Source organism: Dermacentor silvarum, chromosome 4, assembly GCF_013339745.2.
Source record: "Dermacentor silvarum isolate Dsil-2018 chromosome 4, BIME_Dsil_1.4, whole genome shotgun sequence".
Lineage (NCBI taxonomy): Eukaryota > Metazoa > Arthropoda > Arachnida > Ixodida > Ixodidae > Dermacentor > Dermacentor silvarum.
The window spans coordinates 198,264,828-198,395,851 of record NC_051157.2 but is presented as its reverse complement, the minus strand read 5'-3'; the positions used below and the strand labels follow the sequence as shown (position 1 = coordinate 198,395,851).

Genomic DNA, 131,024 nt, shown 5'->3' with positions numbered 1-131,024 from the left:
GGGCCTGGATTTTGGGACGGCTTAATGAAACGCACGACCTCGTGCAGGTCATCATGTGAGAAGGAGATGGTACCGATGGAGGCTGCAGGAGTAGTGACTAGTTTCTACCTCTTGGGCGAGAAGAACAGGGTCAAGAGAAGTGGTAGAGCTATATGCAGATGAAAACTGCAAAGCAAATAACTGTGCTATCGATGAGGGTTCGGTTACAGGTACAGCGTTGTCCTTAAAGCAAGGTTTGTGGGAAGTGGACTGAAAGCGTTTAATATACGACCAAAAGAGCTTGGGGTCCTCCTTAGCCTTGAGAGCGATTTTTAGTGCGTAATCATCATGAGCCACTTGGATGGTAGCCTTCATTGAGTGCTGGAGATCCTTGGCTTTCTTTAGTGTTATAGGGCACTTGAGCCGAGCAGCACGCTTAAATTTAGGCTCGCTTGTGGCTGGCCATCTTAATAATATCTAGAGAAATTCAAGGTGGCCTTCGTCGATTAGCTTTCCTGGTGGATTGAGGCACACAGTCTGCTTGGATTGCTTGGATGAAGTCGCACCACAGATCGAAGTTCGTGGAACAGTCACTCTCAGTGCTTAAGCACCAGGGAGCAAGATGAGCTAGCTGAGCCATATGGGCCAGGTCTGTCCTCCCGAAATGCCACAACGTTCGTGCAAAGTGACCTTTGCGTGGTAGGGTCGTTGCATAAGAGACCTCAATGGCGGCATGGTCACTCCCTGTGAGACCTGGAAGGACCTCGCAGGAGGTGACCCAGCTGATGTTGCAGACAAAGACGAGATCTAGGAAGCTGGCCCGACCTTGCGATGAGTAAGAAGGATGCTGACAGACTTAATGTAGGTCAGCGGTGGTGACGGTATCAAGGAGAGAGTCATCGGCCGCATCACTGGAGAGAGGCTCGTCATGCTGCCACCAGTCAGTGTGAGCGTTGAAGTCGCCGATGAGCACTACATCGATGTATGGCTTAGTAGCTACTGTGGACAGTGCAGCGTCAAGCAGCCTGTAGGAGCGATCTCAGAGCTTGGGCGGGCAGTAGACGCATCCAACAAGAAGAGTCCCTCGGGGAAGGTGAAGCTCCAAGAAGATTGCCTCAAGGTTGTCATGCTCAAGGTCATGCCTATGGTGCACGGAAATCCCTACAGGGGTAGCAACGAGGACACCCCCACCTCGACCACGGCGATCCCTACGGAAGATGGTGTGGGAAGAGATATCCATGAGCTCACCGTCGAGCACTCCAGGGTCCAACCACGTCTTGGTGAGTAGGATAAGTGTGTTGGCTGGAAGGGCTGCTATTGTGGACTGCAGATCAACGAGTTTGTTTTTTACGCTCCGGCAGTTGGTGTACCACAGTTCCAATGCCATGCGGGGTCTTCTTGGGGGGCCTGGAGTCGTGCTTGGGGAGGATGTTGTAGTACAATGACTGTGTGAGTGTGGGAGCTGCGGCTGCAGATCAGTGAAGAGGGAGTCGCAGAACTGAGGCAAGGAGCAAACGAGGCACAGCCAAGGGTCATTGCAGGAACCCAGTTTGCGATACTGAGCCATAGATGGATGCACGCAGTGATGATGAAACCAGCCGTCACAGGAATTGCAGCATAGCGCAGCTTGATCGTCTCGCACTCGTTTAGTGCAGGATGCACAGGTGGGTTGTGGCGGGCCCAGGTTGGGCAAAACGTCACCGGCGAGGAGGAGGAATATGGCGAGGTAGTGGCGTTGGGCTGGCGTTGGGCAATGCGGGTGACTACAGTTGTAGGAGAGTTGCGCCAATGTGAAAAAGCCAATGGGGCGAGCAGGTAGCGATGGGGCAGCGGCGGAGTAGGCCTAGCATCACCTAAGCGACCACTAGGCTGACCGCTGGTCACTCTCGGAAACGGGACTCTGTAGAAATCTGTAGCAAGACGTCGGGAGCACTCATGAGGTCGGGGATGACTAAATCTTTGGTGACGGAGCTGTAAGAGCGCGAGAAAAAGTAAAAAGGGACGGACGCGCGGAAACACACATGCAGTAGCCATTGGCTTGGCTTGGCATCATACAGATACGGCCATCTTTGAAGCGCTTACACCATTCAAATGTCTTATTGCGACTGAGTGTCTCATCACCGTACTGAGCCTGAAGTCTTCTGTAAATTTCAGCAGGTTTTATGCCCTCGTTCACTAAAAACTTCATCACAAGACGCTGTTCCACATAGACGTTTGCACTGTTGTCCGCCATCTTGAATAGCAGCCTATCCAGAAGCATGGGAAATGAGCGCCGTTTACCAGTAATAGGCCACAGGTGCCAGTTTCTACTGCATACGAAACTTCCATCCTAGGCATCCATTTAAACCTGGAAAGAAAAAAAAAAGACCCGGATTGAGTTGGACGACCCACGTAGAAGTCTTCAAGTGGTTGCTGCATAGTGTTGCGATGCCGGATACTCGAACCTCGACTGGCGTTACTACTGGGTAGTGTGTCGTTGTCGGCAGGCCGCAGGTGTCCGGGAGACCATGGCGACTAGGCTGGGGCGAGACGATTACTAGTGCGAAACTTGCACTGTATATTCCATGGTAGCGAAGTAGGAAATAAAAGAATAGAATAATAAAAGATACGTTGCGGGGCTGCTTAAATAGGCCCGTAAAATCGTAGGTGGGATTTTGCTCACGCCAACGTCACATGACGTGTAACATGTCCGGTCGGTGATTGGTGACTGCGCCCTGTCTCCTAGGCAACGTTGCACGTGTTTGCTTCCACTTATGGCAACCTGTGGGTCCCTTTTGGTTCGTAGAAATAGGTCTCTCCTTGACTCGCACAGTTCGCGGAAGGCGGCCCCCCCCTCCTGTCACGCACAAAGGGGCCCGTAGTCACTGCAGGGCGCCAGCCAGACTGGCAACCACCCCAGACACCCATAGCAAATTTGGGATCCAACCTGCGTTTCGATTAGCCATGGTCTTTCGTTCATCCTATTTGCACGGGGTGTTGCATGCCAATCGTAACAATAGCAAGGATGTTCAAGCAACACTGGCCGTTTAACTTGAAAACACACTTTTGCACGACATATCCAACTAGTATGTAAAAAGTCAGCCGACAATCACTTTTTGCAATGTGCTGGGTATGGTCAGATGCTCCCGTGTTTTGCTGGCATCATACTTTGTATGATGCCAGCAAAAACGGCAGCAACATTTGTAGCAAAACACGGCCAGCAACATTTGTAGTTGGCTGTGGTGTCTCAGGACCTGATTCACTGAAGCATCTTCATTTACAAAGTCTAGCAGTGAAGCTCGGTTGCTTTCTTGGCAGTTACCTTGCGACACACACTACACAAGCCCATAAAAAGAGAGGCAGTTCACTATTATTTGAAACTGAGTCAGTGTAGGGTGTTCATTGCTCCCGGTTGATTGTCTAATGATGCCAAATACATTTTCTGAGGCGGTCTTCACTCAACCTGGATGTCATCAGGTACTTGTACCATTCATCAAGAAATGTCAGGAAGCCCTGCAAAATAGTCACTCATGGTGAGTTGGGCTGAAGAGCCTCTGCTGGAGAACGGGTTGTCATCACATCTATGAGGTCATGTGTGCACCTGCAACAGCCTACTTCCTTTCATGCCCCAGTAATCCCTCTGTTAGGTGGCATTAGCAGCGCAGCATTGAAGAGTGAAAGGCGGGGTGACACTTGCACAGGGAACCTTTCCTTGACAGACGGGGAAAGGTGAAAGGGTGTGGCTGGCATTGGCAGTGCTGGTCGGCGGGGAAGATCAATGCGGGGGGTGCTTGACCAATGGGAATGTTGTTGAAGGAGGTGGTGGGGACGGAAGCGTAGATGTTTCGCTGTTGGTGACCTTGAAGTGCAAATTATCTGGCTGGGCGTCTTTTCTTCTTCTTTTCATTGTGTTGCTAAGGCCATGGATATATACAGAGGAGAGGTTGCCCTTCATGCAGTTTATATTGCTTGCCGTGTCTTCAATGTGCCATGACTCAAGTAGCAGACTTTTTCGTGGGTTCGTCTCCGTTTGAAGAATTTCGGTTTCTTGGAAGCCAATTTTGTGGTCAGCATTTTCAGAATGTTCAGTGACGGCGCTATGTATTCAGTTGACTGTTCTGACATAATTTTCATGTTGTCTGATTCTCTCGTTAGGCTTTTGGTTTCCCCATTGTACGTCGCCGGATATTCGGCACAGCTGATTTTGTAGACGATGCCTTGAGCTTTTTATTTTGGTGGACGGTCTTTTGGCTTAGGAAGGGGGATATTCAAAGTGTTTATCGTTTCGTGCGCGACTTTGAGGCCTTCTTTTTCAATATCTGGCTGAGAGCTTCAGTGCTACCTTTGACGTATATACAAGAGGGACTCTCGTTTCTGGCATAGGGGGGGAAGCCAATGGTTGAATTTCCAGTATTTTGTTTCTTCTGTTTTGTTCTCTGGTGGTTTTACCAATGAAGTCCTTTGGGTAGCCATTCCTTCCAGGTTCGTTGGGAACCGTTCTCCTTTCTTTCTTTCTTTTGGTCTGATTCCGATGAGCCATGAGTTTCGGCTCTTTTTAATAAACAATTTACAACAGACGCCTTGCGGTTTGCCGGATGGTTGGATTCAAAGTGAAGGTAGCAGCCCGTGTGGGTTAGTTTGCGGTAGACTGAAAATTTTAGGATGCTGTCTGTTCGAGTCATTTGTACATCTAGGAATGGCAGCCATCCATTTTGTTCCTGCTGACACATGAACTGGATATCAGGGTCTGTGCAATTGAAGTGGTTCAGTAGGTTTTTGACTTGCAACATCTTAGCGGCATGCCACTGATAGGCTGTGACCTGACCTTTAGAGGGCCACAGATATTCTCCCTTGCTGAGCTTGTTTCTTTTCAATTCCCCAGGCAAGTCCTTTCTGTTTGTGCGGACCGTCCCTGCAGCTAGGATGCTCCCATTAGCGAGAGTTTCCATTAGTTGAGTGCAGGTAAAATAGTTGTTAAAGTTAGAAACTTATAACGAACAAGTCACATGCAAAAAAGTGATAATACTATACCTGCTGTTGGTACTATGGTGAGGCAGGTCCTGCTGAAATAGATTTCATCTCGTGTGGCAGCGTGACGTCTGAGATTTGCTGTGAAGTATTCTTCTGCATAGTCTCTCGAATGGATGGCAACAGAACACAAGTGAAGGGTGTCAACTTGAACCAATGTAATCTTGGCATCCTGCTCATTTTCTACGCGCTTCTTCTCAAGCAGTGCCCCTCCCTCACGTAAACCTTGCAGTGAAGAGCTGCGGTGGTGTGAATAAACATCACTATCTTTTCGGAAACGAGTTCTATCTTGGAATTCAAGATTAAAGTGGAATAAAAGAATAGTCACTGTGACTGGCAAGAACATGCATTGCCCAGAAATTCAATGGCATCTTTAAATTGTCAAGTCATTTGAATAGATGGCAGCCACATCAGCTTCAGGTAGTTCTCCACTCGCAGTGGAAGCCTGCTCTTCGGAGTGATTTTCAGATGTACCGTCACCTCGGTCACCACCGGGACCTTCATTGTGTAGCGGGCATGGTCCTCGCGTGTCATCACTGACACAGCTCTGTTTTGCCTTAGACATAGTTGATGTGCTGTTCGAGCTCTTCCTTCTTGGCAGCCTCTCCTTGGGCATCTATTTTTAAAAGATACTGTGGGGACCCCTTTAGACCCCCTTCTCCAGTTCACGCGTGACTTGGGCCATTCGCCCGTGCGATCGCTGGGGACACGCTGTTCCAGCCTCATTGTGGACAGCGTACATACCCCACGGTCGCTGGCGCCGGTGCGATGCGGAGCCTGCTGCTTTACGTGTGCGGCTCACATTACGTTGTGCGCCGCACGTACGAACAGTGCCTGAGGAGCGGGCCCCTCTCGCCCTCTCTTCGGTATTTCTCTCCCTCAGCATCCAAAGTGCGCAGGCGCCTTCGCCCGGCAGATTCACTTTCGGTGCTCTTGGCTGTCGGACGTGCGGACCCACTTGGTCCCGCGCCTCTCTGAGCAAGGCAACCCCTTTGTGTGGCGAACCTAGCTCGGGAGAACCTGTGTAGCGGAGCAGACTTCCCGGGAGCCCTCGCCCATAGCCTGTGACTGTCACCCTAGTGCCGTAACCCCTGTCTTGTACGCACATTTTGTACCTAACCTAACAGGGAATAAATTCCCATTCGTTTGTGCCACGGCTGGAGTCGTCTCGACGCCTTGCTAGTGAGTCAGCGAACCCGCTACGCTGCGTAGTGCGCTGCGTAGTGGAGACGAGCTACGTATCTGCTTAGACCTTAGCTAAACGGGACCACAGGTACGTTAGCCCGAAACCCCACATATCTGGCGCCCAACGTGGGGCCCGAACCCTCCTAAACACTCGGGCCGGCTTATAAGGGCGTCGACCGGAATCAATGGCAAACCTAACGTCTGACCTGTTTTATTTTCTCAGCCGAAAATATCGAAGTCAAGGCTCTCTCCAGGCGGGTCGGTGTCTCCGGATAACAGCGAAAGGGCAGAGCTGTGGAGGGGCACCAGCGCCGTCGCCTGCTGAACAGCTGCCGCGATGGTGGCCGCGAACGCAAGGCCCGAGGCCAGAGCACCAACAACGGAACACAACAGGGCCGGTTTGACGTCTGGATCCATCTTTTTTGGCACCTGTGCGACTGGATCTGTCCCCGACTCTCCGGCGGCTGGCTCCATCTTCTTCACATAAACCTTGTGCACCTTACTGGCATCATGGGCCCGGCACAGGCGCAGTACACCGCACACCTCGCAGTACACTGCTGAAGGGTCAGGTGCCATGACTGCTCCGCCCGATGGTTCGACCATGGCTGACACCGTGCAGCCACGGAAGACGTGCGGAATCTCTCGCTTGCTCATGCCGCTCTCCACCTTCCTTTGTTCTTTGCAGCGCCTCACCGACACGAAGCAAACTGGCACCTCAGAGCCTGATTGGAAGGCCCATGTAGCGACGTGGCGGCGTGAAGGCAAATGGGGAACCTGGCTGGGGAGATGAAGGTGTTGACAGCACCAGGGAGGACGTGGAGGCAGCAGAGGGGCTGGACCCGTGGCTGAGGCCACGGGTCTTGCCATGGCCTCAGGAGGCACTGCAATGGTAGTGGCCTCCTGGATGGCTTGTGAATGGAGGTGCTTGCGGTGCCGGCGCCCGTGAGACCTGGACGAGTCGGTCGACGTCCTGGAGGCTTGTTGGGATGGCTTCATCATAGGCGTCTTGGTAGCACAAGTCCTATAATATTAATACTCGACGTCCTGGAGGCTTGTTGGGATGGCTTCATCATAGGCGTCTTGGTAGCACAAGTCCTATAATATTAACACTTCAAAAGCTAAGTTCTCACTCCGATGATGATAGCAACACACCAACAGCCAATTTCACCGTTTGGCGGCAATGTTAGCACACAGAACACCAAGCTCACTCTGCATCCGTCAGCTTGCCAAATGACGCATCGCTCTGGCACATTCACCTTTGCAAGTGGCTGCCAGAGGGAAGGAGGAGGCTCACAGAAAAGGGGCGCAGGAGGCTTATGGAAGCCTCCTGCGCCCCTTCGGCCAGCACTGAAACGCTAACCGTGCCTTTCACGTCATTCGAGCGCCACCGGAGGATAAAGTTCCCCGGGCACGAGCAGCAAGGCATTGGCTAAGTCAGCTTTTGCAGCTCACACCGGCGGGCATGCGGATCGTTTTGAGTCACCGTGGCCCTCGGAAGAAGCTGTGCACTACGAAAAAGCGTCTTATTCGGCTAATGAGTGCTTTTTTTTCCGCTTTAACGTGTGCTTCCCCGCTATAGTCACGCCTTTTTGTTTGCCAGCGCAGCGGGGAATAAGATCCCACTACCTGCCAGCGAGAAGTCGCAACTAAGAGCGTTGTCGCAGGTTGTACCGGCGAGTACGCTGATTGAGATCCGCCGTCTTGCTCGGTTGCGCCTGCTGTGTCTCTTCCTTTTCCCAGTCGCTGCTTCTGGCAACGAAAGGTTTGACGTTCACTGGACCGCTGGATGGTCTACTGTTTGAGTCTACCAGCTTATACACAAGATGGTGACATTTTGGTCTCCACTCAGTATGGGCCCAACCACTTGGCTGAAAGAGAGGCCGAGATGCCCTTTGTTGCATTGCTCAGCACATGATTTCGTCTGAGGACGAGGTCACCTACTTAATAATGTACTTCTCTATGCGACCGGTCGTATTGTACCTTCTGTCCAGCGCGTGCTTTCGCCAGGTTAGTGCGGGCATGAAAAACGGCCTCGCTCATCTTAGCACCCACTTGCGCCATGTAATCCGAGAGTCCTGACAAAGCGGCGTTCGCCCCGCTGCCGGTTCGCAGAACGCAACCCTTTTGCGTGTGCTGCAGAGTGGGGACGAGCTATGTGTCTGCTTAGACCTTAGCTAGCCGGGACCGCGGGCACGTTAGCCCGAACCCCCGCAATATTCAGGCAGATTTGGTTCAAATAGTCGGAACTGCGTTAGGATCGAGAGCTGGCTTTCCACACTGAAGACTAGAAACTAGCCAGTCTTGCAGCCCCGTGCATAGCAGTTCTTCTGGCGTGTCCGTGTCATCTTTGGACACTCAGTCACACTCGCCAATCTCGCACATTATATATATGCATTACACGCAAGCACGCCCAGGATGGTCATAGCACCAACATGTGGAGCGGCAAAAGCTACGTTGACATCAGCCATCACAACACCTAGTGTGCTGCAGACAAAACACTCGCCATTGACACTCATGGCTTCAGCCATCTTCATTACAGCCGCAGTGCAGTGAGCACACTACCCTGTTCTAGCTCACTGTAACTATAGTACACTATACTGTAACCATTGCACTGCAACCAATTGCAAATGGCTGCTGCAACACAAAAAACGATGATGATGCTGAAGCTGTAGAGGTGCGGCCCTTTCTAACCCTTTGCGAGTTCACGTAAATTTCCTGCAAAAACAAGAAAATGCTTTGCCTTTTTGAACTTTTGAACGTTTTAGAAATAATATACAAGAAATTTAAGGTTGATAGCATTGATAGCTTATTAGAAAAAAGTGGGACGTATATGTTGCATCATCTCATGACGGCACCATCCTGAATTCACTTACGTGTCTATTTAGCGTGAAAGGCGCCGAAACATGTGGTACAGAGGGGAACCTTGCACACCCCACACGCAAACTTTGTGTGAGACTCATTTCTTGTGGTTGAGCGCCACCTGCACCTTCGCTTTGTGGCCACTTTTTCTGTAGGTTGTGGCTACTTGCCATGAACCCGATTTCCTCGAATACAACCATCTTCTGGCCATTCTTTCCCCCTTGCTTGTTCTTTCAGAATGGCCCATCACCAGTGTAGTGCCTGAATGTCTGTCCGTTGATGAGTTGGTGTCCCAGAACACCACGAAACCACATGTGAGGTCATTGTTGGCGCTGTACTGTATGAACGCATTGATGGCCAAAGCATCAAAGAGAAAAAATATCCGATACCAGGACTTCTTGGACTGCCTACCAGAAGTGTAGGCACTTTGCTTCTGGTCAAACTTATCGACTGCTCCCATCCACAGGTTGTAGTCTGCCGGTGCTTTTGGGCAGATGACAGCCACCAAAGAACCATTGGAAAGCTTCCGTGATATTTCCACAGTTTTCATTGGATTATGAAAATTCGACAGAAGGTGAACATCTTCAGTGTCATGTCACTGATAGGCTGTGACATGACCTTTGCAGTGTCACAGGTATTCTCCCTTGTTGAGCTTGTTGTTTCTTTTCAATTCCCCAGGCAAGTCCTTTCTGTTTGTGAGGACCGTCGCTGCAGCTAGGATGCTCCTCTCAGCGAGAGTTTCTATTTGTCGAGTGAAGGTGAAATAGTTGTCAAAGAACAACCGCGTTCCAGGCTGTAGGCTCTTTGACAGGTAAAGCACAAAAAGAAGTTTGAATTAAAGGAAGCTAATTTAATGGAGGACTTACCTGCAGGGGCGCATGTGCACTGAGCTAACACATGAGTGGGAAGTTCCAGAAGATTTATTCACACGTATTTAAACATTACAGGACACCTGTCACTAACTGAAGTAATCGATGATGCGTGCCTGCACACATTTTATCGGGCCATTTCATCGCTGGCGTCGGAATCCTGGCCGCTGAGGGCAGAAGGGTCCTCAGATGTAGCCTATTGAGGGCACGTAGCCTGAATGATCACTGCATCAGTTATGACACTGCAGGTCTCTACACTGCTGTCCATCTGCACATAATTCTAGAAAGTCATGCCGTCCAGGAGAACTCTGCTGATGCTTTCAGGTACGCAGTTATTGCCAGACAAAGTCTGCACCGCCTGCGCTTCATATCGCCACTAGGCATGAGTTCACCGAAACCACATTTCCAAAAACAATTGGCAATAGTCTCCCAACTTATTGGAGTTCCAGGCAGTGGCAAAAATTTGTGGAGATCGATGGCATATGCTTTCTCGCTGTTAAGGCATAGCATCCTTCCCACAGCATGTCGGCGTACAAGGTTATCAAATTTTGGATGACGCCCATGTCCATGGGCTGAAGCAGAGCCGTCGTGTTCTTAGGCAGGAAAACCAAGGGAATTGCATGTAGGCCTTCGACATCGCAGTGCGCCGTCTAGTTTTGGACGAAAAAATATATGTTCCATACTTTTGCGGTGAATTTTCTGTCTAGCGTGCATGGACCCAGTCTGAAAAAATATTCATGGTCGTTCATGACTTCTTGTTGGCAACGTAGTCAACGTGAAGGGTCTTCACACCTCGGAAGCAGTGAGGCTTAGCCGCTTTGCTGATTACGAGCAACCGGCAACGCTCCATGCCCGTTGCGTTTGAGCACACCATCACCGTTAGCCTTTCCTTGCTTTTCTTCTTGCCGGCACAATTGTCACCTTGAAAAGTGATCGTTTTGTAGAGGAGTTGTTTGTAATAGAGCACCGTCTAGTCCGCATTAAAGACGTCGTCCAGCGAGTAAGAGGCAAGGTGATCCTTCAACTCCCCAGAGTCTCTGAATGCGGCTGTGTCGGTGTCCGCCTTCTGGCTACAAACAGTCTTGAAAGTGAGGCCGTTCCTTGAAATGTGACAGCCATCCGTCTGATGCTTAGAATTTGTTAATAGCCAACTTGGTTGTGAACTCCCTCGTCTTGGCTGCAATTATCGGCCCACTGAGTGGGAGGTTCTGGCTATGAACCTGTTTAATCCACATGACGAGAGCGTCTTCAAGCAGGGGATGTACTGATGTCCTTAGCCTCTTCCTCGATAGTGGGATTTGCTGCTTTTCCTATCCAGCGATGATGGACTCCCTCTTCTTGATTTAAGGTGACAGTGTGCGCTTTGTGATGTCATATTTCTTGGTGATTTCTGTTTTGTGAGTGCTTTTCTGCTCCACCTATCGTTATCATTAAGTGTTATCATATCGTTATCATCCACCTAAGTTATCATTAAGTGAATATAAACCAAATTTGCTTTTATTATGCTCGGCATTATCCTCAGTGTTAACAGCCAGTGCGTAATCTGAGAAGTCCTGCAGGATCTGCTCCTAGGCATATTGCTCCGCCGTCCCTGATCTGAACTGGCAAGAATATGCATGTCACATAAAGATATGCGCCAGAGCACATGATATGTGCCACCCAAATAAAAAATACTCATTTTAACGTTCCCCACGTCTTGCTGCCTCCAATATCCACTCTGAAGATCAGCACAGTCCTTTATAGCATGTAGCATGACCTCATTGCAAACCGCCTGTTGGACGTGTCTTCAGTTGCACAAATTTCCAGAAATTTCTAGGCTTTTTAGAAAATTTTCGACTGAGCTAATGTAGTTATTGTGATCACGGCCGTACAGTTTCTTACCGAGATATCGGTACACCTTGAATTCAGCTTTCTATTTTCCAAATCCGCTCATTGCTATTTTGTGGGTGTGCTCTTTGCATTTCAGTGATTTGAAAAGCTCAGTCAAAAACCAAAATGGGTAGCCTAAAGGGCAGCTTCATTTTAGGGGAACGTACATATGCAATCCCTCCTGCAGAATGCCAGTGGAATGTTGAACTTGATAATTTGCATTATCTCACTTTAATGTAGGGGACTATAGAAAGAGAGAGAGAGAGATAAATGAGATGGGAAAGGCAGGGAGGTTAACAGGAAGGTAGATATCCAGTTTGCTACTTTAGAAAGATTGAGGTAAAAACTGACATAATCCCTTGCAGCGAAATATACCGTGGAGAGTATGACTCTCTTGGTGCATTTTCCTTGAAGCCTGGTCCGAGTGTTGTCAATGAAAGACAAGGGTGATACTTGTCAGCTCGAACCAGTTTTCTTTCATCATGGGAGACACGCACGCTTCCCATGTTCAACAAACAAATGTCCAATATGTTACCACGCGAGTTCAGCCCGTGGTCCAACTGTAAAGGGTTCTTGAAAGAAATAAAATCAAAGAGAGTGGATCCTTTATGGCTAATATACAGTTAAACCTGCTTATAACGAACCTCCATATAACGAATTCCTGGATATAACGAAGTTTTTCGATTCCCCGCCGTTACTCCATAGAAGCACATGTATTTGAGACCTCTACGTAACGAAGTGGCAGCGGGAGACCTCCTCGATATAACAAATTTTCCCCTCCGACCACCTAGAGATTTCGCCCTAAATTTTGTCATTTTTGCGCGAGCAGCAACCGCAAGCACCTTCTCCGCCGCGATGGAATGCGAAGCGAGTGCACGTGTGTGTGCGTGCGTGTGCGAGGCGGCCCTGCATCCCTTGACCCGGCGATCTTGCCGCCGCGGGCGTGACCTTTACCCCTCCCTTCATTCCAACCTGATCCTGCCGCTTGCTGCAGCTGGCCTAGCCCGCCAAGCCGGCACTCTCTCCTTTTCCAGCTGATGTTGCCGACGCGCTGGTACACGCTGTGGCACATCAGACTCGATGAGCGCTGTCAAACGCTGGCGGCGTGTGGCAACGCCGCTGGAGAAGCGAGCGAAGTGACCTTCGTGCTGTTGTCTATCGCTTCAACGCAAACTGAGCGCCGAGATGCCCGAGAACACACAGCACGCAGAAAGCTACAAGCCGCCGACGCACCTACACTGCTAGACTCTGCCCCAACGCAGATCGCTTTCAAGATACGGCCTGCGCGACCGCGCGCCGCCCCCGCTATCCCTCCCCCCTCGCTCCCTCGCCGGTGCCTCGAGCGCAACGGAAGGCGCGCTTCCTCCCTGCTTTTCTTGCGCGCGCGAGATTTAGACGCGGTCGTCGCAAGGAACTAGCAAGGAACCCTTTTTGGCTTTCGGTAATGTAGCCACTTTATCTTGTGCCAACGCATACTCTGCATCACTCCGAAGATGCAAGTCGTTGCATCCAGAGAGTCTTTATGCCCTGATATTGTAGGTGTGAGTATACTCCGTGGCTGTAATGTGCTTTGAGCATAAATTTCAACCTGCCGATGTACTGTAAATTTGACCTTGCTTCTCGAATTTCAAACGGCGACCAGCACATTTCGCCAGTTATGGTATCATTGGCTGGGAAAACATTTCCTCCCAGCAGCCATTGTCTTGGTTAGTTCTGGTTCTGGTTTAGGCATTCTATTGTTTGGCTCAAGTAGTTGTTGCTGAGATGTAGTTGTTGCTGGGACAGCAAGTCTTTTTCACAGTGTGCAACCCACTCAATAAGGGTTGTAAGACTGTCGGGATAAGGGCCATACTCGGCTGTTAAGGTGGTTAGATTTTTTTGTCGAGTCGGCTTGTGTCTCTCCGATATTTCAATTCCAAGGTATTTGTAAGTTGCTGTCTTTTGATAGAATTTTCTTGTGTGAATGTCACTCCGTCACAGTTTACGTAAGTTTAAGCCCATGCACTGCATTTCTTTTATATTGAACTCGAGGTAGTCTTCAGCTGCAACCCAGGAACTGATACTTAAGGTCTTGTAGGTTTGCTGCTGATTCCACCTACAGTACAATGTCATCAGCAAATGCCAAGCACGAGATTTTTTTGTGCATCTCTTGATGGTCTGTTGTTATGGTGGAAAGTCTCAGTCCAGGTCCCTCGCCATGTAGTGCTCTCCTCAGTAGATTGTTCATGTAGATATTGAATAGGGTTGGTGATAAAGAAAAGCCCTGTTTCAGTCTAGCTTTTAGGTTCACTTTTTTTAGATTTATGTCCATGGACTTTGTATACTGCTGTGCATTCTGCATAAAGTGCCAGTTCAGCAGATGTCACTACTGATAACTGCAATGTCTTATGGCACTCTGATTGACTACCGCCACTGTCAGTGGCCGTCGCGACCGCCAGCTGCTTTTGTGTCGCGCCACTACTGCGCGGTATCCACCTGCACACTGTGGTCTGCCACTGCTGATAACTGCGATAACTCCTCATGCTTCGCAACATTTTTTTTTCCATCTCTTGGCGAATTTGTCCAGTGTGCTGAATTTTCAAACACGGTTTGCCATTGTCATGATCACTGAAGTAGTCGCGGAGTAATGTTGTAGTCAATGCACGTCATCACCCCGTGCCCGCTGTTGTCTGCACTGGAAGCTACTGGAAGTTCCCATGCTCTAGTCAGAAGCCGGCCACCGAGACTGCGTGATTTGGTCTCTTGCTTTTAACTCTTGTCTTAAGCAGCACTGAAGGTTGTTTTTGGCAGGAAATCAAGCTAGAAAGGTGGCCTTTCATTCGAGACCAAGTAGGCCGTGTTGCAGGGTGTGGTTTTCAAATGGCGAATGATGAAAAATTGATCATTTTCGGTGCTTCCATGGGCAAAACTGAGCATTTCGATGGATAAATACACCGTTTTCTTTGCTCAATGATGCATCAATTAGAGTTGATGAAGCTTTTGCAGCACAGATTGTTAAAATGTTAATGTTAACCAGAAGGAGGCAGTTAGCTGTTGGCGCATCAGAAAGCTCATTTTGGACAATTACCTTTTTAAATGCTGCATGGAATTGCTTCGTGGTTGGGTTAACATTGTGGCCGCCATGGGTTCTGATAAGACCAAAGAAAAGCTCCAAGGTGGTTCCGACAAGTTCTGCATGTTGGAATATACCTTGCAACTTGCAAGAAAGGTTGAAAGGCCAAGCAGGCTTCGCATATGAATGACAAAACCTATAAATCTGGTTTCCTGGCTTGCCTCAATTACTCTGCCTCAGAGAACACATAACAATTTCTTTGAATAATTATGGACTACCAATATCTGAAAAAGTGAGATTTCTTGGTGGGGGTTACTCTTGACAAACACCTAAAATACCACTGCCATGTCAGTTCATTACTGCACAAAGTGTCATTTGGTATTCATGTTCTTATCGAAGCATGTGCATACTTTGCACCACATATTCTTACTTCGTTATATCATGCATATATAGGTAGACATTTAACATACTGTTTGTCTACATGGGGCAATACATATCCTACTCTCCTCAAGCCTTTAGAATGCCTTCAAAACCAAGCAATGAAGCTCGTGACATTTAGGCCGCTGCATTGCCATTCCCTGCCTATTTACGAACTTCTTCGCATTCTACCCCTTCGATACTTATTTCAATATAACTTTCACTTCTCATGTTTCGCTTCATTCATCTTGACATTCCTACAGATGTCCTTTCTTTGTGTTACATCATTAATTCATACAACAGTAGGTTTTCTTAACAGAATAACCTCCTTTTGCCCAAAATCACATCAAATTATGGAATGTTTACCCTCGGATTCGGTGGTATAGGTGTTTGGAATGCAATTCCTGCGGACATTAAGGTTACCTCTTCCTTTTATTCCTTGAAACGAAAATTAAACATAAAATTGTTAGAGGAGCTGCTCTGATTTTCTTTTTTCTGTGTTCTTTTTTTGGCAACTTTTCTTTTTTTTTTCGGCGGATGCATGTTTTCTAGTATTTTTGTAGGAATTTCTACTATGTATAACTTTATTCACTCTTATTGTTTATATTGATTTTAAACAAATACGTTCGTGTTGTATTGTTATAAATTCATGAGTTATACGTCTTGATAATCTGTCTTTATGCCTCTGTTAGCTTATAATGAAATAACCTTTCTTATGAGCGCATCTCTTTATTTTAATGTATTACCTTGTTATTTTGTATTTATTTAACATTCTGCAGTCTGTAATTGCTTGTTGAATGCATCCTGCTGCTGTTGTATGCAGCAGATTATGTTGTATGCATTGTGAAACAGGAGGTCCCCAAGACAGTTACACTTTGGGACCTCCTAGTGTACTGCTGAAGATGTATGCTTGTTTTCTCTTGCGCTACAAATAAATGTATACTTGGTAGGTACCGAGTTGTTGTTATAAACAGATTTTCTATTTTATTCACATTTATCCTTATTCATTGGCCCAACCCTGCTGATACATGCTTCTCGAATTAAGACATCAAAAGTGTTGTTTATGGTTTCGAGAAACTATTCCTTCAAAGCCTTCTAAAAGCAGCGCACTGCATGCTGCTAGTTCTGCTACTACATAAATGCTCAGTACTTGTGCAGCTAGCCTAACTTTCATGGGCTGCCGTTGCCATGCAATGTCTGCCTTGTGCAGCTTATTAACTAAGTGCAGGCCCTCTTTGTGCTGCAAGGTGTGCGGTTGCTCTGTGTGCTTTATTTCCACAGTTCCGCTATATTGATCAACAAAAGGACCCTCTATAAGCTATGGTTTTTACAAGTTTTAACGTATGGCTGGGGTCCAAGGAGGTGGCTGTGTGCGCGAAGGTTGTTTCTAAGTTATTTTGGTCACTGAGGCTGCAGCCAAGTTAATGCAGCATCGCAATCTTGGTAGGTGCTCCAACAATCACATGTGAGAGCTCCACTTGTGGCCCAATGTCGTGCATAAGTAGGAGGCATTGCCTGACAAGGCTTGCTTGTTGTTCTCCAACAGTTCCATCTACGAGAAAATTTGCTAGTGGCAGCTTCCACCTCCCGTTCATGTGCACTGCCATAACAACGAAAGCAGCTTTTGCTTGCAGCCATGGGTCATTATCAGCCCCAGTGCCAACGTCGGCAAAACCTTGAATGCTGCTTCTATTCCAGTACAGTTGGTGCCTGATGGACATTTCATCCACAATTACAGTGCTCACGGTCTAGCATTTGTTTCAGTGCACTTCATTTGCAGTGCATCAGAAGCCAGGCTTCCCATCAACAGTTTGATACCACTTCCTTATCGTTCTTGGGTCTGGCAGGCACATTGCAGAAACCTTTCTCACATAGGTGGAGGCACAGGGTGAATAGAAGTTCAGTGTGAGAGCAGAGCCCCCTTAATTCGGTTGTAAACTGCATTGGCGTGCTTGTCCCTGTGCACTGTGCATTTTATTTTCTTTAAAGCAGGCATTGGCAGCTCTAAAGTTACTCAGCCGCTAGCGCGGAGAGCATTCGCTCTCTCCTTATCATGAGCGAGAGCGTTCCAGACTCTATAAAAGACTCCCCCTCCAACGGACTTCAGCCTTCAGCTTTTGAGCAAGCTTGATTGTGCGCCCCTCTCTGTGCAGAGGCCTGTAGAGCTGACCACTCCATAATGATGTAAATTAGACGTCTTTGTTACTCATTACGTGGATTGCCTTTCGTCTCTGCCTGGGCCCCTTCATGCTCGTGTGCTCTTTTGCATAAAGTTTATTCTCTCTCCCTCCTCAATGTGTCTAGCACAGACTTCAACTCAGCTTTCTTTTTCTGCAATAGTCCTGACTGTTGCAATTTTTTATTGTCTTTCTTAATGTCGAGTGCAGTGAAGCAAAGTGTACTGCACTGTCCCTATGCCACAGTCGAGATGCGAGCCGACAGGTGGAAACACACTGTGGGATTAAAGTTGGATGAACAGGGGTGAAATATGCCTCATACAGGTTGGCTGACATTTTGATAGGTGGACCTATGTTTTCACAAGACTGCCTTCTCATCCTTGGCATGCGCACTCCGCCAACATGTCGGACATGGTGCCAGAATTCTTTTCTTAACAACCGTTCCTCAAGGAATTGCACATCATCATGAACCAACTCAGTTATCAGCTTGTACTTTCTTGGAGCATTTGCCTCGTTTTGCCTGCCATGCCTGACTGCGGCTGAAAACACCTTGTCATTATGCAGATAACAGGAGCACTTAATCAAGCTCACAGATGCATTATCAAGTTTGGATGACAAACACAATAAAGTGTCGAGTGCTATGACACAGCCAACCGTGTACACAAACTACTCGCAACTTTTCTTTTCAATGCACATAACGGTTTTTTCATCTATGTAAACTTTGGTGCACCATTGCTTAAGCTGTGCATAGCTAAGGTTCCCATGTTCTCCATTCATAAAGCCATCGCAGGTCTGCACCTTTACAGCTTCTCGCAGCTAGCACATAAAGGTAGCTGCACTTGCGCGTCGTGGTAGCTACAGCTGGCCGGTGTCCACTAGCAATCGCTTCATTGAAGAAGACGCTCAATTCTTTGGCCAAAATTGTTTCAAAAACAGGGAGTGGGGAAGCTTTGCACGTTTCTTACAATCTTTCAGACAGTTGCCTGAACATCACTGGATGGTTTTCCTTCCACTTTTAAGCTTAGAGAATTCTCTTTGTGGGGCAGCCTCGGCATTTCACTGTGGGGACTTCATCAGAGAGCAAAAATTGCTATCACCAGCAGATAGTACATGCCTGCGAACATGATCATTCAAAGTTCTGTTCACGCGAGTTCTATCTGTGGGAGGACATGTTTGGCTGATGGAGTGCTGCATATGTCAGGCTCATGTGAAACAATGTAATTGGGCTCAGCTTCGTAAGGCATATCTTCTATGTTCTTGCCATGGAGAAAGAATGTAATTCATGATTGAAGGAATGACAACACATGGAAAGGGACTACGGAACGGAAAGCAAAAACATGGCCTGAAAGTGTTCGAGGCTTGACAGCAGGCACAACAAACGGCAGCAAAGCACGAGAGAATCATCACAAACATCATCTTATATACAGACAAAACAAATAAACTATAGGCAGACGGCTTATACATGCAAATGCATTTAACTGTTTCGATGCTAATTGTTAGTAAGTTATTACAAGAAAAAAAAATGACTAAACTACCAAGTCACACTGCTAGTACTGAAATAATGGTACACAAAGTCGCACTGCATAGCACATTTTAGTTTATTTTTTTTATTCACAATTTCTTCAGTTTTCTAACAGAAAACCAATACGGTCAGGACTAAAGTGTACTACACAGTTTAAGTTATTTAGGGGCAATGCAAGACCTGTAAGAACTTCATACCCTCCCACAAAGACAGTCTGCGTGTGAAAGTATCATGCCGGCAGTCTACTAAATAATCTACGACGGACCTCAGCGTACGCGTGGCATTGTTATAGTGCTGTTCATTGCTGCCACATCAGATGTGTTTCTGATTAAAGTTACTGTGCCTTAAGACCACCTTCATCATCACTCGCTGCAAAGGAGCCCAGCGGAAATGATTTCAACCACCACCGCTCTACAGCCTTTTCTAGGTTGTGTAGAACATTGCTATAAAATGCTGGCTCCGCAAGCCCATTTTAGGATATGTTGTGTAACCGCGTTGTTGTTCTGGAAACACAGATGCTAAAGCAGTGCTCCTGCCAGAACCAAAGTACCCTTATGATGAAATCTAGTGGATTTCAACTTCCTGGTCTCTTGCTCTCTGAACATCTTTGCTTATCAGTGTGCGAGTGTACTGTGCAAGTCACCTTTGCGCGAAGGTGCTTAACTTCTTCAGTTGCTGTACAATTACAAAAATCACAAGTCCTAAGCAGCCTCAAGTTGTGCCATGCTTGCTTATGGCGGTGATTGGCCATTCCCAGAAGCCTGTGCTATGTTATATTTCTCAAAATATTCTTTTGGTGGCCTCGTTGGCGTGTCTGTCAAATTGACACTTGGCAGCTTCAAAGTGACTGGCTGATAGAGCATGCACCGTCTTACGCCAACGCCATTAACAGGCTGGTCACAGTCCTCCAGCGACTGTGAGAGCAGCAGCACGAAAGGCTTTCATTACGTGAAAAGTACATATCTGGACAGCCAGTGAAAATTCAAGCACTGTTATGATTGCAATGATTTCAGAGAAACTGAAACTGCTACAACATTGAAGTTGACTGAGGCGGGGTTCACTTTTGTGAATATTTCGAGGAGCTGGCCTACAATGTGCTGGTGCTTTGAAGCTACAAAATTACATGCAATAATTTGGCTATCACTACTTCCGTCCTGCACAACGAACGGCTGTGCCTGTAACTTATTGATCTTGTATGTGGCATCAAGCTGCAGAGCTTCAGGAAACAATTGAAAAACGGTAAACAAATGGTACATTTTAGAGTTTTAGCCTTGTTAAATGAGTCCATGAAGCATGTTTGTAGTAAATATGTATAACCTTTGTAAGCACGTTTGTTCACAGCGGTTATGTGTATTTGTCATCTATCATGACCTTAAAGCAGACTGACTTTTTTGTTTAGATATTGATGTATGTCAAGTGTGTATTTCATTCTTGCATAAATCGATTGAGGTGCAGGTGAGGTATTCGTATGCCCAGTTGTGTATACGTCACATGTATCATTACGTGAATGCGTGAGCTATGCCATTATTTGTCATAATTACTGTATCTTGTTTTTTGCACATTCTGTCAATTTGTTACCCATTTCTTTTTTTTTTTTTGCAGTACTATATTTGTTTTCAGCTTGCTGCCACTGTGTGCCATGTTTCTGGGACACTGACCCTGTCCAGCCTTCTCAGGCTAGCCCCAACCATAGGCAAGATGTTAAATAAAGATTGAGAGCAAGATTCCTCATCTCAGGAACTTGCACTAAAAGAATCTAGAGCCCCTGATTGTCATTAACTACTTGTGGAAATTTGCATTGAATTTCTCCTGGCACATTTGGATTTCCTCTTTGCATTCAGGACTCTATGGAAAAATTTCGTCTTTTCTGTTTAAGCAAAACTGGCATAATTTTGTTTGTTGCATGCTCTGTGCCTTGCCCCAGCGATTGATTTTGCAATATACATTATTTTTTTTTATATGTGAATTCACGATGCAGTTTGCATTTGCGGATGTCTATCTTGAAACATTTTATAGTAGAATTGTCGTGTTTATTATTGTGGCATGTTCTGCACTTATAGAGAGCGTTCATTCATCTTAGAGCTATTCATTATAAATCTTAGCATGAACTCCCAATTCATTGGAAATAAATAGCCCTGGTTGCCCTTGAACACTCGGGGGCGATGGGCACTCAGCAGATTCACTACCGCATTATCTTGAAACAGCTCTAATACTCCACTGCAGTTTCATACTACGATTGCTGGAAACAATGTCTAGTGCCAGTGAGTGCTTGTGGTACAGTCATTTGTCTAAATGTTACCCTTCTGGCCTCAGACACCGATTTTAAAAATTTTTGTACTGTTAACCTGTTTAAATGTAATTTGTCATGGCAGGTCTTCATTGGCAATAAGTAGTGTCATGTAGCTGCTCATGGTCACTAGTTGACAATTTTCAGAATAAGGCAAATGTCATAAATTTACCCATTGCAGTGTCCAGCCAGACATCTAGATTTAGTTGCACAATTCAACTCGTAATAAGGTCATGCCTATTCACAAAAACCTTTGAACTGCTTAACACTGCCAGAGTAGCTGAACTACAGCACCACGTTTTTAGTATGGAGCTCTAGCTCTACGAAGTAGCCTGCAGTGTTTACATGTTCACCCGTCCATGTTTTTTTTTTTTTTTTGACAGTTACTATTTTTCACCGGATTGTCACAAATCAATATGTTGCTTGGCATAAGTTGTTATTGTATCAAAAAATCTTGAACGTTGTTACGAATTGTTCACTGCTATTGATGTACTTTGAGTGTTACTTGTACTTCTGGGCACAAGTTTGTCTAATAAAGAGTTTAGTATGTGAACTCGCAGTTTTGGCACTGTCTGGTTCTACACCGTCGCTACACGACATCCAACTGCAAACATTACTGGCAGGAAAAAGCTCATGTTAGAATTGGCATGACTTGCGTATTAGGTCCCGACAGCATGCCAACAATGCGAGTGCCTTCATTACGTCAATTCCTTGTTATGCCACATGACAGTCACAATGCGGTGCAAAGAAATTGCCTGTCAGTCACGCATCACAGCTTCCAATAGCCATTTGTGCTTTCTTGGCAAACTCTGTGATCCACATCTCCGGATGGCAGACAGCACAGAGTCCACACACTGCGTGGGCTCTGGATGGTATGCACACTTTCAACCTTGTAGGCCATGGCTTTGCCTGGCCAATTCAGCAAAGAGCAAAGGGGTCACTGGATTGGTGGGTGCCAATCTTAGAGGCCATGCGATGCTGTTGAGCTCCCGCAGTTCTCGAATGCGGCGCCATGTGCAATGGCCCACACCAAGCAAGAGCCGGAAAAGGAGTAGGGGGGGGGGGGGGAGGGGGCTAGCTTTCCTGTGGCATCCTAACATTGACCGAGTAATTGATTACGTTTCGATTGAGACCAGTTGGTTGGGTTTTTGTTGTCTCCTTGTTCATCTGTTCAGTACAAAATCCAGTAACGCCCACAGAGTGTGCCTCCAGATCTGCCTCTTGCAGGTCCAGCAAGAGGCACCCACAGGTGGTTGACAGAGGCACAGCGCCTGAACTGAATGCACTTTATTTCTTTCTTTTTATAAAGAGCACAAGTGTCATCGGCTTCGTGAACTTGCCAACACAGCAGACAAGGCGACAGTGGAGACTATCTTAAATAACTGAAATACCAAGAGACGCCAAACACATTGCACAGCCCGGGAAGAGAACATCTGCAGGCTGCTCACATCTAGAAACAATTGCGCAGCAAGAAAGTGCTTACACTTGCAATACAGCAACACTTTCAGCCATTGGGTGCTCCATCGGTCGAAAGCGGTCCATCGGTCCACTGCAACGGCTCGAGTGGCACTGGCTAACACACACATAAATACCCAAGAATGTGGATGTTGGAAGAGCCGTCGCTGTAGCACGACTGGTAGTGCATCGCACACGTAATGTGAAGGTTGTGGGTTCGGCTCCCACCAGCGGCAAGTAGTTTTCTCGTCCAATTTCAATGCCCTTTCATTTATCCTTTCTACTCTTCACTTAGAACTACACATAACTTCCCCTATGCTTTCCTTGGCTTCATATGGCCGCCATTAACAAACATCAGACCTCTCAGTTCCCCCCTTTGTTCTCGTTAATTGGAAATTACTTCTTAATGTAAATCTGCATTCAAGCACCAAACTGTCTTTTTGGCATCACACAATTGAATTGACGGTACCCTGGTATCCACTTTGTCTAAGGATTGTCATTTTATATGATTTAATATTCTTGATACGCTGATGTATCAAAGAACTATAGTTGGCTCATCAGATTTCTCACTCTACTGGCATTGCAACATTCTGTATTAAAAAATAGCATCACAAACAAAAGGTTAATGATATCAATTTTAATAGAGTGGTGGCACGCAATACCTGTACTGTGCTTGTGCAAATGCTCAAATTCAATTTACTCTAAGTTACTGCGAGGGCTGTCATATTAGAAGCATGTAATACCACGTACATAAAAGTGAATTTTGTATCACGCAGACTGTTACTAGTGTTTGTGGAGTACTGCTTTGTGCGTTGCACAAAATTTACAACTCTACTGTTAAAATATACCTCCTCAGTTCTTTTCATTATAATAATCTTGAAATCTACTTTGTCATATAAGTTGCTAAAATGAGCTTAAACTGTGCAACCATGCTACCTGATACAAAATGTTAAAAATGGGCAGAAAAAAAGCAAAATTCTCATGGGAGCAAAATTCTCAAGGCCATTGACCTTAACAGTAACAGATAGCAACAAGTGCAAGTTAACTTTTGACTGGCGTCCTTAATTTCTTCGTACAGCGCTGATCCCACATATCTGTCATGGGTGCCCAGGTTTTTGTCGCTTTGTCATAACCTAAAAAGCATGTCGGCTTCAGTGGCAGAAATATGCTCAGCCTAACGATGGCTCTATTACATATGCCTGAGTAGCTGCAGCTGAAATTTAGATTTAAAACTAATACATTACTTCCAATTGTCAAGTCTACAGAATTGCTTTAAAAGTTCTACACCTAAGTTAACGGGACTTGGAAGAAAGTAAACATCTGGCAAGCACCGGCAACAATGCAATAAGTGGCAATGCTTTGCACCAAGCGTCTGCAAACTGATATTAATTTACGCCAGACAAAACCCACCGCAGTGGCTTAGCGGCTATGGTGTTACACTGCCAAGCACGAGGTCACGGGATCCCGCCGCATTTCGATGAGGGCAAAAGGCAAAAACGCTCGTGTCCCATGCATTGGGAACACGTTAAAGATCCCCAGTTGGTACAATTAATGCGGAGTGCCCCACTACGGCATGTCTCATAATCAAATCGCAGTTTGGCACGTGAAACCCCAGAATGCAAGTCATGCTAGGCGAATGATACCGGAAGCATCAAGAAGACATTGTGATTAGGAGAGTATCAGTACTAGACCGTTTTCCCAATTCGCAAATGTGCTTCTCTGCACTGCACATAAGCTCGACCAATGGTGGCTGTTGTTCAAATGAAGAAGTGCTAGCTGCACACGCTGGCACTTGTCTCGTGCACACGATTTCTTCACAAGACCTACATTTTACATGTCATAATACAAGCACACTGTGCTTGTACAATTGGGATCCTTTGTCTAGAGTGGCCAGCTGCGGACTGTGCCAGCGTCCATAGCTGCTAGGTTCCACAAATGTTTTCCCTATGGCCCATGGACCCAGCAGGCGGCATGAGCATGCGTGGTGTCATTGTTACGGCAGCCTGCATTTTTTTTTCGATATACGGCGGCCAACTCAGCCGATTGACCACTTTAGACAAGTGCAATTCAGACTACACACTGTTTGCAAAAGCGAGCACCCCACTGTTAGGTGGGCAAACTGCCCCGCAGGAAAGCTAGCTTTACAATTCTGAAAAGGATCTGTCACCCACCACCGAGTCTGCTAAATCACTAAATGTGAACAGCAGGACAGGTGGTTACTTCAAATACCACTGTAGTGTCCTAGCTTTGCAAGGTGTTGAGATTCAGCATGCTTTGTCATGAGCTTCACCGTTTTTCTCACAAGACCCCTTTTGGGTAAACTTATTTCCCCAAAGTGATGGTGCAATCACAAAGACCATGCCTAGTGCAAGAATGTTCACTTCACAGTACTATGGCGCCATCTGTCGAAACAGAGCCACAGGAAAACTGAATCGGAAAGAAGTTTTTCAGGACTCACTGCTACCAAATTCTAGAAATAGTTGCTAGGGCAAAGGCTGACATAAAAAAAATTGCCAGTTTTGGTCGAATGGCGAAGCGCCGACTACGAGAGCAAGGTTTATCATTGCACTTGAATTTAAAGGACGGTGTTCTCACTACACGCGGGTCTGACTCACGCGGATGCACCAAAATTTATGGCACCCTTAAAAGCTAACAGACTGTGTAGGGCCTGTATTGACATCCCACAGGTGCCACTACCTTGCCTGTAAAGAGCCATGCCAGTAAAACTGCAGTCACTTTCAGGTTCATGCACTGATATTGTATTGCACCTTGAATATTAATAGTTCAAGATGACTTAAGACAAAGGCATGCGCCGTGAATGTTATACACCATGACATCTGTTTGTGGGGTGCCATTCAAAATTCCGAGGAATAATTTAGTCAAGAACAGAAGACCTGATATTAGCAAATTTAGAGATTGAATACTAGCATTATATAACACACGTATGCAGCATGTATAAGCATATACATAACATACAGTTGAACCTTGTTATAACGAAGTTGAAGCCGAAATTACGTCGTTATATCTATTACTTCATTATACCAACTATTGCCATATACTGCAGTACATACATGCCCAATGGTATGCACAACTTTAAACATGCAAGGACGATGGCTCCACGGATCGCTACGCAGCAGCATATGCAATGCATATTCAATAAAATCACAATAGAGTCTGGCAAGTGCAACACGAGACTTTTTAGCGTCCTTACACTTCAATGCGATTATCTTTCGCTTACGCTTTTCCCTTGGCTCATTCATATTGTCATGAAACCCGCTGAAGTATACGGCCGACAGAGCTTGACACAGTGATCCGACGTTTTCTCGTGGCCACGCGGCTCCGCTGTGTGAGCCCACCGACTTAGCTTGGCTGGCTCATGCTTTTTTCACGCAATGTAGGAAGTCGCGCCTAGCTGCGTCAGCACAGCACATTGCGCCGCAGTGAGAGATAGAGAAGTGGAGGCACTGGTTTGCAGCACGCCACGCAGATGCATCATAATCAATATGTGGCACGGCGCAGCAAGGCGAGGCCTCGGAGATTGCGATCTCCGAGTGTGCCCCTAGCTTTGCCAGCTAGGTGCTGCAGCTAGAGACAGGCGTGACAAGAAAGAAGTGCTGCTTGTGCGCGGCAGTGAGAAAGGCCAGTATTACTCAATGGCATATTCAAAGCGGGAATTTTGAACTGCTGCAGCGAACGAGTGCAGAACCAGGCAGAAAGCAATATGCTCGGTGTGGATCGGTCGGCATCTTTGGTTTCGGAGACGAATCTAGTTCAATATATCCATTGACAGAATGATTTCACTTTGTTAAAACAAGGTTCAGAATGCATGGATATCTATGGGGATTTCAAGGAGAATTGCATTTACTTTGTTAAATCCTGTTTTGTTGTAACAAGGTTCAAGTGCACCTAAATATATGTGGAGCCCCAGGTGACGACGCCGCCAAAAAATCGCTTAGTGGCTCCATACAATTGCCATCGCAACAAAATTGGGCAACTCTAATAGCCTAGCTGTTTGCACCAGACCTTTGTGCAACACTCCAACTGGTGCACTTAATTGGAGTTTGCAGCGTGCTGCAAGGACAAGTTGTCGAATGGGCTGCACATCACGTGTCCTCCAATATGCATGCGGAACAACACAAAAGCTAAATACCAGCCTTGACAGCTATCACGCCAAAGCCCCAGGTTGCGGAGAAGTCCCGGGTCTTAAACTCGGCTAACTATACTGAACAACACCAGCGCCGGTGTTCTGCCTCTTCTTCCTTTGTGCTGTCACTGCCACTGGCAGATCGCTTGCGGATGGATTGGCAACAGCTCCCACAAGGTTTAGAAACCATATTTATCAAGAATACAGGGTGTCACAAGCTTTTACAGGCATCAACACATACTAACACATACATTACTGTCTTTCTCGCCCATTTTGTTGCACAATTGATCAACAAAAGTGCAAAGCTGTCTTTGGGTGCCATGACGCTATAGCAGCATCTACATAAGAACACTAGCCTTGATTACACTGCACTTAAAATGCTGCCGAAAAGTTTTTGCACCAGAAAAAGAAGAATTCTTCTGTTGGAGTCAGTCGGAAGTGTAAAAACAAGAATGGGAATGGCGACAGTGTGGGAAAAAACACTTGTCCCCACTTGCTTTGCACACCTGTCCGTCACAGTCAACACTTTCTCCGACTGCTACAGCTTGTACTGTACCCACTCTTCTCTTAAGTGACTTGCATTTGTGGAAATGGGATGGCAGCTTTTCAATCATAAGAAAGCCCAAGTGCCAGGTGTATTCTGTACATACTGCACAGACAAAAAATGCTTTTAAAGTACACGGGCCTTCAAGCTCTTCTAAAGCATGGCAGCGCAGCTGCTCTGACATGGCTTCACAAAGAACTAAGTATTAGCCCAATAGTGTGAACAGTCAAGCACAAACCTGCCTCTGGAGTCACACTGAGGCCGAAAGGCCTCTTAGCCAGCGTGATCCCCGATTTGTGGACAACATATACCTGGCAATCCAAAGTATGTTAAATGCTTTCTTACACTTGATACGTTTGCCTTATACAACACACATACGCTTTCTTGTCAGCACATAGTGTTTTCTTGTCAGTCACTTGGGGTAACCGATGCGACAGAGAAAAAGCCGTCATCGGCGCGCACGTACACTAATGTCAGTCAACAACTCGTCTTGGTCTCCGAGTAGGATGTCGTAGTGCACAAATCTTGCCAAGGTACGTCCGACAGCGGGTGAAAACCGACGACAGACACACATGTACACACACACACACCTACACATGCAGACAGCACTGGTCAGTTGTAATCTGCTTGGAGAGGGAGAAAAGAGAGACAGCGTCTGTAGTGCACATGTTTGTGATGCAGACGTCTGTTTTTGGCTGCCCTCTGCTTGTCATTCAGTCCTGTGGGAGGAGCACTCCTCCTCGTTGGTTCAGGCATGGACTGTGTCGCAGTCCAGCTCCATTAGCGACTCGTGGTACGGTGGAGGCTCCTCGGGCGTTAGCAGGGCGCAGGCCTCCTCTGCATCTGGAATGAGAAGACGGAGCCCTTTCGAGCGTCAGCGGCTGCACAAGGACATCACACACTGTGATGCAACATACAGAAACACTGTTCTACAGAGTACAAGAGGACTACGAATCTAACAAGGACAAGTACACCCCAAGATGAACAGTGCTCTTGTGCTTACGTAGATTAAAGGGCTGATGCTGCCAGCTTCCCACACACTGCCTCAAACTAAGCCTTCAAGGCCTTCAGTTTCCTCTTTTTTTTTTATAACCGCCTTTACACAAGTGGGAACACTGCAAAAGCAGGCACTCTTGGGTCATCTCAACAGTACATCGTGCCCAATTCATAGTAATTGTGCATCTTTGGGCGCCTCCAGCATTTTACAGACAAGCTGCAGAGCCACAAATCTGCCTTTGTGCTTTGACACTAGGCCTAAACTATGTGGGAAAATCTGCATCACAGCTACCAAAGCGATATTGTGTTTTTTCAACTTAGTCTAGTAATTAGCAGGTCAAACACAGCGCACTGGCATTTCTGATCTTTGGTACGAGCCAACTATAAAATAGTGAATATTTCGCTATGAACCATGAATTTTAAAGGGCCCCTCTCATGAGGCCCACCAGCAAATCTTGGTCATGCACTGGAAGATGTTACGTGTGCTTTCTGGGGCATTCTACCTTAAAGGCCAACCTCCATGCAGCGAACTTTCACGACGAATTTCACGTGACGAAAAATCCAGCACGAAGTGCCGTCGCAAATTCGCCACACCACACTCCATGCAACCAAGAGCCGGCGAAGGCTGCCGACCATGCGGTCGACGCAGCCCGCGAGGAGTCATTGTGGTCAGACGAGATGGGCTACGAAAACGACGTTGGCGAATAAAATCAGAAGGCAAAACAGCACCTAAATTAATGTTTTTACACGTAAAATAGGGCGCCTGACCTGAAAAGTGTGTACAATAAGTGCTTGCGGTTAGCCAGAATCTATTAAACTAACTTTTTCTTCCTTTTTTTTTGTGAATAGCGTGGCATGTCGGTATTTCGCCGATACTGATCCCTCGTATGTCACCCTGTGTTTGTTTAAGGATCTCTCCACTCGCGCACAGCTGAGTTTTTCTCCCGTCAGCTTCCGCCTTCGAGCCTGCCCTGCCATCGAGGAAACACTGAAAGCTATTAGACAGTTTTAGTATAGCGTATGCAACTAATAGCGTACGCTATAGTACAGTGTACGCGCTAAGCAGCACACGTTTATTAGAGTTTTAGTTGGCCTGCGAGATCTTCCGATCTCAAAGGCCTTATGCCATCGTCATGCCTATCTCTCGATTTCACCGATAGGCGACGCTGACATATCGAAGGTTTCTCTCGTTAGGCTTTGTTTCGTTTGAAACGAGAAGCGATCTCGAAAACTTCACAAATTTATTCGTAATACACTGTAATCGAAGCGGCCCGAGACTAAGCGAGAGCCGTTTACGCAGTCATTTGCTACGAACGAAGCGAATTCTACAAAAGCCACGCCAAATTCAATTCGAAGCGGGCAGTGGGGCCCGCCGCCATGTTTTACGTACGTGGCTTGCGAGAAGGCTCTTTTGTCGCTTAAAGTAGCGAGCCACCCATATGCCGCACCTACGCGATGCTTCAGCTCGCGTTTTTCTCGGATGTGCCAGTGAACTACGCCCTGCAAACTTCAATCAAACGTCTTTCAAAAACACGGCTGTACGCAAGGCATCATGTTGCGGGTATGCATGGGCAGAGCATCATCGGGAAGCGAAGCCTCTAACTAAATTTAGTACACAAAACAAGCAGTGACCACATATTACTAGCACATTGAAGCAGAACCAACAAGGAGGTGAAACAGCGCTGGAAAACAAGCGTTTGAAACGAAGGTAGGAAATATATCCGAACAGTAGCCAAGCATCAACAACCGAAACTCCTGTCTATGGGCGACCGACGGAAGTCAACCTCTGCGCTCTGGTCCGATTCGTCCACGCTCTCCGCCGCGCACGACGACTTCCGGCGGCGGCGGTTCACTGGGCGGCAAATATCTGGAGAGAGTGGATCGGCGGCGAAGTCATTTTTTTGACGTCGGGCGGCCATTGCCGAGCGGCCGCCGCCGAAAGTTCGTCGTTTTTTCGCTCCATGGAGGTTGGCCTTAAGTTTTTTTTTGTTTTTCAGATTGGTATGAGCAGGGATAGAAATAGTTGTGTTGCGAACCCATGATTTTCAGGAGGCAAGCTTCACTGCCAACATAGGTACCCTCTCCACTTGCCCTGCCTAGCCTCCGCAAGCGCAATTCCTTCCCAGAGTTCTCCCATACCAGAACCGGAGGAATGCATCACGTATACGTCATGGGTCTTGCCTCCATTCTTTCCTTTTGCATTCTTGCAGTGCGGCACACTTCTGGTGACGGCCTCGTTTTGCGCTGTACAGAATTTTGCGAGCTGTTCTTAAGAACACCTGCATTGTTGTCGGGTTGCTTTTGCACTACATTGAAATGGATCCCTCAGCGCACGCACATTTGGAGATAGTTTCGTTTTTTCCGTGCATGGCTGCACAGTGTGGGAACAAGGAGATAAAACGGACATACGTCCCTTTTCCTACGGCACAGAGTAAACCAAAGACACGCAGACATTCCGTATGTAGGTTTTATTATTTCTCTAAACTTTAAATCGTCTAGTGAAGCAACGCATCAACCAAATTACTGCTGTAGCCTTGAATAATTCTCAGTCACATGTCACGGTGCGCCGCATTTCAGCAATGCGAATTAATGTAGGTGCACTTGCGCAAGTGGGGCTCCCTCGAGGAGGGCGCGCGGAGTTTGGTTTCGAACTTCAGCTGTCTTTGCAGCACGCAGCGGTGTAATACTTGGCAGACACGATTATCAGCACACATTGTATACTATGCACTTGTCTGTTTAAAGTGACCAAACCTGATGAGGGGCCCTTTAAAGGTAGAGACAAGACTTGACAGAGAAACAAAAAGAATGAGCTTGGCGACACCTGCCACCACTAGTTATTTCAAAGGGAATGTGCATATCATTCATCCATCATCATCGATACCACCAGGAGGGGGTAAAAACGATAAATTAAATCGAGGAAGTGCCACCAGACATTCTAATGGCTTCTATCGCTTAGACTATGGCACCACACACAAGAAAAGTCTCATGAAGTGTTTGTGCGCAAGAGAACATCAAGATGCATGCGTGACAGGTGTCAACCTTCAGGACTTGCGTACTCTATGGGTTATCACAAAATTCATTCTGTCACATTTCGAGGTGTGGGAGTCACGACTAGACACACACTGCAAATAAGCAGTGTGCTTGCACAGTCACGCATACTAGTGCTGTGCAATGTGGATGAAAGGTGTTACACGTGTAGATGAAGATGGTCTTCTCACTTCTATATTGTTCCTTAACAGCAATGTACGTCTCAAAAATTATTCTGCGATAGAGAAAAACAACCCCTTGGCACATCAATGACAATGTGCCTCATTGTAAGGATCATGTGTCGATGCATGGTGTTAAGCCTAATGCCAATGATAGCAATAGCCTTTACAAATGTCACAATGCCTCCATGTACACACATACTTTTGAAGAGACTTTACAACAGAGTGTGAGAAGCAGGCTGGCCCTCAAAATTCATATCAGTCTGTACAACAAATACCACCCAGACAAGGCAATGTGTCCTGTCCAGAAATCAATGCAAAAAACCTGTAAAGAGAGAGAAGTAAGGGTAAGTAAGCAATGATGCTGCAGTTTGGAGAACATGACGTAAAGTGGTGTTGTGCGCAGTCCCACAAGATGGAGTGCTAAAAATGAACGGAACCATCAACACAACAGATCAGCTAATTAAAAATTCACCATTGCTTACTAATAAAGCATCTACAGCATTGAAATGTCACTGTTTCATCATACTTGGGCAATTTATTGCTCTATACACGCACACATAAAAAAACCATAACACACACAAACAATAACACACATGGTTAACTACTAAGATGTGTCAGAACTGGAGACCAGAGCAACACAAGTCATCGTGCAACAACTGTAGGCATTTTTATTCATCTACGAAATCTCTACCACTCCAAACTCCCTGGTCGGGGAAAGAGCAACATGGCTTCATGTAGTGATGTCACCGCACACACAAATGCCATTGGTAGATTCTCACCGGCTAACAGCAAAGCAGTGAACAGTAAACACCTGGCACAGATGTCTTTGGGTGAAATGGCTGCTTGCACATTGCAAACGGGGCAGTTTGAAAATAAGATAAAAGAATCACAGTAGAGCAAAGATAACAAAAACTACTCGCCAAAAAGAAGACTAAATGAAATCGCATTTTGAGCAGCAGTTAGAAGTGAACTGCACAGAGTAAGAATACAATGCAGACAGCGAGAAACTATTTAAGCGGAAAACTAATCTCTTGAAATAAGCTTTTGCAATAGAGCACTAATGCGAACTGGGCCCTTTTACGCGATTGCGCAGTAGTTTTTCTGGGTGACAATGCAATTAAAAACACTATGGCAAAAAAAAAAATGAAGAGAGCGCGAGGGAAAAGGGAGCACGGCACAATCACTCTGGTGTCATTCTAATCTAAAGGTGTTGTGGCCAGTTGCAACGCACACACAGTGACTGCAACAGCACGCAACCGTGGCCATCGAGCAGGAGCTCTACACGCCCACATTACACACATGCTCTGCAACGTCCTTTACTCGTCGCTTTACCGAAACTACCGACAAGTTCTATGCGCAAGTGCACCTCTCCGCCGCCTCGATGAAGCACATCAATATCAGTCCAATAAAAACCAACTTAAAAGCTCTCCTTTGCCGCCGAACGCACACAAAACCACGACTCTCTCGATGTCGCATAATCTCTCTAAGCTCTCGTAACGCCATGCATGCACAATGGCTGGGCAGTCCAAACGTCGGTGCAGCGACAACCTCTTTGGCAAAGTTTCCGTGCCCCTCAAGTGCACCGGATAGTTTTGGCCAGCCACCGCACAGCCGAGCTGATGGGCACGCGGAACAGTCCCTGGTGTTCCTTCACAAAGCGTTGCCATCCTGGTGCTGTAACCAGCTTGGCTGCGGTTGACGGGATCGAGTTGGCGGGCATCGGTGGAGGCCTAGGTCTCTAGAGGGGCGGCACATGCAATGCGCGTCGCAGCGGCTCCGTTCCTTGTCAGGAGCGCAGGCGGTGTGGCTGAAGGTGCATCGCAGGCCGCCGAAGATCTACAGGGTGAGAGGCAGAGAGAGAGAAGAGAGAGAGAGAAAGATGGGGAAATGGATACAGCATGCCTTCCGTCAGTGGGCCCAGCCAACTCTGCATGACCCCTTTGGACACCAACAATTGGAAGTTAAAAAGACGTCAAATAAATCGGAGTGCCAGATCTACATGTGACTCCGTCTCTCTTACTTGTGCTTCTTGAATTTCACGCTGAAGTGTCTACTTGATGGTGCAAGTAGTTTAAGACCCGTCGCCATCTTTGAATGCATTACTTGCCCTTATCATCCACAATGAATCGGAGGCACACAAAATCTGCAGTGACAGACCAGACAGAATGTATATTTTGCAGGAACAGAAAAGTGGCACGGTCTCTCGCCATAATAGCAAAACATGGCACATGTTTCACCCCAACGAAAGATGGTGCCACTATTTTGTTGCAGCAAAATTTCATACATTACGCATGTTAATTTCTTTTTCATGGAAGTAATAGTACAGTGGAATCTCGATGATACGAATCTCACGGGGTCATGAAAAAAATTCGTATTAGCCGAATTTCGTATCATCGAAACACAATTAAAACTAGCTAAATTAAAGAGTCGAGAGGTGAACTCACTCAGGTACACGTACGTAAAAAGCATTTACAGTATAGACCACTTATAACGTAACCGTTTATAGTAGTGCAGAACTGGCTACAACGCGGCCTTTTCCGACTCCCGTTTACCCTCCCATAGAACTCCATGTATACGCATACCGCTTACAGTGCAGCCGCGCGAGACGAAATTGCTGCTTCCGCGGGAAAATCTCGCCGACAAGGGCGGTAGCGAGCACGAGGTGTGCCCACCGATGGGAGAGGAGATCAACGACGGCGATGCAGAGGAGGAGCATGAGACGTGAAGCACGAGTCCAAGGGCGATAAAGTCGTCACCGCGCGCCGTATGTGAGAGTGAAAGCGCGCGGGGGACGCGCGCCTTCACGGACAGCGAACGCACAGCGGAGAGCAAACGCTACTTCCGTTGCGCTAAAGGCTGTGGGGGTATGGGAGGGAGGGCAACGCTGTGCTGCGGCGCCAAATGCATATCTTGCAACCTTGACACTGCGTCGTACTCCCTATTGGGCAACAGAAATAAGCATAATTTTCTTCTTCAATAAAATCACTACTACTATCTTGCAACCGAGCGCAAGGGTAACTGGCGATGCAATCTCCCCACGCGAAAGGAGCAAAGCAGGAAGGTAGCGCGGGAGGGAGGGAGAGGGGGGGGGGCGCCTGTGCCAGCTGTCGGTGTTGTCGCGCGCACCATATCTTGAAAGCGATCTCCACACGACTCTGACCTTTGTATGCGCTGTGCTTACGCCGCTCAGTTTCTGTTGAAGCGATAGACCGCACGAACCATCGCTTGCTGCAGCGGCCGCGCGTGGGGAAGCGCCGCTGCAGCGAGCGAAGAGACAAAAAAAATAAAGCACAAAAGCAACAAAAGTGCCACTGTTTCAAACTCCTCACGCCCAGTCGCCGCGTCCGCGCCTATGCACCAAAAGAGAAAGGGAAAACGCGCGTGACTGCGCGCTGTTCTCTTTCGCGGCCGTCGGTGGGGCAGCGTTTATTCGTATCAACAGACGCGGGTCGAAAATCTATTCGTAACAACCGTTCTCTAGCACATTGCAAAGTAATGGGGCTCGGCTGGGACCTCAGAAAAATTCGTATCATCCGGAAATTCGTATTAGCCGTGATCGTATCATCGAGATTCCACTGTACATTCAAATGAGGCATTAAACTGCATGCACCATAAAAAACCACCTCTGCACAAAATTTCAGAGCATGTAAGCCAGCAGTTTAGCCATCAGAGTCTTTTAAACCTGCGCTCCTGTTCACGTGACATTTGATATTTATTATGTTATGGACCACGAATGAGAATAACACATCCTTCATTTGTTTAATACAGAACTTATGCAATCATTACAAACCAACTAGCCTTAGGACCTCAACGTTTTCACTTACAAGTTTAGAGCTACGCTCCAAAAACACGCAATTCTGCATATATTTATTTTCAACATAGCATAGCACTAAGGGGTTACAACAGGACAGGGCAGGAGAGGGGGATACAAATGCAATGTACAACATTAAAGAAGAATGTCAACGGTTCACAGCACTGACATGTGGTTTTCAAATTGAAGAAACTGGAAGTATATGCGCAGCTGTAGAAAGAAAAGTGACCTCCTTCCGGTCATTTTTTGCCCGTCAGTGTGGCATCAAGCAAAAAAAGAAACTGATATCAGTGAGAAACCTAGAAGTGCTCGGCTGGTCATCATTGTCAGCTGGGGCTGCTAGCCATTGTTTAACAATGCAGCCATCGTTTTCCAGCATAGTAATTAAGTTATGCAAGAGGCTATGATAGAATACATCTTCAAGAACTCTGACAATTGTGCTATCCGCACTTTGGTCATTTTTTGTATGGTTTTCTGTGCATACGGGACTTGACAGAGGGTTTTTTTTTTTTTCAAGTTATTTATTTGTGTGGTTGTAATAAACTCAGCTGCAAGTAGTGTCATTATCCATCCTCTTCCCTTGTGTTCTGCTTGATACCCAAGAAACCACAATAGTGGTGTATTTGACAACAATGTAATTTTATAGACTTTGAACATCCTCATTTATGCAGCAACAACAAATCATTGAGTAGTATGTGAATTGACAAAGCCTGAGGGTTAGTGCGGAAAGCCGATTTCCCATTGCCTAGCAAAAAAACAACCGTGTCTTGAAACCCTTCAAGAGTATGTTTATTCTAGGGCAAGTAGCTGCAGGTTGCCTGACTGATGATAACGGGAAAATCCCTAGATTAATAAAAATATGGCAGGCGCTCAGAAGTCACAAGTGGCGGCTCATCAATATGCTTGAAAAGGAAAATGTACAATCATTGCATTCTAGCGGAACTAACATATGGGGCAGAAATTTGGAGGTTAACAAACAACACTGAGGGGAAGCGATGACCACACATTGAGTGGCAACGAAAAATTATAGGTGTAACATTGAATGAAAATGCACTCCGTACAGATGGTAAGCCAGCGAAGCTAAAATGAGCCCCCAAACGTGATTTCTTTCTTTTTCTTTCGTTCATTCTTTCTTGTCCCTGGCTCATACCCGCATACCCAATGCAGGTATGCACCACACATGATTTTATTATTGTTTATCGTGACGTAACTGACGAGCACGTGATGTTGACCTATCAGTCATGCTAGTCATACATTCGTCCCCTTCCATGGTAATTTTGGTATATACCAAGTGAACGAGATGCGAGTTTTCGATAGGTTTATTCCCACCGGAGGGTTTCTGTGGTCGGACCACGAGTGTTTCAGCCTAGGCATATACATTTGCTGTAAAAAGTAAGCTAAAAGACAGCCCTGCTTCATTTGGCCGTACTTGCCCTTATTTACCTGGCAGCACAAAAATTGGAATACAAGTAGAACACACACGATTGCTACACTTACAAGTGAATTATTAGCTAAAATATCACCAACCTATAATAACTTGCCCAATTTTAATATGCCCCGTATGTAATGCGCACCTAGTTTCTATGAGGTAAAAGTAGAAAAATAATATAATAATCACATCACAGCTCCTTAAAAATGTAGAAATCCAATACATGCCCAATTCTTTAATGTTAAAGAAAAATCTAGCGCACCTCCCATTCGGGCAATCGGGAAAAGGTGAAACCAGCAAAGTCTACCTTCTCAGAACGGCAATTTATTTGCACTTTCTTTAACAAGAATAGTAAACTGAGCATGTTGGTTGATTTGAAGGGTAGCTCTAGCGCTACCTTTAAAATCATCAATTACACTTTCTTCACTATTGCACACCCTTAAACTGCACTTTACCGCTGTCTACTGCATACATCATGTCTTCTGTATGGTTAATTGCATGTTATTTTGCATTTACCGAATGACTCGGCAACAATCACAAACACGATGGTGTCCTCTGCCTGGATTAACTACTTTGCTAGTCAGTCCCATGACAAAGTAAATAGTCCCGTGAAGCGAAACGAACTATATTTTGAATGAGCTTTTGCAATCAATACCTAGAAGCTGCACGTGGTGCTAGTTATCCATGCGCAGTAACTCTTTCTGTCACCATCTTGAGATGACAATAGTGACGACACTGGCTCTGGCAGCCACGATCACTGCAAGCACTGCTTTTATATTTGATTTCAACAAGCAGGCCACATTCAAACCAATTTGCTGAACTTAAGATGTATGAAGAATCGGTTGCCGACTACAACTGATTGGAAAAGTTTGGTTAACAGAAAACCAATAAAGCACCTTGTAATATATTTGCAATCTAAGCAAACATAACTTTCAGGCATGTTCGACGATATTTTCTCAATGAAAACAGGCCACTGCATGTGGAGGTCACGGTGCAGGCAGTGAAAAAAAAGAAAAAAAAAAACGAAGTTCAGAGCTCGATAGGCAGAGTTAACCAATGAAGACCATAGATTTATATCTATGTAACCCCACCTGCATGGTATTTTTGACCAAAGTATATCCTAAATAAAATTGGCTCTAGAGGAGACGAAAAATAATACAACAATAAAAAGACTATAAAATTGGGAAGAAAAAGATTAATAGGAACGGTTCTATGATAACTCGAGATGCGAGTAAGCAAAGGTGCGAGTCGACTCACTGCAGCAGCTTCCCCCCAATAGTCGGCCACCTGTCTTACATGAAAACGCCAGCGCGCATTCAGTTTTCTATTTCGGTACCACCAAATTTCCCTCGGACTCCGCGTCAGAATACATTATTACAGATTCGCAGGCGGCTTATAGAAACTATATGCGTGGTAGAATCACACCGCTGGCATGCAAAATTCTTAGTCAAGCTAATAAGACTCGCGCTGCACCGAAGCAGCTGATATGGGTACCAGGTCACGAGGGGGTTGAGGGAAACGAGCGTGCACATGCTTCAGCCCGAGCTTTTCTTCCCCAGGATCCTTCTACGTCCTCCTTTGCTGACTTTGTCTCCCCCTCTCCGTTAACAACATACTCAGAGATACTACAGCATCTGCACCTTGAGAGGCAGAAAATGCCAGGGCCTGCTAAGGGTCTTAATAAATCAGAAGAGTTTCACCTCTGTCGGCTACAAACTATGTCATTTAATAATCCATCTAGGCTTCATGCCATAGAGCCCGAGTCTTTTTCGGCGCAGTGCAAAATTTTTTTAGCGCCTTCGGATAGTACATTTCCCCGGTTAGTAGGTTTTTTTTTCCCAGTTTATATCCAGATCATATGAACGATGTTCTAATACCTCGTCTACTCAAGTGTGTGTCACTTTGGTTTGTATTGCCACCTAAAAACTAGACGCACTAAAACATGAGGATGCTGCTCCCATATTAAAACACTAACCGAACCCATCTACCTTGCACGCAAGACAGGGAGTGGCTTTGAGGCTATGTAGTAATTTGGGGGAAAAAAAAAAACGAAGGCCTAGCCTTATATTTGAATGGTGACCACACTGGAGATCAAATGCTGCAGGCAAACGCGGAAGGTGTTAATAAGGGAGAAAGAAGGAGGAGAGGTATTGCAAACTCACCGCACATATGTCACTGACCTAGAAGTGCGAAAACACAAAGCAAGCATTAGGAGAGGCGCAAGACATGCAGGCGTTAATGCGTGCAGGCACTGCAGACAAAGGTGTAACAATGCTACATACAGGCTTGTAATACAACCAAGCAAGCAAATAAAAGAGCAGTCGTGAGTAGCTGCACAGAAGCAATGCACGAAGCAGTTCACATTTTCAGACACACCACACGACATTGCACAAGGCCAGAAGGGGCAAAAGATATCGACCGACAGTACGAGTAGCAAGTACAGCAACAGTACAAGGGCCCATTCACACTTGCGACTAGGCGAGGTCGCGCAACCGATTACGACTGGCGACCAGACAGCTGTTACTCAAGACGAACGATGTTCACACTGACAAATGCGACCAACAAGTTGCTAAACCGAAATGTCTCGCGATATGGCGTGCACGTCTGCTTGAAATGTCATCGCCGCGTAAAATAAGCGTCAGTGTATACGGACGTCCTGTTCCTTCGCATCTGATTGGTTCAGCTGTTCTGCGACTGCGGTGGCGCGACTGAAAGATCGAGCAGTGAGCGACTGGCCCAAAACAGTCGCATTTTAAGAAAAGCGACCATTTGCGACTACTTGCGACTGGTGGCTTTGGTCGCGCGACCTCGCCTAGTCGCAAGTGTGAATGGGCCCTAACTCACTTATAGTAGTTGGTGGCATTGTAACAGGGCTCAAATTAGGGCAAGCTGGTTAATAATGCAGAACAAGTTTTTGCACTGACAGACAAGGAAAGAAGATGTCTACCAGCGCAACCTTATTCAACCATAATGAACACCTGCATTCCCTGTTGTGCCTTACTGTCAATTGATCTGCTTGGGCTACAACAGTCTTCAATTACAGTCACGGACTGATAATTCGGACATGCTTAATTATTCAGACAGCTTTATGGCACCACCATTGGCCCCACAGTGAAGTGCAGTAGACTTCCGTTAATTCTACTCTGGTTAATTCGATCCTGACTGTAGGTCCTGGCCGGCGCCCGTGCATTTCTATGGGCCCAAACTTTGTTTTGATCAACAGAGCTTAGTGCACAGTGGTGCGTTAAACACACATTAAAATCACCCATTGAAAATGTCTATTTTTGGCCTGCCCTGCGAAAATTTTAAAGCAATAATGGTGGCTCACAATGTCAGATAACGGTATTTACCCAATTCTAACACGCATCTTTTTTTTTCCCCATTCAAAAAATGTCATCCACTATTAGCACACTTTCTTCCCAAAATGATGATTTAGAAAATCGCTCCCGTCGGAACAACCTTATTCTTTATGGTCTAACAGAATCTGAGCATGACACTAATGAATCGCTGCAATTGCAAGTTCGAGCATTTTTTACTGACGCACTCAAGCTTGATTTTCCCCAAATTGAGCGATTACATAGGCTTGGTAGACTTAGAGGTGGGAGACCTCGCCCCGTCATTATGAAACTGCTGGATTTTCGTGAAAAGATTAGTGCTCTAAAGAATGGATATAAACTAAAAGGCTCTCAGTGGCGCATATCCGAAGATTTTTCTTCGAACATACGCTCCATCCGTAAAAAACTATGGGACGCTACAGCACCATTCCGTAACAATGGTTCAGTGGTACACCTCAGGTACGACCATGCGTTTGTTGATAATCAGCTCTACAATTGGGACGTTGTTTCCAACTCGCTTGTGAAAGCTCGTGATGGTGCCACTCACCATCATTTACCGCGCTCCCAAGTGAACAATCCTTGACTTAACAATGTCATGCATGATAAACTCTGTATAATAAATCTTAACGCAAGAAGCCTATCTAACAAATATTCAAGCTTTTCCTCTTTGGTGGCATCACATTCCCCGCATGTTATCGGCGTCACTGAGACCTGGTTACATAGCGACATATATGACTGCGAGGTAACCCCCCCAGGATATAACGTCTTAAGAGTAGACAGAAAAGAGGGCAGAGGTGGAGGCGTTGCTCTGTTTTTGCGCTCTGACCTACAGTATTCTGTACTACAATCCCCACCTGAAATCGAGACGATTTGGTGTAAGGTGCACATTAATAAAACGAATGTAATCATTGGTGTGTTTTATCGACCTCCCAAATATACCCCGAATGAAATAACGATCCTTAACGCGTTCATCCAAGAGCGCGGTTTTGGCTCTTCAAATTTAATCTGCATGGGGACTTTATAGTACCTACCATTTCGTGGGCTTCATTATCGGTAACAGGTGATAACACCAATCTTTCTAGAGAGTTGCTTGAATTTTCACTATCCCTTGGATTGAAACAAATTGTATCTGATCCTACTAGAGAGTCCAATATACTAGATTTGATTTTCTTAAATGCACCGCTCATTACAAGTGGTTTTGAGTGTGAGATTACTGACGGTATTTCCGATCACAAAGCTGTTATTGCTACTATTAATCTTTCAGTTTCAAGGCACCACTATGAATATACCAGTTTTTATGATTACAATCATGCAAATGATACATCCATACTTGATACATTAAGCAATTCATTTGATAGATTCTCCCGGATATGCACTTCCAGTGATATCAATGCTATAGTATCCCATTTTGAAACCATTGTTAAAACTTGAATAGAGCGCTATGTGCCATTAAAAACGAAAAAGAAAAACATCAACCTTCCTTGGATAACACGGGAAATACTTCATTTGAAGCGTCGAATAGCCAGAGCACGTCGGAAGCGCCATATGAATGCCGAAACAAATGACCAGTTTCGCCTTATGAAGGAAGAACTTCACCAAAAAATTCATGCAGCTAAAAACTTCTATTATCAGTTCACTCTACCTAATTTGGTTAAAAATAACCCAAGAAAATTTTGGAGTTCGATTTCGCCTATGAAAAATACCACCCAGACATTTTATTAGATGATTCAGAAATAAGTGATCCTGGTGCTATTGCTAAAGCATTCAATGACTATTTTCAATCAGTATTTACACAGGACAATGGTGAAATTCCTCCTTGCTCCACGTCAACTAACATATCCTGTGCAATTACCAATGTTAAAATATCTAAGCAAGGAGTCCTGAACCTTATTTTAAATCTTGACACCAAAAAAGGCTGCAGTCCGGACAATGTCAACAATGTGTTCCTTCATCGTTATGCGCTTTGGACATGTCAGTACCTAACATTAATTTTTGAAAAATCAGTGTCTACTTGTACAGTTCCTTGTTCATGGAAACGGGCTAGAGTCATTCCATTGTTCAAATCAGGGCAGAAACAATCCTTTCTAAATTACAGACCCATTTCTTTAACTTCTCATACATGCAAACTCCTCGAACACATAATTTATAAACACATTATCACTTTTCTCGATTCTAATAACATTTTGTGCAGCGCTCAGCATGGATTTCGTAGTGGTTTTAGCACAATCACTCAATTAACTGAATTTACTCATGACATCGCTTTTGCTCTTGATTTAGGTCATCAAGTAGATGCGCTCTTCATTGATTTCTCCAAAGCATTTGATACTGTACCACATCATAAACTTTTACATAAACTAAGCCTTATCCTTAATAACCCTCTTCTTGTTGACTGGATCCGTAGTTTTCTTTATAATCGTTCACAGTATGTTTCCTTTAATTTATCAAACTCCCCTGACGCATCAGTATCTTCCGGAGTACCCCAAGGTTCTATTTTAGGGCCTTTGCTTTTTTTGCTTTACATTAACGACATTCCAAACTCTGTTTCGGTAAAAATTCGGCTTTACGCAGACGACTGCGTTCTTTACGTCATTTCTACACCTAATGATCATAACACTCTGAATCAATCTTTTATAAACTTTTGTGAATGGTGTGTACGCTGGCAAATGAACATCAACTTTAAAAAAACAGTCGTCATGTCCTTTCACAAGCATGCTAATTGCTCATTTTTAATTACTCCTATAAATCCACTTTTGTGCCGCGCGCATATGAATATAAGTATTTAGGCCTCCTTTTCACTCCAAGGTTATCCTGGTCAGATCATATTTTAACAACTTGCAACAAAGCATTGAAAAAACTTGGTTACCTGACCCGAACCCTACGTGTTGCCCCGAAAGAAACTAAACTCCTTACATACAAATCACTTGTAAGACCTATTCTTGAATATGCGGCTACCATATGGAACCCTTACAAAATTTCGGACAATCAGAAAATTGAATCTGTTCAGAAAAAGGCGGTTCGTTTCATATACCGCCGCTACGACAGAATGTTTTCACCCTCATCTCATCTGCATATGCTTGGTTTAACCCCTCTCTCCCACCGGCGTCACATCAATTCCCTGAAACTTCTGCACTCTTTATTTCACTCTCCGTATTATGCCTCCCCTAACACATATCTGACCCGTGCAAAGCCCCTGAATACGAGAAACAGCAATAAATTAAACTTATCAGTCTTTTTTGCTCGCACCAACACTTTTAAATACAGTTTCTTTCCTAGGACTATTGAACTCTGGAATGATCTGCCTGGTTCTATCCGTTGTTTACCACATAAAGAATTTGGAGATGCTATTGAGAACTCCCTTTAACCATGTTTTCATATATGCTTCTTTTTGTGATTTGTATTTGTCACATTGTATTCACCCACTCCTGCAATAGCCCTCCAGGGCTGCAGTATTTGTAAATAAAATAAATAAATAAATAAAAAGTGAGCGAAGTACTGTGATCTCAGCCTTTGTATGCTATGCTGCGTAACAAGGCTGTATTGCGGTGAAGCTGACTAAAAAAAAATCGATCAGAGTAGCCAATTTTAGAAAAGCGGCCGCCACTTTGCACCATATATTAGACTCACGAGTCACGTCCATGTTTTTTTTTTCTTTTGTTTTTTGCAAGAAAATTGAGGGCGTGTTAGATTTCTACTATGTTAGAGAGCATTAATATGTTATACCTAGGCGATGCCACTATAGTGCCGCTTTCTAAACGAATACTGTATTTACTCGAATCTAACGCGCACTTTCAACACTACCCTAAATCTGCGTCGGCATTTCAAAATGGCCGCCTCGCACGCGCGTCGTGCCTAGCTACCGTAGCATGCGGAAGCTTCCTCCGTGTGCTGCAGTACACGTGCTTAGGCAATAGTCTACCGTCTGTCTTCACGTTCTCAGCGTCTGCTCTATCAGCATGAAGTACCGAGTTCATCACGATGCCGCATTTAAAAGGAAAGTGATCATCTGTGCGGAGACGGACGGAAATCGGGCCGCATCACGGGCGTTCGGAGAATCCGAAACTTGCGAGCGGGACTGGCGCAAACAGAAGGAGAGGATTTTCGCCAGCAAAGCAATGCGGAACGGTTTCAGTGGACCGAAGCAGGACGTAATCTGCGACGATCCACTCCGGCGATACGATCAGGCTTGGCCCTATCTTGAAAGCAATCTGCGACTGGTAAAGTCCGCCGCGCGCCGTGTTTTCGCCGCGTTGAAGCGAGAGGCATGCTAGCACGAAGGCGCGCTTCGTCTCCAGCGTTTTGACAGTTCGTTTCCGCGGTCAGCGAGCGAGGTGTGTTCATGTTTGCTTGAGCGCGCGTGACACCGTGCTTGTTAATAGCGGTCTACTAATTTGCTACCGCATTCGATGCATCGCCTTTCGGGCGAAACTGCGACTTTTTTTATTCATCGCAGCATCAGTGCATCGGGAGGAAATCTATTTTACCAAATTTTTCCTCACGGAAAACGGGCGCGCGTTACAATCGAGGAAGCGTGAGAATCGAGTAAATACGGTAGTTGTGCTAGCCGTAGAGGCATCCTCAAACGTTCAAACCGGGCGGAACTTCGGCATCGGTCTGTCGTTGGAGGGGGCCACGGGAGATGGTTTTTGCGTGCGCCGCAACGTGCGCTCCTTCCAAAAATGCAGCATCTCTAATGCGCTGGATGGTACTGAATATAGCGCACTGTTTGAAGTGTTTAGGGGCATTTAATGTTATCACTACGTTACTTTTATACTTTGAACACATAAGAAGCGGACACGCGTTTGATTCTGGGGTATTAGGATCGAGCAAATGTTGCCAAATGAATCAGCGGTGGGTTATGACATTTCTTTCTGCATATTACTTAACCCTTTTTCTCCTGTTGATGAGTATAGCTGTCATGAGATTTTGTACCAAAATGACCGAACGACAACTATACTCGTCATGAACAAAAATTTGTCATATGGGGAACCAATGACGACTATACTCGTCATGAACAAAAATTTGTCATACGGGGAACCAATGACGACTATACTCGTCATAGTTGTGTTTCTTGACGCTAGATGGCCACACTTGTCCATGTTGTGCCATGTGTGCCATGGCTTTCACTGTATTTAACTATAGCCGCCTCTGATAACGCTGCAAGAAACATGGCTGCCTCCTCGATACGAGGCAATGAAAGCGCGTGTAAAAGGAAGTTCTTCGACGACTGCTCGTCAAACGACAGCTCTCTAGAGCTTTTTACGGATACAGAAAGTGACGTATTCTCGTCTGAGGATTCTGATGACGATTCTGTGGATGGACCGGAGACCTAGCGGCTGCCTGTGAGTGCGAACTTGGCCTCTGTGCCGCGCCTTACTTCGAAGTCTACCATACCAAGACTAACTGTGTTAGGAGCTGTGGAAAAGTAACCACTATTGATGTATGTGTTTTTGCACCGTTTAGGTTAATTTTTTTCCTTGCATTCTCTTCTTTCATAGTTTATCGAGCAGTGACAAACACTTTTTTGCAAGACACTGCGGCCATGCGGTAAAGCCATCTTCGAGCTATTTTTTTACGCAATTAGTGAAATAAGGGAACCCCAGTGAATTGAAATAATGGTGCCGTTTTAGTCAGAAAAAAAAAAAACTACAAATTAAGCAACAAAAAAAGTGCAGTATATTTGGTACAATTTTCTTCTTTTTTTAATGGTAGGGAAAGAGTTAATTCAACCCACCAGATAATTGCAATAATTTTATCGGTCCCATAATGGTCAAATTACAGTTGACAGTATAAGGACGACCGAAATTTTGGACATTACAACTCGCCGTTCGGTGATTTGGACTTCATCTGCGCAATCACGTTCGGCCACCAAGTCAAGCAGAAAGAGCAATACTTCTGCTTTGATACAATGCTGGTGTAGCCAGCTACAATGGCGGCATCACTTTGAAATGGAAACTAGCGAAGCCTAATCAAAGCAGCAGTCGCCGACCGTGCCCAAACAAGGGACACGCCAAGCCAAACCGCTAAAATATAAAGGCTGCATTTGTGGTTTGTTGTGCGATTTCAGCACTTCCAGCATTTTTTTCCCCCTTATGTGCTAAATAGCAACACAGTCGTGGATGACTTCTTTGATTGCTGTTATAAGTTTTTTGTTGCTCAGAGTCATCAAGCAGCTTCAAGTGGCGCCAATTTCACTCTCGATGTCTGCGTTGATAAGGATGGCGACGAAGTGATGGAAGTGCGGTACAACTCTTGCAAAGAAGCTCTCAATTGTTCAACTAGTGGAGCGCAGTCGACCTCTGTTTAAATGCCGTGCATGCATTGACTGTGCTGTCGTCTATCAGTAGCGACAGCATGACAATGGTCAAGATCTGAACCAACCAGTTTCCAGGCAAGTTTACATGCACACAGCAACATGTTGACAAGCTTTGTTGGCCACTTGTAAAATAAATTCACTTATTTTATGTTGATCATGATATTTCAAACTCAATTATTCTGACTTCTAGGTAGTCCCTGTCGAGTGCAAAATATTGGTCAGCAACTTTACGAAAAGTAGGCAATTCGAGACAATCATCACTTTGGCTGGCCAAGATCCTTGACAAGCGCAGACAACAGGAACTACAGAATTGCCGCTTAAATGGAACAGCAGCCTATAAATTGGGTGTCTTTATATTTGGGTAATGCAAGAAAATATTCGTTAATCGGAACCAAAATTTTCTCAACTCTTGTAAATAGAACCACAAAAAGCAAGCTCTTAAGGATTTTTCAGAAGGAGGTAGTATCTGAAATATATATTTTGCAACACCTGTCTTTTATCTAGAAAGCTATCCTTAAAAAGTGGTGGCAAAGACTCGAGCACGCAAAAATCTGATAATATTTTGGACTTGCAGCATGCCATTCAATAATATGGACAATCACATGTTATTCTTCCACCTACCGTAAAATTCCGAGCAAGCGCCCCCACCCGTGCAAGAGCTCCCCCTGACTTCACTGCTAATTTCAAATTTCCACGCCGTTCCAGGAAAGCCCCCCCCCCCCTCCCGCTCCGCACCAACACTGGCCTGCCAGATCCAGTCCACAAAACTAATGGCAAATTCGGCAAATCGCCCCGATGAGCCATTTCATTGAATCATGGTCGTACCCGCGCGCCCCAGTGGGCACACGAGTGCATCGGGGCGAACTGCGGCTGGCGGTCTGTAGTTCACGGACTGCCGGCCGACGGCGAGATCTGCCTCTCGCACGCACAGAGGAGTTCCCTGCGGCACAGCGACGTGACCACTCGGCGACAGAGGAGTGGTCGCGGCTACGCTCTGGCATCGCCGGCAGCTTCACCGCTGCTATCACTCGCCACCGATATCGTCGCTAGGCCTTTTTCAGTTCACTTCGAATCTGTAGCGGACGGCGCTTCAGCACAGACCGCCGACGCTCCCAAGCAGCAATGTTTTGTTACCGTCGTTGCCGCTTTACCCTCTCCTCGCAATAATTTCACACGATGAAGAAAACATGCTGATATTTGCGGCGCCACCAGCTGTGATGCGAGCATGGCCGAGCCGCGGTTCGCTGTCCGCCGTCGGTAGCCATGCACTGCAGCTGAGCTTCACTTGTATCGGAACTCTCATTAGTGCTAAACGTTTCACCGTGGACATGGTTTTTAATAAAGTGAACATTACACATCACTTTACTCTAGCGGACATAATTTTGCCTGGAATAGAAGCTGCATAACCAATGTTCGTGTCGCCGGTCGCGGCGACGCGCCGGTGCAGCGTCGATGCGCTCTTTCTGTAGCTATTTCGGTGGTTTTGAGAGTGATAAACACCACTAACACATCTTTGGCTTATTAAAGTTCATGTTCAATAAAATTTTAATGCTATTGCCACTGCGCTTCTTTTTTTTTTTTCGGGAAAATTTTGTCGTGGCCATCTTGAATTTTGGTGCCGTTCCGGGATCTCGCTAATTTTGATGTATTCGGCTGCACATCGGTTAACTTGGACAAATCTCGGAGCTCGGCGAGCACAGAGCTTCGCAAAAGAGCAAGAATGGCACCAATGTCCAGCCGAAATGAAGTGGTGGAGCCCAAATCGCCATAGTCATCAGCGGAAATCGTACATGGATGAGAGCAGCTCCAGAACACTTCGTCCCTATTTTTGCGTTTAAAGCGTTCATTCTTGGGTTTACTGTCAGGCATAACAACGCATCGGCTGCGTGCTTTCATAAGTGCATAGTCACCATCCATGATTGCATGGATGCGGTTTCATTCATTGCGGCAAACAGTAGCTTCGGTTTGACTGTGCCAAGCGCTCAAGGATGAAGAGCACCAGCTACATCACGACGGACGAACTATCTGTTGGTGACCAGTTCACTGGCTAAAAAATAATTGGGAAAGCGTGTCTCAGATGAAGACGCGCGCTGCGGCCGCCCTGGAAGGAAGTTGCGAGGCCTTCACCGCTGGGAGCGCTAATCAGTTACAAGTTGACGAGAATTGTAGCTTTCGCACTGCTATTGTGCAAAACAGAAACCGGATTTACCGATTCAATCACCAAAGAAAATTGGCCCTCGAATAAATACAAGTGCCATCCTTGCACAAGTTTAGAGAGTGCTTGCAATAAGTAAATCTGACTAGTACAGTTGAAACCCACGATAATGAAATTTCACGACAATGAAATTCTCGCAACAACGAAATATTTTCGTATCCCCGGCGAACCCCCATAGGATTCAATGCACTTCGTACCTCTCGACAACGAAATGTTAAACTGCAATCCCACAACAACGAAAATTGACGGGACATTTCCCCACACATTACCTACTTGCGCAAGGTCAGCAGACTCCAAATTGCACTCAAATGTCGTTGCTTCACACTTCAATTGCGTAAAGTACCACCACATTGCACGCATCTTTGTTTACAAAAACGGCACGGTGCCGGAAGCAGCTGCATGAGCCGGAAGTTGTCATGGCCTACGTGTTGTTGCTTGTTTAGACTATCTTTATATTTTTTTCATTTTTTTTTACGTACAGCCGCATCGCCATCGACCTGTTATTGGCAGATTCCACTGCCACGCACCACGGAAGAACCGTTTAATAAGAAGGATGCACGCAAATCAGATGCTGATGCCGAGAAAACTACTGACAAAAAAGGTAGCTCCATGTTGCCTCCAAAGTGCAATGTTTCTTGATGTTTGTTTGTTTTTCATATTGCTTGCCGTGGACACTGTAACTGTATCGATCGAGGCGGACACCTGAACTATGCCAAAGCGCAAGCGCGCGCGCTTAGGTGACACCGTCTGGAAAGTGCAAAGTGCGATTGTGTAGCACGCCTGCGGCGTATCCCCGCTAGTACGGAGGTTATATTTCTCTGCGCATGTAGTTAGTAACGGCCACAGAAAGAAGCGCGAAAGAAAGAGGCGTACACTTCGCAAAACCCGATGTGTCGTCGCCTCTGCAGTAGATTAAAAAAAAGAAAAAAGAAAACTTTGTCCCCGGCCCGTGTTTTTCTTTATTTTTTCTCGGGTGCCATCTCAGATTTTCCGGACCCGTGCGCCGCAACGACCGCTCTCTGCCTCTCTGCGCCATGTCGTCTGCTAGCCTACTGTTTCGGCTGCCGTGAATGGTACACGGAAATCTAAGATTCCCCAGATTTTGGAATATTAGTTCGTAGTACTGAGTATCGTTAACATGACTAGGAAACTGAATACCGATTGTTATTCTGAATTTTCGCTTTAAGTTCTCGTTTTGCTGACCATTTCTTGTATTTGTCATGTGTTATTTCGCAACAGTGAAATTTTTCGTTATACCTGCCGATTTCATTATTGCGGGGTTCAACTGTACACGCTAACTTGAAAAAGCATAACATTTTGAGCCACTTGCGAGAATCTTTCATGGCTGTCTACTATGTCTTTCTCTCACCCCCAAAAACACTGTAGCTGCCTACCTTTATTTAAGAGAGAGGAGCTCTGCTCTGCGAGGGCAATGCACTGTTGAGGTTTTATCACTGAAAAGTGTGATCATGCGGTCAATTTACACGCAAGGTTGAAGTTCGTGTAGACAAGTATCCTGCCTGCACATTCCATCACTCACACAATAAATCTGGCACCAATACAAGAAAGATCTGTAGACAGTAAAAGTTGACATCCAGTAAACTGCAACAAAGGAAGGGCAAACAAGTTCAAAGAAATAATGCTGACAACTACAAGAAAAATTTATCGTTCTACAGAACTGCCAGATCTCTTGCTCAATAAGGAAGCTGCTTTAACCATTAAGCTAACCAGCAACATAGTATCAAAGTGAAATAATAAACGTGTGGCAAACAATTATGTTCTACAGCAGCCTTAGATGCAGCCCTGTGAAAGGAATATGCCGATACACTTTGCACATTTTGTTGAACCACTCTTGGTAATTGTATTTGGATCTAATATTACCAATGATAAGGTTGCGCAGATAACCAGAAACATGAGGACTTGTACATCTCACGCACCTTATCTGCAAGTACAGTGGAATCTCGATGATACGAATCTCATGGGGTCACGAAAAATATTCGTATTAGCCGAAATTCGTATCACCGAAACGCAATTAAAGCTAGCGAAATTAAGGGGGAACGCGGGGATCAGATCGCGAAAATTGCGAGAAAAATCAATTTTTGAAAACCATGCGTTTCGGTATCTGCAATGCCTAATCTACGCTGTATCAAAATGGTTTGGCTGCAAACGCACTAAAAGTGCCCGAAAATGATTAATTCGTCAGTGCGCAGGGTGAGAAAACAGCTTTAAATCGCGCAAAATCACCGCAGTTCACGGAGTCATATCTCGTATTTCCCGCCGAGCGCCGCCATCTTGGTATCGTTCGAAAGCTCAAACTTTCGCCGTTCCGCTTCTCAATTCGTCCGTAGTCGCCATCTTGTAACAAACGCACAAACACAAAAGAAGCGCGGGTCTGTGAGAGGTAGTCACACGGGCCCTTCGATGAAAGCGGGCCTCCGATTAGCTGCCGTGCTGAAAGGAGTCTCTCCATTGGTTGCTGCTATGACAGGGGCAAGATGGCAACAGCAGTTGTCTGCTTCGTAAACCACGCCGGTGTCTTCACTTGACACGCAGAATTCAGGTTACTGAGAGATCCCAGGTTAGTGATAGGTCGTCACTCGTTGGAGAAGAAATTTTGGATGAAGCACGCCTTCGGAATACGAACGCACAAGCCTCCTACGGCAAGAAAAATACGGCGATTAGCGGGAGAAGCGGAGGAGCACCCGACTGAACGTGCCGCACTACCTTGCACCGTGGATTACGTGCCGCGCTATCTTGCACCATGCGACTCCGGCAGCGAAACAGACAATCGCCCTGTGCCATCGGCACCGATAACACAGTCGACGGAAGACGTGCCAACGGAGGCTCCCGCGCTTCGGCGTACGGCCGCGCGAATCAGCCGAGATCGTATCTCGATAGACATAGCTCGCTGCCACTAGGCAAAATGGCGCAAACACAAAGAACGCGGCCCGAAGCACAGCAGCCACTCCGTCCGGCCGATGGCACGCGTAAAAGGCGGAAAAGCACAAAAGCAACAAAACCGCCACCGCTTCAAACTCTTCGCACCCAGTCGCGGCCTCCGCACTGTCCGGCGCCACGCCTCCGCACCAAAAGAGAAAGGGAGAAAGCGCGTGACTGCGCGCTGTTCTCTTTCGCGGCCGTCGGTGGGCCGGTGTTTATTCGTATCAACCGACGTGGGTCAAAAATCGATTCGTAACAACCGTTCTCTTGAACGTTGCAAAGTAAGGGGGCTCGTCCGGGACCACAGAAAAATTCGCATCATCCGGTAATTCGTATTAGCCGTGATCGTATCATCGAGATTCCACTGTATTACCTTCAGTTTTTACAAAGCCATAATATAAAAAGAACACTAGCACTGTTCCTGCTTTCACAGACACCAAATTATTGGGTGCAGTCCAGATAGTCGTCAAGGGGCAATGGTGATCAATCCAGTGTTAATAATTAGTCTCAGTGAAACTGCACATTCTTTCAGATGCAACATTACTGATGGATGTCAAGTTGTTTTCGAGGCAAACAATCTGCTCTACAAGGCTTGGTTATTGGCACAGACACATTCTTATGTAAGCCATCGTGTCTTTGACCATCAGGACAACTTGTGTTTGCGAGTGCAAAAAAGCTGGCGAGGAATTGTACGCTATGTGACAAAACAGATCAAGATCGCAGAGTTTCTTGCCCACATCTACAGCCTACACGTGATCTCAAAGTTGCAATCGTAGAGAAACTGCTTTTTTCAGCTTAAAGTAAAAGGAAAAATTACTTCCATGTTTACAAGTTGAAGTGTCGTTCACCATAACCACAGGACATAGAATACAAGAGCAGAGTTTCACGGCGCATTCAACTAGTCGCTTTCGAGCGTTCGGGCAGCACACTTTGCATTCGGCAAGTCAAAATCGAGTGCCGAGAACACAATCACCTGGTGCATTCAGAGTTCTCAGAGGTGCTCTCATCTTTGAGCTGGGAGCGCATTCGTGATTAGATATACTTCTGCCCCTCCAATAGACGATATGCGAAATGCCGTAAGCAGGCTTTCCCACACACCTACCTTGCCCTAACCCAGTGGTTGTCAGCCACGGACGCGGACCGATGAAAGTGATGGGGAACCCCTTGCCTTGACGCGGTGGGTGGGCGGGCAGGCAAGGGGGTGAGGGTGTGGTGTCAAAGAGAATGAGCCCCCCCCCCCTCTCGGCTGATCCACTGGGAATGAGGCAAAGCTAAAAAAACGCGAAAATTTTTTTTTATTTTCGAGGAGTGTGCATATATCAAAATTTTCTAACACAAATGGAATACACATACTTAAGCTTCAATCAAATATCGAATAATGATATGCACATGCATTTATTAGCAAGTTGAGTTAATTTGATACGTTGGAACATTGCAATTACATTGTCAATGTTACAAACCTCGACTAGTAAGCCGTTATACTAAAACATTGTATTTGGCTCGTGTTAACTTGGAAAATTTAGTGATTCCCACTAGCTGTCCTCGCCAGCCTGTGCCTTTTTATACCGCATCAAATGCCTGCAAACTCTGAGGCATTTGACCCTGTGCCAGTCGTCACTCATCACACTTGCTGTCAAGCAATAAGCTCAGAATTGGGGGTGGCCCTGCAGAAGAAAAAAAAAAACCCAAGCCCGTGCCCTTTGCTACTGAGAGGCTGGCTTTCCCACAAAGTTTTGACGTTTAGTGGCTAAGTGTATTTTACGGGCAAAATTTCGGCAGCAGCACGAAATTATCACAAAATTCAGCACAATACCGCCCCAATATTCTTAAATTAGATAGAAACAAATGCTATGAACAGTGTTTGCTCCCACACAGTAAGCAATATACTCGATTTGATTCGAATACAGTCGAATCCACTTATAACAATATTCAAGTGCGATGAAAATTCCATTGTTATAAGCGATAATTGTTATAACGGGGTAGTATTAAAAAAAAAGCAAAATATGGGAATAGCAGAGCTGTTGTAAGAAAACTACAATGGCGGAGAGGCCAGTGCCCCACCCACCACCTTCCTCCATTGTGTCAACTCGTTTAACTGTTTAACTCTGGTTTTTTAACAAGTCTCGGCTGTTGGCAGTCAAGAATGACACTGCAATAGTAAAGCCTCGTTAATGCGGATTTCACGGGACCGAAAAAATGTCCGAATTAACCGAATGTCGAATTATTGAGGGTATCAAGAAAATAAACAAATGCTTTCTACATCAACACGCTTTTATTTACGGAATGAATCAGCAGAATCCCGTTTCTATTTTGCACAAAAGCAATGCGGAAGCTGCAATTCTCGTCATCTTGTGACTGATTAGCTCTCGCAGCGGCTAAGGCCTCGCGACTTCTGTCACAGCGTGGCCGCGGCGCGCGTCTTCATCCAAGATAGGCTTTTCACTACGGCGCGCATATCCAGATTATTTTTTCGCCTGTGTTGCCATGTCACCGCCCATCGCGACGTAGACGGTGCTCTTCATCCTCGACAGCTTTGCCCTGAGTAAAAACGAAACTATTGTTTGCAGCAGCCGCTGTCAACGCGATCATGGATGGCAACCTTGCGGGTGTGAAGGCGCGCGGACGACGCACACACTGAGTCAAAACGAAACTACCGTTTGCTGCAACTGCAGATGAAACCGCGGTCGCTATCGACGCAATCATGGATGGCGACTACTGAGTTTGAAGGCACGCGGCTGACGTGCGTACTGAGTCAAAACGAAACTATCGTTTGCTGCAACTGCTGCAGACGAAATCGCGGCCGCTGTAGACGCAACCATGGATGGTGACTACGCAGTCATGAAGGCACGCGGCCAACGCGGTGCTATGTACAGCGGTAAACGCAAGAATAAAGGCTTTGAAGGCGCAAATACGCACGAAGCGTTCCGGCGTTGCTGTCATTCCAGTACGATTTTCACGATGACTATTGCGATGCGAACTCCGTCGCTTTGTTTCGTTAAACTCTAACGCTGTTTTGGCTCTATTGCTTCACACATTTGTGGCACTCCGCCAGCCCAGCGCCATCGGCGCAGTTGGCATGGTGCATTCGTGTTTCGCAATGTGGCACCATATAGAAAGAAATTTCTCCATGGTGGCGTGGCATAGAGCTATGGGCGCAGCCCATTCGTGTTTGGAGGGGTGGAAAGGAAACGGGTCAGAGGCACACGGTGCTGGCGATGCAGAGAAGGATGGAAAACAGCGCGCGGCGGCATGCAACGGCTCAATTCTTTTTTTTTATATTCTTCTTATAAAGGAGCTGGCATTCCATCCCCCTTCGGCACGGACACCCAGTAGCCAGACTTCATTGTTATAACTGATAATGCGGCATGGGGGCATTGTAGTAAGCGGGTTATTTCACCACAGAAAACATACAAAAGTTGACGGTGCAGCAGCTTCTCATTGTTATAACCAATATATTGTTAAAACCGGTATCACTATAAATGGGTTCGACTGTATTCGTACCGAACCGAATATTCGAACATTTTCGAAAATCTACTTTTCGAATCGAACTCAAATATTAAAAATATATTATTCAAACTTTTTGAATATTCGCAGACTCCTATTTTGCGGGCGTGAGTTTAGTGGACCCCCAATAGTGGCTTCGCGGACCCTATTTGAGTACCACTGCCCCAACGAATATGGCCGCATTCCTGCTAGTAGAGCTGTTAAAACTGAGACATGCATTTTGAAAGCTTGGATGGTGGCAGGAATGATGTCACCATCCCGCATGTTGGCACTCCAGTTACGATCCTAGCCCGACATCAGCCATCTTGGTTGATGTCGGACCTCAAAGGTGTGGTGAAGCATACTTGCAGGTTTTGCATATCGTCTATTGCTCTGGGAGCAGCTGAATGTTTCGCTCTGGAATGCTTTCTCTGGCTCCAATCTCACGAGGGCTCTGTATGGTTACAAAGGTAGTCGGAGAACGGTAGGAACCTGTTTAATGTGCTACCAGTTTTCAAGCTGCAGCTTCACAGCATGACCATTGGTCAAGCCTGCCACCCAAAGCAAGAAGAGCCCGACCACTCACCGGCCTGTGACTGGGTGGCCGACACCTTGTCGGAGGTGACTGATGCAGAGGCAGGGGAGGCGCCCACGGCGTACCTGGGCACAATCCGCAGCAGCGGGATCTGCAGGTGGGCGCAGATCTGGTTGCACACTATCACCGAGTAGTGCAGAAGGTCCGCCACCGAGTACACCTGCACACACACACGTGCAAGTCGCTCGTTAAAATGCTGTGGGGGCTTCACGCCCTGAAGCTGCACACTGGGCTACGAGTTAGTGGAAATATCCGGATTAGGAACGTCATAAAAATATTGGGCTCGTACCATATAAGCCAGAATGGAAATCGAGATATTTTCTTAAAAACAGCAGGCTAAACTGATCCCTTGACTTCATACCATGTTACAAATACTACCGCTATAGAGTCGAACGTCCAGAAATTGAAATTCGAGGTAATCTACCACATGTGCAAAGAGCAAGCGGGTTGAGATTGCATGGCACTATATGCGCTGTCTTTCCACATGTTTAGTACTGGATGTTGCATAATCTCAAGTTTCAGAAACATATTGAAGCGAGAGGCAGACAAAGCATTCACTGCCGGGCCCTTTCATCGCACTGTGAGTGACACTATCAGCCGTGGGGGCAGAGTGGATGCAATAGCATGGCTGGCTTAACATTGTACTGCTGATGGGAAGTTATTGTTGACTCGGCATGAAACCGTATCTTTCATCATAGACTCTCAAATTCAATGAAATGAATTATTTTTCTCATTGAATTTTTTTTCCATTTGCCCGATAATTCGGAAAATTTTGCAGCCCGTTCCTTGTAACAAAAATCTTTTGGTGACTGTACTTAGTAGCATAATAGGTTGGATTTCAATTCAACGAAATTTCATATAACAGAGCAAAGTGCCGATTTTACTGACTTTATTATATCAAGATTTAAATGTAGTAGGTTAAGCACAAAATTTAAATTATCAGTAAGAAATATACATGTATCGAAAAAAAAAGGAACGAAAATTAAAGGAACGAAAAGAAGCAGGATATTGATCCTAGAGTTTGCAAGAAAGCGTCTTTCTCAATGGAGGTCTATAAATTCTAACAATAGTATACCACGTACATGTTACCAGTATACAATGTACATGTTACAGTAGAACCCCGCTGTTACGTTTTTCACGGGACCGTAAAAAAAAACGTAAGAGCCGGGAAACGCAAGAGCCAGGAAACAGGAAAAATTGAGAAATGGGAGTAGTGTTGAACTGCACACAATATTATTTTAATTCTTACGTGCGGCAAAAAGTAGTTTCGCCCGACAGCCGAAGTATCGATTGCGGTGAGCTATACAAAGTAAGAATAGTAGTTTTATCGTCTGTATAAACTTGTAAACATTCGGTTAATAACTAATTAACAAACATAGTGTCAGCGCCCACAGGCAAACATGAACACATCACACTCGATGAGCGCGGACACGCGCAGTTAAGCGCCGCTGCAGAAGCGAGCGAAGTGACCTTCGTGCTGTTGTCTATCGCTTCAACCCAAACTGAGCGCCGAGAACACGCAGCACGCACAAAGCCACGAGCCGCCGCCGCACCTACACTGCGTAAAATCTGCCCCCACGCAGATCACTTTCAAGATACGGCCCGCGGGACCGCGCGCGCGCCGCCGCGCAGTATGATGCCAGAGCACAACGCTGCCCGCTACCCCCCCCCCCCCCCCCCCCTCGCTCCCTCGCTGGTGCCTCGAGCGCAACGGAAGGAGGCGCGCTTCCTCTCTGCTTTTCTTTCGCGCGCGAGACGCGGTCGTCGGCTCCCCTCGCACGCTTTTACTCGCACATTCAGCATACGGCCGCGCGGCTTCCCTCGCACGCTTTCACTCGCACATACAGCATACGGCGCGCGGCGACGTATGCTGTATGTGCGAGTGAAAGCGTGCGAGGGGAGCCGACGACTGCGTCTCGCGCGCGAAAGAAAGCATACGGTGCGCGGCGACGGCGTTATCGCCCTTGGACTTTATACGGAACATCTATGAGCCAAAACCAATTTTAGGGCCGCAACGCGTCATAGACATCATCTTTAGATAGCAAAAGCGGATATCAAAGGCCATACTTTTGCTGGCGGAAACCGAAAATACGTAATAAATGTCGCCCCCAGCACTTTGAGCGGCCAATGCCATCATCAAGCAACCAAGCCAAGCGACATGAAAAGTCAAAATGGCCGCTCGGGCCGGCGCGGTGTGGCAGTTCGCAACGTATGATGCGGGAACGGTCCCACAGTTGCGACGTAACAGCGGGGTTACCAATGCATTGGGTTCTATGGGAGCTGTGCCGGGACCGGCCGAAAACGACGTAACAGCCGGGAAAACGCAGCACCCGGGAACGTAACAGCGGGGTTCTACTGTATACAGTTAAACCTGGATATAACGAAATTGACAAATTCCCGAAAAACTTCGTTATAAAGAGGATTTCGTTATATGCAGGTTCAGCACGAAAATTCGAAAAAGAAACGCTTACCGTATTTACTCGATTCTAACGCGCCGCGCCCTCAATTGTAACACGCACCCGTTTTTCGTTTTCGTCGAAGCACTCATCCTTGGAATGTCACACCAGGTACCGGATGCGTGGAAGCGTGTCGTTTCGCACAAGCGCGAGGCATCGGAAACGAAGAGCGAGCGTCACGATGGCGTCGTATAGTGTTACAGTAGAACCCCGCTGTTGCGATACCGGGGGCTGCGTTTTCCCGGCTGTTACGTCGTTTTCTGCCGGTCTCGCCACATCTTCCATAGAACCCAATGCATTGGTAACCCCGCTGTTGCGTCGCAACTGTGGGACCGTTCCCGCATCATAAGTTGCGAACTGCCACCCCGCGCCGGTCCGAGCGGCCATTTTGACTTTTCATGTCGCTTGGCTTGGTGGCTTGACGATGGCATTGGCCGTCCAAAGTGCCGGGGCGACAAATATGACGTATTTTTGGTTTCGGCCAGCAAAGGTATGGCCCTTGAGATCCGTATTTGCTAATAAAGATGGTGTCTAGACGCGTTGTGGCCCTAAAATTGGTTTTGGCTCATAGATATTCCGTATAAAGTCCAAGGGCGATAACGCAGTCGCCGCGCGCCGTATGCTGTATGTGCGAGTGAAAACGTGCGAGGGGAGCCGAAGACCGCGTCAAATCTCGCGCGCGCAAGACAAGCAGGGAGGAAGCGCGCCTTCCACCGGTGAGGGAACGAGGGGGGGAGGGATAGCGGGGGCAGTATTGTGCTGTACTCTGGCATCAACTGCGCACTGCGCGGCGGCGCGCGATCGCGCGGGCCGTATCTTAAATGCGATCTTCGTTGGGGCAGAGTCTAGCTGTGCAGGTGCCTCGGCGGCTCGTACGTAGCTTTGTGCGTGCTGTGTGTTCTCGGTGCTCAGTTTGCGTTGAAGCGATAAACAGCACGAAGGTCACTTCGCTCACTTCTCCAGCGGCGCTTCCATACGCCGCCAGCGTTTGACAGCACGTGTCCGCGCTCATCGAGTGTGATGCGTCACAGCGTGTACCAGTGCATCGGCAACATCAACTGGAAAAAGAGAGAGTGCCGGCTTGGCGGGCTAGGCCAGCTGCAGCAAGCGGCAGGATCAGGTTTGAATGAAGAGAGGGGGAAAGGTCACGCCCGCGGCAGCAAGATGGCCGGGTCGAGGGATGCAGGCCCGCCTCACACACACACGCACGCACGCACACGTGCGCTCGCTTCGCATTCCGTCGCGGCGGAGAAGGTGCTTCCGGTTGCTGCTCGCGCAAAAATGACAAAATTTGGGGCAAAATCTCTCGGTGGTCGGAGGGGAAAATTCGTTATATCGAGAGGGTCTCCCGCTGCCACTTCATTACGTAGAGGTCTTAAATACATGTGCTTCTATGGAGTAACGGCGGGGAATCGAAAAACTTCGTTATATCCAGGAATTCGTTATATGGAGGTTCGTTATAAGCAGGTTTAAAACTGTACATAAAGCACAAATATATGCAATATGCAAACATATTAGTTTTACAAAAAATGTCAAATATAGCCAGAGAGAAATATATCCAATATAAAAAATTTTATTTATAAGTTTGAATAAATGACTTTTCAACCTGGTTTTATACCCCTGTCAAACGGTCAAGTTAAATGCACTTACATGGAGTGCACTTTCTGACCTTGAATGACACTTTAGGCTACTAAACGGGAAAACAGCGTACTCACAGCAAAAAAAAAAAAAAAAAGAAAATGGTGACAGACTACGAGCGTTTTTTGTGATGATGTAGATTTCAAAAAATATTTCTAAAAAGTGATTGTTTTACGTTTTATTTTTAATAAAACAAACTAAATCTATCTTTTGTCAACAAAAAACGAAAAGATTTTTTATTATAAGAGCGTGGCAAGTCAATGCGGGCCAAGAAAAATGCTTAGCCAATCCAGAACGCCATAGCGGCGTGCGATGAGGCAGCATTTGATCCTGCTAGAACAGAATATGAGCGGGTTTTAGGCTATTATCTGTGCGCAAGAGCTGTTCAACCCCTATTATGAACTTCTGCGTCCTTTTTTTTATGCATTACATTTTGTACCATTGAAACCGCTGGCAGTGAGGCAACGCACTCGGCCAGCACGGAACGCACTTCGACCGCAGTACACTCTTCTGCAAGTGACACTCCACTTGCGACGTTTAGATTTGGCAAAGTGCACTTAAACCGAGTGACACTTTTCGTAAGTGCACTTAACTTGCCCGCTTGACAGGGGTATTAAATGATGCTAGGGTTGAGCACACTTTAATGAACACAGGCAACAAGTTCCAAGAGGTAATTACAGAAAGTAGTACTGTCTGCTTGCCATAATTAGTGTGAATTTTCAGCAATAGCAAACTATATAGGTAGAAAAATTTCATGTTACAATTTGTCAGGTAAAACAGGATGTATTTCAACTCGATTTCATTCAGGTGCGCACAGTGAGAATGCCCTTGGGATGTGCAAAACCATATTTTAGAATAAATCAAAGTCAAAGAAGTGAGACTGAGGCCCTTACTAGGCAGACGAGCAGGATGATGTACTCGTTGATGAAGGTGTTGAAGTACTGGTTGAGGAACAGCATGCCGGGACCCAGCAGCGCAGAGTCCATGTAGTCCATCTCACTACGGCACATGTGCGCCACCTGCACGAACACTTGAATCAGGTGGAAACGATGCATGCGGACAAAAAGCTATATTTGCAGAGCAAGTGATGGCACACTGGTAGGACACCATTGATTAATTCAAGACCCAGTTGGCGCTGAGCCAAGGCCTTGAGCGGTGGGGCTGTGTCCAGGTTCATCAATTACAGTAGAACACCGCTGTTATGTTCCTGGGTGCTGCGTTTTTCCGGCTGTTATGTCGTTTTCGGCCGGTCCCGGCACAGCTCCCCTAGAACCCAATGCATTGGTAACCCCGCTGTTACGTCGCAACTGTGGGACCGTTCCCGCATCATACGTTGCGAACTGCCACCACGCGCTGGCCCGAGCGGCCATTTTGACTTTTCATGTCGCTTGGCTTGTTTGCTTGACCATGGCATTGGCCGCCCAAAGTGCGGGGGGCGACACTTCTGACGTATTTTCGGCTTCCGAAAGTATAGCCCTTGAGATCCGTATTTGCTATCTAAAGATGGTGTCTATGACGCGTTGCGGCACTGAAATTGGTTTTGGCTCATAGATGTTCCGTTTAAATTCCAAGGGCAATAACGCCGTCTCTGCGCGCCGTATCCTGTATGTGTAAGTGAAAGCGTGCAAGGGGAGCCGACAACTGCGTCTAAATCTCGCGCGCGAAAGAAAAGCAGAAAGGAAGCGTGCCTTCTTCCGTTGCACTCGAGGCACCAGCAAAGGAGCGAGGGGGGAGGGATAGCGGGCAGTGTTGTGCTCTGGTATCAACTGTGTACTGCAAGGCGGCGCGTGGGCCGTATCTTGAAAGCGATCTGCGCTGGGGGCAGAGTCTACGCAGTGTAGGTGCGTCGGCGGCTCCTACCTTTGTGCGTGCTGCGTGTCCTCGGCGTTCAGTTTGTGTTGCAGCGATAGACAACAGCACGAAGGTCACTTCGTTCACTTCTGCAGAGGCGCTTAAATTCCTCACGCAAGCGTTTGACAGCGCGTGTCCACGCTCATCGAGTGTGACGTGTTCATGTTTGCCTGTGGGCGCCGACACTATGCTTGTTAATATAGTTAATAAGCGAATGTTTACAAGTTTATATGGATGATATGCTATTCTTACTTTGTATAGCTATCTACTAATTTGCTATCGCAATCGATACTTCGGCTGTCGGACAAAACTACGACTTTTTTTTTACACGTAAGAATTTAAATAATATTGTGTGAAGTTCAACACCCCCCCCTACTCCCCATTTCTCAATTTTTCCAGTTTCCCGGCTCTTGCATTTCCCGGCTCTTACATTTTTTTTATACGGTCCCGTGAAAAACGTATCAGCGGGGTTCTATTGTACATAGTACTAAAATCTACGAGACAAGCCCAAACATTAATTAGGGATAACCTGACTTCGGGCACACAACAAACAAACAAGACCTAGCTGACCACGAGGATGCGCGAACCACATCCTTTCCTTTGCGTAACACCGTCAGTGGCATTATTCCTTCCTGTACTGCGACTCGGGCCCTATCGATTTTAAGTTATAAGCACGGTTAAGGCACTTGGCACAAAACCAAGCCCCTAACTTAAAATGTCAATGAGGAATGAACTTCGAGCTTCTGTGTGTACACAGCATGCCAAGAAATAAGAGCTAGCAGCTGTTATTGATACTGAACAAGTGTGCGCCATAGTTGTCCCCTTCATGTCAGATGGGCAAAATTAATCCTGCTCCATAGTAAAGCAGCTTTTAAACCTCACTCTGCTCTTTTGCCATGAATATATACAATGAAACCCCCACAAAGACCCAGCACTCATCACCCTCAACAGTGGCTGATTACTTAGGATACAGAGTCGCACTCATAGGCCATCTTGAGAACTCCCGCTAAACACCTTTGCCGCCAACTGCACCAGTGTGACCTGGCTTCATTGTAGTGCAGTCAAATCTTGATAATTCGAACTCGAAGGGGCCCGAAAATTGTTCGAATTAAAAGAAGGACATATTTTTGAAGTATTTGTGCACCATAGCACGACGCACAAACGGTGCAAGTCGCTAAATATCGCAGTGCACAAGCACATAGCGAGCACGGGCCATGAAACTGCCCCATGCCGGCAAATGCTCGCTTCCCGATAACGACAGAAAATGAAACATCAGGGAGCGGGCGGCGCCGGCATGGCGACGGGTGTGCGCGGAGACCGTCGAAGGTGAGGGAGGAGGCCAGCAGGGAAGCGGATTTGGCCTCGGCAACTCCGCCGCAACGGTGGCAGTGGCTTCTCCCCTTGCCCTCCCTCTCAACTCCCTCGCAGCTCCCTCACCTTCGACTGTCTCCGTGCGCGCCCGCCGGCGTGCCGGCGCCAGCTTAGCCCGCTTCCTGAAGTTTCGTTTTCTGCCGTTATCGGGAAGCGAGCATTTGCCGGCATAGAGGAAGCATAAAGGAGAAGGGTTCACTGCCATTTTCTCCGCGTGGCTGAGACGTCGACACTAGAGTGTACTAGAATACGGTTGTCTAGTGCACTCTAGTCGGCACGTACACACATGTTTCGGCGCAACACAGAAACGGTGACCTTGCCATTTGAGAGAGGGTGAAATTTCCGCTGCGGGTGTTTTTTTCCCCCCCCTTCCTTCGTGGGCGGCATTGAGGGGTCGGCATTGAGGTGCACTTCTAAGAACATTGTCGGTGCACGGTATGTTCGAATTAATCGTCGCAAATGCTTTCACGTTCGAATTACCGGGTGTTTTTGCCCATTGGAATACACGTAACTTTGACGGGACCACAGTATCAGTTTCATTAAACCGGCAGTTAGAATTAGGCGTGTTTAAATTAACGAGATTCGACTGTGCTTGCAAATATCCGTCAAACTGGCTATCCGGTTTAACCGGACCGAAGTGAATCCGGTCTCGAAAAACGGTTATCCAGATATTCAAATATTCGGACACAAATATTTGGTATTTAAAAAGGAAATGTAAGGAGGTTAACCAGATCAGATATCGGGTTTGCACAGACGGCTGCAAAGATAACTACAAATATAAGAATACAAGAGAGAAAGAGAGGTAATTTTGGCACAAGTACGGAAGAACAAATATCCAGCTATCCAAATATCCAAATATCTGGATACTTTAAATGAATAACCGATCACTCCAGTTATCTGGTTTTAAATTCGAATAACCAGATAACCAGGTTTTCTGCAAAACTGGTTTGATGTTGCTGCACTATTTCATTGTCTGTTTTGCTTCATATGGTTATGCCTAAAAAGAATGAACCCCCTTAGATTCTCTTATTATAGTCGCTCACTGCATAGCGATAGCTTCAAATTTGGCAGTCTTGATGCCATGAGAAAGCATACCAGGGCTTGTTGGCACAGCTGCCTGCTTCTATGCTAACGTACTAGGGTTAAAATAACTTCTAGAGCTACTGTCATGGCTGCGAAGGGTGTTGGCTAATACTCCCAGGGCTACACTTGGCGTATGCAATACAGTATGCAAACACAGCTTGCGATCCAGTCCCGAAGACTAACATTGCCACCTTGCAGATGATTTAACAAAAAGCTGTCCAAATCACCATCTCAAAATTTCGCACTATTGACTCTTCCACTTCCTTACGTACGGCAGTACTTGAAGCCTGGCGTAAGTCTCTACAATTAGTGTTTCTTTCTCTGCTGAAAAATAACAAGTTGTCAATGAGTATCGTATCATATCTAAATACTCTTATAGCACGACTAAAAAGCATCATGACTTACAATCCCTATACGTGCAGAACAAACATTTTTAAGTATTCTTTCCTCCCCGGAACAGTAATTAACTGGAACCCAGCTGCAGCCACTCAACATTTTAAACAACATTGAGAGCTTTGACAATTTTAAATCTTAATTTTTGTGTTATTTTTCTGTGCTAAACATTTTTTCTTCATTGTATAATGCCCCTTGTGCCTGGGCTGACAAAGAGTGGCAGTACTGTATAAATAAATAACATACATAAATATACACAAATATGCAAGATTGTGCATGGTAGCGTGGCCGCCACAAGTAGCCTAAAGGGCCAGTAAAGGAAAATATTAGGCCTAGTTAAATCGATAAAATATTAGTGCAAATTCTATCATCGTGTTCTGTGTGCCAAACATGACATTACTGTGTAAATTATAGCCACCTAAGGTCCTTCTGCTGCTGCTCAATTGTAATCACCTACGCCAAAACAAACACCTACGTGATCTCCCTCTTTGTTGCTCTCCGACTCAGCCAGGGCTGACCTCATTCATAATCCAAAATAGATGGTGCCACTCCAATTTTCACCATTTTATCACTTACAAAAGCTCTGTTCTCGTTACAAATGATGAATTCGTTATTATAGAAGTCCAATCATTCAACCTCACTCGACTTAATATTTTCCTTTAGTGTCCTTTTAATTGGCAACTCAAGCGTAATGGAAAGGCTGTGGGTTCAGCTTCCATGTGCAGCAAGTTTTTTTTTTTTTTTTTTTTTTGCCCGCTTTCATTTCTATTTTCTAAAGACAGTAGAACCCCGCTGATACATTTTTCAAGGGTCCATAGGGAAAGAAACGCAAGAGCCGGATAAACGTAACAGTGAGGAAGGCCGCAGATCGCCACAGCAATGTCAGAAACAGATCTGCATGGCTGCCAGCACAGTTATTAGACATCTCGGCACTCGTACTGTGATGGGAAGCAGCGCTTGCACGGTGTTCCGTGACAGTGGCCCCTTTCCACTCTACATATGCTTCACTGCGTAACACGGCCATACAGCTAAGGCATTTTTGCGACTGATTTTTCGGACGAATTTAGGCCCAGAAGTTCAATTTTTCCGGACTAAATTGCTCGTTCCGAGCCACGCTACCCGATCATGGAGGTCGCCATGTTGGATTTTCCACTGGTTTGGCCAGGCTTGGCTTCCAGTGGCCCGCTCTATCGCCTCCTAGTTTGGGAGGCGCACACTGTGCGCACCATGTCTTAGAGTTCATGCCCGATAAAGTTTCAGTTGCTATTTCGCACGTGGTGTGTCCCACAGAGCAGGTGTGTCCCGAAGACGTCGCATCTTTGTGTGCGGTCTTAGTCTTCGCATTTGTGTGACCGGCGCCACCTACTGTGCCTTCACGAGAGCCAAGTGGTGCGAAGTAACGGGGCTCGTTTCTTCGATCTCCATGGCGATCTCCGGCAACAGGGATTGCCAACTCCGCAACGCTCTCGTCGACTGTATACGGAGACGACGTCAAGTGTTGCACAAATCCAAGCAATTTTGATCGCCTTCAAGCTTAGTATGGGGCAGGGCATTATTAGAAGTTTTTTTTTATGTCACTCTAAGCCTAATAAATGTTTTTTTCGGGTGAACGAGTTTTTCGGACTGTTTCTCGGTCCCTGCGAGGTCCGGAAAATTTGTCGGCGACTGCATAAGTAGACTCGCAAAGGAGGAGTAAGGATCGCTTTCTGGCAAACAGCACAAAATTGTGCATCAAGTGTCTCAATGATGTCACAATGGCAGGCATTTCTTCACTTCACCTGTGTCAATTTCTGCTATCCTTTTCTGTCAGGTGCAATTCAGATGTCTGGTTAGGCCAGGTCAGTTTATTTCCTTAAAGGCTCCGTAACTGGGAGTGTCACATAAGGGGTGGGGCACAAGTAATGAACACTAACATTATTTTGGTAACACGAGGAAAAAGGTAAGTACTCTTTCAAGCATAAAGAGTAACAATAAAAAAGCAAATGCACATGTACTAGATGTGATGCATTCGAACAAGAACAGACTGCAGCAATACTGCAGAAACATCAGCAACGAGTGACTAGTGGCTCATGGCAACAACACGGTGCGGAAGGGCATTTCAGTGCGATGCTGACTTGCGAAACAGGAAAAAAAATACCATAAGCATGCTCAGCAGAGCTACGAATTGATTGTGCCTTCGCAAGAAGCTACGAAAAAAAGGGGTCACCCACCACGAGCCTGTTTGTGACCTTGGCAGCAACCATGCCAAAGGCGATGATGTACAAGCACGGGTGGTTCTCGTAGATGCTGGTGCTCGACTTCTGGTAGATGATGAACGCTGGAACCACCACCAGTGCAATGGGGATGCTCGGAGACAGAACGCTCGTGCCCTGTTCATCCGCGACAAGAAGGCAGTGCCAAAAGGGGAGGGGGGTCACAACACCGGACTCTCAATGAAATGTGAAACGACACCGCACGCAACGTGCTCTGGTCAGTCTGTTAAAAGCCAACTGCAATGAAATATCACTTCAGCTAAATTGGTTGTAAACGAGTAGTACATATCACTGAAACGATCTCCGCAAAGCCACACGGCCGGTAATTGTATAGTAATTGTATAGCTGATTCCAACTTCCAGGAGCTGTCTTATAGGTCATGAAACACCTTTGGCAAATGGTAAAGGCAGTGGTCTCTTTTCAGTTTTGGTATCAAAAACAGCTATTTCTGTCAGCTTCTCGCAACGCTTCCACTCTTAATTAAAACACCAAATTTTGCATGGAGGCTCCTATATATCTTCATTACCTTAAACTAGGAGGTGGTCTCAAATTTCATTGCAGTTCGCCTAAACAATGGTTCATTAGGCCGGTCATTGAATTCCGCCACATACATTACAAAGTCCCGTAAGGCTACAGTGCCTCTCAAACAGTTTTCACGAAATTCAGTATCTCTTGCAGAGCTTGAATTTACTGCCACTGCACCATTGCTTAACAAATATAGTGCCGCGTGACTGGCACCAAGAATTTCGCTGTTCTACTTTTGAATTGATCAAGGCCAGAGGCACTAAAGAGGCGAGCAGCTGCAAAATGACAATACAACAGCATACAAAAGTGCAACATGAATAAAATAGCTGCTACTTACACAATATAAAATTATATACAATGCTTCCATTTGAAGCAGTCTTCTCAGCTAGCCAATCTATCACTTTCTCTGGCCCAAGTTTATGAGCTACTGCACAGTTCTCTCATACAACCCTTATGCTTTCGAATTTATATTCCTTGAGGGTTGCTTAGTGTAAACTTAAAAAAAAAAATCCTGAGGGCCATCATTATGCACATTTAATTTTTGTTGTAATTTGTCTTCTGCAATGTGCTATGAAGTTTTCATTCCAAAGCAGCTATTAATGCTAATGGGTTGCTTTTCCTATTTTCCCCTTTATTCTGCACAAACTCAAAACGGACAGGAACAATAGTTAGTTTTCATGTTATTTCATAGCTCGATTTTGCAGTCATTCCAACTTTGTTAGAAACGCCGCCGATGGTGAGACAAGAACAGCTGCAAGATTCACGTTGCAAATACTTTTGACAGAGATGTCCCCCAGGTTTGGAAGCACCATTAAGTTGGATTTTAATAGCCTTTAAACACGCCTTGTAAACGTTATTGCCTGTCTGTGTTATATTCCCTCTGGCCCCATGTTTTGTACTTCAGTCTTTACCAATTATGCTGCAACAACTGGCCCAAAAGAATGCTCTTAAAAAGCCTTTAAACCAGGACTAATACACTTTTCTGTCGATGAAGCCATTTTCATATAAGATACTGCACTACCTTTGTTAAGAATTTCAATAATTTAGCAAAACTTTGCACAAACTCTTTGTTGATCTAACCCTTTTGTTTCTACTTTGTCCAAAGTTTATCGAATGTTCTATATATATGCATTTAAATAAAGTCAAAGTGGTACCTTGGTGACCAATTATCAGAGTGGGGAGTAACTAAAACAGTAACCTACTAAACAGCAAAACTAAACTAAACAACTAAACACTAAAAACTAAACTGAAACTAGAAGCTAGAAACTAAACAACTAAAACAGCAACTTAAACGGCAACTCGCACTGCAACCCCAAGCAGTGAGAAATGTTAGAAGCAATAAACCCTTTTCGCGGAACAGTTAGCTCGAGAAGTACGAGATGGCACTTTCGGCGGTGCGCTGCATGTTGCCTTAGCGAAAGCGCACGAATACGACACGATTACCGCTTCTGCCCTGCAACTGTGCGATCAGTTGTCGCAAATGCAACTGGGTTTTCGCTAATGCACTGTGCTTCATTCATGCTGCAAAATGTGGAAAAGTGGAGGAAAGCATGTGCAGTAGTTGGCTGCAAAAATAGTAAACCGCATATTAAGGAATGAAATGAATCTTTATGAATAGCCCCAGTATTCATAAATGCATCTTAACTTGATCTAAATAATGCCTGGCATGAATGCGCCCAGGACGCTCATTTCGTTTCCTTCGGCGCATTCACGACAGGCGACATTTAAATCAAGTCAAGCATGGGCTTCAAGTTTACGTGCATTTATGAATATGGGGGTACGAACCGCTGCTACGTTAGTACTGCCTGTGTTGCCAGGTCTTTGCGATGCACGGCTTTCCTCAAGGATAAAAAAATTCAATCATCCGCCAGCATTGTATCGCTAAGCTCCAAAGGGTGGACTTCAACCCCAGAATGTCAGCAAGTTAGTACAGCTCGTTACACAGTGACTTCCTGGCAGTTTCTCGCACTTTATCTGCACATGTCGACCCCCAACTCACACAGACTTACGGCCACTCTATCGCCAATGCATCAAGATTAAGTGAATGGGCACACTAGAATCAATGTGCCGAAGCATGGGTGATGGCGGCTACACCGACAACACACGAATGTTTGAAGCTGTACATTTTATGATGGTCCACTGAGTAAGCGAGTGATTAATGACATTACGTTTCTTGCTAAAAGCTATTTCAAAATACAGAACGTCTACATTCCAAGCCTTGTGCAGAGCAAGAACAAGTCTATTTCATCTGAGCCCACCCACAAGCGATTAGGCAGAATATAAACAATCCCATCATGACTGCACCAAGGAACTTTACCAAGTCAGAAACATGACAAGCAGCTGCTTCAAAGAGATTGCCAAATAAAGAATGAAGAGCAACACGCATTGATCTCGATTTAATTCGTAAGCGGAAATTTTGGACAGCTTGGAATACATTTCTAGCCCCACTTTTAGGGCAAGCACCGTACATGCTGCTTGCGCCGATTGGACGAGTCGTAATGAGCTCAGAAAGTGCTTGCATGTCCTCTGAAGCTGTGGCCAAAGCTTTGTATCGGCCACCCGATCACAGTCTATGATATCTGCCAAAACAGAGGTTTGCTGAACCACACCCGAGCGTCATGCACATCCATTGTAAACATGGAGGCAAGCAATGGACGCGTCACTACGTGATCAAACATGGCGGCACTCACAGGATCGCCGCGAAAAGGGTCTATAGCGTCTTCACATTTATAAAGTCGAGTTTGATTGAACAGCGCTGAATGTTCTTGCTAGCAGCTGTGCTGGGAGCAAGAATTCAATTAACAACTGTTTAACATAAAATTTAACATAAAAAAATGGTATATGCCAGTCTGTTGAAAAGGAAATTATGACACACATTTGTTCATTTTTTTATCGACTGCTTGCGTTGACATTTGTGTTCATTAAGTGTGCCCATCTGTCAAATTATTATTATTATTATTATTATTATTATTATTATTCATTGAATACTGTCAACCCTCTACTGGGGATGATTACAAAAAGGAAAAAAAAACTATCTACATCTAAAGAAACACTAACCAATACAATGTGGCCTTCTGTTCGTTAAATGTGTCATGACTATATGTGTCCCTCAGCAAGCGGCCACTAGGAAGACAACATGTTCTTATAAACACACACACAGACACGTGCAGATAGGCAGGTGTCAACTTACGGCCACGGTCGAGCCGTTTTTGCCCACGCCGCCCGAGAGAATGACCATAATGTCTGCATACCACATGATGGCAGAGACGGACAGCGCCGTCGCCACGGGCAGTAGCCGCAGCTCCACATTGAACAGCGGCAGCTGAGGCATCCACCACCACCATCAACGGCGACCACATTCCCAGAGCAATCCATCGTGCAAGCACCGGGCAGGAGGAGGGCAGGCAGGCAGAAACAGCACAGACATCATTCATCCATTCGTATTGGTCAGTCGAAGGTCAGGGAAGATGCACGAGGTAGACAGATAATAGGGGGAAAGAGAAGGGAAAGAGGCAGACAGTTAGTTCAAAGGGGCAGAAGAGAGCCCTCCCTTGAGGAGGCACCTACACAAACAACCCTTTTGCAGCCTAGTATAAACTCAGCCCTGTTTGACTTTATGGACACCTGGGCAATGATTTTGTGGCGATGGCTTTTTTGATGCGATTCCTTTTTATGCTCTGTCAGTAGTCAGAGCAACACTCCGCCCACATTATCAACAGGATTTGTCAGCCATGGATTGTGGATGATAAGAGTAACACGGAATCGAGTATATGGCCTCACTATGAAATCACAGCCCTAGTAGTCAAGGAATCAAACGTCCATGTAAGCCAAAACAGGTACTAAGCTAAAGCTCTCATAAGTCAGAACAGTGGTGCGTGCAAGGTTTAAGCGAGTACTAAACTGACCTGCAGATGCAATTAACAGCTCAACAGTTGTAGTTATCAAATAGCCAGTAATTCTTCACTTTCTGCTAGTTTGACTGTCTCACATCCCATTTAAATAAAAGTTGTGCAACGGGAGCTTGCTAAAGTGCCTCCTCGAGACAAGTTTAACAAATGAAGTATAAGCTCTGGAATAAGCTCTTTCGAAAAACTTTAGATTCGCGAGAAAAAGGTTGACCACTTCTTTTATATTGTCATACACAGATGAGCTCGGGCAAGAAACAGCACAAGTCAAACAGCACGAGTGCACATCTGTCAAAAAAAAAAGAGCTCAGATTGCTGCCAATGCAACTTGTCCATACAGTTCTGCTCAAAAAAGAGGAGAGGCCGAAGATGAGCATAGTTAAGAGGGTCGCTGAAAAAGGGTTAAGGGTAAAAAAAAAAAAGACTGGCCGTCTGTTCACCAACCACCCATGCACGGCACGGTGCCTGGTTTCAATCGCAAGAAACACCAGAGAAACAAGGTTGATTAATGAAGGAAGTGAGCTGTCGGCGAGTGGCGCTCTCCAAAGCAGCACGGGCACAGAGAAGGCAGACGTCAATCTGACGAAGGAGGCGGTCCGCTGGCGAAAGGTCGATGACACTGCCCCGACTTACGGCGACTGTTGAGCCATTCTTGCCGACCCCTCCGGTGAAGATGGTCCCCGCGTAGCTGAAGAGGGCAATGCTGCCTGCCGTTAGACCCGAGCAGAGAGGCAGAAACTTGAGCGGCAGCTCAATGACTGGAACCTGCAGCGCCCACAGCTCAGCTCAGGGCGCATCTTTTTTTGTTGTCGCTGTGCAATGCGTGGACTGCTTGTTGGGCAAAATAGCCTAACAGAAATTTCACTTCCGCAAATACAACTTTAGTCCGGATGCACAAAGACAGATGATCCTGGCGCTGACGATGCACGAGGTGACGAAGCTCGGATTGTAATTGGCATGTATAACAGAGGCTTCTGTGCTAAAAATATACTTCAACGGTGTACGAATACTCAGATATCACCGAATCGAATCACATAGTGAATGTTTAAATAGTTCGATTCACAAATAGAATATCTATAATTCAATTTTTTGAATATTCAATATATTCGATGAGGAGACCCGCGCAGTGCCACATGTTGCATGCGCCGCGGTGCCCAGCGGTGACCAAGCGAACATTTTGCTTCATTTTCAGCGCAAAAGGACTGCCGATCATGCCGCAGACAGGCCGCCCTGGCAGAAGTGGTAGCGGACTAAGTCACTGTGTGCGCTCCCCGATGACGGCCCTATGTGGGATCGCACACGGCGCTCGAACGCCACAATTCGCAGAATGGCATCGCGTCGGCCTAGGCTGCCTTTGTCGGTACAAGGTTCACTTGGGTCGACAGGACCGATCGCAATAGTAACACGACGTGGATGGAGGGAACGGCAGCAGTAGCAGCAAGAATTTCGCAAAGTGTGAAAGCATGTGCAAAGATCAGGCCGATTAGGCACCGATAGGCACGCAGATCGTGTTGGATCGTGCTGGATACACGACGAACTTCGCAACACTTCAACAGCCATCAATCTAACTCGCACTCATGACTTCTGGAAAAATCACTGATGATCCACCCACACGAACATATTAATGGCAAGCATTCAGTGATGGTTTGCCCCATCGCGACGGTACAACATCGGCCAGCAGCAAATTATTGTCCCTGCCACACTGCCTAGGCCATTAAACCTAATTGGCTTCGCTGCATCGGGCGACCGCGATTAAAGTTATGGCTCGGGGCTGAATCGACGCAGATCTATTCACAGCAGCCGTGCGACACTCGGAAAGCTGACAACCAAATCGCAAACGAAACCAAGTGCACGGGATGGCAGTGTACGGAATAGAGCACTGCACAGGCCTGACTTATCGGCCCGAGCCCGGCCTGGGCCCGCAACAGAAAGCCCGAGCCCGGCCCGGGCCTGGGCTTCATGACGGAGACGAGCCCGGGCCCGGCCCAGGCCCGGGCATTCATTACAGTTTTACTAAGCTTAGCTAGGGACCGCGTGTGCATGACGAGGCCTGGCCTGTAAGAAAAAAATTTTTTTTTTAACTTACAGATTGTACCGTATCTGTCAGCCTCACCTTCTTGAGGTTTAATCAACTGCACCATATAAGCAATAAAAGACCGAAATCTGTTTCTCGCACGGGAACATCAGTGATCCGGCCCATTGCCTGTGCTGCTATTTTTCCACTGGTGCACATGCACTTACCTTGGTTTGTACAATATGGTTCTATGATGTCATTTAGCGCACAAATATACTGGGTGTTACATTTTAGCTTCACCAAATTTTTTAAAATTGCGTGTGACAGATTCATTAGTCAGCGTCAGCCTATACAGGACGAAGGCCTCTCCCTGTGATCTCACATTACCCCTGTCTTGCGCTAGCTGATGCCAAGTTGCGCCTGCAAATTTCCTAACTTCATCAGCCCACCTAGTTTTCTGCCGTCCTCGACTGCACTTCCCTTCTCTTGGTATCCATTCTGTAACTCTAATGGTCCACCGGTTATCTATCATACGCATTACATGACCACATTCTCTTCTGTCTCCTAACGTTATGCCTAACATTCAAGCACCCCCATGCCCGCTTTCGCGGCAGTTATTGATTCCGTGAACATCGTCCACAACTTTGTTGAGTGCAGTGCGGGTGATATTTGCTTGCTACGTGTTGTGAGCCAGCTGGAGAGCATGGCGCTAGGGGCGGCGAACTACCGCGCCAAGTAATCCCGCATCAGTGAATACTACGAGTAATCTTTCTCGGACATGGTAAATAAAGGTGATTGCTTTTTGCAGCAAGTTCTTGCTTGTTTTCTTTTTTTTTTATTCATTTCGGTTAATTCGAAGAATTTTCGTTGTCCGGCGACCTTCGAATTATCGAGGTTTTACTGTATTTCACAGGTAGCAAATCGCACGCCGAACCTGACAATGAAACTGTGTGAACGGCGCCTGTTCTTTACCGTCAGCCCCAGCTAGGCACGGAGCGGTGATTGAGTCGCGTGATGCGTGGTCATTTCGTCTGTCATGCAGGTCGGTCTTACGATAACCCACCTACCGTAAAGTTGGGACAGGCCTTCTGTATTATGGAAAAAAACTTAGATTTTCTATGCAATAAATAAAAGATTGCCGCAAAACGTCATTGTTATTCAGTACAGCAGGCCATCACTAATTGATTAGTTTCAGAAGAAAAAGAGCACCTATTTTGTTCAACAGAAACTCTTGTTGAAAAAAAAAATGTCAGACCTTCATATACTAGAATTGAGCTGCAATCAGTGTAGGCATACCAATTTAGTGTTCCCTTTAATAAGAACAGACCATACTGTACATCTTGACTTCTATGTACATAAGTTACTGACAGCTTGCTAGATCCTTGTTACACACTGCTAGGAGGCTCCCAACCATATGCAGCACCATGTTTTCTTGTCCAAAATTTGTAAGCATTAAATTTTGTAAAAATATTTTTGATATTCAATTCGATATTAGTCTTATTTTTTTTTTCCTTGATTTGACCCGATATTCGATTTGAAATCTACTATTCGGTATTCGCATACCCCTACTTTAAAGTTTATGTCTAGTACAGGCCTCTGCTATATGTATCGCCTACAGTCCACCTTCATCTGACCTTGTCTTCCAAGCACACCCCAGCACAATGTGTGGAGTTTCTCGGTGTCCAGCAGCCTTGTGACCGCATGTAAATATGGCTGGCCATCTGGTAAGAGTCCTGCTGAATCCATGCATGTGCAAAAACAGTACTGGTCTATTAGGCGAGACCAAGAGGTTACCGTATTATCTGTACACCGCAGCATCACTCTTCCCTTCTTGACAACTGAAAGAAGTGCGGTGTAGCAAGGCAGCAAATTGGGCTAGTCTTCTGGGTGTTCTTTCTTATGATGGTGTTAATAAGGCACGAAAAGTGGCAGACAGCCTTTTGATACAGTTGACGCAGACCATTTCTTTAACACAGTTTTCAATTTTGCGTTTAATGTATCCGCCATCTTTAGCAGGAGATACTAGTATGTGAATGCATGTAGTGTGAATGCATGTAGCCAAGTTAATCGTCAAGTTAATCGCCGCTTGTGAATTAGTGCCTGTGTCTGTCAGCCATTTTTTCATCTCGTTTTTCGTGCTGTTACTCGTCCTAAAGAGCTAACTTCAAGAAGCGCTGCACTTTATACACTCTGCAAATAACTTGCCAACATGCCACTGTTCTCACAATAAAACGTACAGGAGCTGCATTTTACTATACAGTTGCATTCGGCCGCGCCTTCTGGGTGGTGCAAAGAACAATTATGCCTTGCAGTAGGAAAAGCCACTCAATGTCGCAATGTTTTCGCAGCGTATGTTGTAAGCACACATCAGACAGAGGAGAGGTCACAATGACAGTGAATATCTGGGTTACACTCCATCTCAATATAGTCGTGGACTGCTTTCTGTGGCTATGCTGGCAAATCTACAGAACTGCAACACACATGTGGACTGCCACAGGACATAGTGCAGAGTTTAATAGCTACTTTTAAAGTATCAAATATAAAATTTCATTTAATATAGCTTTTGGTACTTGGAATAACAAACACTCAGAATAAAACAATGGTGCGGTCCAAGCTTAGTGAACAGTATGGTTCAAAGCACAACAGGCACCCCTGTGTGAACGATTCATTTGGGGAAAAAAAAAGGGGGGGGGGGGGTATTTTTTGCTGCTCTGGCAGCTCAATTTGAATGTTCATTACAAAACAGCAGTTTTACAGCAATTCAGAACAGCATTCAATACACAAATCATCCAACACTCAATCCAACTGCCTACGTCAGGCAAAAGGTGCTAACTTCTTTCTTACAGTGATTAACTTCATTTCATTACAAAACAGCAGTTTTACAGCAATTCAGAACAGCATTCAATACACAAATCATCCAACACTCAATCCAACTGCCTACGTCAGGCAAAAGGTGCTAACTTCTTTCTTACAGTGATTAACTTCAGCAAAAACAAAGGCTCACACACACCAATGCATGCACACTGAAAAAGTGACAGCTCAGAAGTCAGCAGCAACTTGCATAATCAAAGCATGTGTCTAGTAGATAAAAAAAAATTTAATTCGCGTCTGAGTCACCCACCTTGGTTGCCCAAATGTCGGGGCCAAAGAGGGCAGAGATGATGTGAATCATCATCACCGAGAACTGCGCTTCCGTCACATCAAACCTGCCGAGAGAAATACGAGGAAACAAGCGACCATCAAACACTGACGAATGGAGGGGGAGGGCAGGAAAAAAAAAAAGAATGCAGCGCACTGAGTTAATGTCCCATTAAACTGACTGCCTTCTAAATTCTAAGAGCAGATTAATTCTACAGAATCCCTACTTAAAAATTAGTCTAGACACAGTAGCTGTAAATGCCAGCACCAAAAGCCTACTAAATGTAGCATTCCCAACACGTTCCCCAAGCATTTCCAATCGACTGACCAGATTTGACACATTACTTCCCGCCTCGTTATGTGCTCATACCCCCAAGCCATTAAGAAGCTGTCTTTCCTGCAGAGCTTAGCCACCCGGTGGCTGAGCTAACAGCACTTTGAAAAGCTAAAACCCAAAATGAAAAAGAATTGCACTATAATTGGGAAGGTGCTTTCTCAGACTTCATTTATGGTGTAAAAAAAAAAAGCTGTGTTTGTTCAATTCAGTAATAATCGCGATAAGCTACAAGACTGGCCATGAACGGTGTTACAATGAGTGCCTGTGGTATAGCGGCAACCACTTAGCCTCGCAATGTGCAACAAAATATCGGCACGCAGGAATCCACTCATTTTGCATACAATGGGAAATGGCCATTGAGGCCCCAAAGTTTCACACTAAGAATAGAAGGAAACCTGGCAGTGCAGTTGTTCAAACTACTGTGGGAATTATGGGTAGGAGATGGGCTTTTCTACAATTTTTGACGCAGCTCCATTAATAACCCATGTTACGGCTTTTCTATTACAATTCTTTGCCGTTACATTACATTGCGTGCTAGCCTCATTATGTTCCTGTACTGCAATAGTTAAATGTTGACAATGAAGTCATTTCATTATGCAAGCAGCGCATAATTGAACACTTTTGAGTATGTACGTCACAACTTCTAGACGATATCTGAGCAGCAAAACTCCCTATAGGCAAATGGTACTTTTAGGATTCCTGTTCATCACAACATCCTCAGAGCTGTCTAATGGCAAAAATCAGTGGCTAATTGAGGCTAACCATTGCCGTAGAATGAATGCGCAAGAGATAATAACCTCGTAGATGGTTGTTCAGAGCCACGACACTTCAGACATACTGACCATAATTCCCATGGTAACTGAACAGCCGTGCTATGCACATAGACACTAAAGCCAGTTTCTCCTCCAGTGTTCTCAGTGCGAGACACTACGAATGCGGCTATTTTTGAAGACTGGGCACTTTGCAACAGAAAGATTTGACTGCCAAGACACTGCAGTGACAAATGGAGAGAAAGGACCCAGGGAGAATAGTGTTTGCCTGAGCTTGTTCGCTGACCACAGCAAAGAAAGGATTGCAACAGAGGGCACTGCACAGGCTGTCTTGTAGTATAAAAAGGGTCGAAGCAAATGTTAAACATTCAGCTCCTAGTCCAGCAGTTCATGTCGATGTTTTCTGCTGGAAATGCTTTCTTGCTATGACACAAGGAGGCACTGCTCACTTTCCGAAGCGCAGCGTCCCCGACACGTAGGTCTGCCAGTGGGCGCAGTAGAACAGGGTGATGGCCACAAAGCACTGGAAGAACATCCAGCCCGGGTACGAACCCAACTTCACAGCTATGCACACCGCCAGGGCTACGAACACTGAAACAGGAGAGGGCAAACACAGGGCACCTGCCAATGCTGCTATGGCGAAAAAGAGTGGCACACAAGCACCAGGAGCTGTAGGAAGATATTACATATTAGATAGAGCAATAGATAGACAAGATAGACTAGACAGATAGAGAGACTAGACAGATGGATTCTGGTGTTTTTTTATGCGCCAAAACCAAAATATGGTTGTGAGGCATGGCGTAGTGAGGGACTCCAAATTAAATTTGACCACCTGATGTTCTTTAACGTGCACCCAATGCACGGTACACAGGCATTTTTGTATTTCACCCCCATCGAAATGCGACCACCAAAGCCGCGATTCGATACCGCACCCACAAAGAGATCCAAGTGACAATGCAAATAAGTTTAAACAGGAAGATGAGACCCCAGTGGTTAAATAACAGATGTCTGTCTGGAGCCAACATTTTGACAAGGGGGCCTGTTTTTGATGACAGACATAAGTACCCTTGTTGAAACATCGGCTCCAGGCGGACACCTGTTGTTCAACCACCGTTCCTCACTGCAAACAAGGTACGAGAAACATGCCACTGTTTTGGATGGCAAAAACAAATCCTTCATAATCAACCTAAAAAAAATCTGAATGCACGTGCCCAACAAGCACAGACTTTATGACGGAGCAAAAACTGCCAAGCTAAAAGTAAATACAAAGCAAAAGAGTAAGCACATTCCAAATCTTTAATCCGAACCACGCTCTTTTTTAATGTTACATAAAACAAACAACATGCAACAGTCATAAAAGTGATTTGCACGTCAACTGTTATTTGCTCTTGCTTACAAAATATTTTAAAAATGAAACACAAGAGTGTACATTCATTTCAAGCTGTAAGTGAGTGAAAGAAGTGCTGATCATGCGTAAGCCTGCAGCCCTTGTTGTGCGTCAAAGCAGTCAAGCCAAAGATTGCCATATCAATTTATGCTCTGCAGAAGCTTTGCAACATAATCCCTCTCACTTTTTTTTTGTAAATTCTGCATGCTTGCAAAGTTTTGTCCCTATATGACTTAGTTCTTTTGAACCGGTGCAACTGCCTGCTCTGCATGCATTTCTTTTGAAAATGCTTTACTCTGCATGCTCATGACTGATTCAACAAAGATGGCACAAAACTCATTCAAGTAACAACTACGTGATGAGGTAGCATCAGTGAATTCATCCATAGGAAAACAATAAAATTGACCAAATTGCATTTGACCGATTCAACAAAGATGGCACAAAACTCATTCAAGTAACAACTACGTGATGAGGTAGCATCAGTGAATTCATCCATAGGAAAAGAATAAAATTGACCAAATTGCATTTTCTCCTATTGAAATGGAATGTAATTTTTCTTATTAGCAGCCGAGTACCCTCTATCAATTGTATATGTGACACATATGTGTGGGAGCTGGTCCGATCTTTTCGCCCAGGCGGCGCCAATCATGTCCCATGCTTGTCGCTCCTCTTGCTTATGAAAGCTCTCTGTTCTCGGTAAAAGTTAAGCTTTGTGTACCTTGCAACATCAATCTGTCAGTGGAAAGAAAATTGTCATCCACCTGAAAACAGTGTAAAGCTACAAAGGATACACAATATGCATTTCTGAGAAATAAAGCTTCACAGAAAGAAAGCTGCAACGCTTGCTGAGAAACCCGTATTGAGCTTCGTTCATAGCTCCGTGCTATTTTCGGGTGGATGACAATTTTACATTGCAAGAATCTTACTCCACCTCACGGATTTCTGCAGAACTGATTTACCAATCTGTTGCAGTAGCTTGCCTCAGTATTAGACTGGAGCGTCTTGTAGTGCGCCACTTACCCGTCGATATGGAGTCGCAGCCATGGTCGAAGAGCTCCCCCAGGGGAGAGTTGGTGCCCGTGCGCCGCGCCTGCTTCCCGTCGCAGGCATCGAGCGTCTGGTAGACAAAGAGGCCGAGCGCACACAGCAGGAATGCCCACCGTGGAACCTGCAAGGAACAGGTCGGAATGTTTCAGTGTGTGGGCTTCAAAACTTTAGGTGTTTCGAACACATTTTTATAGCCAACAAACAAGGACAAAGCATTTGTGTGAGGTCCATGCATGACAGGGCAGAGACCAAATAGACGAACAAGGCAGAGCCTGGGCTGTACAAAGCACAGCACGGTACCATCGTGTTACAAAGTCAGGACACAAGGCCCGCTTTATCTTGTGGCTACAAGGAATGTTCACAGCTTGAAGTACATACACACTGCAGTGTTCTGTGGTAGCTGTGAACAAACACAGAGAGGGCTCTGTGGATACCTCAGTTACAGGTAAGTGGATAATCTGGCCAGTTGGCATAGATTTATGGTCGTTTGGATGCGCAAACACACACAACGAAGAAGAACAAGATAAATTGAGTGCAGACTGAACTAAATTTTATTCCCGCGAGGAATAAATATGTGAGAAAAACACAGAGGTGGAAACAAAAGGGAAGGGACAAATTGCACAAAAACATGTGCCGTCCAGAAATGAAATTTCACACCCTAACAGCGATATGGAAGGTGAACTCTGTGGGTTCTTGGTGTCTCACAGGAGACCAACCACCGCGGGTTCGAGCTTAGCGAGCCACAGGGCTGCATCAGCCGTCGCCTCCAGCACCGCTCGCGCGTGAGCTCAGAGGCCGCAAGAGGCTACCGAGCGACGCACGCATAAAACACAGTAAAGCCCTGAGTTGACGGAAACAATAACAGGCGCCTATAGCACGTCGCGGCGAGAGCACAGGCTCAAGCTGGGACACGCCGCTAGGAAAAGTCCCGGCGGCTATGCTACTTGCTCTGGCGATAACCAATGGGTCAACTCGCGAGAGCACGGGCAATATCCTTCGGCTTAGGCTTTCGGCAAGTGCGGCTCGGCAAGGTACGACCTCGCGCGAGCACTAATGGCACCGCTCGTCGGCTTAGCGTCGGGAAAAGATCAGCACAAAGTACGCGCTCCCCGCACGGGCAAAGGCACCGTGCGCGAGCTCCAGTCCTAGTCACAAAGGTGTCGGCGGACGAGAGGAAAGCATGAACGTACCGTGCGCTGGTCCTGGAGAGAAGTCCCGAGGCACGCTCCACCGCTAGCAGCCGACAACCGGCCGCGTAGTGACGTCAGCGCCCCGCCCTCACCGCCAACCGCCGCGTGCGCAGCGCCACCGCGGGAACCGGTTAGGCGGCGCGCGCGGAGGAGGCCAGCGGGGAACGATGGCGAGGGATGGCAGAGCCCGCGCAATGGCACCGGCGCCTCCCTCAATCCCCACAACTCGCACAAGTGTCATTTTTTTAAAATAAAAAAGAGCTTCAGCTATCTCCCTAGTTCGTGAGTCCCGATTTTGATACAGTACTGAAGTGTGTGAAAATTCCAGAACGCACCCCGATTTTGCATGCGCAATGAGCAGACAAATGCAAGCCCAGTGCAGCCTTTAGCACATCGTGGTGCTTGCACAGGCGCACATTCAAGCAGCAACCAGTCTGCTCAATGTATATCTTGTTGTAGGACAAGGGAATACAGTAGACAACATTGCGTGGACAATTGACATAGCATGATTAACACCACCTTTATTCAAAGGACCTCCCTTCTTTGCTGTTTCCTTAACAGAGCAAAGCCACTGCAATTTTTAAAATTTTTCTTTATCGTATGTGAGAACGCATGTAAATAAAGCACAACCGTGAATTATTTCTGCCTTTTTGTAAAATCATGAGTAGCACATCTTCCTTTTATTCTTTTAAAGACGATAGACTTTCTTGGGCTACCTAAACGCAAAACATTGTCTGTCACTCGATTCGACCGCCTGGCCGAAACCAACCAAGCTACAGCACTGGTGGTACGGGGTCATACACGTCAACATTATACAGTGCAAAGGATACCTGAGGCCTATTTGAGGCAAAATATATGTACATAACCGTGATCCGCAGCGTTCATTTATTTAAGAATACACATTGGACTGGTCTTTACGTTAGTAAATGAAAAATCAATGAGTTAGAAATGGTGTCGAAGAGACGCTACACGTTAAAAACAAGCTGACTGAAGCCGTGACTCTGCAGCCAGCTTTAAGCCAACAGTAATAAAAGGTCCCAACAGATGGCACGAGAGCAGGGTGAACGCGGGAAATTTGAATTGAATTCATCAAAACCTCCATTGCATCCATCATGGGAGGAGTGAGAGGGGAAGAGCATGAGGGGTGGGAGGGGGGAGAAGAGAGGGTGTTACCTATCAGGGGCGGCAGAAGACTATCGTCTTTCAAAGTCATTTGCAGCGAAGCAACCAGATATGCGGCTAATTTTTTAGAACCTTTTGGGCAGCAAAGACCAGAATGTTACTAGGATAGCCAGCTGCCTGTAATCTAGCAATCTGTCTTGAAAAAACAAATGCCACCACACACTGGCATGTTTTTATAGCATATGTATCATAAAGGAAGTGTGCAAAAAATTTTTCCTTCCCTTTTGTTTACTCCTCTCCATGTTTTTCTCACTCACTTATTCTTCATGTGAACAAAATATAGTTCAGTTTGTGCTCGTTGTCTCTCGTTCTTCGCTGTATGTGTTTGTGCTTCTAATCAACCATGTACCCTGAAAAAGCACGAGTATTGTAATGACTCATAGGATTTTATCTCGCCATACTACTCCTGTGAGCCACCCCTGCAAAATTCTGTAATTTTTACCCCCTTGCGTAAAGTACATAGCCGTTTTTGCATACCACTCCCTCTAGAATCAAGCCCGCAACTTTTGGGTTTGTGGTATGATGCCATAGTCCGATGCAACTGTCACGACATTTGGTTGTCAACAACGCATCCTGTTGTGTTGTCATGCGTTGAGGCAAGACCTAGCTCACAAACGAAGTTTAGTACATCAAGTGCGAGGTGAACGAAACTTCAAGCATCCTACTTGACCAGCAAGCATACAATCACCAATGCCCTGTACAAGCGTGGAGACTTTCAATGGTACTTTGCATTAGCATAGTGACTACTCTTACTGCCAAACAGGCTTGGCAAACCAGAAAGAATGCAAATATGAAACTTGTGGCGATACTGCACCGGTTCCTCCAACAGTTTTCTGTGACAAAAGATGTCTGCTTGGGTCACTTTATTGCTTAAAACCCCTGCATTCCGCAGGAACGAACCATTCAAACCTAGCAAGTTTCAAGAACTTGTTCTACACCAACACAGCCTAACTTCAAGATTTAAAATCTGCAACATCCCAATGACATACCTGCACATAGACTGCAGCACGAAATTCAGACAAAGGACGTGTAGCATTCACCACCCAGTAACAAGTTTTTGACAAATAAATGAAAACAGACTTCTAAAATAACTATAAAAAAATTTAGTTTCGCGTTCTAGGATCCATTTATTGTCCCAAAGCAACCAACTGCCCATGAGAAACAATGTTTATTTATCTATTTATTAATTATACAACGAAAAAGACACAAATCACCAAGGAATAGGCAGCCGAAAGGAAAGGGCATCTTTTTCGTTGTATGAAGCACATACCAACAAGGCCAACAACAAGTTTTATTAAGTTATTAAGTCATATTAGTATTACAATATGACAGATGCTGAAGAGGCCAGCCACCACAAGGAAGAAGATGAGGTGCAAGCTACTTCTTTCCACGTTCATCTCTGGCAAGCCTGCTCTTGTTAAATACACGGTAAAGTCTCCATTCTGTGCTTCTCCACAAGCACCAATATACTTGCAACTTTATAGTAGGGCAACAAAGATATTTCTTGCAAACAATAAATTTTTAGTTGGACAACAAAGACATTTATTGCAAACAAGAAATGGTGCAAGAAAAAACTAAGTAAATATAGAATGCAGCTGAGCACTCTGGATCAGCTGTGACCACATTGGGCTCTTCAATGTGCACCTAGAGGCAGAGTTTGTACATAACATCCGACACAAATTTCAAGGAGGTTGAAATAAACTTCAGTCATACACATAAATAATATTCAGCGCCGGTACTTTGTAGTGATGCCTTTCCGGTAATAATGCCTTTTCGCACTTATCGCGCTTTGTCAGTGGTCAGAGCAACGGTCCGCTCGCGTTATCAACGGGATCAGCTGGTCGCGAGCGGTGGATGGTAAGACTAGTATAGAATAAGTCATAAGGCATCGCTGCAAAATCGCGGTCCAGATCTCCTTCCTAGTGCAAATTGTTTACAGCTAAGCAGCCACTGCATTGCGCACATGCTTCAAGCTCTTTAAGTGGCTTTTTGAAGTTGACATTTTCATTGTAAGGACGTCAATCGCCTTGTGGCACATTGCACACTTAGCTGAATGAGGTAAGTATAGTGGCCGGCTTCACCCAAAGATACTCGCCAAGTTGAAGCCAAATGGTTGAAACTTTCCTCAGAGCATTTGTAAAGCACAGGCCTCAAAAATGGAGCCATGACAGCTGCAATGTACACTAACTAGCAAAACAACAAAGGTGGTGGTACAGTTTGGTCTGCCTGTCAAGTACCACGATGGCAACAGCGATTTAACCAAGTCTGTCGCCAGTGGCTGTACACCATGCTAGACTACAACTGCTCAGCAAAGCTCTCAAAAGAGAATATAAAGGATCGATGCCACCCCGAAACCCAGATTTCAAGGAAATCAAGGATTGCATTTATTTTCAAGAAGTTTTAAGGGCACTTGAATCCCTTTATCCAAATTCAAGGGTTTTCAAGGAGGTGTACGGACCTTGCCTACAGGAGTACCCCACGAACTCGTGACTTGGCCAACGAATGCAACTAAATCAGCAACATTTTCTGTAAGGCTCAGATGATCACAAGTTGAATCCTGATGCATGTTTCCGTGGTTGGCACTTAGATGCCTTACACCTCAGGAGGGTGCGGATACAGGAAAGATTTCATAAACACTAGCATAATGGGTAACCCGCCGTGGTTGCTTAGTGGTTATGGCGTTGGGCTGCTAAGCACGAGGTCACGGGATTGAATCCCGGCCACGGTGGCCGTATTTAGATGGGGGCAAAATGCAGAAAACACCCACGTACTTAGATTTAGGTGCATGTTAAAGAACCCAGGTGGTCCAAATTAATTTGGAGTCCCCCACTACGGCATGCCTCATAATCAGATGGTGGTTTTGGCACGTAACACCCCATAATTTAATTTTTTTTGGCATAATGGGTTGCACAAAATGGGTAGCACAAAACAAATAATCTATATAGATGCAGACATACGCAGACACATGCATGCACAGAAGAAAACAGCATTGTGTACGTGTATGTCTGCTCTCCAACTGTGCATAAGATGTTCTTGTTTCAAAAATAGATGTGAAGCTGACAGTGATAAATTGATATTGAAAATGTCACAGATGGCATCAGTCTCAAGGAGAGGCACACACTTTGACATTTATAAGCAACTAGAGATGCTTCTGGCAAATTTTGATTTGGAGCAATTTTTGGAACAGCAAGAATTGCATTTTGGGGTGCTTTAGACTCACCAAAATCAATCCTGCAGCATCTGTTGTAGCACGAATTGCCAATTCATTATTTCATTTTCCAAATGCATCAAGTCTACGCTTCGCTACCATTAATAAAATTAGCTCAATTGGCGAATGCTCATTCCTGGCAGTATGTAAGCCATTAAACAATTAACAGTGTGTTTCTGCAAATATTATTAAAAATAGGAAATTCAAGTCGAAATGATTTTTTTTTTCTGGCCAAGTTTCATAGCAGTGGTGGACATTATAATATGTGCAATAATAATCAATACACCTAATGGGGAAGATTTCACTAATTACCCTTTCAATTAACTCTTTGCAACACGGCGCAATTTCAGAATCAGAATCGGCCAGTACTCGGAGCATAACTGTTTGCTAGAAACTCCTCAAGTTGCATCAGCTTTGAGAAAGAAGTGGTATACTCCAAATCTGCAGCAACAGGGACTGCTGTTTCGGCTAACAGTGCAAATATTTCCACTGTGTGGAAGCATATTAACTAGAACAGCAATGCCTTTTCACTCATATCGCAGCGTGTGGCTGCAGCAGCAAGCTAGGAACCCTCGACTTTATGCTAAGCAGCAGACACTAAGATGCTGCAGTGGGTCATTTGTTTCAAGAAAGAGCACCGTATGTAACGAACACATAGCAGTGCTCTGGGTTGAGAGTGCTCACCGTAAAGTGTGCTCGTAAGTGTGGGTGTCCTAAAAACCATACCATGGAAGCAAATGCAAAACGCCTACGTAAAAATATTTTACGTGGCTAATGCCGTTACCCACAATACATTCAAGGTCACACACATAAAAGCTATAATTGTGCCCATCATAACGTACAAATCTTTCCAATACCCCTGAGAAGCATACTGGCATGAACCCTTATGAGTGAAACATGCGAGGATGAACGATATAAAGAAAAAGTTCAAAGACTGCGCAACTGTGATGTAAGAGGAAATGATAAGCTTATCAGAGCGAGCAAGATTGCAGTACGGATTAGAGGTAGCAAGCAAACGGAGCACACAATCTGGGTGAGAGATTATTAAGGGGGCACAATAACAGTTGATCTGGTTGTGAAATCCGTAGAGCAGATAACAGGTGGACACAAAAGAAGGGAAGTGGGCATGGTTGGACTTTAATACTGAGCCATTTCATGTCAAGGATAACCAAAGTAAAAGAAATCAAAAAGTAATTCTAGCGCATAAAGAAAAACAACAAAAAAAACAAGGACAAGTTTAAAACAACATAAGCCCTAACTTCAAACTAAGTTTATTTACTGGCATTCAGTATATATATGCAAACTGTTTTAAAAAATACATGCGCACAGCAAATGACGTGAGCCATGAGCAAGGTGAAGATATGAAACTTGGTTTTCAGACGGGTCAGAGCACATGCATGCATACACTGTTTTTAATAGTTAAATGAAAATATGTTGCACGAAGATCAGAAATGCATTTGTTCACAAGCTGCACAGACTGCTAGCCAATGGCCTGCAACACACAATCCTAGTACACACACAAAGGATGAAGCGGCACTTTACACCTGACAAAATATGCAATTTTATTTTATTTATACATAGTGCAAACCACTAGTGTGGTCCAAGCAGGAGGGGCCATCAATAGTAAAGATGAGAAAATAGAGACAAATAGAAATGACAACCAAAATAATAATAATAATAATAATAATAATAATAATAATAATAATAATAATAATAAACAGAGTAGATAACACACAGGATGTGGTATAATTAACAGCTGCAAAAATGATACTCCTGTTCATGCATAAAATCACTAGAGTCAAGCACACTTGTAGGTAATTTGTTCCACTCTGAGACAGTTTTAGAAAAAAAGCTGTTCTTAAATGCGTTAATCCTGGCAAAAATTGGTACCAGTGCTCTATCGTGAGTATGTCGATTTTTCCTTGTAGACCGAGGCTTTACTGGTATGGTAAATTTAACAGATTCGGAATGACAGTTATGAAAGACAATCATTAATAAGTATCTGTGTGCACTTCCCATGCACTTCCAACATGTCTTGAACACTGACACAAGATGATGAGTCCATGCTCTCATAAACAAGCAATGATTTCCAAAATTACATCTTAGAGAGCACAAACACATAGGGCCCCTGAATAGGTGCACATTCTGGTCCACGTAAGCTAAGCCAAGTTTTTCTCTCGAATGCTGCAAACCATTATTCTTGCAATTGCACCCCGAGGCAAACTTACGCCAGCAGTTACCCCAAATATGCTCTGGCGACTGGCCCAAGTGCTCTGGTACACAAAGTGTTTCAGCAATCCAGCCAAGTCGCACGTAAAACGGAGTGACAAGTAGGCCAGCTAACATGTTAGGCTGTAAACATTCATGCATCCCATACACTGCCTTAAAGGGACACTAAAGAGAATCATTAAATGAGTTTTAACTGATGAATAATTCTTCAAAACTCAATAATTTTGTGTAAGAGGTCGATTACTAGAAGACAAAATGAAGGGCAGACTTCTATTTTCTCAATTTTGTGCTCTAACAATAGTGCCGATGCATCATTATGACGTGAATCATAATTTCCTCTTATCTGTGTTTGTATAAGGTCTGAACGGATGTGCTATCGTACCAGATGCAAACAAGCACAGGGAGGAACAAACGAAGTCTTATGCTTAATTACTCGGTTTTTACCTGACCATTTTTCTCAAAACTTCCCTCATGAGACTTACTATTCAGTGTGATCATTTTAGTTGGTGGAGTGTTTCTGGGCCACCTGCATTAAGTTCTACGCACAATTGACATGTTTGACCCTTTGCTGTACCATACTTCTTGTTTAGTGTTCTGAATTTAGTGATGTGTGCATGCCTCTAGTTCAGTTTATTATTTACTTTCTTGCATCATTTAGAATGTCTTGTCACTGTTCCATCATTTCCTTTTATTTGTGCCACATTTTCCTTACTACAGGAATTTAAGTGCCTTTATTTTAAGTGCCTTTTTTGAAATTTTAAGTTGGCTTTATTCACTCACAACGCATATTTCATATATGTCACATATGTTGTACTTTATGCAATGCACTCCCTTTGAATGATGCTCACTAGATGAATTTAGGGTTATGAATATATAACAAGACTGAAAAGCAGATTTATTGAAAACAATTGTGCATGTCTTCTGAACACTGACTAGTGTACCAGTCAGACATACAACAGAACAACCTATTGTATTTAAAGCCAATTTAAAAAGAAACAAGAAAAAAAAATCATGCAGGGCTACAAAAGCAGAACAACACTGATGCCACTTTGAACTGAACTGTTTGCGACCCTTACTGAGCTGGATGAGGTATAAAATGGTGTAGAAAAAGCCAAGTAGCGGAATGGCCACTGTTGTTAACGACGACCCCATCAAACTGATGTGTTAGTGGCCATTTATAACTTTTCTTTTTATCCTGCCCAGAGTTTACCTATTCAGGGGCCCTATGTGTTTGCGCTCTCTAAGATGTAATTTTGGAAATCACTGCTTGTTTGTGAGAGCATGGACTCATCATCTTGTGTCAGTGTTCAAAACATGTTGGAGAACCATGCGGTAGAGGGTCTAGAGAAGGCAGAACAAAAGCGGTGAACATGAAACAGGAAGGAAAGTGACAGGGCAGAACATAGATAAGTCACTATCAGGGTAATACTACTTAGTGTCTCTAGTCATATCTGCGTATTTGCTGACGATTGTGTTGTCTACAGTACCATAACTAACATCAGTGACCAAATATTGCTTCTGAACGATCTAAAAAATATTCAAAATTGGTGTGATGACTGGCTAATACTACTAAATCCTTCTAAATGCAAGGTTATGTCAATAACCCGCCGTCTAAATCCCCTCAGATTCTCCTCTGTAATATGTAACAAGCCTATTGAACCAGTTAAATCCTTCAAATACCTAGGCATCACTATTTCTGACGACCTTGACTGGTGTTCGCATGTGAATAACGTTATATCTGCAAACAAAAAGATAGGTTTTTTTTAAATGCCACTTACAAAACGCTCCTCCCCACGTTAAACTACTAGTATACAAATCGTTCATCAGGCCTAAACTTGAATACGCTTCTGCCATATGGTGCCCGCATGAAATTTACCTCATTAACGAATGCCCTTGAAGCCGTACAGAATCGCGCTACTAGGTTCATTTACTCTGCATATTCTTACGACATCAGCATATCATCCTTAAAAGCAGACTCCGGTTTACCAACACTTTCGTATCGTCGTCGCATCGCCAGCCTATCTTTATTTCACATTTTTTTAGTCATCTCACTCTTCCCCCATACATTTCACCACCAGCATGAATATCACTTCGCACCGGTCATTCATTAAGTGTTGCTCGCCCCAAAGTGCGCACTGTCACTTTTTCGTCGCCTTTGTTCCCTCGCGTCATTGTAGACTGCAACGGCCTTCCCTACCACATCGCTGCCATCACCAGTTCCTCTGCATTCACGGAAGAAGTGTCAACGATTATCTCACCTTAACTAATATTGATTTAACTATTGTTGTAAACCCACCCCTTATGTAATACCCCCGTGTGGGGTCTTTAAGGAAATCAAGAAAGAAAGAAGAATAATGAACGGCAAACGCCACATGGTGACAACTATCACATGTTGCGGAGGTGACGCCAGAATGCCCTCCAATGCGGGCAGAGTGGTTGCAGAATCGCAAGCCGTCAAGGAAAAACAGCTGCAAATCTCCGCTTGCATATCAGCTGACAAGAAAGGGGCACTAGTAAGGCGAAGAGTTTTAAACGTATCTACACTGATAAAAGCTCACCCCCGCACGGCTTGTGATGGCAGTGACTGAAAGGTTAGCGGAAACTCGGAAGTAAGAAAGCAAAGAAGAATGCAAAGCTGAAAAATTTAATTACATTTGATTTTGCAGTGGTGAAAACATGGAGAGGATCTTCGTAATTAAGGCAAGACGTACACAAGTGCCGGCTACCAAATAGCATTTCATGGTATTCAAGCAGAACTTTTTGTTGGGCTAGTTGGTGCCATGTTACTAAAATACTAAAGCACCAAACAGACTACACGTGTCTCGTCTTGTGCAGTCTGTTTGGCGCTTTAGTATTTCAGTAGCATTTCATGGAACAAAAACATAATGCGTGCTTCTGCAACTGTTTCAAATAACTAAATAGTAGGGGAGTTAAGATAAAATGGTAACTTCTGCTGACCGAACAGGTCACCATTGAATATGACCCGCTTTGACAAGCAACATACTTAATACCAGTCAGCTGGCTCTACCATGTGTGAATCTAATGCTCGCCATACTGCAGTTTAATGCAACATCAGAGTGCCCAATTGCATGCCTGCCAATGGTGCCACATGCATAGCCTCGCATCACAAAATTTCACCAATATGATAACCTTTCTTGCAGGTATATACCCCACCCCCACCACATGACCTCGTATCAAATTAACTTCAGAATGCCACAATGTTTTTACAGGAGAAGAAAGTTAACGAATTTTGAAAGTGGACACGTTCCGATGCTATATATGCACTACCGAACTACTGCAGATGACAGACATCGCCCTTCACTAACAGGCCACAATTCGGGCAAAATTGGTTGAGCAAACATAATGCAAACAAAGTTTTCCAGTAGGCTGTATCTGAATTCTAGCATGGAACAAAATTGGAACACTTCAACCTGGCAAAAAAAAAAATCTTATATCCAGAAATGCAAGAAGAGAACCCTTCAGTATAGTGTGAGGTTAGAATTACAGCACAACTCCAAGAACATCAGACTTTCTTTGCCACATATTTCATGGAGTCACAGCTGCTCATAATACTATATTAGAGGATGTCAGCAGACTTGGCTTTGGCAGTCAAGGATGTTGCAAGAAAAAAACTCTGCACTTTGTAGCAACACAAAAGTCTAATGTAACACCGATGGCAAGACAAGCAGCTTGCTGCATAAACTTGTGTCATTGGCATGTAAACATTTCTATCATCATGTATTTGTATTTTTATATTGTAGTTGCAGCTTATGTTGCATTATGTTGTAGGCTGTGCTAACTGCATTATTGTGCATTTATATTTTTTTTCTTTTAGGTATTACCTTATACTGATTCACACTTCATGTTTATTTTCTTTCTAAGTAGAAATTAATTTCTTATGTAGTTTGCTTTGTAAACACAATATATCGCCTGTACTTACATATTTATTTAGTCACATACCTTACATGCCCAGTGAAGGGCATTGAGCAGTGGCGCACCGACGGGGGGGCTTCACGCATTCAGCCCCACCAGACCAACGTGTACCTTCAGTGCACTGTTCACATTGTCATTACAATTCAGGAGGTGGCTTGAGGTAAAATTTTCCTGATTAACAAAAACACTATCACTGTCTTGTATTTATTCATTCATTCTTCAATTACTTTGAGTAAAACGCTGAAGAAATAAACATCATCATCATCCTTGGTGTCATTATTATAATTATTAGGCATTTTATTTGCTGTTTGATTCCTCTGGCTAAAGCAAGGAAATTGCATATTATGCAAAGTACTTGCTTCACCCCACCCCCCCCTCCAAAAAAAATTTAACCCCCCCCCCCCCTCTGGCAGAGATCTTGGGTGCGCTACTGGCATTGGGCAAGGAGGGTAATATGTCAAACAGAGTAGAAAAAATTATCAAGTGCAAAGGTAGTGATCGTACACACAAAGATAGGAGCTGAGTTATCTTTTAGTTTAGACTCTCTACTAGCCTAATGGGTCTAACCAGTGTTTGCCTATTTTCATGTGTTGTAATCTAAAGAATGCATAATAAAAGAAATAATCCTTCCTTCACCCTAAATGCCCCAGATATCTAACATTCCCTAAGCCTGAAAAACCACTACATTCACCTTACAAAATGCATAACTTCAGAATTAATCTCGCATGCCTAATAATGTGTACCTACTTTCAAAGAGACAACAATAATAATAAAGAAAGGACACTTTGAAGATGAGGAAAGAATGCTGCTCCATTCAGTTCACTGAGAGTCCATCAAAAGGCCATACTTTCCTGCTCATCGCACGGGCAATCTTTCCATACCAACAGAAGGACATAGGCCCAGGTGTGCAGGTCAGCATAATCATAGGTCAATAATCAGAGAGCACAGGTCAGCATAATCAGTCATGAGTGCATTGAGTCATGCTTGCTTCACACTAATTTCACCAGGCATGAGAAAACAGTGACGAAGGGTGTGAATGACGTGCGCATCACCGGGAGCGAGTGCTGGTTAATGTGAGTATGAGTGCAAGTCAGAGACAGTGAGTGTGAGAGCACGTGACTAGTGTGAATGTGAGTGACTCAACGAGTGAGAGTGGATGCAAACTTGAGCATGAGTGAGTGTTAGTAAGTGTGAATAAAAGAGACTATAAACGCGAGTTAGTGTAGGTGAGTACAAGTAGCAACACGAGTATGAGAGAATATCTGTCTATTGCATTGACCTACATTGAATGGTGTAGATAAAAAGTAGCCTCTACGCAAAGTATTAGGCTTGAAATACCAGTGGTCAGAAACCAGCTCGCAATGAGATTATTCAAATACCGAAACGTTAAGAAAACGCTGCCATTACCACTCGCCAGAAGTGACATAAACCAAGAATGCTGAGGACCAGCGCGGCTCCTCGACACAATCTCCGAAATTAGTGGCCACAGTGTGCTCAATATCTTCGAGGCTATGGTATGGGATTTGCATTGTGTGCGTTAACCGCCAGGTGCACGTGACTGCTTAGACTGTGCTAGTTAAGGGCTGTAAATAAGAAAACTTTACAATCACCAATCCCTGCAGCATTGCCAAGATTACTTGAATGGCATTTACTACTTGTTTAAACCAATTTAGCCAAAGTGAAATTTCGTTGCAGTTCGTATTTAAAGAAACATTAACAAAGAATGTTAAGCTGGGTTATCATAAACATCAACGCAATTGAACAAAATTTTCATAAGCCCAAAAAAAATGAAAGATGGAATTTAGTTTCCTCGCTAGCTCCTTGTAATTTTACACAGGGTCTGGGCAGCATCGGCTCAGAACTAGTCAGTAGTTATTTTATAAAGAAGGCTTAGACACTATTCTAAAAAAAACAATATTCTATCTAACAGGTTCAGGTAACCCTTTAGGAGCAAAATTAGCCCTAACATTATGAGAAAATACTTTGAAATCTGCAATGCCACACTAACAGACCGAGGCTGTGGTTCATGCACAAAATTCAAATAAAAATTCTTCGTGCCTTTGTTTTCACTGCTAATGACCAACCTGTTCCAAAATAATAAAATAAATAAACAAGAAAAATGCGACTAGCATATTGAAATAGCTCACCAGAGTAAAAAGAATGCTTGCTTTTCAGTGTCCCTAGGAACATTAAACAGCAAAGCTAATCAGCTTTACTTAATGTACACTCAATATAATGAACAAAGTATATATATAAAGTTCCAACACACGGTAAAAGCCTTCAAGACAAAAGATAACAAATTATTGGATATAATGAAGTAAATCAACTTTTCTCTGATAACATCAGTGTGTATGCATATGACATTGGATATAACGAAGTTATTTATTTCCATGTCAGATGTGACTTCATTATAACAATGCTGAACTGTACTACTGTAGACTGGTTACTGCATGCCATAACTGCAGAACAAGTGGGATGCTTGCAGGCAAAGACGCCCACAAAAATGGCTGTAGAGCAGCTGATGGAAGCTTTAACGAAGTCCAAACAAAAATACAGATAGTAGACCTGCCTGCGCGAGCACAAGCACTTCCTGCAGAAATTTAATATTGCATGCATTATGCAGCAGCACCACTAGGAATATGCAAATCAAGCGCAACAGGCACTGAATGGCCCAAATCCTTCAGCAAGGTCAAGTTAGGAAATGTCGAGCAGGAGCAGCCCAATGTTAGTTAAAACTGGTTGCAGACAATAGCTGAGCACAATGCAAGAGACGAGTGTGAAAATAGCACGTGTGTTTCGTTTGCATATGCACGAAGTCATCGCATCGGTTACAAGAATCTGTGCACTACGTCAGAATAAGATGTTACAAAAAATGTAATCAGTACTATGATAGGGCGTTTTTCGAAGACATTTATTTGAAGTATCAAACCCTGGTGCGACTGCAAAAAAGGATTAGACAACTGTGCAGTTATGCGTGCAAGCATAATTTTGTTTCCAAGCACCTGACTTTCGAGAGCTACCACAATGAAAAAAAAAAAAAAACATGCATGCCAAAATAGCACATACAAAGCAAAAGCGCTAATGAATTTTATTTTAAGATGTGTTAAGTACATCTTGAAACAGTTTTTATTGAACCTGTGCTGCAAGTTTGATTAACGTGTATGAAAAGTTTTAGTAAAATGAGTTGCAAGGTTTGGTTAGGTTTGATGTTTGCTTTCGGCATCAGTGTGTCATCATGTAGCGGGTTCATTTCTTTAGGTTTTTCACAATGTATAATTACATTAGGCATATTTTTTCCAAGTGGCTGAATAGGTTCTTTACAAGCACACTATACATGAAATAGTTTATGCTCTTATATCTGATTTTCCTGCAGAGAGCGCTCGCATGGAGGCAACACTCTGTACACTTCACCAAACTCGAAGAATTTAATATTATTAAACTGTTCTCCAGCAGCAAGCTTCTCGCGATTATGTAAATACCAAAAATTGTAGTAAAACTAAATTTTCAATGGAAACAGTTAATTGAACAATGAAGCCTTGGCCTAGTTCTAAGCTGAGGCATCCCTAGGATGCCCAAGTCTGCATTATGACCCCTTTCTCTTCGATAAATCTAACAGGCAGTTCAAAAGATAATACTTGCATCTATAGAATTAAACAGTTCTTAGGTTAAGCCCAAACTGCATGAGAGCGATTTTGTACGCGACAGCGACGAGCGACCAAACGGGCCGTCGTGCGAACAGATCGCTCGGTTCTAGAAATCTAGAATTCGCCGCTTGTCGCCCGGAAGTTCTACGAGCGACTAGACAATAGCGCGAAGCCGCAACTGGATATACATCAGTGAAGTACTACCGATTGTCGCATGGAACGAGCAAACGACTAGATTTTGATACGTACAAGGATAATAGCGTAGTGCAAGACCTTTAGAAGTGTTTATGCTTCTCTTTATACTAAAACACAACTGAAATTGATAAAGCAAGCATCGCACCAGTTTCGGCGAGTATTTCTGCCCTCATACTGGCAAAACCGGGGAGACGTCGCTCAAAGTCGTCGCTCGCATGCGGTACGACTTGTAGGCGACGAGCGACCGCGACAGCCATCTCCATCGCGTCGCTTGTCGCTGTCGCGCGCAAGATCGCGTGCATGCGGTTTATACTTCCACAAGTCTTTATGACCAAACGCATTTGCAATTATACAATTATTTTTCTATGGCTGGTGCCATTCTTCTTTTTTTTCATTCACTGCAGTTTTATCAACTCGCCCGTGTGTATCTCTTGCTCATTAAAACAATGCTGCCTCAAAGATTTGGCAAGCAATGTACTATCGACCAAAACAGTTTACACACCACGGGATCTCAGAAAACGCTAAATATTTGAGCAGCCTTTAAAGTAGCCAGTAAGACCATACATCACAATTTGGTTCACATATACCAGTAGAGGCTGAAAATGGGAATACCAGGCTGCGTTTTGAGGCTGTGAAGAAAATAAGCTTTTTGTCAGATCCCTTGGCCCGTAAACTTTTTTGGTCGATAGTACATCTCGACATAAAGTGCCAACACACACTACCAAGTTGAGAAAGCTGCCCTGCATGGCATGCAGTGATCACCGAGAAGCCACGTGTGCCCAAAGCACTCTTGCTTTGCAATACAACGCAGAAAGAGGCGAGCAACTGGTGGAAGGAAAGATAAGGAGGATCACGCTAGGCGGAAGCTCTCCTTATCGGCTCAAGAGGCCACAAGGACAGCACACACCTCCACTGCAGATATCGGCGGCAAAAGACACACCAAAGCACCTCAAGAAGGGAAATTCCTTTTTTGTTTTGTTTTTTCATTGCACTGCAAGGATAACTATCAGTCTCAAGGCGCCAAAAAAATATAACGCCGAGTGATGATGGATATGGCAAAAGGCCTCCCCAGAGAGGTCAGTCAGCCAAGTACTTCTCGCAACTATTATTCAGAACTTCCGGCCTTCATTGAATTCCTTTACTCAAGTTGGATCATTTTCTGTATCACAGGAGACATAGTACAAGCACTCGTACAAACGTCTAAAGACTGCTGCGTGGTCTGGTCAAAATAAAAGGTAGGCGAAGTGTCACTGTGGCAAAAAATAAACTGTGTGTCGCCCTGTTCTGTTTACGACTTACCTAATTGCACAAAGCAGCAACAAGGAATAAATTTGCGTGGAATGGCAGTAGTTGTTCAGTCACTGACTATTCACATAAAGTACAAATCTGCAATCAAGGGTGCGCTAATTGCAGGCTGGCTAACAGATCTAAGCACACTTGCTCATGTCAGCTTCAATAGCCCAATTTAAAAGCAGCACTACATTGTCACGGCAGAACCAAAACGGACCTCGAACTGACGGTGCTACTGTGTTCCTATCATCTTTATCAGTCAAACAGCAAGATTATTGCTTGCTTGCACCATTTAACGCTCGCAAATAATGTGTGCAGGGTCATGGCAATATTAAACATTCATCATGCATCCTTAGTTATGTAAACAAAGGCTTCATTCAAGCATTTATGCAAATCGTCATGCTCAATACCCTCACCGTTTATTTTCATATGTGTCAGTAAAGTTCATAATTTCAAGTTTTTAGTGGACACTAACCACCAAATTTCCACATTCTATTGCAGAAATCAGAACCAATGTACCAAACAGATGACCTTGAAACGATAGTAGTAGCCCCGAAAATTGCCAGGGCATAATAGCACCCTCAGGATCTCATCTTCAATATGACTACAGCGTGCTTGTTCAAAGGCTGTCGCCACAGTGCAAGAATTCTTAGTGGGTCCTAGAGTTACTCGAGCACAAGAGTGTCCAGTTGAAACTTGCGCTTTATTGCTCAAAACATGATCCTAGCTGAACCTGCAGCTGAACACTTCATGAAATGTTTCTGCGTGTTTGCAGCACAAGTATCAATTTATGACCCAAGACCTTGAAAAAAAGGAGAACAATTTACCCTTTCAAAGGGACACCAACAGGAAATGCTAAATCAAGCTAGAGCTGCAAATTATGCTGCCAGGAGACAAAAAATGCAAGTCCTACCAACACACACAGAGTTGTTAAGCCAGAAAGCCACAAGAACAAAAGCCCTTCCAGTTGCCGCACTAGCATGCGGTTTGCAGGCTAAAGATTTAAGAGAGAAAATGTTGGGCCTTCATTTAATGCTAGTAACGAACCCTCTACTACCAAATAAATGAAACTGACTCATAGTATAACTCTTTTAGTGTGCCTTTAAATTGTTGGTGCTGTTACACCAAATTTTGACTCCAAAATGAAACGCAGCCAAGGTTTTGAGTGGGGGCTTGCATGAAGTGGCCTAGACATGATTGAAGTGCATGACACCTTTGTTAGCATGGCAACAGTCCCGACAGCGCTTTCCTTTTTTTCACCCTATTTTTATTTATGTAGTGGCATATTATATGCTAATGCAGTTTGGAAACAGCATGGTAGCTTGTCACAGTAGTTCTGCAAAAAGAGAGACACCTGCTGAAGAAAAAGGCAACAATGTCCCACTAAATGGACAAGTGGCTGAGAAACTGAATGTGGAGACTAGCTGGTTGCTCATATTTTAGGAAAGACGCCAGCACCTGCTCATCAGAAACCAAGAAAGGACATACAGTACTGCCAGCCAGCTATGCAACTGCAGTCTTCATACCCCTGTATCATTTGCTCGGAATGCTCTGATGATGATTAGCCAACAAGTTGATTGAAAGACCTTTCTAGCCGAATATTGTAATCTTTCGCACAGATGCAAATAACACGTTGGAATGCACATTCACTGGCTGGTCGCCCATTGCTATCCCGATTTGCCGGTTCCTCGAATTCTTGTGGAACAGTTCGAGAAGCAATGGGCTACTTAAGGCTACTTTAGCACTATTGCTGAACCTACAAGGTTACCTTATACGGGTGTCACACGGCGTACTTTAGTTCACGACCAATCGCGCACGATGGTCGCGATTGGCTCCTTCGCTCAAACTACGAGAGGGAGCCAATGGCAGTGCGCCGTGTGGCACCGGTTTTTTTGGCTATTTAGCATATGATAATATATCATTCGGATTCGTCTGCTCGTTATGAGGCGTGAGCACTTTACGCGAGGCACTAGGCTGGCGCGAGCACGTGTAGCTGTGCATTCACAACGCGGGGGACGCGTGGAGCAGGCCGCAGCTGCGAGGATTAAAAAAAAAAAAAAAAACGGAAGCAAGGTCGGGAATTAACGTTGCGCGAGTCACGACCTTCCGCGGCGCGGCCATACATTCTCGCGAATTCGTGTAGACGCGACCTCGGTGACATGCGCCAAACAAGATGGTGAAACTGCGAACAGTCACGTGCGTGACGCAGGAAGCTAGCCGTGCTTGGAGGGAATTCATTCCGTTTCATTCGATTAATGTTAGTAATGACGATCGGGTGACGGGAGCGGTATTGACAACCGAAGCTATCATCAGACCGGCCGCAGACGCACCGGAACTCGGCACGTGCACCGCGCGAGCTCCGTCGTAGCGGTCTCCGTGGTTTCAACTGGAAATCCGGTCCGCCACCGGGACCGAAATACAAAGAGGGACTTGGCTCGGCAGGACCGAAACGAACGGGTGTGCCTAGTTCCACATGTAAGATTGCGAAAGCGTGCATGTGGCGGCAAGGGTGGGGGGGCCAAGCTTTCCGTTGCGCAACGCGCTTTCGGCACCTGCTGCTCGCGCTTTGGGTCGCCGCGTGCGATGCAAGGACGGCCCGTGGACGGGCGCACCTTGCGAGGTTCGGCCTCGGCATAACGGAAACGGTCAGAACGGTAAAAACGGAGCGCGGGCCGTCGAGAGCGGGTCAACCTTCGAGGACAATCGCCCTTGCGAGGCAGCGCCGTCAAAGTGGGCCGAGAGAAGACGAGGAGGGTGCGCGAGGGGAAACGACGACGCAGGCGACGCGAGAAATTTCTCCGCCGCCCTCCCTCTTCCTCGCACTCCGGCGTCATCGGGCGATACGCCTGCCGAGGGTGTCCCCCGGCAAGCCAACGGGTCGAGCGGGTGACGTGTGTGTGACGGCCGGGCGCGGATAGCCGATGCGGCAACTGAATGAAAGAAAGCGACGGCGGCAACGCGCGCCCCGTCCCTTACCTCCTGCGTGGCCGTCGGGCTGTACCACACGAGTACGAGCGATGTGGCAATGTTGACGAACAGTCCCGAGAGCGTCATGAGGTTCGGCGCCAGCCAGAGCGGGCACTTGCTGGTCACCCAGTTCCAGAAGGGTTGCATGAAAGGGTCCGCGAACGAGGAGCCCGAGCAGCTGTACTTGTGCTCGGAGAGCCGCTTCAGCTGCTGCTGGCTCAGGATGTCGGCCGAGCTGAATATCATGGTGGCGGTCGCGCACCGACGCAGACTCGCACCGCACACTCGTAGGATTTTAAGACCCTCTGCGAACAGCGGCGCACACACCACGGGCACTCACTGAATGCTACCCCGCCGGCCTCTAGCAGCTACCGCAGACGCCATCGTCCCGTTATCAGAGCCACTGCCGCGGACGATATTCGTAGGCGAGTCAGGCGCCGACAAGCACAGCTACAGAGACGATCGTCCGATCGCTGCGAATGCGAGACGACGTCAGACTCATTATGACTGAAGTTGCTGATGATGATAGCAAAACGCGAAGCCACCTGTCGGTGCAACCTTCGCAGCGCTTTGCGTTTCGGTTTCGGTCTTGTTTCGGGTCGCAGTGCGCTGACGTTTTCGCTTGCCGCACACAATCACAACCATCCATTTTTTTTTAAAGTACAGCAAGCCAACGTTTTTATAACTTGCCCCTCCCCTCCACCCCCACCCTATCCTTGTGGTGAAATAAATCAATTCAAGCACGCAAAACTATTCACTCTCATCTCGTTGTACCACGAGCTTGCAAGGAATGTCAAGAGCATCAAGTGTGAACAAACAGTGTCTGCATATCCTCGTAAAACCCCATGTACAGTACATTGCACATTGCCTTCTCCATTTTTTTCGGCGTTCACTCGGAAGTGATTACGCAAAATATTCATTTCGGGGATGAAGTACGTGCATGTACGCGTAATTGTAAAGAAGAGGTTTTCTCATATTCTTGTCATCCGCTTTCGAGGAATTTGACGCTGAATTGATCTAGACCCCTGTGCCGTCCCAGACGACCCAAAGCAACCTTGAGGTGTGTTTCGAAATCACTGATATTGCGTGAAAATACCGGACGTGACAGCAATTAACATGGCAGTGTACAACACGTAGTTCCATCATTATCTCTGCGTTTAAGCAATGAAATGCAGTTACTTTTTTACCACAGCAAACATGAAGAGAAGATGGAGATGGTTTTTTTTTATTTTTTTCACGTGCAGGGAGACGCATTTTTTGGCATCTAACCTTGGTATTTAAATTTTAAATGTCAAACGCGATGACGACGTACGTCACGCTTCTCTGGGACTTTAGTATAGTATTGATAAATTCGTACCGACGCGTAGAAACAAAACTAAACGTCATAATCCACGGATCGCTCGTGAAACAATTCATCTCAACCGTAGAATAAAGCGAAAACGCAAGTATAAGCTAGCTCAGAATACCGAATTCCGCTCTTTCAGGGATGCTTTACTCACCAAACTATGTAACGCCCGTGACAAATTTCCTAATCAGACTATGATTACATTCTTAAAAACTCCACAGCCAAGTTTTGGCGTTTCCTGTCTAACTCTTATAATCGAAGTTTTCAGCAGTCAAACTACAGCGTAAATTCTAATCTTAATGATATCGTCAATGAATTAAATTACATATTATATACAGCATTCATTCGACCTTCAGTTCTCAGCGCCCATGATAAATCATATACGCCATCTGCGTCACAATCAATTCCTGGCTTTTCAATTAGTCGCTAAGGAATTCTTTCTATGCTGCTTGATACTGACGTAAAAAAGATCGCCTGGAACCGACGGTTCACCTAACAACTTTCTTCGACGCTACTCCGAACTAACTTCTGAATGTCCAGATACATTATTTTTAATTTATCTCTTAAACAGAGCTCAGTATCAAAAGACTGGCTCACGGAAAAGGTAATACCGGTGTTTAAATCAGGTGATAAACTTATTCCTAATAATTACAGACATATTGCCCTCATAAGCACATGCTGTAAGCTCTTGGAGAACAATAGAGAGTTTTAGAATAGGGGCCCCAAAGAGCTTTGCGGGTGGTAGCGTTGGGACACGCAGGAGTGAAGAGTTTTAGAATATAGGGCTTTGCGTTTGCGAATAGCGTATTGTGCTTGCAGCGCCACTATGGTGTCAAAGAAAAACAATTATAAAAATAAAATAAACTGTACCATTTTATGATAAGAAGAGTAATTTTGACTTTCGTGTTCTTACGTTTAATTACAATTTAGCGGTTCTTCTATTAGCAGCAAGCGATTTGTTGCGCTTAATTTCAGTAACCAACTTTACCTAGACGCGTATAATATTTTGTTGATTTTTAGCATGGCTTTCGTAGGAAGTTTTCAACCTCAACACAATTGCTGTCTATTGTACACGACTTAGCCAGTGCCATAGATGACCGCCTGCAGATTGACGCAATATTTCTAGACTTGTAAAAGGCATTTGACCGTGTGCCATATGCAGATTTTATTGAAATCCTTAAATCACTTGGAATACCAGAAAATATAATGCATTGAATTCAGACTTACTTAGAAAATCGTGATTCAGTTGGCGGAAATTGATGGTATGAAATCTAATAGGCTGCTTGTCTTATACGGTGTACCACAGGGTTCACTGTTGGGGCCCCTGCTGTTTCTTAAACTATGTAAATGATATTACTAAAAATTGGGATCCTATAATGTCAAGGCGAAATTGTTTGCTGATGATTGTGCCATTTATTCTGCTGTCAGCAGTTCTTTACGCCAGGATACACTTAACGTACAGTAGTATTTGTGAACTCACGGACTGGTGCGACGACAGAGGAATGGAAATAAACTTTTCCAAAATAGTGTTTATGAAAATAACGAAGAACACTAATTTATACTTACCAACATTGGCAATCGGAACCTTGAATGTATTACCTCTGTTAAATACTTAGGCATAACAGTTAACAGTAACCTCAAATGGGACACCCATATTAACAACACATGCAACAAAGCATTAAAAAAAACTTTGCTTTCTACGTAGCCAAAGCCAAAGAACGGACGCGAATTCCGCAACGACATCGGCACGGCCCTACGATGCTAACAGCGCGAAAACAATCGAAAACCAACACATTGAATGGCTGCAAGTCGGACGCAAGAGAAAACAAGCATCGGAACCCATAAAAGCGCAAAACGAAATGTCGAAACAAGACCCAAAGCCCACACCGCAACCGTCAAAACAACGCAACCAGAAGATGCCACCTTTCTCAACCGACGACTTCAAGATTGTCTACAGGCCACAAGTGGGACTCGACTTATCGAAATGGAACCTAACCGCAGTTACCCACGCCATCGGAAGATCCAGCGGCCTCACGCAACATGATATTTCCACGATAACGTTCGAGTTCAGACGCAGAGGGTAGAAAACGTCATCATTGCGAGTACCACCGACACTGAACGTGCAACCAAGCTCAAAAGCATAACGACCATCCAGTTAGGCGGCACCTTCTTCAAAGTGAACCCCACTGAGACATCCCGACGATCGACGTAAGCAGAGGCGTCATCTACGGTCTCCTGACAGGTACCAGTAGTGCCGAAATCGTAGCTGACCTCAGAGTCGATTCGAGATACACAGTTCTCGGTGCACGCATGCTCGGTCGATCTTTCACGGCCGTCATCACTTTCGACGGGCCACACGTCCCGTACTACATCACCTACCACAGTGGGGACGGACTATCGCTGTAAGCCCTATCGAAAGTCCGTGCAGTACTGCCGAACGTGTGGTGCCATTGGACATAGGCAAGACATCTGCCCCAGTCCCAGAAAACACTTCTGCTACAAGTGCGGACAAGACGCAGTACTCGAGGATCACGAATGCCTACTGAAATGCAAAATTTGTGAAGAAGCACACGAGACCGCTGGAAAGGAGTGCAAGAAGAAGCTAAGACCCAACCCACCACCTTACCAAGTAAGACAACAACAACTTAACAAGGCAAAAGTCCGAGACAGCCATTGGAATTTAAGCAGCGATGACGAATTCCCCAAGCTAGAGAACCTGTCCACAAGCTCGGGCAGTGCACCGCGACGCCATGCCGGCCGAAGCAAGTCTAGGTTTAGGTCTAGGTCTGTCGTACCATCGAGGTCCAAGTCTGGCACGAGATCCCGAACGCGCTCCGTTCAACGAGTCAACTATGCTGCTGCAGCACGGGGTTACTCTCACAACACGAGCACTTCGGATTTCTCGACTGCAGACACCGCGGCGCTCAGGGCTCTGGAGAACATTGTTCGAAATCAGCAGAAGGCGCTGCAAAACCTTCGCGACCAGATCCAAATCCAAGGCGCCGTCATCGACAAGCTCACACAACTATGCCAAGAACGAGAAGAAATTATACACAAGCAGAATGACAACATCGAGAAGCTCACTCAATTATGCCAAGAACAGCAACTAACTAAACAACAAGCCAAGAACCTCACGAAACAAGAAGTTGAAGCTGTCGTGGAGGAGAAGATTGTACACGCCATCGAAACGAAACTCGAGGCTCTAATTGAATCGAAGCTCACAGTGATAGTTGAGTCCAAGCTCGAAGCAATCTTACAAGCGCAATTGCAGCCAATTCATACTCAAATCGGCAACAAGTTCACGACACTCAGCCACACCATGGACACACATACAGCCCAAATCAATGAGATGAAATCCCAGCTCACTAACTTCATAGCCCATGTCAAGAACAACTACATGAGCCACGCGGAACTTGAGGAAGGGCACGGAAGGAAGAAACGACGGCCACACAGCAAGACGCCTTCCCGTTCGAACTCTCTTGAACGGGAGCACGTTAACGCACCTGGGGCTCCTGTGGATGGCAAACTCTAACTGCAAAACTCCCATTTCGCAATCGACTTTCCGCATCTGGCACTGGAACTGTAGATCCTACAGACCCCGCTTAGCAAATCTACAAGAATATCTAAAGACAAATCATCCAGACATCATCGCCCTCCAAGAGACCAACACCAAAGAAGTTAGGCTTCCAGGATACAACACCCTCACCATAACCACAAGAACCACCATACTTCTCAAGAAGACAATTACGGCCCAAGAACACAGGATAGAAGACACCACGATTGAGAACACTATAGTAGAAATCATACCCGACCGCAAGTCGCACCAAAGCCTCTACGTGGCTAACGTATACAGCCCACCGCGAGACCAGCTCGCGGACTACGATCACTTCATCCGCGAACTCCGAAAACGCACAAGAGGACACCGGCTCGTAGTCGTAGGGGACTTTAACGCCCGCACACGGCCTGGGGCTATGCCACCACTACGAAGAAAGGCGCGAGAGTCCACGACGCCGCTCAGCAACACGGCCTCACGTTGTGGAACGATTTGCTCCAGCCTACGAGAGTCGGAAACAGCGTCTCAAGAGACACCAACCCCGACCTTACCTTTACGCAGGATGTGAAGAACGCGATCTGGACCTGTCTCCCAGACACTCTTGGTAGTGACCACCACATCGTTCAACTCGACATCGAGCACGCACGTCGATCTGCCAGGACTGGCACGGCAAGAATAACGGAATGGAATGCCTTCAGAACCGAGCTCGACGATCAAACTACCATATCGGACATCGACGCCTGGCTCAAACAGATCCTGGATACCGCCGAGCGGTTCACAAAAATCATCCAACTTGATGACGATCAGCCCACCATAGACACTCACCTACTCCACCTCTGGGAGGCCAGAAGGGCCCTACTCAAGAGATGGAAGAGGCAGAAACTCAACACGCAACTCAGGAAAAGAATCGCCCTATTGACAGAACAGTCGCAGGAATATGCTGAACAGCTAGCGAGACACAACTGGCGCGCCTTCTGCGATAAGCTTCAGGGCACGCTCAGTACCAAGAAAACGTGGCACCTGCTGCGCGCTCTCCTCGACGAAGGTCCCACCAAGACGCAGCAGCGGCAACACATCCGTCGATTAGCACACAACTACGACGGCTCGGAGGAAGACCTACTCCGCGAACTATGCAACAAGCTCCGCGGTCCCTCCCAACCAGCGACAACCCCGCCACTCAAAGAATATGAAGGCAGACCCAAAGCTGACTTGGACCGGCCCTTCACACCAGCAGAGCTCCAAGCAGCCATCTCCGAGCTCACGAGAAACACGAGCCCAGGCAAGGACAGAATAGTGAACAAGCACCTACGACAGCTGCCCCAACAGGCCTTGACGGCTCTCCTCCGGTATTACAACGAGTGTGCTGGGACAAAGGAGAGCTGCCGGCCGCGTGGAAGCACTCGGAAGTGCTCATGATACCAAAGCCCAAAGAGCCCACAGCTCTCGAGAACCTGAGACCAATCTCTCTCACTTCGTGCGTTGGTAAGCTGTTTGAGCATATGGTCCACGACCGGCTCACATCGCACGTCGAAGACAATGGGCACTATCCAGACGCCATGTTCGGCTTCCGCCAGCTTCTTTCTACGCAAGACGTCTTTCTTCTCCTAAAGGATGACCTCATTGACCACCTCAGCAAGAATAACAAGTCGTGCGTCCTTGTCATCGACGTGAAGGGCGCATTTGACAATGTCAGCCACAAAGCGATACTACAAAACCTCGAGGAGACCGCCTGCGGTTCAAAGACCTATGGCTATGTCCGTATCTTCCTCACCGGCCGGACGGCCACGGTGGGGATATCCAACTTGCGCAGTAAGGAATTCCAGCTGCCGAACAGGGGAACGCCGCAAGGCTCCGTCGTGTCGCCCCTCCTATTCAACGTGGCACTCCTCAAGCTCCCCCAGCTTCTCGAAAACATCCCAGGCCTGCGTCACGCCTTCTACGCGGATGACATCACGCTCTGGACGCGAGGAACGAGCACCGGAGAGCAAGAACGTTGCCTTCAAGAAGCGGTTGATGTTATCGAGCACTACCTTGATAGCTGCGGCCTCCACTGCGCACCTGAGAAATCGGAGCTACTCGTACTCAAGGCACGCACGAGGGGTAGACATCCCACCTACGAAGCTCCAGACCCATGCGTCACGCTCAACGGGATCCAAATACCGAAGGTCGCCTCGCTTCGAGTACTCGGCTTGCACCGGCACCGAGATGGATCAGGAGTCGCCACGTTCCCACGGCTCCAACGCACAATCTCCCAACTCACACACCTCGTAAGGAGAGTAGCTAATCGACGCAGTGGTCTCAAGGAGCAAGGCACCCTGAGAGTCGTTCAAGCTCTACTGACCAGCAGAATAACGTACGCAACCCCGTACCTGGCTCTCAAGAATTGCGAAGTCGACAAGCTCAATGTCATCATCCGCAAAGCTACGAAGCTCGCCATGGGTCTACCACCTGTGGCATCTACCACCCGTCTTCTCAAAATGGGTGCTCATAACACCTGGCAAGAGCTGGTGGAAGCCCAGAAAACCAACCAAATCGAGATGCTGAAGCTCACGCCGACGGGCAGATCGGTCCTTGCGCGCCTCGGCTACGGAGAACGCTACATCTCCGCCGCGGACCGCAAGGTCAAGATACCGCCATGCTTAAGAGAATCCCTGAGCATCGGCAAACGACCGCGCAACATGCATCCCGAGCATCATCGGGGACGCCGGCTCGCTCGAGTCGACGCCATCCGAAGACGCCACAAGCACGATCCAGATGCTCGCTACGTAGATGCGTCCAAATACCCGGGGAAAACCGCTTACGCCCTGAGTGTGGTTGACTCGAGAGGCAAAGAACTGGCATCCGCCACAGTCAGGGTGCGGAACTCGGAGACAGCGGAAGAAGCGGCGATCGCCCTCGCCACCACCACGAGCACGAACGCGGTCGCAGTCTTCACGAACTCCCAATCCGCAGTACGCAATTACACGAGAGGCCAAATATCGGTGGAAGCAGTCAAAATTCTGCAGAAAAGAAGCACTCCGCTCCCTTACACCTGCGTCACGTGTGTACCAGGGCACGAGGGGCTCGAGGGAAACGAAGCGGCACACGCCGCGGCCCGCGACCACGTCAACCGGGCCTCTTTCGACGCCTCGCGAGACCCCCGACCGCCTGGTGACGCAACGGAAACGGAGACAATACCCCCCGCGTATAACGCCATCCTCCAACACTACCGATTGGGACGCAGGGTGTACCCGCCACCTCATCCAAAACTGACGAAAGAGGAAAGCACCGCATCCCGAAGACTGCAGAGCAATTCGTACACCCATGGGATCCTCATGCATCGCATTCACCCGACACTACACACATACAACTGCCCGATCTGCGCCGTGCCAGACACTCTGGCGCATTTGCTACCAGAGTGCCCGTGGCGCCCCGAAGACGCCGTTACAAAAAATAAAACGTCCGAAGACGTGAACCTCCTCGCCGAGACGTGGGAGGCCAAGATCACCCCGGCCCTGGACGAACAACGACGTCTTGTCGCCAGAGCCCGGGATGCTATCGCGGCCAGAGGATTCCTGGAATGAGGGACCCTCCCACCTAGAGTGATCCACAGCTCAAACGCTCGGGAACACCGTCTCGAAAATAAAAGTTTATATCATCATCATCATTTCTACGTAGAAAGCTAAAGAAGTCACCTTCATCTGTCAAGCTGCAAGCTTATCGTTCCCTCGTACTTACCTGCAGTATTGTGTAAATAAATAAATAAATAAATAAATAAATAAATAAATAAATAAATAAATAAATAAATAAATAAATAAATAAATAAATAAATATTCTTTTTCAATTTCATAACGTCACAGTAGACAATAAAATGTACCTTGAAACGCGATTATATCCCATAGTTGTGTTTGGGTCTGAGGAGGACATAGCACTTTCAGTATTTAAGAAAAACAAAGTGCAGCTCATTGGCTCAAACAGCTTGTTTGCTGCACGTACACTGTACAAGGTTGCACTGTATCGTGTCGCTAAATGTTCAGTAATACAAGCCTGTTTAAAGCTTGCGATTAGAGTGTTGTTTCTTGCTATGCGCTCGGGCACTCACTATCAGTGACATCTGAAGCGCAACAAGTTCTTCTTAGGCAGCGCGGTCAAGAGAGGTGAATAAAAGTTATTGCCATTAATAAGAATAAGAAATTCTCGTAACTGTAGGGGACATGTCTGTCTTTCTTTAAACTCCGATTTCCATTTTAGATTCGCGAATATCAAAATTGTTCAACAACCGTAAAAATATTTAACAAAATTCATGACAGGCTTAAGTCCCATAACATATTCTTGATATAAGCGCGAAGAAGACACGGACGGAGGCGGAAGAAGACAGGACGAGCGCTAACTCACAACTAAATCTTTATTGGGAATAACAAACATATATATAAGTGATTGCGAAAACCGTAGCAAAGAAAACATCACATGGTTAGCGCTCGTCCTGTCTTCTTCCGCCTCCGTCCGTGTCTTCTTCGCGCTTATATCAAGAATATGTTACCGTACCAACTCGCCCAACTATCCATTCTTATTAAGTCCCATACTTGATGATGCACAGTGATGCACAGCAATGCCAAGGTAGCTGTGGAAAAAGGGGGAAAAAATAAAGGGGCGCTGACACGGAATTTTCTACTTGTCATTCTTTTTAACAGAATCAAATTATTTTTATTATTAGCTCTGACGACCAAATACCGTAGGTCTTAAAATCGTACCTTGCACTATGTTTTTCATATCTTCTTTTTTTTTCGGGAGCTTGGCTAGCGTTATCTGGGACACCCTCTACATAAGCATTGCTCGTATTGGGAGCTAGGGCAATGCTTGGCGCAGCAGCTACCATGCACTATACACTGGTATCCTAGCTAAAGCAACGAGCACGCGGTTGAAGACGCTTTGTGTATTGTGAAGAACTGAATTGCTATGTAGCACATGCAGGAAACGAAAGTATACTGAGTGGGAAACCGCTTCGCGCTGGTCTCAGTATAAATGAGTTTGTTTGTTTGTCTCTTTGATTGTTTGTTTCTTTGTTATTTCTTTCGTAGCAACGCTAACCGTTGTCACGGTTTATACAATCTAATAAACACATCTAACAATGGATACGTTATCAATAGGGTTCATATAGTTCTCGCTCTTTATTTTCGCAAAATTAGTCACCCTTTCTTTATGTTTCATTTCCAGCCAAACATTATTTTTCTAACATGTATGTCAACTTTCACCGACTTTTCTAGGTTGATAGTTTTTCGCGTCGAGCCCTAGCCGTTTCTTTTCTTTCCAGTAAATATTCTGCTGACTAATTTTCTCGCACTTGAAACGTGCACATCCTGCTCTTCAATACTGTAGCTACATCCAATGCACACTATAACAAACATCAGTCTTCAGCGCAGCAGATAACACAGCAGTCTATACTAAGTGCGTAGCGCAATGGTAATATGTGACTAAACAGATATTATGAGAATGCATTTGATATTCTCGCACGATAAGAACGACAGTTTGTGTAACATTATGCGGGTACAGATCGAGCTCCAACAAATAATGTAGACAAAAAATTATATAGTAGATACGATCCCGTTACTGTCAGCGAACTTGCACATGCAGTTCTTCCGCGTCGCCGCGCGAAGACTGCGACGACCCGGGCCAGAGCCCTGCGTCCCCCTCCCCACTTCTCACTTTTTGTCGCAGCGACAGGGAAAATTAACGCAAATAAAAATAAACACTCTCCGTTGCACTAAATACACTTAATTCAACCTTGGTTAGTTCGACTTCTTGCTTAATTTGAACTCACTGAAACATCCGGCCCGCCGGCAAGAAACCATACATTGCTATAGCAGAAATTCTTGATTAGTTCGAACGCGAAAGCATGCCGGTTCAGTTAATTCAACACCCAGTGGATCCCTCGGCAACGCTCAGGTGCGTAGCGGTTTCTATAAAGCTTGAACACACACACACACACACACACACACACACACACACACACACACACACACACACACACACACACACACACACACACACACACACACACACACACACACACACACACACACACACACACACACACACACACACACAAACATTAAATTTAAAATTAAATTCTGGGGTTTTACGTGCCAAAACCCCAATCTGATTATGAGGAACGCCGTATAGGAGGGGGACTCCGGAAATTTTGACCACCTGTGAATCTTTAACGTGCACCCAATGCACAGCACACGGGGTTTGTGTATTTCGCCCCCATCGAAATGCGGCCGCCACGGCGGGTACACAAAAATATCAGCATACTGAAGTAATGAGAGCGACGCTGACGACACCCCCTCTCTGGAGCAACCGAGTGCGGCTGATGTTGAGGCTGGCTTCAACGCTGCGGAACTTCATTCTCCTTTTCAGTTCAATGTTGAGGTAGCGTTTAAACATGTTGGTGCTCCTCGTCGCGCGTGCTGATTCAGTCGCGCTTCAAGAGCGAGGAGCAAGAAAACAACAATAAAAAGTTTCAATTCGTGCACTTCGGCACCGCTTGTTAATTCGACCTTTCCAATAATTGGCCCAAATATTGACGTCCAGCAAGGGTTGCATAAAAAGGAGTCGACCGTAGCTAAGATTTCTATGTCGGCCCGTGAACTCCACAATTCCGGAAGAAAAAAATGCCGTACCTTTCTCGGCGTTTTATTTAGTTTACGCTGAAAACTTTGGGCCGTCGTACGTAAAACGACGTAATCATCAAACTAAGCTTCTCCTGCTGAGGTGTCTTATTGCGGAGAAGCCAACTTACACCACCGCTTTTTAGCGAAGATGCACAAGGATTCGCGGGCCACCTTATCAAAGTCTGTACCTCCTCCTGTCACGTGGAGTCTGTGCCACCTCCTGTATACGTATCACGCTTTATGTAATACGGTGATAAATGTTCACAGCCGCGGTGTTTAACAAGACAGGACGCATAATTATTACTCCAGGAGCCAACCAAGTTGTAGTTGCTGCGGGCTTAAAGCGTCGGCATTGACGTAATAGTGAACATGCGACATGACATGATTTTAGAAATCATTCTTCGACGAGGACACCTGTATGAGACAACAACGTTTGTAAGCGCAGAAAAGCAGCGCTAGACAGGACAAGATAGGAGAGAGCACACCGGCATGGCACAAAATATGACATTGTGCGCTCATATTACCATATGTACTGCCTTTCTGCGATCGCGAACCAACTGGCCGCCAGTCAATAGAGAGTTTTAGAATAGGGGCCCCAAAAGTTTGGGGCCCCAAAGAGCTTTGCGGGTGTTAGCGTTGGAGCAGGCAAGAGTGATGAGCTTTAGAATAGGGCTTTGCGTTTGCGAATAGCGTGTAGCGCTTGCAGCGCCACTACGGTGTCAAAGAAAAACTATTCTAAATATTAAAATAAACTATACCATTTTATGATAGGAAGAGTAATTTTGACTTTCGTGGTTTTGCGTTTAATTGCAATTAAGATGTTATTCTGTTAGCAGCAAGCGATTTATTGCGCCTAATTTTGAGTAACCAACTTGACGTGCCTCCACCAGCCAAGCTAATCCACGTTAGGCCTACGAGCCACGGAATCGACAATCGAATTCAGAATCAGCTGCGTCTAATGAATCAATCTTCATTACACACGTTAGTTGAGAGAAAGCGATAATCGCAGACACTTCTCCTAGCTTAGAAACTTCACGCGTTACCACAAATCAAGCCGACTTTGGTACTCGGAGAGCCGCCGCTTCGATGGGTGCCGCCATGTTTGTTGACGCAAAACTTTTGGGGCTGCTTTTGGGGCTCCCGCTAAATCGGCGAAATAGCGTGCCCGACGCAAAACCCAAACGCAGTTAGCGTCTCGCGCATGCGCAGTGGTGTCGACGCTATTTCTTTGGGGCCCCAAAACGTTTGGGGCCCTTATTCTAAAGCTCTCTAATACTTGCTAACGTTTGGAACGTGTTGTTGTTGGACAAAGCTTTACAATTAAGACGCCGCACGCAGTACAGCCATCCACGTGTCCGATATCCCGGTATTCCTTGAGGTGTAATACGCACACGGACAAGTTAAGACACGGGCGCTCAGTGGAGCCACGTGCGTGCTAATTCCGAAACAACAGAGGCGCCTCTTAGATGACAGAACGAGACCGCGGTGCCAGAGAATCTCGGCAGCTCAGATGCATTGACGGTAAGGAGGCAGGTGCTGCATACATGAAGCCAAATGAGTAGAAGTGATCCAGAGTCTCCATTACTCTTGCTTCAGACATACAGAGACAGGTTTTATCCCGCTGTTGAAACAGCACAGCGCAGTGTGACGCATAATTGTCTCGCTATTTGCGCGGCTAATGATGAATGGTTGCGTGTTGACTGGTCATCCATGGTTGAATGGCCACGGCACGTCTGCTCCGTGTGTGGAGCAAATAAATGTATCGCGGAACGTTATACGACGCGAACCGGAAGGATTTTACAGCGCGCCTCGACTGCAGACACCCCAACCTGGGCGTACGGTTTCAATCAAACCGAAGCGCCCCGACGCTATTCTGCCATTTGTGCGGTCACGCGAGTCCGCACGAAGCACGCATTTCGACAACGCACGCCGTCTCTGAGTGTGTGACCTTTTAGCGCAATCGGCCAGGGATGGTCGCGAAACCACGATATGTTTAATACGCTTATAATTTCGAGTTTCGCAAGTCTCGCCAAACAAACTGACAGCTTGGCGACGTGAGGGGCTTCCGACTGTAGCCGTTCGACGGTAAGCGTTATGCATTTTCGCCATTTCGCCTACCACCCCTGACTGCCGATCGTTATCCTTGCATCAGAAACGACACTGGTTGTTCTATAAAATAACTCAATTTATCGCACGTCTAGCACCCGGATTCGCACGTGAACGCGACACATAGGATTAGAATATGTAATGTCCTGTTGGACGCTTGAGGTATCAATAAACTTTTTAAAAATTCCCACCTGGGGGTTACGTCAGCTGAAATTTTAATTTCTCTTTCTTCATAGTATAAAAGGCGCCGACCTCAATAGAAAGTATTGTATCATATAGAGAAAGACGGCGATGACTGCCACAAACGCGTCTCTTAACAACACGAATGACTACATGCTTACAACACAGCACATACGATTGATACATGGATATATTTGTCCTGTATTATCGCCACCATCGTTGCTTTGCCTACATATCATCCAAATCCTTTAGGTAAATCGGATTTATTTAATTTAATTACCTTTTACTCTATTGCCCCGAATATATCTTACTCTTCGCGGGAATAGAACATTACAATGTAATGGGCTATTAGTACTGTTGAGTTATAATCAGTCAGTCATGCAATTATTCGTGATTTTCTGCGAATAATATGGTTTTGAGAGTGAATCGAATACCAATCGAATAGTGTGATAAGCGATTCCAATTGAATATCGAATACAGCCGTTTTACCATTAATATTCTTAACTATATTGTGCGGAAAAGGGCAAACGTATATATGTGCGGCCACATTTAAGCACACAGTGCTATAGAACAGGGGACACCAAACTTTTTGGCCACAGGGCCGGATTGGCGACCAACGGTAGTGCCGATGGCTGGGCAATAAAAAATTTAATAAATATTATAGTAAAAAACGCGCAACTTTGCACTCGGTCGTGCAAAGCTTAGGCACAGCAAAACTGTCGATCCTCAAGTCTGACTGACTGCTACTGCTAGGTATTAACTTGGTTGATGCTAGGTCTTAACTTGGTTTAACTTAACTACGCACGTAGGAAGATATTCCCGAGCGATCATTTTCGGAGGTATCTTCCCTTTCCCGACATTTCACGAGACTATAGGTATCCGCGAGGAGCGGGCGAAGTGGCGGACGTGCTTCGTGTCGGCTCCGCTATTTTCCTATGCTTTGGCGTATTATCGAACGTTTCGTGGAAATTCTACTTACCAGCGATCGACGGAACCTACAAGCAACATGGGGATGCTGGATTTCTGGCAGTAGGCGCATTTTTTCGATTTTTACTGCCATTTGAAGTTCGAGCTCAGCCAGCTGAGCGCTAGGCCTAACGTGAAGGAACCGAGCCGAAGTCTCGGCGAGGCCGTGCGGCGCTCGCAAGCTAACATGAGCCTGGAGAAGGAGCCGTAGACGATGCCGCTTCCCCGGACGAGCTCTCAAGCGGGGGAACGTGGTTATTGGGAGGAAAGGCCGTTTCACGCCCGAGCACGGCGGCGCATCCGCTGTGGGCGAGCCGACGGGGAGCTGTACGAGGCCTAACCCCCGGCTGGGGAAGAAACTGGCTGCAAGATCGGTCGAGAAGCAGTACGCGGAGGTTCCGGAAGGTGCTGAGAAAATTATTATTCGCCCGAAAGGAGGTATTAATCGCATCCTGGAAGAAGTTGGAAGACTGCGCATGCACGTCTACCTGGCCCAAGCAGCCGGGGTCGACCCGGAGGCTGCAGACGAAGACGTAGCATCACCAAACCTGACGCAGCAATATCGATCATGATAGCTAAGCTAGACGCGGTACGAGCAAGCAAGTACGCTGCGATCACGGCACTTCGGGTCGGTAGATCGATGGTCGAGACGAAGGCGTATATTTCCATGCCGGAAAACGGAGGGAAAGGAGTGATCCACGATGTCCCGCTGGATGCAACTCACGAAGAAATCCTCGATGCACTTAGAAGAAATATGAAAAACCCTTCGATTATTGGAGTCAGAAGACTAGGAGCGAAATCCAAATCTGTATTGCTCCTGTTTGAAGATTGGAAAGTGCCGATGGAAGTTTACCTCCGATGCTTCCCCACACGCTGCTACCTATGCAAGAAAAAAATATGAAGTGTGTGTCACCTGCGGAAAACTTGGACATCGGGCCGACGTTTGCCCGAACCCCGACGACGTCAGATGTCGGGGATGTGGAGCCGCCAACCCGGAACCAAATCGCAGCTGCGAGCCTCGATGCTTGCTATGCAAGAAAGCCCACCTCCTAGGCGACAAGTGCCGGGAGATATATCGCATGCCGTACATCATCAAAAAAAGATTATGCGAGAAGAAGATGGAACAAGAGAAGCTCCAGGCGCAAGCCCGACTCAAGGCGAGCCCCAGGCCACCAAATTAGCACCTATAGAGGAAAACCGAGGCAGAGCAAGGGATGCTACCAGTGACCAGGAGGGGCAGCAGTCGAGAGAGAGATCTAGTTCGAGACCCGGAAGGAGGTCCAGTTCGTGGTGCGGAGGGGGCGGCCAGCAGACTCCAGCCAAGGGGCCTGCTGACCAGGGCCGAGTACCTGCCAACCAGGGCCGGGGACCAGGCCTGCCGCCCAGGGACCCCAAGGACCCATGGGGGAAAAATAAAAAAGAAGAAAATATCCACTCGGCAAGCTTTGGTAGCAAGGGCTCCCAGGCTGAGAAAGATGAGATTAGCTTACTTAAGAAACAAATAGAGGAGCAGAAGAAAGCAAACATGAGGTTAGAACGATTGCTGAGGGAAACCCAAAATCAGCTGATCGCACTAAAAACAGAGAAGGGCCCCGCAGAGGCTCCCAAAAAATGCAACACCCAAATAACTCCTCCTGCTCCTGTGCCAGCTTCATCTTGACCGGCGGAAGAGGTCATGAATGTTGATTTTACGAGACAACCCCCTTCCAAACGCAAGGCGGGGGAGACCGACCCACTGGCGAGCTGGCAAAAGAAAATTGAAACGTGGCTGACAAAAATGGACAAGGAGAACGAAACTATGAAAACAGGACAGCTACAGAGTGGAGGAGCAATTGCGCTATTACAGACACAATTGAACCAACAGTCTTGCAAGATAGACGCCCTGAGTGCGTCGATGGATACCTTAGGCACGACAATAGCTAGGCTGTGCGAGATAATCGGGGCAATAGAAGCGATTCTTAATAGAAATGAATAAACGTTCGGATAAGAAAAATGCCTCCACATTCTGGCAGTGGAATTGTGGGGGGTACCAAAGGAAGAGAGCGTTGCTGCAACAATACCTCGAGCTACAACAGGAAGCACCCGTAGCCATAGTCTTGCAGGAAACGGGTAAGGCCCCTGTTAGGTTATCGGGTTACCAAAGCTTTGACAGCGGCAAGGGGGATAAATGCCGAGTCACCACCTTCGTAAAGTGAAACATTGCAACCATAGTCCATGATGTCTCCCCAAGCGAGGCAGAGGCTGTTCTCGTTGAGATTATCACAGGAAAGAAAAATAGAGACAGCATATTCCTGCTGAATGTGTACAGCACACCCAGGCAGAAGAAAACTAAATTCATTACTTTATTACTTTATTCCGCAAAGCACTCAATTAAAGCCGCAGCTGGGAGACCGCTCATCATTATGGGAGACTTCAACGTGGCTCACGAGGAATGGGGATATACCTACAGAGACGCCAAAGGTAGGCGAATTTGGGAGAATCTACAAACGCTAGGGCTTACTCTACATACTGACCCATGCGTCCCTACGCGCACAGGCAACAATATAACTAGGGACACTGCACCCGACCTCACGATAACCCATATGGCGGGAACAGTAACGTGGAGAAGCACAGGACAAAATCTAGGCAGCGACCACTTTATTATTTCGCTCACGCTAGGAAAAGGCGTCAAGACTCGCCTCATCAAACAGCCGAAATTAACGCAGTGGGATAAATTCAGAGAAATAAGAAAGGAGGCCTCACTGCCGCACGATATCTACAATATCGACGAGTGAACACACCTCCTTAAAACGCACATAGGACAAGCGACTACAACTATAGAGGATGAGGGCGCACCCCCAGTGCTAGACAGCAAACTGCTGAACATGTGGAGCAGAAAGAGTAACCTGTAGAAAAGACTCAATGCACACAGATGGAACAGGAATATCAGGCGCGAATTAGCCAGACTCAATAAAGAAATCAAAACGTATGCGATTAAGCTCAACGAGCAGAATTGGTACAGCAAGTGCGATGAGATGCAAGCCAATATGAGTCTCTCCAAAACCTGGAGCCTTCTGAGACATCTCATCGACCCTAGTAAATAAAAAATGCAGGCTAGTACACACCAGGTGAAAGCGAGGCATGACTTCGTTGGCACAGATGACGAGCTCATTAGCGAGCTCCAAGAGACATATCTTGGAAAAATGTCACAGTTTCGCCCTAAGGGCGAATCAATGAATGCGATAGCAACACAGCAATGTCATACGAAGTAAGGTGAGCGGCTTTGGTAGCAATATGAATTGTAGTAAACATGAGCTGATTAAGTAAGCAGGTGTGCTGCGGCGTAAGTAGACCGACATGAAGAGAGACTCGATGACCACGAGAAGGCGCGTGTGAAACAGTGGTGTTGATGAGAAGCGCTTCCCGTGGGCAGCACGTGCGAAGGGACACACCTGTAGAGCTGCCCTGCCGATCCGGGCAGCATTGCATGTGTAGCGTGCGTTGGAAAATGTGGCCCGACTATTACTAACTGAATGAACAAGCGTGGTGTGAGCGCGCACAAACAAACAGGAATAGATCACACTGAACGACTGCAGACAACGACTGTCAAAACGCTGGCAGCGAGCGTATATACGCCGCAGCGGGCGAAGGTACGTGCGGTCTATCGCTTCAACGGAAACTGAGCGGCGAATGCACGGCGCATAAAGGTCAGAGCCGTCTGGAGATAAGAGACGGTGCGGACGAGCGACGAGCGCGGTTGTTGGCAGCGTAGAAGTGCCCCCCCCCCCCCCCCGCGCGCTCCCTCCGGCGCTGGCTTCCCGCTTCCTTGCTTGCGCGTGGCTGCGCTATCACGGAGTGCGTTCGCTCTCCGTGATAGCGCGCGTCCCCGCACGCTTCCGCTCGGGCATACGGCGCGCGGCGAAGATTTTATCTATAGGGAACCTCACGGCGACGGCGACGGCGACGGCGACGGCAGAAATCCGGTAGAAGTGTCCATATATTTGCTATCGCAATAAAACAGAGAGCGATGTGTTTAAGGACTACGAGGGACCTCCCAACCCAGATCTCGATGCCCCCATCACCTCGATAGAGGTTAGAGCAGAGATTAATAACCTCAGAAAGAGATCGGCCCCGGGTCCGGACGGGATAAAGAACACAGCTCTCAGGAATCTAGACGATGAGTCTATCATCGCACTAACCAAATACGTGAACCAGGTGTGGGATACAAGAGAACTCCCAAAGACATGGAAACAGGCGGACGTAGTCTTTATTCCAAAGCCAGGCAAAGTGTACCCGGCTTAATTGAACAACATGCGACCAATTTCCCTCACCTCGTATGTAGGAAAATTGATGGAGCATGTTGTTCAAACGAGACTGACCAGGTACATGGAGGAGAACGATCTCTGGCCGCATGAAATGGTTGGATTCAGGCCGGGGCTCAGTACACAAGATGTCATGCTCAGACTTAAGCATGATATCCTAGACCGATATGGCTCAACTGACACCAGGGCGATCCTATAGGCCTCGACCTCACTAAGGCATTTGACAACGTTAGCCACAAGGCTATCTTGGCAGGCCTCGAAGAGGTAGGTGTGGGTCATAGGGCATATACATACGTCAAAATCTTTCTGTCACAGGGGGAGGCGATCGAATATAAAATTTCTGGATGTAAAGTCCCCTCCCATCACACTTGGGAGCGAGGGGACTCCTCAAGGGTCGGTGCTATCACCCTTCCTATTCAACATAGTGATGAGGGGTCTCCCGGCGGAACTCAATAAGAATAAATCAATAAAATTTAGCATGTACGCGGATGATATCAACATCTGGGTCATCAGTGAGAGTGACGCAACCATCGAACTTAAACTACAGATAGCGGCAAATATGGTGGAAGAGTATGCGGCCCGCCGAGGCTTGTCGTGCTCGCCACAGAAATCGGAGCTATTAATCATTTAGCCAAAACATCAAAGGGGACACGCTGGGAGCATCAGACCAATCATTGTATTTATAAACGGAAAGGAGGTTCCCAAGGTGGAGGAAATCAGAATTCTGGGCATGTATATCCAGAGAAATGGATACAACCTCACGACAATCAAAAAGTTAGAAGGATACGCGGCGCAAGTCACGGGGATCTTTAGGAGAGTTGTACTCAAAGGCAGGGGCCTCAAAGAGAACAGCCTCCTCAGGCTCATGCAAGCCTTTATTACTAGTCGAATAGCGCATGCCACACCGTATCTTGTTTTTAAACAAGAAGAAAAAGACAAAATAGATGCGATCATTAGGAAGAGCGTTAAGAGAGCCCTATAACTCCCAGACTCGACCTCGACAGACCTTCTTAATTCTCAAAATGGGGGTTCACAACACTCTAGTTGAGCTCACTGAGGCAGTACGAGTATCTCAGTTGGAAAGATTAGGCCAGTCCAAAACAGGGAGAAAAATCATGGAATGGGTAGGAATCCAATGTGACAGGGGTGCCCCGACTGGCAAGAAGGACATACCGTTGGACGTGCGTAAACGCTTCCGAATTGCCCCCCTACCTAAAAATATGCACCCTATCTACAACAAAGAAAGGAGAGCTCGCAGGGCTAAAGCTCTAGTAAATAAACTTAAAAACATGCCGGCGCATAAAGTAGCTTACGTGGACGCCGCTTGCGGCAGAGACGGGGCTGCGGTATCGACGGTGGTAGATGACGACGGGTGCGTTCAGATAGCGTGCTCCACGTGCACGAGGGACGCCTGTATAGCCGTAGATGACGACGGGTGCGTTCAGATAGCGTGCTCCACGTGCACGAGGGACGCCTGTATAGCCGAGGAGTTTGCAGTGGCGCTCGCTTGTGCGGGTACAAAAGCGGGAGTCATATTATGCGATAGCAAATTATCTATCCGAAATTTTATCAAAGGGCGAATCTTGGAAGAGGCCCTCAAAATTCTACTCAAAAACCATCCTAGTAGGGACATAACTTTTGTTTGGGTTCCGGCCCATGAAGAAGTCGCAGGTAACGAAGCCGCTCACGAGCTCGCCCGATACCTCTACCACCAGGCAACTCTAGAGCAGCCAGTTCCAGGGATCAAAAATAGCATCATCACGTACAGGAAAATTGTAGGATCATTACAAAGCCGAAAGAAAAATCTTTCCGCCTCCGCATCGGCCTCTCTCTCTGGAGGACGCTCGCATTTGGCGGCGCCTCCAGGGAAACAATTATACATCACCATATTCGATCTGCTTAACTCAGACGAGGGACTATAACGACGCCCTCTGCAAAATTTGTAAGGAGAAAGGTACGTTAGACCATGTAATATGAGAGTGTGCTGGTTACCCAGGGGCCAAGGAAAACATTGACAGTAGAGAAGCCTGGGAGGCCTTGCTCCAGAGCGAGGCTGAAGACCAGAGTCGAGCAATCCGTCTGGCCAATGAGACCGTGAAGACTCACCATCCTCAACGCGCGGGGACTGCTTCGCCCCCCCCCCCCCTACCTACGTGTAGGTTAGAGGCGGGCACCCCAGCTCGGTGGAATAACAAAGTTTTCAATCGATCAATGGCGAGACTAGCGCTGCACGCGTCGGCGCCTACGAGCGACAGCGTTCCTGGCATGCCACAAACGCAGGCAGGATAACCAAGGTTGGCACAGTGCCAAGAACGTTGTTCCTTGCCGACGCCGAACGCGTTGGGGACTAGCCACTCGATATCAATCAGCCAGCTTTTTGTAGCGTTAGCTACACTGGCCTAGCCAAGCCCGTTTCGCGCGGCACATCAAGAGCCGTGCTGCGCATGCGCAAGGATCAGTGATGTCACACGACTTGCGCACCGGAGCCACCGGAGCCGGCACCTCTCGCGCACTCCACCACCGCCGGTCTGCGCATTCCAGAGGAGTGACGTCGTAGCCGTGGTAGACGCACTGGCGCCGGCGCGCGCTCGCTGTGCAGTCGCCGTCTGACACTGCGCTGGAGCCGCTGCGCTTCTGACTGGCGTTTGCCAGTCTGGTATAGCCATGGAGAAGGAGAGCGCAAATGCTGCTCAACAGCGCAGAAGAACGGAGAGCAACGTGACGTTGAGCAAAAATAAATATACATGTGCCACATAATACGTATACCGCGTGTGTGTCATTGGAGCAGCAGTAAGCATGACAATCAAGCTAATCCTTGACAATCTAGACAACCAGGAAAGCTAAGAATAATCAGCTGAACCTTTGCTAACGCTACGTATATCCTGGCATAACCGAGCTAAGCCACTGCAACTTTTTTTCCCCCTGGCTCAGCGCGTCGCGAAGAGAGCCCAGGGTCGGGAAGGGAGGGAGCTGGCGAGGAAGAGCGCGGTCTCCTCCTCCTCCTCCTGGCTGCCATGGCTACGGCGCGGCAATTTCTTGATACGAACCACACATTACATAAGTAATGGTGCTGGGCGTGTACTAAAAATCCTTATTCCAATTAATCGACGTGTTTTTCCTAAATTCCTTCTTATTTTAATTACTTAGTTGTGTTAAACATTTCTCGCGGCGCATAAGCTTATTCATATTTCCAGGTAGCACACAGTTTCTTGGCTTATTCATGCCATACCATCCAACGTTTATAGATACTTTTTTTCTTTTTTCAGACAACAACACATCGTGGACTGGCATGACTACAGACAGAAATTAGAAGCCAACGGCCCGGAAACCATAGAAGACATCGAGGCGTGGGCAAACCTGCTCAACGGCACGATCCAGAGCGCAACGCAAACGGTTAATGCCGAGGCAGAAGGCGTGCAAATCGATAGCCGCCTAGCCCACCTAATGGAGGCCCGAAACTCACTCAAAAAGCGCTGGAAACAACAACGCCATAACAGGAAACTGAGGAAAAGAATCGCACAACTCAACGTGGAAATCGAAAAACACAGCAAGGTGGTAAAAGTATCTATAAACGTTGCAACGGTATGTTCTTCTTGCCAGTCGGGGCACCCCTGTCACATTGGATTCCTACCCATTCCATGATTTTTCTCCCTGTTTTGGACTGGCCTAATCTTTCCAACTGAGATACTCGTACTGAAAAAGTCTCTATAAACGTTGATACCATCTATATACATCAAGCAGATACACGCAGGACGTTGAGCTTGTTAGAGAAAAAAAAAAAACGTTTTTTTTTCTGTTTTTTTTTCTTTTTTTACTAACGGCCCTTTCCTTTGCTACTGTGTCGTTTCCGCAAGTCAGGTATTTCTACTAATTCATGTAAACTTCTGTGCATTGTGTTTACGTTGTAGCTTAGTGTAGAAGATAAAAGCCAGTTGGTGTAGCATTGCCAATAGATAGACAGATAAAGAACATTATTGAGGTCCTGAGGCATTGCCAAGAATAAAAAAATTGTCGCAGTTTCACCCGAAAGGCGAAGCATCAATTGCGATAGCAAATTAGTAGAGAGCTACCTACGGAGTAATGATAGTAGTTTTATCAGCTGTATTAACTTGGACATGCAGCAGCACCAGCAACGTGCAGAACTATTGTCGACGTCGTCGGCGTTTTGCCCGCGTTCGCACCGAACGCGCGCGGCGTTGGTGACTGTTGCCGGTGCCTCTGGGGGCGGCTCGGAGGTTTTCGACGAGATCATAATGGGACACTCGTCGAGCAGCGTCGGAAATCTTACCCACCTTCTCGCCTCGCAACGTTTTATTGCGATAGCAATTATATGGACACTCAAAAGCAGATTTCTGCCGTCGGCGTCGCCGTCGTCGTCGCCGTTGCCGTGAGGTTCCGTATGACGTCAATGGAGATGAAATCGTCGCCGCGCGCCGAACCAACACCCTCTAGAAAAATATGAAGGCCTTAGCTCTCTTCGCGTGACGTCACACGATGGGGCGGATTGAAAAAAAAAAAGATATGGAACGCTGTTCAAGAGAGGTTGTCTCGCAGGTGCATTGCGCGGAAACATTTTTTTCTGCAAGAACAAGCATGCATGTATTTAAAAAAGAATAGAACGCCAGAAAACTGTAGCAGCAAAACATTTATTTACGAAGCCCAGTTTCTTTTTGTGCTGGCTTTATATTAGAAGCAATGCATGCAGTTATTTGGCCTCGAGAGTTGTGGCTTTCCTTTTTTTTTTTGATTTATCGGCAGCGTCGAGAAGTTTGTCGTTCAGCTTCCTACAAAAGTTCTTTAGCAGAATGTTGGTGCTGCACCGCAGGATGTGTTTAAGCACTAATTCAACTGTGTGGCCATTCTCACACGTATCGAAGTCGGACTGCTCTTCACTAGCCAGCAATTGTAGCGTCATTTTCGTTACCACCTGGCGTTGTTCAGGCATCATAAGCAGTGCTGGCTCTGTAGCGAGCTGCTCTACTACAACGTAGCTATGAGCAACTGCGTTAAGTGCAAACATTGATGGATAAACTAAACCTCGGTCCAGCTGCTTCACAAGACCATAATGTTCGTTTGTGGCAGAGACTGCGATCTTCTTGTCCACGGTCAACGAGTCCCTGCATTGCTCGCACTTCAACTTTTTAAGGGTCCCGTATACTGCATAACCTGCAACGTAGACGAGGACTGGGACGACGTCCTGCATCTTCGTAAGAGCCTGGCTGGTAACAACAGCGTTGCTGCTGGGAAGCAATGCCTCGACTTGCTTTCGGACACATTCCCAGTGCTGGTCAGGGGAAACTGTAGGCAAGGTGCTCTGCAGGCGCAGCTTGTTTTCGACTTCATATATCTGCCTGATGGAGATGTGATATTGCGCACCTGCCAGCTGCCTATACTTTCCAAACCGATCTTCAAGGCAGTCTGTCTGAATCCTCCCAAAAAGGACATATGACATTCCAAGCTCTTCGAAGCTGTACCTAGCGAGCTCAACAAGCGCATAGGTGGTGTGTTCGAGAGCAGCGTGAGTCTCCTTTGTCAGAGTACCGTTGTCAAAACCTTTGTTCTTCCACTCATCCAGCCACTTCAGAAACATGTGCAAGACGTCAATTTTTGGATCGTTATCAATGGAAAGCACTGGTTGTTGGAAGTGATCTGTAAGCCTTTCTCCCTTCCATGGAGTTTTGACGTTTACAATTTTCCACCACTTAAGTATGATCTCGACGAATGTAGCCGTGGCGTCGAAAGAGAATAGGTTGTGCTTTGCTCCAAGAGCACGTAACGCCTCTGGTAAATAGTCATTGAAGATTTGTAAAGCAAGCTTTACGTCCTGCCTTTCAAGACTCGAAGGGTAGAGAGCTTTTCTTGACAGCCCATAGCCATATTTCAACAGCTGGTCACACTCTTTGCTGTGAAGGTCTCTGATTTTTGCAAATGACGCTGTTTGCATTCGCTCTGATTCTGGTGTGTCTCCTTGGATCTCCGGGAAGCAGAAACAAATTTGGTCATTCTTCTGATTGATCCAGTTATTTCGTATGCATTTTAGAATGTGCACTGGGTCTATAACGAAGAACAGCGGCCTTGAAGGGTCTGATGGATGTTGGTACACAATTCTGTTACACGGAGGTGATTCGAAAAGTGACATCGCTTTTCTGTTCACAGAGTTGTTGTCGCTGACGACGCACATAACCCGGTACCCAATCTTTTCCAGCCCACAAATCACGTCTTTAAGCGTCTTTTGCAGGAACTCCGCCTCTACTCGGTGCACCGGCACGATGTGCGCAACTTCTTTGAATTTACACGTAACGCTGCGCACCATGAAAACGAGCGCACAGTTAGCAGCTTCATTTCTATTAATTGCAGCGCCGGTAATATTGCCTCCTTTGTAGTCAAAGTAAGGTTTTATATGTATTTCATCAACCATAACTGTGACAAAGCGCTGGTCATCTTTCAGGTCAGAAATTCTTGTTGTCATGTAGCTGAGGAATGTTTCACTCTGATGCTCTTGTTGAGGACTCATACCATAAGACGAGCACACTGATCTTATCGTCATATGATGCGGCAAGGTGATGCTTCCATGGCTACGTATGAACGCGTATGCATGGGGCGATATAGTGAAAACAATACAGCAAAACATCATGAAATCAGCAGAGTAGCGCCTGCGCTGTTTTTTCGATAGGTGCAAGGTGACTTGCTCTTTCAGAAATTGAATACAGTTGGCGTCATCTTCTGCTTGGGACGTGCAAAGCTGATCAAGCAGTAAACAAACAGCCTCGCAAATTTCGGCGACTGAGTTGGACATCAGGTCACAGTCCCACTTCTCGATGCCTTCCAGGAGTTCCACCATACCCCTTTTACTGTTAGCGATTTCGGGAACGCAGAGATTTGCACCGAGCTTTTTTACGGCCGTTTTCATAACGTGTAGTGTCACGCTCAAATCTCCTTTCACGCAAACAGAGTATTTCAACCACGGTGCTTCATCGTCGACAATGTGAATGAGAAGAAGCCTTTCATTTCTTTCGATAACATCCCAGAACTTCATCCCTTGGCTCCTTAAGTGGTTGGCAAGTTCGCTCACACTGTTGACTTTATCCTCCTCGCGTGCTCTGATAAATGCCTCGTTGGATTCAGCGATGGCTTTCTGAAGGGCTGCATTCTCTATTCGCGCGCGCTTGGAGTCAGGATCTTCCCTCCTCGCGGTCTTTCTGGACAAGTAGCTCGAATGATTCGGGAACTTCGACGGTACAGCGTCTGGGCGAAGGCGCACATGAGATAGCGGCACTGTCATTACGCGGCCAGTTGCTTGATCTGTATGCGTCGCGTCTCGAATAATGTCCTCGTCCATGAAATGAAGTTCACATACCTAGAAAAAAAAATACGCTCCAATCAGCAAAGCGACGGCTACAGGTCACACAAACATGCGGCTCATGAGCCACTTACACATGTACGTTTATATTCTTTCAATTAACTAACACCTAAATAAAAAAAACTTACCCTGGAATGTTCGGTGACCGTGAGGTTTTCCCGTGGCACAGCGCGAATCCAAGCGTCCCTTAGAGCTTGATCTCTCGGGAACTTGAAGACGTGCACCTTCGTGTCCCCCGTGTAGTTTCCGCGGCATCGAGGTACACAGCATTTGCACGGCATCGCGGCGGGATTCTTTTCACAGCGAGGAAAACACGTCCGACTGAACAGCGAAGAGATGTACGACTGTACATACGCGCCGGGGAATGAGTTTCTGGAGACGCGCGATCAACGCGCACCAGCGCGATCCGGACGCGCGGATGCGTCGTGTCGCGGCGACGGGCAAAACCGCAAAACGCGCTCGCCGCCTCATGCGTCCGCCCCATCTGCTGACGTAGCGCGAGTGGAAAGGGAAAAGAACTAAGTCCTTCATATTTTTCTAGATGATAACCGGCAGTCGGGGCCATGCAGACCCAGACCATCAGGGTCCGCAAGGCCGTGTCGCAGCTCCTTGCTCATGGAGAGGGCTGCTCGGTGAAGTGGGCCCTGCGGCTCTACGAGGCGGCGGCCACATCACGCCTGCGGTACGCCCTCCCGCTGGTGGCGCTGCCGCCACGCCGCCTCGAAAAGTTGGAGCTGCAGCACCGGGCGGCCATCCGACTCTGCCTGGGCGTCCCCCGGAGCTCCCAGATTGCCGCTACCCTTGCGGAGGCTGGAGCATGGCCCCTGTCGCTCCTCTTCCTGCAGCAGGGGCTGAGTCACGTCGACCGCCTCCACCATGCTCCTGATGGCAGAGGCCTGCTGCGTCGCCTCCAGTCCCGGCCTTCCTCAAGGATGGGTCAGCTGTGCCGCCTCTACGAGGAGGTGGTTGGCAACCCACCGCCGAATGCGGTACAGCTGCCCCCACCGCAGAGGCCTCCTGTCCCCATCGCCACGCAGCTGCCCGGGATTTCGAAGAGGCGCTCGCCCGCTTGCGCCCTGCAGCAGACGGCCGCCTGCCTCCTGGACGAGACCCTCGGAGACCACCTCCTGGTGTACGTCGACGGTTCGGTGGTACCGGACACCGGCTCTGCCACGGCGGCCTGCACGGCACCAGCCCTGCAGAAGAGCAGGCAGTGTCGACTGCCCAGACACGCCAGCTCGACTGCAGCGGAGGTGGCAGGCCTCCACCTGGCCGTCGACCTACTCTCCGAGGAGCTTCCTGGGGTACCAGCGGCCATCCTCTGCGACTCCAAGGCAGCCCTCCTCGGCCTGCAGAGGCCAGAAAGCGCCAGCCTTGGAGTCGCACTGCTGTCTACCCGGCTGACAGCGCTGCAGGACGCAGGCCACCCGGTGTCCCTGCACTGGATCCCCGCCCACGTAGGGATCCCGGGCAACGAGGCAGCCGACACCCTGGCGAAGGACGCCCACCACACCACTGTGCCCCTCAGTCGGGCCGTGACGGAGGGCGACTTCACTGGACTGAGGCTGCGGCGACACCTGGCGACCCACCACCCAGACAAACGGGTGGCACTGGGATGCCCCCCACGACCACTCCCCCAGCGAGGCCTGGCTCGCAGGGAGACCTCGCTCCTTCTCCGGCTCCGCATCGGCTGCAGCTGGACGGCAGCACGCAGCTACCGACTGGGACGAGCGACGTCCCCGGCCTGCAGCTCCTGCGGGGAGCCGGAGACGATCGAACATCTCCTGCTGGCCTGCCCGGCGTACCTCCAGCAGCGGGGCCCACTCCTGCAGGAGTTCCGCCGCCTGGGCCTCCCCTCTGGCAAGGAGGAAGATCTCCTCTTCCCCGGCCGACACCACCTTTCTGCACTTCGAGGCGTCGTGGAGTTCCTTGACTCGTCAGGGCTCTCTGCACGCCTCTAAGGACATTTCTACAAGCGGGAAGGCCTCACGGCCTCCCACCCCACCCCGGGCCTGACCGGCCTGGCACAACACCCCTGCAGACTCTGCAGCACACCAAGGCCTTCCATCTCGGCCTGATACGTGCCGCCTATGCCTGCCGGTTTTGCTTCGCCCAGCCATGGCGACTCCACTCTATCCCTTCTTTCGCTCCCACTTACCCCTCCCCGTTGGCGCTGAGCCGTGCTCCCTCAAGGGCTGCAGAAGATAGCGCCAACCTTTCCCTTTCCCTCAAAAACGACTTATCATCATAAGTGGTTCTTGAGGAAAGGGAAAGGTTGGCGCTATCTTCTGCAGCCCTTGAGGGAGCACGGCTCAGCGATATGATGATAAGTTGTTCTTGAGGGAAAGGGAAAGGTTGGCGCTATCTTCTGCAGCCCTTGAGGGAGCACGGCTCACCGCCATATAGAGGGTGTTGGCCGAACGCTGTATGTGCGAGGGAAAGGGCGCGAGGGGCACGCGCTTTCACGGGGAATGAACGCACGGCGGAGAACAAACGCGCGTTCTGCGCCGTGCTCCCTTAAGGGCTGCAGAAGTAGGCGTCTCTTTCCACCTTTACAATCACCATATATGTAGAGCAAACGCACCTTCTTCCGACGCACGAAAGGCCGTGGGGGGGGGGGGGGGCAGGGAAGGGAGGCGACGTTTAGCTGCGGCACCAAGTGCCTATTGATATCAGAGGCTCCGGCAACAGTCACCAACGCCGCACGCATTTTGAGCGAACGCGGGCAAAACGCCGACGGCGTTGACAACAGTTCCGCGTGTTGCCAGTGCTGCTGCATGTCCAAGTTTATACAGCTGATAAAGCTAATATCATTACTCCGTATAGCTCTCTACAAATTTGCTATCGCAATTGATGCTTCGCCTTTCAGGTGAAACTGCGACAATTTTTTTTATATAAATACGCATTTGGTGCCGCAGCTAAACGTCGCCTCCCCTCCCTTTCTCCCCCCCCCCCCCCACGGCCTTTCGCGCGACGGAAAAAGTCGTGTTGCTCTCTTTATATGGTGATTGTAAAGGAGGAAAGAGACGCTTAATTCTGCAGCCCTTCAGGGAGCACGGCGCAAAACGCGCGTTGGCTCACCGGACGTGCGTTTCCTCCGGAATTTTGCGGATGTTTATATGACTGGTGTACGCGTGCCTATGCTGGAAGAAGTATAAATGGCTGATGATTTTCAAGTAAACTTCCAGTTGGTAATCAGCGCTTTTTTGTGGTACTTGTTTCTTCGTGTCCTTGTTTTCTTCGCGCTGTTCAAACCTCAGTTCAAAATCATGAACCAACTAGCCCTCATCAAGACCTTACTGAGCAGAAACCCCTCTCCTTCCCTCTCCGTCGCCTCCTCCGCGTGCCTCGCGCGCGATAGACCGCGCGCTTCCGGGCTGCCTTCCTCTTTCGCGTGCGCAACTTTCACTCACACACACAGCGTATGGCGCTCGGCGACGATTTTACCGCCATTGAACTTCATACGGAATCTCACAGCGACGGCAGAAGTGCGCTTGGAGTGTCCATATTGCTACACGCGTGTGGTATTTGATTGTTTGACCGAGGCGCGCGGGCGCCATCACTCGAGAAAAGAAGAGGAAGAACGAGCTGGTCTCGCGCTGTGAACCTAACCGGTCAGCGCTGCAACCGCTGTTGTAAATGCAACCTGTAAATAGTTGCCCGTCTTACTGACTCGTTCTTCGCGTAACATCGTGGTGGAGGTGGAACGTTCCCCGTCCTCGCCACGGAGCTCCGAAGCGGCCGCACCGTCGTCTCCTCAGCCATGGCTTCCGATGGAAACACCCCGTCGCCACCTACACCTGCGGCGCCTACCACAACGTACGTTACGGTTCCTAGTCTCCGTGATCCTGGGACATTCTCCGCCCAAAATGGCGTTGACGTCGACGACTGGCTCAGCATGTATGAGCGTGTTAGCCGAAGCCACCACTGGGACCCTACCATCATGCTTGCCAATGTGATATATGTAGCGCCTCAGCATGCGGCGCCCGTCAAGGAAGACGAAGTTGTCATTGGAACGCGCGGCAGGTGCAGAGCGAGAATAAAAATATCAGTTCGAAAACTCAACGCTGTCAGGGCTGGATTTTTCTCGTGTTAGCTCCGACAGTTAATGGTGACCCGATAATGAACACGCAACCCCAACCATCCCGCATGGATCCCGCCGGCTCTTCCACCCAGCCTACCGGTCCTGACGCCCAAGAAGACGCCAGACCTAACAGTGCTGCGGTGGCTGCGATCCAACACGTCAACCTGCCACCATTTTGGCCAAACAACCCCTGCACATGGTTACTGCAGGTCGAGGCGTACTTCCGTCTACGGCAAATCACCAGCCAACAGACCAGGTACTGGCATCTGGTGTCCTCCTTACCTCCGGACGTAGCCGAAGACTTCACAGATATTTTAGCTTCGCCGCACCCGAGCCATCCCTACGACACGTTGAAGGAAGCTATCATTTCCCGCAAGTCCGAGTCTGAACACAGCAGACTCCAACAGCTCATCACGGCCACTGAGCTCGGTGACCGTCGCCCATCCCAGCTCCTGCGACACATGCGCCAGCTCATTGGCGGGACCTCCGCCTCTCAAGAGGAGAAGCTTTTGCGTGAGTTGTTCCTTCAGCGCTTACCGCAGAGCATGGTCCCGGTCCTCGTCGCTGCAGGAGATGTCCCAGTAGACACGCTCGCTGAAATGGCTGATCGAGTGGCAGACTACTCGCGGGCACATAGCCTCAACGCCATGACCACGTCGCCACCGGCCACCGCTGCAGACCCCGCGCTCGCGAGCATCGACAACCGTTTGGACGCCATTGTCAGACGTCTCGATGACTGCGTACCTGCGCATCGCCGATCGGCATCCAGGTTCCAGTTCCAC

The 131,024-nt window shown here is 46.5% G+C and overlaps 2 protein-coding genes across 7 annotated transcripts; both read right to left on the bottom strand.

Moving 5' to 3' along the window:
- Nucleotides 1-26,995: 26,995 nt before the first annotated feature.
- Nucleotides 26,996-100,196, bottom strand: LOC119450892 (choline/ethanolaminephosphotransferase 1-like). 6 transcript variants are annotated; one of them, XM_049666314.1, is made up of 10 exons: nt 99,707-100,193; nt 79,833-79,980; nt 77,875-78,016; nt 76,302-76,386; nt 70,452-70,583; nt 66,695-66,853; nt 60,680-60,805; nt 55,684-55,852; nt 38,974-38,991; nt 26,996-28,209 (listed from the first exon to the last, which is right to left on the bottom strand). In XM_049666314.1, the coding sequence occupies exons 1-9, from the start codon at nt 99,941-99,943 to the stop codon at nt 38,984-38,986; spliced, it is 1,206 nt and encodes a 401-aa protein (XP_049522271.1). In that variant the 5' UTR covers nt 99,944-100,193; the 3' UTR covers nt 26,996-28,209; nt 38,974-38,983. The 6 variants fall into 6 exon arrangements, with proteins under 6 accessions (XP_049522271.1, XP_037570295.1, XP_037570294.1 ...); XM_037714369.2 differs by lacking the exon at nt 26,996-28,209 and adding an exon at nt 32,214-33,407; XM_037714367.2 differs by lacking the exons at nt 38,974-38,991; nt 70,452-70,583 and adding an exon at nt 71,800-71,931 and having other exon boundaries at nt 99,707-100,196.
- A 16,667-nt stretch (nt 100,197-116,863) lies between these two features.
- LOC125945109 (uncharacterized) lies at nt 116,864-126,671 on the bottom strand. Its single transcript, XM_049666686.1, has 3 exons — nt 126,287-126,671; nt 125,093-126,155; nt 116,864-116,940 (listed from the first exon to the last, which is right to left on the bottom strand). Exons 1-3 carry the CDS (start codon nt 126,437-126,439, stop codon nt 116,864-116,866), a joined length of 1,293 nt encoding a protein of 430 aa, XP_049522643.1. The 5' UTR covers nt 126,440-126,671.
- Between the last annotated feature and the right edge of the window lie 4,353 nt (nt 126,672-131,024).

What these genes read in the sequence shown, in the direction of transcription:
- LOC125945109 (XM_049666686.1), bottom strand. Translation starts at nt 126,439, where the DNA reads ATGCCGTGCAAATGCTGTGTACCTCGATGCCGCGGAAACTACACGGGG. An exon ending in CGGTCACCGAACATTCCAGG is followed by an intron (nt 126,156 to 126,286) that starts GTAAGTTTTTTT and finishes TTTTTTTTCTAG; the next exon opens with GTATGTGAACTTCATTTCAT. An exon ending in CATGGTGCGCAGCGTTACGT is followed by an intron (nt 116,941 to 125,092) that starts GTAAATTCAAAG and finishes GCGTCTCTGTAG; the next exon opens with GTATATCCCCATTCCTCGTG.
- LOC119450892 (XM_037714367.2), bottom strand. Translation starts at nt 99,943, where the DNA reads ATGATATTCAGCTCGGCCGACATCCTGAGCCAGCAGCAGCTGAAGCGG. An exon ending in GCCCGACGGCCACGCAGGAG is followed by an intron (nt 79,981 to 99,706) that starts GTAAGGGACGGG and finishes TGTTCCTTGCAG; the next exon opens with GTTCCACGGTGGGCATTCCT. An exon ending in AGAATGGCTCAACAGTCGCC is followed by an intron (nt 66,854 to 71,799) that starts GTAAGTCGGGGC and finishes GCGGATGAACAG; the next exon opens with GGCACGAGCGTTCTGTCTCC.